The 144,179-nt window shown below is 39.1% G+C and overlaps 4 protein-coding genes and 1 non-coding gene across 6 annotated transcripts in view; 3 read left to right on the top strand and 2 right to left on the bottom strand.

Annotated features, from left to right (window-relative positions):
- Positions 1 to 3,341, top strand: part of LOC117217637 (SET domain-containing protein SmydA-8) — a 6,843-nt gene extending 3,502 nt beyond the window's left edge. Inside the window, exons 4-6 of the mRNA XM_076521799.1 lie at positions 678 to 831; positions 1,688 to 1,841; positions 2,414 to 3,341. Of these exons, the coding sequence (XP_076377914.1) occupies positions 678 to 831; positions 1,688 to 1,841; positions 2,414 to 2,786 (681 nt within the window). The 3' untranslated portion in view covers positions 2,787 to 3,341. The remainder of the gene's footprint in view (positions 1 to 677; positions 832 to 1,687; positions 1,842 to 2,413) is intronic.
- Positions 3,342 to 20,219: 16,878 nt separating this feature from the next.
- LOC143259575 (U2 spliceosomal RNA) lies at positions 20,220 to 20,412 on the top strand. Its single transcript, XR_013033584.1, has one exon. It is a non-coding gene; the product is annotated as a U2 spliceosomal RNA (small nuclear RNA).
- A 53,172-nt stretch (positions 20,413 to 73,584) lies between these two features.
- LOC143259464 (uncharacterized) lies at positions 73,585 to 76,625 on the bottom strand. 2 transcript variants are annotated; one of them, XM_076521801.1, is made up of 5 exons: positions 74,627 to 76,625; positions 74,203 to 74,272; positions 74,029 to 74,163; positions 73,870 to 73,947; positions 73,585 to 73,777 (listed from the first exon to the last, which is right to left on the bottom strand). In XM_076521801.1, the coding sequence occupies exons 2-5, from the start codon at positions 74,266 to 74,268 to the stop codon at positions 73,604 to 73,606; spliced, it is 453 nt and encodes a 150-aa protein (XP_076377916.1). In that variant the 5' UTR covers positions 74,269 to 74,272; positions 74,627 to 76,625; the 3' UTR covers positions 73,585 to 73,603. The 2 variants fall into 2 exon arrangements, with proteins under 2 accessions (XP_076377916.1, XP_076377915.1); XM_076521800.1 differs by having other exon boundaries at positions 74,029 to 74,272.
- Positions 76,626 to 88,049: 11,424 nt separating this feature from the next.
- On the bottom strand, positions 88,050 to 89,067 carry LOC117225170 (RNA polymerase-associated protein CTR9 homolog). Its single transcript, XM_033478498.2, has 2 exons — positions 88,532 to 89,067; positions 88,050 to 88,454 (listed from the first exon to the last, which is right to left on the bottom strand). Exons 1-2 carry the CDS (start codon positions 88,709 to 88,711, stop codon positions 88,323 to 88,325), a joined length of 312 nt encoding a protein of 103 aa, XP_033334389.2. The 5' UTR covers positions 88,712 to 89,067; the 3' UTR covers positions 88,050 to 88,322.
- Positions 89,068 to 114,704: 25,637 nt separating this feature from the next.
- Positions 114,705 to 120,459, top strand: LOC117225086 (uncharacterized). The gene is made up of 8 exons (XM_076521732.1): positions 114,705 to 114,935; positions 115,227 to 115,541; positions 115,639 to 116,060; positions 116,336 to 116,704; positions 117,001 to 117,128; positions 117,630 to 118,334; positions 118,710 to 118,870; positions 120,226 to 120,459. The coding sequence occupies exons 1-8, from the start codon at positions 114,705 to 114,707 to the stop codon at positions 120,457 to 120,459; spliced, it is 2,565 nt and encodes an 854-aa protein (XP_076377847.1).
- Positions 120,460 to 144,179: the final 23,720 nt, after the last annotated feature.

Below are 144,179 nucleotides of genomic sequence, written 5' to 3'. Positions count from 1 at the left end.
AGGTCTTATAATATATTTAAGACTTCCTGTACGCATGACTTTGCTATTTATAGATTCAACCATAGTGTTATGCACGCATGTTTTGGGACATATATGCTTTTAAAAAATGCAAAAAAAATCAATTTTTTTAAAACACATGTCAGAAATTTTGGGTGGATAGAAATAAGACTTTCCCTACAACGGTTCTGGGCAAGTGTCGTGCGGTCTAACACAGTCCTCTTATCAGAAGGTACCCTTGCTTTCCACACTTCATGGCCAGATCCTTAATGAAAACTCTTTGTCGTTCAAGATAACGGTTCGACGTCGGGTCGCCTGTCATATTTAAAGATTCCTAACTTTCCAAACATATGTCAACGGATGCGCCCCATCGAGTACCTGAACAACTTTCAGTTGTCGGACATGATCTGGGGTTTGTCCGTCGACAGCCTCGAGAGGCGACGCAAACCGCCGACGCTATTTCTCGATTTCTTTTAAATACAAGCTGTCGCTAACATGTAAAACCAGAATACCCACTTAAGTCAAAGAACAGAACTCGGATAATTTTACAAATAGTATTTGCAAAAATAACAGTTGACGGATATGATACCTTCCAATGATACCTTCCAACAAATAGAAGGTTTTACTTTACTTCATCAAAAATTGTAGAAACGTAATTTGAACAAATCAATAAATTGCAGGTTAATCCATTCTTAGTTACACTAACAGATCCACCACACATGGCAATTTACGAATTATCTTCATTAATCGAACACAATTGCAAAGCAAACTGTTGGGTAGAATTCCAGAATAGGGATGAATTGATCATTCGCGCCAGGACTCCTATAGCAAAAGGTAAATTAACATTTATTTACGTAATTTCAATATATTGGACGAAGCATTTGTATTGTAACGTATCTACGTTATTGTTGGTTGCATGGAAATAAATGCTGAGGACAAAATTTTGTTTAAGGTCATTGTTCCTGAAATTTTAATGCTATCGATATTTCGACATGTATTTCATACCATTACGGAAGGTATATCTGTATCTACAAACAATTGAGTCATCCTAGTGGTTCAAGCAGTATATTAACTCGCATCAGTATCGGAACAAAAACATTATTATTAGGAGCGTTGTTTTATACATATTTTCTACTTCCTGTATGTTCCCATGCAGCTACAATTCTTTATTTTATATCATTCCGAGTGGTTAACACTTTTTATGAGGAACCATATTTCTAAATGATTTTCAAATCTATACAAAATCTTAATTCTTCATTCGTATTTTACGATTTAATGATCCTAATAATAATGAAATAAATCGTGTTTGATTACCAGTCTCTGGATAGAAAAGTAGCCTTGGCACACTTTTCTAAGGACTGTCTCATTTAAAAATATTAAGTAATCGTGTAATTTAGAAGGAAAATGATTTTCAAGAACTTCTTTTGAGATTACGTATGCCATTGAAACTGGTATAAATTTATTCCTGGTCTTTATGTTTATCACTAACTTGTGAAAATATTTATGTGCCTTACCTTGTACATTACAGTATATTGTTGTGGTTATTGCGGGACGTTAGCGTGACACTTTACTCTTGGAAAATCGATTGGAAAATTTATAATAACAATGTGATTGTTTTGCACCGTTTTTAATTCTTTTATTCCTTGAAAAATCTTCGTGCTTTGATTTGCAATTGCATTCTGCATTTCAGGAGATCATATTTCTATCGGTTACATAAATTCATTATTGGGTACTGAAAATAGGCTGAAGTCTCTCCATAATTACCTTTTCCAATGCACCTGTGACCGATGCAAGGACCCCTCAGAATTTGGCGTAATGTTTAGCGCTCTAAAATGCAATAAAAGGTAAAATACTATAGAGTTTTGTGTGTGTTGAATGCTAGAATCAGTCGAGAGGGATGTTATAAATCACCGAATGAATAGATGCCTGTAGTATGGTTCTGGAAAACACGTTGGCTGCTAATTAATAGAAAGAAAGAGTGAGAGAGATAATGTATAGCATACTTATCATCCTACTTAATAAACTATTATTATTTGTTATTAAAGCTGTGAGTTTACACTTTATCACGACTGCAGGTGGAATTTCCCTGATATAATTCCTGCAAGTTTTGAACAGGATATTCAAAATTGTACATCTTTTGACATTGTTTAAATGGATATGAATTTTCGTAACATTATATAAAAGTATACCGTTGTGCGTATGTGAAACTTTACAGAGTCATCCTATACAAAGTTCTATGTAAAGCTACAGTAGAAAAAAAATCAAAATTAAACATCTCAGGAATTAAAAATAAGAGAGAAAAACAGTTTTGATATTCGTATTCAGCGCGCGGTAATCAACAGGAAACGATTGTGAATGTTTATTTATAATTTTTACAAATAGTTAGTTAACTATTTGTCGTTTTATTTATTTATAGGTATTGTGCTGGATACGTTTTACCGGAAACATTTCTCGGAACGAGACCAAAACCTTACGTATGTGCAACGTGTAAATCGTCGATAAGTCCCGAAAAGGTGGATTGGATTTTGAAAATGATTGACACAAAAGTCGAGCTAGCAAAGAGAAGCGGAATCACCGCGTGTGACGAATTTTTGAAATATTCCAAGGACATTCTACATCCCAATCATTTTTGCAATGTCGACGTTATGTTGGCTTTGCATAAAATGATCGATGTAGAAGATCCACAGCAGGCCAATAAATATCTTCAGATCAAACGGAAAAGATTATCCAAGAAACTTTATAGTATATTTAACATTATTTCACCCAATCATATTAAAATAAACTTATGATAGATATCGATATTAAAAATATATGTTCTATTTTCCAGAAATTATCATTAATGACTTCGTTAAAAAAAACTTCATGTTAAAATTACGAACAATATCGATATTCATCGAATTCGTGATAACATACTTATAATTTCATTACGTTTATAATATTCATAATGTTTATCTATGCACTACGTATATTGATTTATAATTTTAAATTATTTGTAATATTATATACATATATCTGTGTCTTAATTATTGGAAACCATCTAAATATGTATGACGCTTGTGATATTGCAAAACTGCGACGTTATTTCCCATTTTGGATCGAAACACACTTATAGACTAGGCTCGTGTCGTGGTTGTAGCGTGCTAGGCCAACAGGATGGTCTTTAATTTTCAACTTGCGATTTTTTTTAGTTTAACCCCTTTAAATTGTGCCACTTGGTGAAAAAATTATATGTGCTAAATTTCAAAGTTATAGCAATTTTATGTTAATTTCTGACATACTTGTATTTCTTTATATTAAAAACATGGGACTACTCTTTTAAATAAAAATACAATTTCTTAAATGTATATTAAGAGCGTCAGTGTATTTCTTATACTATATGAAGTATAATATACTTCATATTTTTTAATTTTGCCTACCATTAAGCTTTCTATGTATCACAGCGTTTGAACCATACCGTTTATCTGTGTTGACTACACCGTCCGACATGATTTTTGATTTCCTATAGTCGCTATGAGATTGTTGTACCGTTTCGCTCCTCAAACAAGAATCCGGAAACTGAATTGCTCCATCTCTGTCAGCTTTCAAGAAAAATTCGAGCTTTTATAAAAAAATCAGAATTTTCGACAAAAATTAGATATTGTATGAAAAGTAAAAACGTTGGAAAGTTCTAATCCATCTTAAAAGGTAGAGGAAAGTTTTCCGAATATAGTGGCATATAATTTATTAATTGTTTTTTGAAGAAGAATCTGCCCTATAGGAGTGTCGGAACGATATACATATATTTCGAGTGGGCCGAGAAAATATTCGACAACAACGCGTGCACGACGTTTTGCCGTCATGTGCTACACTGCTCTACAAATGTTCCAAACCAAAATCTGTAACTTTTGCAACAGCTTGACAAAAGCATAAGTGAACATTTATGGTATTTAATTGCAGAATTTGCAACATTAGCTTTTTTTGATACAGAATTGTCTTCCGACATAAAGAAGCGTTATGATTCAAAATTTGAATTTTGAATACACGAAAATTTCAAATAAAAGGATTATTTTAAAGGGTATAAAAAATTGTATTAATATTGGTATAGAAAATTTCATCTCATCACAAAGTCACAATTTCTTTTCTAGATTTCAAGTAAATATTGATTTTTTACAAAATGGCCCTTCCGTTTGAGGAAGCGATGAAACATATAGAAGTGCATTAGGCACAATGACATGATCCATGAATATTTAGCTTTCTCCTAATTGAGAAAGGTCGGGTTTCTGTGGCCATAATTCTCAATCCGGATACACAGATGTTATTTCATCTATAAAACGTTTCGGATCGATGCATTTAAATGCGTTCAGTATTACTTAGGTGCTTAGAATTTGTTTTCTTAAATATTACTTCAAAATCGCCTCCCTCTTACAAATCAGTGAATCACTGTGGTGTTGTTAATTTGGGTCCTCTCAAACATGCTCAAGAATTAGAAATGAAACAAAATTATTAACGTTGCTTCGTTGCACGGAAATGCAAAAGTTATTGCAAGAGGAGTCACCAATTAGACCGAGTCAATGCATTGATGCGCATTACTCAGTTTGGGTGTCTTTTGCAGAATATTATAACCTCAATTTCGTCGAAAATTTTGGGTTTTTACAAAAGTTTGGTTTTATTCGAAAACTGAGAGAGATCCGATTTTCTGATTTTTGATCAAGGAATGAAACTCTACAAGAATTTCATAGTGACTATAGTAAATCAGAAATCGTCTCCGACAGTGCTATCGGTAGCTAAAAAATAGAATTTTTTTAATTATTTGTAGTGAAGATTTCATTTCAATATCTCTAATGGCTCAAAACTTATAACAATTTGTCAATAAATTTTTCAAATCGTCGCAAAGGCGCAAGATATCCGAGGCACGGGCCACGAAATTTGCAATAACGTTCTGCGCAGGATGGGGGTGGTGTTAGGATTTCACGTGGGCGTGAAGGGGCGTGAAAGCCGACATTACGTCTTTTCCGTGCAAACCACCGGGAAACGAACATCTCAGAAAATTTAAGAAAATTACAAAACAACGATGGCTAACAGAAAAAAACCTAACGGTTTTGAACATGGAGCAGCAGGTCCTCCGAAAGGTTAGTTATATTTTACTAGACAAGTTTATGCACACAGGGCTGAAGTACCCTGTATATTTAGTTATCGTTTATATTAATAAATAATTATTTTCCAGTTGGAATGCGGCATATACGTGGAAGCGCTTGCTAATACGTACGGGATCACTAAAAGTACGGTGAACCGAATAAAGCGCATTGGCATGAATAGCTTGGACACCTGTGTAAACGAGCATAAAAACAAATAATATATTGTGAATAATAGTGTAAATAATAAAATTTATGATTGGTTTCTGCAGACGAGACTTTTAGGAGTTCCCATTCCTGACAAGATCCTGCAAGAGCAGGCTAAGAAAATAGTCACCAGATCAGACGTATCGCGTTTCAGGTATATAGAACTGTACATATGTATAATAGATACTCGATAATTTCTCATGCAGATATGAAGATATTTTAATCCATAACCGTGATTCTTAATTTCAGGCAAGTCGCGGATGGTTCTGGAGGTTTAAGCAGCGTTATGACATCCGTGCAGTGACGGCGTGGGGGAAAGGGTGGTTTTCAAGAGACCCTCGGGTCAAGGAGACCCGAAGAGAGACCCGAATACCAGATAAAAGAAAATCCAGGAAAGACACAGGAGGCATTAAGCCTTCTGGAGTTATTCCTGCAAATTTCTTCAGAACTCATCACCATCCCTACTGATAGCAAAGGTTGAAGTATTCATTTTAATAATAATTAATCGTATTTTACTCTACATACATAGGTAAGGAGAAAATAATTAGACAGAAAGTGCAGAAAAACATGATATGCGAGAAAGTATTAGAATTTCATTTTGCCTGGCCTGTACTTGTGTCAAAATAAAGCAACATGACAAGTGACCGCTTTTCATATGTAACCCCTCCGTTGGTACCGGAGCTCTCGCATCCTGCTATTGTCTCTCGAGGGTATCTTTAAACTCACTATTAAAGGAAACCAGGAATGGAAATAGTAAATAATACTCGTATTTTACTCTTACATACATAGGTAAGGAGAAAATAATTAGAAAGAAGGTGCAGAAGAACATGATATGCGAGAAGGTATTAGAATTTTATTTTGCCTGGCATGTTCCAGTGTAATAATATAGCAATTTAGCAAGTGACCTCTTTTAAGAAGTATCCCCTCCTTTGGAAATTCAGCTCTCCCATCCTGCTATCGTTTCTCGAGGGTGTCTTTACACCCACTGTTGAAGAAAACCAAGAATGGAAATAGTCAATAACAATCGTATTTTACTCTTACATACACTTGCTGACAAAAGTTAAGGAACAACGTAATCGTTTGATACATTTCGGTATATTCTCTATCTTTTAAGATACATAGGTTGGAACTAAAAATAGCATAATGAGATAGCATCCCATACATCAATGACTTATCACCAAATTTATAAAACGATTTGATAAATATGGAACTGTTAAAACGTCATCACGAACTGGCAGACCGCGAAAAACAGATGAAAAACTAGATCGTCGAATTGCAAGACTTTCTAAGTCGAATCCATTTTACACTGCTTCTGAAATTAAAAATCAACTGTGTCTGGAAAATATTAGTAACAGGACAATTGATCGTCGTTTAGATGGAAATAATCTATTTTCACGGAAAGCATGCAAGAAACCACTTGTGTCGAAGAAAAATAGAGCAGCGATGCCCTACTGGAGAACGATTTCATGTTAAATACCTAAAACCGACGGTAAAATTTGGTGGCGGCAATGTAATGGTGCGGGGTTGTTTTTCGTGTAACTGGTCCATTAGTACAAATAAAATAAACCATAGATAGAATTGTGTATCGTGATATCTTACAAAATCATATGCTGTCATTTGCTAATGAAAAAATGTCATCAGGGTAGTTATTTCAACACGATAACGACCCTAAACATTCTTCCAAGTTGGTTAAGACGTTTCCTGCAGAACAAGATATTAATGTAATCAAGTGGTCAAGCCAATCCCTGGACTTGAACCCAATTGAACATCTGTGGGATTACATTGGACGTCAGTTGGGAAGTCACTCTTTTAACAATAAAGCAGAATTAATGGAAACAATCACGAAAATATGGTCAAAAATACCAACTGAGTTTTGTGTTTGATTAATTGAATCTGTAACGTGTTGTTCGGGGTTACAACAGAAGGACACAGGGTGAAACTCCACTGGACTTTATTCAGCGAGGTACATGAAGGACGCGCGGTGTGGATAGTTACAAGAAGAAGCTCGGCGGAATAGTTAGACGGGAAGAAGCTCTCACGCAGTTTCTTGACTCCGTTATTTATATTATTTCCCTCCAAAAAGGCCACGCCTTTTTGGGAGACTTGCTGTCTTCTTTTACCCCCATTTAGTTTGGCGGGGGAGACAGCCATCGTCCAACCTTCGCTGTAGGGGCGCGCTGGCCGTTCGGCCGGGTAGCGGTACGCGGCTAGGCCTGCAGTACATGTGGCAGTGATAAAAAATAAAGAAACAAAGGAATTTCCGATGCTTGCAAACGTCAAGGACGTTTTCGCTCTGCCGAACCCTTGACATCTGCAAGCGGACAGTTTTATAGTTATTACGGTCGCCGACCGTGTGCTGCTACAAATCTATGTCACGCAGATGCAATGCAGTCCTCAAATCCAAGGGTTATCCAACATCTTATTAGACTGTTATGAAAACTACAAACATTGACACGTCGCTGTTTTTCATTAAAAGCGATTATATAACTTAAGCGATGTATGTTTCTTAACTTATGTCGCGCAGCTTTTGCCTTATTTGTTCGATTCAATTTAATTATGGCTCCTGTACAAGTATGTTTGAGAAAAAACTCATTGATCATTGATGTATGGAATGCTATCTCATTATGCTATTTTTAGTTCCAACCTACGTATCTTAGAAAATAGAGAATATACCGAAATGTATCAAACGATTACGTTGTTTCTCAACTTTTATTAGTAAGTGTACATTCGGAAGGGCAAAATAACTAAAAAGTTGAATGTGTACAGATAATTTAAAATGCAATAAAGAATATTATGATATAAAATTTTTCAATGCGAAATGTTAATTGTCTATGAACAGAAATCTTTTTAGCGAAGTACAGTTAAACTTTCCCAATCTTCCTAGCAAACATTTGTCTTTGCATTTGTAAGTTAAATTAAAAGTACTATAAAACTCAATCTAAACGTCTTTTCAATTACAGATTTCCATACACCCTACATCACAATTTCCAATGAATTCCACGATCTCTTCCCTTTTCCAACGTCTGTCTTTGACCACTGACTCTAATTGCTAGCTAGCTAATTTACAAAAACTAGTTAGAAGGGCTTCGAAATCAGAAGAACATGATATGCGAGGAAGTATTAGAATTTTATTTTGCTTGGTCTGTAACTGTGTCATAATAAAGCAACATGGCAAGTGACCGCTTCTTTTCATATGTAACCCCTCCGTTGGTACCGGAGCTCTCGCATCTTGCTATTGTCTCTCGAAGGTATCTTTAAACTCACTTTTAAAGGAAACCAAGAATGGGAATAGTATAAATAATAATCGTATTTTACTCTAACATACATAGGTAAGGAGAAAATAATTAGACAGAAAGTGCAGAAAAACATGATATGCGAGAAAGTATTAGAATTTCATTTTGTCTGGCCTGTATCTGAGTCAAAATAAAGCAACATGGCAAGTGACCGCTTTACAGGTGTAACCACTCCTTTTGGTACCTCAGATCTCTCATCCTGCTATTGTTTTTCCGAGGGGATCTTTACACTCACTATTAAAGGAAACCAAAAATGGAAATAGTAAATAATAATCGTATTTTACTCTACATACATAGGTAAGGAGAAAATAATTAGAAAGAAGGTGCAGAAGAACACGATATGCGAGAAAGTATTAGAATTTCATTTTGCTTGGCCTGTACCTGTGTCATAATAAAGCAACATGGCAAGTGACCGCTTTTCATATGAAACCCCTCCATTGGTACCGGAGCTCTTCCTTCCTGCTATTGTCTCTCGAGGGTATCACAGCCGGTTCCATCAGCGCGCATCGATGGTAATGTAAATTGTATATTATATGTAGATACCGCGATATATCATCGCCGGTGTCGGTAGAGCACATCGTGCTCTGACACGATACAATGTAAAACGCGATGAATGACCGTCTTTGATTGGAAGAGAAACAATATATACCTTTTCTCAAATAAAAGTAAAAATAAAACTTTTAAGAAAAAAGATTAATATCATATTCATTTGAGAAATAATCCAAGCCATAATCCCAATAAATGGAAATAATTATATTAAGGAATTGCCATCGAATAATTTTATTTTGTATGTTACAGATACCAGCATGGGTCTCGAAAGTCCTCCCCCTCAAAACTTCACCTTCCAGAGTATACTTTAAGCATCGGTGAGACTCGGGCAACGTCTTCTTCTAAATAAGAAGGCGGCAAACGAGGCTGTGACATAATGATAACGGCTCTTTTTAGGGTCTCAAATTCATGCAAGCAGAACGGTTCGTTCTTATTCATTCCAGAAGTGAGAATGTCGATGCGATAACAAAATATTACTTTTTATGTTACACAGACCCGCAAACATTTTATTATATTTCTAGTTTCGATCAAAGCTTCGAGAATTGCGAAATTATCTGTTGCTTACGGAGTTCTTTCCCGGGATGGATGAATTTAAAAAATTCTGTAGATTCACATAAACTAGAAACCATTAGTTACGGATGTAACTTACGAGTTTTCGAAAATTTCAAGAATTATATTGCAATGGTAAAGGGAGACAAGTTACATTGATAGTCGATGTGACTTGTTTCACTTGCGTTGTGCTGATGTTGTGCTCTCTTGCTTACTCACCATTTCCTCTCTTTATCTAAAACCGTGATGGCAGCATTGCTTAGCTGTGAAGCGTCAACCAATCAGGGAAAAGCGGTTTCTCTACCTACCCCTAAGTTTCTGAGCACTTTGCTGCCGACATCGCTCGATATGTTGAAGCACTACTGTAACATCCACCCACTGCCCTCCCCCCCTCATCATGTCACACACACCGTTGTGCACAATTCGTGGTGTAGCAAGTTTCTGATTTGTCACCGCCGCCGCCATATTGCCGCACTGTACCAATCACCGTTTGCTCCTGTTTTGATTCGCCATAACGGAGTCGCACAGTAATGCAATCTTATGGGCGTTCTGGACAAAAATCATAACATCTAAACTAATTAATTTTCGAATTTCATGAATCGATTTCTACATAAATAATATACAGTTATGTTAAAAAAGTTGCAACGATGTTGATTTCGTGTTGAATAAAAAAATCTTTTATCAACATTTAGTACTGTAATTTTTTAGGAATTGTGCATTGTGTAATTTTTATTCGAAACATTTTTGATTAAGATTTACCGGGTGTCGGATAGCACACATTCTAACATAATACATACATAAATGATACATATTTGAACATAATACACAAACAAACAACAAATATTTCAATGTAACAGGTTATATAGGTCATAGCGTTCGCGATATACATGAGAAATGAATAAAGTCAAGGTAGAAGGCTTCATAAATTATTTACTGAAGGACTTTCACTGAATTATGCATAAAAGGTCACAGCTCGTCGATTTTTATAAAGCTTAAGTATGTTGTAAAACTGAACATTTTGAACAACTTTTACCTTTTCATGGTACCACCGCACAAGTTTAGTTTATAAGTAAACTGGAGATTTTATGCATTTATGGCAAAAAAGAGTAGATGAAATACAAACCAGTGAAGACTTTAGACAAATTTTAGGCTGTACTTCCGAGATATAACTGCAGCCGATCAAGATGGTACTCGGTGGGTGTATAGGAGAGGGGAGAGGATCCCAAATATAAAGTAACTTCGAGCATTTAGTAGTTTTAAAGATATTCCCAAAAAACGTTTAATGCTATACATTGGAATCAGCGTGTACAGACATCACTAACACATTGAATGACACCTATCCATACGTTACTAATCATATATACATATACGTGCGGTAGTTTAAACTATCGCGTCACATCGCCTGCTATCTAATGTCCAGCAGTCGATAAAGTAGGACCAGCACCGGTTTCAATACCTAGAGTAATGGAGCCAGTTCGGCGGGCTAGCCAATTACTATGCCCGTTGTTTCTTTTTCAAGCATAATTAACTTTATATTTATCGTATAAGATATATCAAATTTTTTTATTTAACCAGTTATAGCTGTGACATCTTCTTTTCAGAGCGCGTAAATATTGGATCAAGAAAACAGTTTTATTTAAAGAAATTGACAGTTTCATTACTAATATTTACTTATTCAGTTAGCATTAACATATACTACATACGTAATAAACGAAAAACACAGAAAAATGAAATACTTGTAAAAGTTAAAAATTCAAATTGCTGCTTAGAGTGGTGTTCAGCAAAGCAATAATACATAATGGCACTTTGCATATTGAACACCACTATCGTGAATTATTCATATAGTTATTAATATTTTTTATTTGTTTGTTCTATTCTGGCCTGGCCTCAAAATATTCTAAACATTTTCAAATTTGAGGATATGTTCTTGTTTACAATTTAAATAACCAATTTTGCTACTTTTTACGCACGACGTGTATACTTGTCATAACACAAAATACTGCCACTTCTCCATGACAAGTATACTCGTCAAACAAAGCTAACTGGTTAAATTCAATTAATTACTTATTTGTTAAAATTAAACACGTAAAAGACAGAAGCTCTTAAAATACAACAAAAATTATTACAAATTTTTGATATTTATTTCGCGAAATTTTCTGCAAAGCTTATGAAAAAGCTTAAGAAAATACTGTGAACAAATAAAGATCAATATTAATTAAAATAAATCGTTCTAAGATATCACAATGTTGATTGCATTGGTAAAACGTAGTAAGATTACGGAAAAACAAATAAGTGTTTATTTATTTGAATTTTTGTTTTTAGTTTTAATTTCAGTAGCTTGTTTACTATGCATAGTAACTGAACCTATTTTCCACTCGATGCGTTAGTTACTATAGTGCTTACCACGGGATAGGCCTACATAACCTCAATTCATCATCTCTGTCATATTTTTAAAAAGGAAAAATGTAAATATGAATATAAAAAATTTTATAGAATATAAAATTTATGAAAGTATATTAAGTATTAAATTTTTATTGTGTAGTTATTGAGGCTCGGTATTCAGGGTGGGAGCACAGTAATTGAGGCACAGTATTCAGGGAGACAATACAGTAATTGAGGCACAGTATTCAGGGAGACAATACAGTAATTGAAGCATAGTATTCAGGAAGCACTCTTACTGAAGCACAATAACTGATTTTTGTAGATCATAGGCACACAATAACTGGTTCTAGAACTTTTTACTGCAGCATTGAATCTTGTCAATATGGGCTCATCCGTGTCGTGCGCATGCGTCAATATAATGCGATTATCCGTCTAATGTTTCTATGTATAAAGGCGCCACAGAGACCGATAAAGAATTAATTCGTACATCTTTTAAAACAGAATAACTTTTTTATAATTAGGTCAAGGATATAAATTTTTTTATAATATTAGAAGGATTAGTTTACTGGAAAATGGCTAAATAATTGTTTTCAAAAATTGCAATTTGTTAGCATAATAAAAGAATCAAAAGGATGCTTTTTCAACATTTTTATCCGAGCCTATAACAAAAATATAAAAATGCATTTTGTAGACCTCGATAAGTTATATGCGTGCTGAAAATTTCATCGAAATTCACGGATTTTAATCAAAAACAGGTCATTTTTACATCTTTCAGTGGCTGTAATTTGACTATACTATAAGTTACCGAGATCTACAAGATACATATTTTTTGTTACATAAAAAAGGTGAGAAAACAGCATTTTTTAATTCTTTCACCACGTCATTCAATTGCAATTTTTGAAACAATTTGTTAGTTATTGTCTAGTAAACTAGTCTCTCTTAGATTCCAAAAAAATTTAGATTGCTTGACCCAGTTATAAACAAGTTATTCCATTTAAAAAGGTGTACGAATACTTTCTACGCTTACTGTATATTGATATATACATAGATTACTGTATATAAATAAGTCGAAATCGTGTCCCATTATTGCGTGACAAAAGTATTCGACATTTATTAAAAAAATTGGTTTTGTACATCTTGCTTGGAACAAATGAATATTAATATTTAGGTGGACGTCCATTTTGTTGGATCACATGTTTTAGTCTTTTGGGCATATGTAAAATTATTTTTTTTTTAATATTCTAAGCTGATAGAATTTCATTCTTCTGTTATTATCTTGTTATTAATTCTGTTATACTGCGGATTGGGATTTTGCGAATTCTAGTATCAAGTATATATATATCTATAGATTCTTCATGGGATTCAGATCTATCAATTGCGGAGGGGGAGGGAGGTGCAAAACTTTCAGCCAGCTGTATAACAAATATTCTTGAACGATCGGTGCCTTTCGCTTAGGATCATCGTCCTGATAAAACTTAAAAATTACCCGAATTCCCAAATTGTCCGCAAATTCAAGTAAATTGTTTCGCAAGATATTGAAAAATTAATTTTTATCGTCGTCCAACTCCGACGCTTGAAACGCAACCCCATGCAATCACATTTTCTCCACCATGTTTAACAGTTCGATTAAAATATTTTGATAATAGTTCATTTTTTATTTTAAACCACACCATTTTTTCTCCATCACCATTCGCTGTCTTTCAAAATATACTCTTTCGTAAATATTAATCTCTCTTTCCGATTGGTTTTATTGATATATGTATGGTTTTTTGCGAGCAATTCGCCCATTATATCCATGATAATTGTAGGTGGCAAGAAAATGATCGACGCGTATTTCTTCGTACTCCTTTATTCGAGGCGATCGTTACTCGAGAGTAAACGTTCGACTGTCAAAAACCAGGCCACGTCGTGATCCCTGGTCGCTCGCCGTTCAGTCGCCAGATGTCGATGATATCTAATACCATTTTCCTCGAACGGTCATCAATTACATTGATACAGCGCAGAGTATCGTCAACGTTTCATGTGGCACCGTACCCGTCGCACTGGCCGCCACAATAATTAAATACGCTACGTACTGTATTTATATGTACCCTTTTATGTGTATATTCGCACAAGTGCGATGTTAACTGTGAAAAACTAATTTCAGGGGTTCTTTTAACTTTTCTAATGTTTCATCGCTCTTCTTTTTCATTCAGTAAGCGCGGGCATCCTTTTCATAAAATTTAAAATCGATACGATCTTCTTCCCTGTACCTCTTAACAATATCTGCGACTGTACTTTATTCCATACACAATAAATTTGCAATTTCGCGATGCGTTAAGCTTTTTCCTCTATGACGAAATGACCAATTGACGTTTGTCTAAATTAGTACTTCTTCCTCTACGTTCCATTATTATTATTAACTATATAGCAATGAAGAGGTTCGCTAATACATTTTATTACGCAATAATTGATCATGATTTCGATTTATTTATATTATAGTAATGTATTGTATATACAGACAGAGACTTCGTCCTTACTACACCCACGTCGTCTAAGGCAAGGGCCCGCTAGGATAGCCTTACTGATGAGTCCTCTAGCGGGCTCCGGACGAAACGTCTCCCCACTCCTTCTCACATGACCAAACACACGCCCTCGAACCGCCGCCAAAGTTTCTTTCTGACCGCTTATAGTACACACCACGTCAAAACTTCAAGACACAGAATTTCTAGTGTTTCTTAAAACCACGGACATGTACGAAGTTTTTGTATGCATAAACATATACAGAGTATCCCCGCTGTAGTAACATAAAAAACTTGACCGATAATCGTGCTGTTTTACAGTAATGATAACAGTTCATAAGAAAAGCGATTGCGACAAGACTATAAGACAAGTTGGGTTTTCCGTAAAAAATCAACCCATAGAATTCTTTATGTTACTTTGTAATAATGTGTACTTCTATCCTTCCTTTTTACTATTTCCAATATTCATTGTGATAGAGACTTATACAGTGTTTTAAATGCGTTTTAATTCAAATTCTTCCACGTACCATCAATAAACCTCTTTAATTCTTCTATGGTGTTAAACTGCCATAGCTAAAAAATTAAAATGCCACAGCTGGCATTTCCAAACAGTTTTCAATAATATTCAAATCCTGCGATCGTGCTAGCCATGGTAAAATATCCATATTTTTATCTCCGAAATAAGCTCGTATTATTCTTACAGTATGCATAGCTGCGTTATCATGTTGAAAGATATACTTTTGCGTAACTATTTTTCGTGCATATTTCGATAATTGCCAATTAACGATATCCACGTACGTGCTACTATTCATTTTTGTAAAAACAGATTCAATATTCGTCTTTGCATAGTGTCCTATAGCTCTGTCTCTCTCCCCCCCATCTCTCTCTCTCTCTCTCTCTCTCTCTCTCTCTGTGTGTGTGTGTGTGTGTGTGTGTGTGTGTGTGTGTGTGTGTGTGTGTGTGTGTGTGTGTGTGTGTGTGTGTGTGTGTGTGTGTGTGTGTGTGTGTGTGTGTGTGTGTGTGTGTGTGTGCGCCCACATCATACTACCTCCGTCACCCATTTGCCGCCTTTGCTACTCGATTTCTTCTTTCCTCAGATCAGGAAAATAATAATTTAGGCTGTCAGGTCCATCTAAATTAAAACACTTTTTATCAGAAAAGATTATTTTGTCCCTTTTTTAGGCCGATGCTCTGCAAATTCCAATCTGGCTTGTCCATGTTTGTCAGTTAGTGGCGGTTGCTTCTTCATTGTAAGTCTTTTCAAATGCTTAAACAATAGTAATATTGTTTTACTTAGCGCATACGACAAATTACACAAATATAATAAAAATAAACAAAAATAAAGATAAAGAAATACAAGATACAGAAATAAAATAAAAATTAGAAACTATAAAATTATAAAGATACAAAAATTAATATTTTCGTTGGTACAACACAAATTTTTATCTTATATTAAGAATTATATCAGTTTCAGTAACACAATATATTAATAATAAAGCAATACTGGTTCTAAAAATACTTTGGAAATTATAATGAAATAGGGAAATCGAAAAATGCCGGTATTACATTTCGGTGGAAGTCCCTGGTTAAGGGTATTTGACAATGATACGTATACCGAGAGATATAATTATTGTTATGAAAATGGAGTTGCATAATGCCAAAGGTGTAAGACAATTTGCGAAAGCCTCGGGAAATGTGAAGCATGCATAAAGCTCTTACATTTGTATAACTGTTCGCATGATCTCTTAGTGGTTGGGGTAAGTCTGTTAAATTCTACCAACACATTGGTAATGCTTTTAAGACGGTAGAACAGGAGAACATATGTATATTGAATACATCATATCTATTTAAAATCTCTCAATGTGTCTGCTACTTTAAATTACAATTATCCAAATTTGCCATAAATGTACAAAATCTGCAGTCTAATAATAACACAACAATGGTAATACTTCGGTTCAATCTACAAGGTGTCTTGTTTAAGTGAATACAGCAGGATATCTCGGAAGGAGTTATAATTATTTAAAAAATGTTCCTACACAAAAATTGCTTGATAGGACGGGCTACATCGTGTAGTATTAATTGTTTCTTGTGGGTGGAGCAGTACAGGAGATCTAAAGGTCAATCTAATTTTCTTAAATGGAAGGCTATACTTTCTTCCTCAGAAAGTAACATCAGGCACTGAGAAAAATTTAATAAGGTGTTATACGACATTATTGTTAGTCCGATAAAGATAAATCGTTAAATTATATTTACGTCCTGCATTGGTCGACGACCACATCCAGCAGCTGCTGCTGAGCAGCGTCAGATAAGTTTGTATCAAGTTACTGCAATTACAATATTGTAAACAGGAATCGAGAACTATTGTCAATGCCATAAATTATCGATTGTAATTTCCACTTACTAGTTGAATAAGATATCTTGCTGTACTCACTGTTGAACGCCACGTCACCCATATTCTGGGTGACGGCTATGTTTCTGCAGTCGTCGTCAAATTAAAGCAGGATTTTGGAGGTAATTTATAGTAATTTTACTTGTAACACAACTGTGACGAGTATAGACAGTATAGGGTAACAATAAAGTATAAAGTAAACAAAAACTAATATAAAATAAATAAACTAATGTACTAATAATAAAGTAACATAATAAAATATAAAATATACTTATACTAACAAATTATACTTATGTTTAAATTTGTTTTTAAAATATTATAACATTTTATTAGTTACGATGAAATTCGTTAAGACATTTTAAACATAATTGGGGTAACTCTGGACACTCAGGACAATATGTTATAGTCTTTTGGAGGAGATACACTACCGATTCACGCTGGGCGTTCAACGTGTTAAACAAGACACCCTATATATTTTTCATAATAAAACGTTCGCTTAAATGTTTTCTGATATTATCAAACTTTTAGTTATTTATGATTACGAACGTACATCCTCACGTTGTGTTTATATTTGTTATTCGTAGTAGAGTGTTTATGTTTACTTCGATTTTCACCAACTTATTCGACAGGGCTAAGGTCCCAATTACTGAGCTTGTCCGTATTTTGTATGTTTTTACATTTGTCTTTTCCTATTTTAATTATCTTTTCAATCTATATTGCGATATAAACAATGTGTTGTATGCTTCACTATACATGTATGTACTTTTAATTTAATAATATGTATATTGTGCGTTAATGTTTCAATTTTGTATTTATTAAATTAATAAAGTATTGCCATCAACATTAATTATAAATAATAGCTAATTCATATAAAAGTACGCAACGTTAGATCGTCTTTCCTGCTATACATACTTACAACTTGAAATCTCATAAATAATAAACTCATAAATAAATTTATTGTAACCCTGTACAGAAATATCCTTCCGTAGTTTTCAATTATATCTTCATTTTTCACTTCAATTACGTTTATAAAGCCGGATTAAGCACGATTAATCGAAAACACGAAAGAAGATACTAAAGAATAGTTTAAAACATTCTCACTTAGATTAGCACTGAAAATTTGAATCAATAATATTTCTATCTTGCATTTATTCTAGCGATGAAATCAAAATATAAAAATTACTTCGACGTAAAAGAATTAAGTAATAATTATGTTCGTCATTTTAAACTCAATTTGAATAACAGTTAATGTCGATAAAATTTTGTTTCTTTCTGTTATGCGATTGTTTTCTTATTTATTCCATGTGATTGACAAAACGATTTAACTTTTTTAATGAAATCAAGTATTGAAAAGTTAACAAAAACGAAGATTTTTTGCAATGTTCTGTCTTGGGAACTGCTGAAAAGGGAAAAAAAGTTACTCGAATGTCTATCTAACAGAATATGTCACGAAATCCTTGAAAATACAAGATTATTGAAATCTCGACCATTACATCGACGAATTTAATCGTCGTTCGAAAACTTTTTTTTTCTCTTAATATCCTTATATCGTTGAAATCGCTCAATTTCTACAGCGAGAACAGGTTTAGTCGAAGTGTCCACCTAGCAGTGACGTATGAAACTCAGAGTGGCGATCGATAATCGTAACTCCGGAAAATTTATTAACGATATGAATGATACCGATACATTTTAAATAGTTTATTTATTGCACGTTTTATTCCTGTATTTTTTCAATAATATTAGTTTTATAGGATTAAAGACGTATTAACTCGTAGTCTAAGAGATAGAGAGAGAGAAGGAAAAGGAGAAATAGATACATAGATATTGAAAGAAAGAGAGAGAGAGAGAGAGAGAGAGAGAGAGAGAGAGAGAGTGACTTGTTAGCCTAAGAGATAGAGAGAGTGAAGGAAAAGGAGATAGAGAAATAGATATATACATATAGATATTGAACGAAAGAGAGGGAGAGGGGGGGGGGGGAAGAGTGAATTATAATTTTATTATCCAGCATTACAAAATGTACCCAGCATTTCGAAAGTGCCGTATATACATATATACGTTTATAATATATTATTAATATTCGGTATGACATTGTTTAAAATATCATTGCAAGTGACATGGTAATTTATTTTATAGTTACGTATTTTAATTTTCATGCCTGTAATCCCTTCTGAAATAACATCATTAGAAATATTATTTCAAATAACCTGTTATTTTATATTATAATTATTTAAAATAACATCGTATTTAATATTATAATTATTTGAAATAATATTTTCTGCTCAATCACCAGGTTTATTTTTAAAATGATTAATTGTTAATTAATAAATTTAAATGACTAATTAATTCATATACATTCCCATCGAATTATTTAACGGCAAACCTACTGTTTCCAATGTTTTTATCGTTGCAAGCAAAGTGCTTGCTCGATAAAAATGCTTGATCGATATTATTTTTATTTTCACATAACGGTACTGTAAATAACTATCTGAAATAAATGATTTCAAATAGTTATTTTTTATCTTTATTTTAAGCACAGGTCTGATTCTGAGTCACATCACATGGTTGTACCTTCCATTTTATTTTGTGTTACATAATTAGTTCCGCGTTTGTTTTGCTAATTTCCATTAAATATATTACAGGTCTTAAATTCTGATCGCTCATAATGTATTTTCAAAAACAATTCCAGCTTTCTCTAATTTTAAATCCAACTTTCATATTAATAAGACGAATTTAAATCAGAAGTTTCAAAGTTCATGAAGAACCAACATTTTTATTTTTATGTAGCACTGATTATAAACATTCGTAATATTATTTTCCCGATATGTTTGACGTTCGCAACACAGACTCGTTTTTCAAAATTCGTTATTTAAAATTAGAGAACACGCTATATACTTAATATACTTAATATACTTGACAATATATTTCATGGAAATTAACGATACAAAAGCAGAACTAATTATGATTGTTTGTATTGTGAACTTTGGCAATTATAAACGTACACCGCTTTCGAAACGCTCGGTAACAAAATTATAATATACTCTACGTCCCTCGTGTATCACTCTTTTACTGACTGCCTTGTATGCATTTCTCCATCGCCCTTGGAGATCGGACGCTGATCCATTAGAGTTGGGTAAGTAAGGTTCCACGTATCACCGCTAGATGGACATCTCGAGTACGCCCGTTCTCGCTGTTGAAATTGAACGGTTGAAACGATATAAAGGCATCAAAAGGAAGGTATGTTATCGCTTCTCGGCCTTATGGCTAAGATCAAAGTGTAGTATCTGTTCTTATCAGCTTAATATCTGATACACTCCTCATCGAGGAGTCAGAATATTAACCTGATTTTTGGAAACCGACGGAGTGGTCGGGGCTCGCTCCCCCTCTGTCACGGGTCGGCCTGGCATTGCAGTGCCGCTAGGAATGGCCCATTAGTTTATTTCAAAATTAATTGATTAGATTTCTCGAGTTGATTAATGGAATACACATCTATGTTATGTTAAAGATGGTAGTTAGAAATGGTAGTAGGCAAAAAACACGTGTACATTGTAAAGTACATATTGTATTATATAATCCTTAAAATTCTTGCCCTAAAAACTGGTATTACGTTTAAGACACTTAAAAAGTTGCTTAAAATCTCGACGAATTTTAGAAAATATTGCGCATTTAGACTATGTTTTATATAAAAAAATACGTTACTGTATATATACAGTAAATTGTCAAATTTGTCCCTCTGTTTGTAAACAAAAGTGGACAATTTGGAAAGAGGAGATACGATTATTCGACCTTGTGACTTGTTTTTATAGTTGTTGACAATCGGTTTTACTATATAAGAGTATCTTCTCTTCCCAAATTGTCCATTTTTGTTTCCAAGCTGAACGTCAATTAGGGATAATTTACTATAAGGCAAGCCACGACATAAATATGCTCAGGGTTTTGTACAGGAATATTTTTGTGAATATTTTAAAGTGTTTGCATTTGTAAGTTAAAACCAATAGATAAAATACAAATGAGATTGTGATGTAATATTTAAAGAAGTATGTATATCCATTTAATTAATTTTACGAGTTTTCCATTGCACAAAGTACTGCATAACTACATTTTTAATTTTGCTTGAAGTAATATATATATGCAATAATAATACCTGTCAATTGTTATTGGAAGTATAGAAAATATGACTGAAATTATATCTGAGATTGTCAAAAAGTCAACTGTTATTAAAAGTATAGACAATTTATCTGAAAATGTTGAATACAAGTATTTTAGAAAACAGTACTAGATGTGTTATAATTACATATAGGGGAGCATATTTATATTACAGACAATTTCAAATTACGCAAAGAAGTAAGAACAAAAAGAAATCAATGTTTTAGGGCAGAAGGGCAGAAGGTACAAATGCGTGTGCGTGGGGGCGAGAGAGAACGGTTACAATTCTTGGGCATACACGCGCGTACGAGAGAGAGAGAGAGAGAGAGAGAGAGAGAGTGAGAGAGAGTAAGCGAAATAAAGAGTCGAGATTCATAGGCAAGCAACAAGTTTGGAGTACTTTTTCATAATTAATTGATGAAACCAGAAAATCCCTACAGTATTAAGAAGACTTAGATAAGAAAAAGAATTTAAATATAAGCTCAGTAACAAATATGGTCAAGGTTGACAGACAAATGTTAAGAGACAGATCAAATGAAACTATAATCACCGTTTGACAAGGTATAAACTTATCCAGATTTGAATAAAAAACAGAAAAAAGGAAAGGTTTCATTAACTGTCACAATATCAAACTAGTGACAGCAAGAAAAGTTGACACGATAGTAGAAGAAAGAGCGAAAGCAAAACGAAATTGCAGAAAAGGAAAAGCAACAAAAACTATTCAAAATTCAAAAAGAAGAAGAGAAAAAGCTAAGCAGGCTACAATAGAAGAGAAGAGAAGAATTAATAATGAAATAAAAAAAAGAACATTAAATAAAATGTTAGTATTAAGTTGTAGTTGATTATATATTTTATGTATATATTTTTATACTAGATTAGATTATTTTTTTTCTATCCATTAACTATTATTACTATCCATCTACTTTTATCATTCATCACCATAGTAGTTGATTACATTTTATTTTAGTCTATTTCACACGATATCTATTTTAATTTATATTTATATGTTCCGTTGGGAGTTTAAAAAAATGATCATTTGAGAATCTTTTTTCTCAAAATTTTTAAGATATTTTTCAGCCAATGTTTGTTTATGCAGAAATGTGTAAATTATGACCATTTTTTTGAGGACTTTCCAAAACAACATACTTTGCGGGGGTCAGCTTCACTCGGTCCACAGTTATTTGAAAACATTGAAAACATAGTTTTTAAGCTATAAAAATCAAAATACGCAACAACAAAAAATTCTTCGCAAAAAATTCTACTGGTCATCTTCTTCTTCCAAAACATTTATTTGTTGTTATCGGTGAAATATTCTACCCTCATGTGCTGCTTCTTGCGTGCAGCAGTTGGCATATTTTTCACAAAGCACAACAATTTTAAATTCAGATCCACGTGTATGAAGTTCAAGTGTTGAAATTGTTGCAAAAACTGTAAGAAAACTTATACAGCAATTTCTCCCTAATTCGCGCTGAAATTGCGCACAAAAATGGACAATTTGGGAAGGACTGATACGATTATTCGAGCTTCGCGGTTCGTTTTTGTAGTAACCGATTGTCAACAACTATAAAATCTTATCTTCTTTTCCCGAATTGTCTATGATTATGCACAATCTGAGCGCGAATTAGGGAGAAATTACTATATCTTGCGGCACAATAATGTCTCCTTGATCTTCTTCACTGATGTACTGACCCTCCTCTCACTACTGTTAGCAGTGTTCGGATTAAAAATGTTTTCGTTTTTTCAGTCAAATTAACTAAAATACATGTCAAACTGAAAATTTCCTAGTTCGTTAGTTTATTAATCTGCATTGTCGAAAGATAAAATTATTGTTTACTAAAGAAGTCACGTGCTGAAAATAGTGCGTTTCTCGAATTTGCACTTTCAAACAGATTTGCTTGTTAACGTGCAACTGCGATCTCTCGCGGGAAAATACTTTCGAATTGTTCTTCTTGATCACTTTCGAATTGTTTAATCGATCATTCGATGAAACTAATTCGGTCTTTCAGGCAACGCGATCTATCGGAATATGAATCAGAAAAAAATAAACATAGAAAACAAACAATAACCAGACGGATCTGAACTCGCTCGACTTCGATGAACAATCCAGAGTACGGACCGATACCTGTGCAGCCCTCCCGCGGTGGTCGCTTGAACGTAGATAATTGTGCAGAAAACTTTTTCTCTTCCTCACTATGGAATCAGTCTGTCTCTTTCTAACCTCTTTTCATCTCTCTCTCTCTCTCTCTCTCTCTCTCTCTCTCTCTCTCTCAATTCTGTCTCTATCTTTCTTCAATTCTGTTTGTCGACGGAATCATAACTTCTATTCTTCGATTCTGTTCTATCTTTTCAATTTTCATTTTTCTTCTTTCGGCCATTTGCTTTTTCTGTTTTCTTCGCGGATTCCGGCGAGATAGAAATTATAATAGAATTTCGTTTCTCGGAGGAGTTTCGATGTCCGGAATGCTACGACAAGCCCTGTCACACAAAGGAAAATTTTAGTGACTTCTTCGTATAACTTCTGAAATGTAAAAGATATCGAGATGCAGTTTGAACTATATAATTTTTAAAAAATCACACCTTTTTAACGATATATTATGTAGTACGATTTATATTTATTTAATTTTTTTAAAATATTTTAAACTTAATTGTTCAAAAAGATTTTGAAAATATTTCTTTTTCACACCTTAGTTTATAGTTCTTCAGATAATTTAGATCGCAATTTGGAGAAACAGGTAGTTTTGCAGATTAGGCACGCAGAAATGAGTGTGTCGAATAATATTATATGTAGGACTTCTGGCGACATTTACGATTTTATTATTCTGCAAAGTGAAAGTAATCTTAACATTTTTATGAATGGGTATTGCCCTTTTATTGTTAAGTAACAGGTTGATATAGGCTTGATAAGTAGGCTTACAATGATAACACTAGGTGTTCTATTTACGTATCGTAATTGCAGCATCAGGATCCAGTGGTATAATTATGTTTAGAACATGAGTTTATTCTGAGACTTGGTATATGTGGATTTTATATTAATAATAATCTATGAAAAATATCTTCATTTATACCAGGTGTATGGTTTAATCCCGAAAAATATGATCTTCAAAAAGAAATTATTTCCATTGCAACTTGTGTCTCTTCGAACCATCCAATCTATTTCTTTAGCATTTTTGAGTATCGTTAACGATAACAGAGATACATATTACTTTGTAACAGCTTTAACGAATCATTCTATATAATACACACTCAATATAATAAATATAAAATAAGACTTAAAATGAATGGAACAAAAGAAAATATAGAATTTAAAGTTTTAAATAGTATATAAAAATTGCCTTGAAATGTCGCGCTATGCAGTCTCTGAACTCTTTGATTGCAGTGTTTCCACTGAATGCGGGATCGAAAGCAGAAGAACTAAGACTGGATTAGTATTGTAGTATAAACATATCCTATCCTAAACAGCTCCTTCAAAGAGTTTATTATTGTTTAAAGAATTATCTATGATGCGTACGATCGCACACAATACGTATTATTCAATTTGAAGAAGAAAAGTTCTGAGTATTTCATATTATTGATCATAATTTCTTTATTTTTGTAGGTTAGATATATATTGATTTATAGATAAAGAAGCGTTTTGTAATGCCGTTTTAAACACTAAGAGATATTCCTTGTAAAATGTAAAGAATCTTCACATTTTTTGTATTTTATTAGGCATTATAGTTTTTATATATAGAATACAATATTGTTATTTTAAACTACTGTTTCTTAACAAAAGATATTGTCTGTTAATGTAGAAAAAAAGCAAAGGAAAAATATTAATCAGAGTCGTCGGGACATTGCAAGGAAACGAAGCATATATTTTTGGTGTCAAATGTAATGTAAATTGTCTGTGATCGCTTTTATTAATATTTTCATTTTCGAGGATAATGGATATTTAACAAGCATTTAACAAGCAGAAAATTAGATTTTTGTCGAAAAGTCACTAGAATCTTCGGTTCGACCCACTGTGCGCCACCTCTATATTGATTACCAGGGTAAGGGTGGCGATGGCGAGGAAACCCACCGCATCCCGGGCGAATACGAAAAAGTCAACAGCAACAAAGAAGCCGAGGACGAGGACGCTGACGTCGATGTTAATGCTAGCGAGAATAGCGTCGACGAGGATGCCTACCTCACCTGCTATCACCACCACGACGACTATTGCAGCGAGGATGAGCCTGCCACGGCGTAACTCTGGGACTACTCTGGCTACTTAATGTAACCCTGGCTACACCAGGGACCAGTTCCCTGCTCGCTCCTTGCTCTAAGAAGACCGGCATCAAGGACATACCATCGTCCTTTCGACCAGAATGCAGAGTGACCCCCAACGCGCCCCGTGTACCCTCTTTATCCAGGGGTGCACTGCAGAAGTTTAGGGGGTCGCCGAGCAGCCTCACCAAGATTTCTACTCCTCCTCAAGATGTCAGACGACCTACAACGAGGAGTAGAAGAGCGCAAGCGTTCCGGCCAAGCTTCGCGCGGACCGAAGATCGACCTCCATTCCAACCAAGAAGACTACGGTCGTAGCGTCCAGAGAAAAGGGCAAGGCTGGAATGTCCGAGCTGACGAGCTCGGAATCGACCGACAATGCATAAGATCTGGTAGCGAAGCAATTCGCTGCCCTTTTCTGCTTCGCGATCGCACTCGTGAAGGTCGAGGGAAACAGGGGGTGAGGTGGGCGAACGCAGCGTGCGGGAGTCAGGGCAAGCGAGCGTGACGGAGAATTAAAAATAAAATAAAAAAGTTAATATCTAAAACAGAAAGAACCCAGATTAAAATCGCAGTATTAAGTAATAGTTGATTATGCATATATTTTATGTATATGCAGAGTGGTCCATCTAAATATTTCCACCAATTATGGAGGAGATATTTAACCTTGAAAACTTAAAAAAAATGACCTTGAAAAAGAATATTTTTGCAACATAATGATTTCTTCAAACTATTCAAATAGCATTAGAAATAGTTTTCGTGCTCCCATAATTGGAGGAGATATTTGGGTGGCCTTATTTAGTTTTTTTTTCTATCTATTAATTATTAATTTTCTTTCGGTCTATTTCACGGTATCTGTTTTAACCTATATTTTATCTCATTGTACACAATCAGATACATATTTGATTTTACATTTTATTTAATATTAGCCTCTTGTTGTATGCGCCCCTGGGAAAACTTTGTGATCCTGGAGGACATGAACTGAAAAATAAATATTACTGTATATTTAAAAAATTATTTTTTGTTGTTATATAAACAGTTGCCAAGCCATTTATTCTTCTCTCTAAACCATTAATCTATTGTCGTTTCATTAACTTCTATAGTTTGTTTACATAGCACGATCTTCTTATTTCCTTAAGGATTTCAACAATAAATAATAATTGTTTTGAAATTACAATTATTTGAAGTGATTGATCTAACAGGATATAAAAATGATGGCTAAGCACTGGAACAGTGAAATTTTTACTGATCTTTTTTTACTGGCCTTTTTACTGATCATGTATTGGTACAAACGTGTCCATTGAATTTTTCTCTTTTTTATACGCCAGGAATATAAAAATAAATGTATGGCAATTTTTTTTAATTATGGATGAGTCAACCTAACCTATTAAATACAAGAAGCTTGGGATAGCATTAGTTATCTTAACGCGCATCTAGTTCCGCGCAGTTGCTTTAGAAATAGAACGAGAGATGATCGGGATCAAAGCTCTCAGATGCCTGACCGTTTTACGACTTTCTTCCAGGAAAGTAGGAGTGGGAGAATTACCCATCACAAATGGGATTGGATGATGCCAATGGATTTCCATCGGCAATCCATTAGAATCGTCCAATCCCGTTTGTGAAGTCTCCTCTCCGCCACTTGAAGCAGATTCCGAGCAGAATCCCTGACACCATTGGACACACTAGGCACCAAGATTTCAAGAACGGTCAGGCGCCTGAGAGCTTTGATCGAGAGAGACAGAACGAATCCAGCGGGTTCTATGGGTGAGTGTCCCCACGGACGAGAAACCTAACCTGTCTCACTTCAACGTGTTTGCGATCTCACACTGCTCGCGCGCATCCGTCCGTCTGGCGCATCATGTGAAACACTCGGCGTGATATTCGACATTTTACCGTTGCCCCGTAGGATTCTCGACCATATCGTTCAGTGTATTTGCGAACGGCTTGCAACGGCGATCATTTCTACAATTATTAAAATTTTCGAAAACCTGTACGCTACATTTTAGAAAATAGTTCCCACTTTATGAATCCACAAAATTTGTTTAGTTCAGACGTCTCGGTACAATAAATTCTCTCTAACTGACACTCGGATTGTGCAAAAAAATGGACCAATTTGGAAGAGGAGATAGGATTATTCGAGCCTTGCGGCTCGTTTTTATAGTAACCGATTGTCAATAATTATGAAAACGAACCGCAAGGCTTGAATAATTGTATCTTCCTCTTTCCAAATTGTCCATTTTTGTGTAAAATCTGAATTTATTTTCTATTTTCTGTTATTTCTAATATAGAAATACACAAATGTATAGGGTGTTTCAGTTAAATGATATCTTATATCATACTCGTATTATAAGAATAAACGTATCTCCTCTTCCCAAATTATTCATTTTTGTGTACAATCTAAGCGTAAATTAAGGAGAATTTATTGTATTTCTATTTCCTATTTTTTCTAAAAAAGAAATACACAAATCTATGGGGTGTTTCAATTAAATGAGATCACGGTGACGTGAATAATTATAAACTCGAAATAATAAAACAAAATAAGAAAATAAAAAACAGAATTATTATATTATATAATTTTAAATATAAATATTATTAAATATTATTATATCATATTATCTATTAGCCCTTCGTATTCCAGTGGTGACTCTGAGGCACCACTAACATTGTTATATTACGGCCTAAGATAATTTTTATATTAATAAAATTTAGATTTAAACCACAAAACTCAATTTCATATGCATAAAATGCACATTGTCGTATAAAATGGAAATACTATAAACTTTGAGTTTTTGAGAATTATAGTCAAAGAATTATTGAAGAACGGAACAGTTTATCGGCTAAAACATTGAAAAACTATATAAAAAAATATCAAAAGCTTTAGTTGAAATTTTGTTCCGCTACCAACAAGCAATAACGGCAGATAATTTAAATGAAGTTATGAAAACAATAGAAAAACGTTATTCGAAACGTTCATAATATAATGGTGAAGCGTTTGAGCATCTTCTTTAATAAAGACAGAGAAATTGATCTGTATAATAAAAAATATGCATTTCCAACTGAAGAAGTGATGCAATTGTTAACTGCACATGCGCATCTATTTTCCTCCTTTGACATTTGTTTGTAAATGCATTAATAGCGGAGTTATGAACTGAAACAACTGCTTAACTAAACCTACCACGGTCAAAATGACCGATTTTTTATTTTACGATACTACGAACTTTGGACACTTCTTCGTGGGAAATGATTGAACAAATTATATTATTGAAACAAGTCTGATAATTAAAACTTTACGAAATCCAAATGAACTCTATTTTTTCACTCTTATGAGTCAATGCACGCTAGTCGTCATTACAGGTCCGTTGGTTTAGTGTTAAACTACTTTGTACATATCGTATATAGGGTGATCCATTTAAATCGCGATACAGTCAAATAACTTCGAAACCGTCGATAATGCTAAAAAATGTTGCGAACGAAATTTAAATGATTTTAGGAGGCACGTAATCTGATATTAACAAGATTTTTTCAGGTGATCGTGTCGAGGACATGTGAAGGTCAACTATGTTTTATCCACTTGTCATTCTCTTCATAAATATACTAAGGCATTTATTACGAAAAATTATTGTGTGGGGGTTATTAAGCGTTGTTCTCTATCTACATGTAGAGTGAGAGTGATCGTGGAGTATAGAGGAAAAGAAAAGGAATTGTTTCGACCAAGCCCAGCTAAAGGACTTATCGGTAAGGTTTTTCTAGCGGGTTCTGCCTTTGGCGCGGGGCTGTGGGAAGGACGGACGAAGAGCGCAGGCAGTAGCACCCCACAACTAGTTTAGAAGAAATTTAGAAAACACGACACTCAGCATGAATGCAAAGATTTACTCAATCCTTAAATGGTTGAGATCAAAGTATAAATCGCTCCTCGGCCTCATGGCTGAGATCAAACTGTAAATCGTATCTCGGCCTCATGGCAGAGATCGAAGTGTAAATCGCTTCCTCGGCTTCCTGGCTGAGATCAAACTGTAAATCACTTCTCGATCAAAATGGCCGAAATCAGAGGAAAATATTATTTTTCTCGTAGAAACAAATATACTGGAATAATATATAAATTTTTCTCAAGGTCATATTTTCCCAGATTTGAAGATCGTCGGAGTTTTTCTTTAGGTTAAGTCTGGGAGAATTCGGTAGAGTCCGGCCAGTGTAAATATTTCGAAACGACGACGCTATATGGCGTTGTGCTAGAAATTGGAAAACAATTTAATAAATTGATTGTTGATCATGTATTACAATTGTTGCGATACTGTATCCTAATCTTGCAAATTGCGTTTAAAGCTTTAAGCGGATTTGAACGTTCTTTCATTAATATACGTATATTCTTAGCAGTAATTGACAAGTAGGTAAGTTTATTTACACTATTTTAATTTTAAGGGATATATTATGCATAAAACTACTGTATAACCTCAATAGTATACGCATATATATTATACATTTCTGCTTTACATTAAAAATGCGGTTGATCTCCCGTAATTTTGGTATAGGCCGACCATACTAATTTGGGAGAAGTCGACCACATTAATTATTCCTCCTACAATGGAATTTTTATTCTTCTTCTATTCGGTTTTCTTCGAAGCGAATTTGCTTTGTCTTCAAGTTGGAAATAGCTTACTTTCCCAAGAATTCCGTTTGACCTAGTAAGACAATACCCGTATTTCCACAAACAAGTGCAACTGGTCATGGTAAGAAATCACGGTAGGCAACTTGCAAACATTATAAATAGTTCAGAGAACATTAAGACAAAGAAGAACAAGGGAACTATAACAAAACATAGGAATGTTTCAATTACAAGGGGGAAGAATGTAAAGAAACGTAGAAAACAATTGGAACAATCATTCGACTCGTGTAGCGATAATTCAGTTTTACAAGAAAGTGATACGTCATTAGAAGAATGAAACCAAAATGAATGCGTGAAATGCAGAGGGGAAAACGACAAAAATCGATGACTGGCTTAAATGTGTGAGGTGTAGTCGTTTGCATCGCGAGGGATACTCCAAATATAAGAATTTTTGTTATTTATGTGGGAAGCTGAGGAAAAAATAACATAAGATTTATTTTCTTTATTTATAATACTTTTTGTAAGCTACAGTCTTTGTTATTTTTTAAGGCCGCTCTCACCTGTAAGTGGTCGCTCTAATTCGGTGATGCGGATGAGATCATCCGCTTACAGTATTTTTGTTTTTTGCTTGAAAATGGAAATATATATTTTAAATTTATGTAAAATATTTTATATATATATAGACGTTGCTGTAATTTGTTCAATACAATAACATTTTGAGAAACCACAGCAATACGATTCCTTTTCCAAAAAGTGGTTGGATTCTCTTAGAGATATGTCGAGCCATCTATAATACTATGACTTCCGCGTGACCGTGAGTATAAAAAATGAAAAAAATTCACGATCACTCCGCAATTGATGGAAATAGGGAAAGAACTCTAATAGAACGGATCAATGAATTTAATTTGATTTTTACAAATACTCTGTATGATATCCAGCAACTTCCATACGACTAATTAACGAGTCTCTGGTATTCCTCACAATTGGTAAATTTTCATCGTGTCTGATCCTAACATAGATTTTAAGATCGAAGTCTCCTCTTTGCAATTTTTTACTGTTAAACACGGTACACCTTTAATTAACACATGGTTCAAGAAGGTTCTACACGATCGAACTTGTTCCACGTTTCTGTTTATAGAACGTCTAAAGAAAGTCGTACACCAAGTTTTGTGAGGTTATTATAAACAGGAAGCTTCAATCTTCAAATCCGTGGACGATTTATTCGTGAAAAAGAATTTCTAATGGTTCTGAGGACATTTCAATCTGTAACATTTTCCAGTAAACTCTTCAGTTTATCGTATGCTATGAGTTGGCAGGAAGAACTGAGTGATGAATTTCGAAGGTAGAGGCTTCAAGTTTTCAATATAAGTCCAAATTGATTATGGTACGACTTTTATTTATGAAATTATGTGAGTTCAAATGTCGAAAATTTGTCAAAAATTTGAAATTCATGGTACGAATACTTTTTACACACTGAATATGTACAATTAATACATTTCATTATTAGTAGCTTTATCGTGTAAAATGTATTGTAAATATTTGCAAAATGGAATGTTATTTCTTAACAAAACCAAGTGAGTACTAAAGCATCCTGTAGGTCACTCTGGAAGGTGACCTTGGAAACATATGATAAGGGTAAGGTCATTCGTATAAGTCGTTCTATTATAAATAGGTATCAAATTCTTTTATTGATCACTTTTTAATGTTAAATAGGAGACGGCTAAAGTATCCCGAACGTCATTGGACATCTTGAACGTGACCTTGACTACGTATCTCGAGGTCACGATTATTTCACACTGCTTCCTTATTGTAAATCCCTATCGAATATCCTTTGGATTTTGAAAAATCCTCGCCCGCGAAGGTTTAATTTTACTATATTTTTCAACGTGTCAAATATTGAACCTTCGCCGGGAAGCTACCGTTTTACGTCGCCAGTTTCCGAAAGATTGGAAAACTCGTTTTTATCGAGTGATTTTTCACTCTGCCTGATCTGGAGGGTGTCCGCGAATTAGCGGGATCAGTGGCGGTGACTTTCGTCGATGTATTTTCGCTGTCACGGTTCTCATTGCTGTTTCTCTGTTTTACGGCAGGTAATCGGGGACCTCTGAATGTGACCATTGTACAGGTCGGGAAAGGAAACGGGGCTAGTGCAGATGGCGGAAATGATTTACTGAGATTGGAACCGCCGACGGACTTAAGGCCACCAACTCCGTCACCCTTATCCGACACCAGTGCCACGCTGCAGTCCGACAATAATGACGCCTTTAGCGGAGGTGAGCCATTTATCTTTATTGTTTCTTTCTTAAAGGCTAATGCATTTATCGTATAGGGTAAATGTACCTATTACTGCGGGTCTACGCTTTACAACGGTATTTCTTCCCCAGTGAGATTGAAATACGTAAAAATAAATTTTTTGACTTGTATAAATTTGTATGATTCAATGAGAATGCATACTCGTTGAAGCAAAAAAAATTGTCGATCATTCTCATTTAAGGATCTGAGAAAAAAGAAGCGTTGTTCGAATCATTTTAAATCGAATAGGGAAAAGTGTTTTTTATTATTTAAATATCTACCTTGTTACAATAACGATATTAGAAAGGCTTCCCTTGCCTTTTTAATGCACAAATTTAGCCCCAAATTTAGAGCACATACAGGGTGAGGCATCTGAAACGAAACACCTGAATAACTCGCTTGTTTTTGCCAATAGAAAAAAATGTGTCAGACTAATATTGAACAATTTACAGATGAAGACATAGAGAACATATAAAGGTCGAACTTGTTTCTTTAAATGGAATGATCTAATTTCTTATTCACATTCTGACCTTCATTTGTAGATTATTGTATTCGTCTTGAAAGGCTTTATCAGAATATGAATAAAAAATTGGATCATCCCATTTAAAGAAACAAGTTTATATGCCTTCATTTATAAAAGAATGATTGACATCATATTAAGTACCCCTCGAAATCAAACAACTTTTGTTTGACACTTTTTTTTCTATTGTGAAAAACAAGTGAGTTATTCAGGTGTCTCGTTTAAAATGCCCCGTCCTGTATAGCTGGAGGCAGTATCTACCATTGTTGAACGTGTAAACAATTTTTAGGCAGAGAGAGAGAGAGAGAGAGAGGGAGAGAGAGAGAGAGTCGACCTGCCTCACTCTAACCCAGGATCGAACAAAGAAATTCTCAGAACCCTGCACCTATACATATACAATTTTTCTATTAATTTTCTCCTCATATATAATTTCATTTATCTATTATTATTTGTTTCAATTTGATACGGGAAAGATTTTTTGAATAAGGTGTACACAATAGTTATAATGACATTTGTTACATTTGATTGATAATGATATATATTAATGATTGTAATTCATATATTTTAATAACACAGTGAGTACATTATTCGCGAAAATCATTAGATACAATAATGAAAACATTATTTTTGAAGTATGTAATTTTATACATAGAATTATAATTTATTATAAATTGCGTAAATCTCCTCTTGACGTTTCTCACTTTTGAGGCATTTTTTTTTATTTATTTTATTCCAAAAAATGTATGTACGTATAATAACTGTAAAAAGAAATCAAATCATTATAAACGACGCCTGAATCCGAGTGTAGTGCAGTAAATTTCGTCCAATTGTTCTTCAGTTTGTAAACAAAAATGAACAATTTGGGTATAGTTACCGATTGTCAACAACTATAAAAACGAGGCGCAAGACTGAAATGATCGTATCTCCACTTCCCAAATTGTCCACGTTTTTTTACAAGCTGAGAGACAATTGGAAACAATTTATTGTACATATGAAGAATTATTGGTGAAGTTGTCAAAAGCCTACACCGTCTCTGATTTCAATGGCTCTGACATATGTTATAAAGGGTGATATTCTCAACAACTTTTTCCTTTTCCATTTTGGACCGCTCGATTTTAGTTTTCGAGATATTAGAATCTAATCACAAACAATCAATTCTAATTAAATGTAGGTAATTATCATTCTTGTGCAAGTTTCCACTTAGTAGATAATTGAAACGCGCAAACAGTTTTTTACTTCCCAGGTTTCATGTAGAAAAATAGATTTTTGTTAGCGTAGCTTTTACGGAAAAGGAGTGCAGTATCCGACAAGGCGGTGACTGAGTTACGCACACAAATTGACACGACATGCACGTATAAGCGAAATTAGTAGCAACAGTATTTCACGATATCTCGAAAACTAAAAGCGAATGGTGCGACGGTACAAGTATAATAGAAAGAAGATGTTCAGAATGATGGCCTTGACAATATATTTCAATGTCATTGAAATCGGTGAGGATCACCCTGTTGTATACGATTATCGCGAGTCCATTTGGACCCAGAGTATAAAAATTATTACTTGACTAGTTTTTGAGAATTAACTTAAGTTTGCACAGATTTCATGAACGTCTATGGGAACACTAACGTGTCTACAGCAATACATTAAAAAAATATGTAGAACCAAATCGATAAATAAAATTATAAATGATCCTGGGCATAGTAAGTTACATTTTTATCAAAAAGGAATACCTCGTCAGAAATAACGAAAAGAGAAATAAATACTCCAGAACTGAATCACATCATTATCGAATTCAATTTAACCTATTGACAGGAAATGTTCAAAACACATCTTTCATTTTTGACCCTGTACGACCTTGAAGGTCATTGTATATAGCACCTGAATGAATTAGTCTTGAGACTCACTTTTATTTGACATCAAATCGTATGTATACAATAGCATTCTATTGAAAACGTTGAAGGTTATTCTCATTCCTAAAAAAGAATTTTGTAAATACACAAAAAATTACCATAGGACATTATGTTCTTTATAAAAAAATGGGACGTCTTTTCCTTCCTGTTATCTTTTATCTAATATTTACCGTTTACAAGGAAATCGCGGAACGATAATAGCATGTACACCCGGTATATGGAAATTTTATGACTAGACTATGGATCATCCTATAAAATAAAAATTATCTTACAAGATATAGAAGTTACATAGACATTTCTTTTTTTCTTAACCAGTTTATGGAGTTGAAAATAATGCAACAGTATTTTCAAGTTCTTTACATCTTTTTACCGTCATCTGTTTTATCTACTCACTTTTGTCATAAATAAATAAAATCGAAAAGCTACTTATAAAACTCGTTCCGTACTCATACTTTACAATTGGTGATTGGCGGCCTAGTAACCAGTTAAATCACTTGAAGCGATCAGGTGGGAGTATGACAAACGTGAGCGAATGAATGAGAAGCGGCCTGCGAATGAATGAGTGAAGCGAATGAGCGAATGATAAACGGATGAATGAATGAGTGAATGAGCGAGGAGCGGTCAGCGGTAAGTAAAGCGGTATTACACCAGATAACTACTAGGTTTGCCCGATGTTGTGCAGCTCTGCTTTATTCCAAATGAAATATGTCACTCTTTCTGTAAATTAGGGATCAAGGGGTCAATTAGGTTATTTTCCATTTCCAAAAACAAGAATATTTCCAATCGTAAATGAATAAGAAAATTCGACATAACAATTCGCAAGTGTCGAAGTAGCCGCGTGAGGAAAGCGTCATAGTCAGTATTCTGATCGTTTACGGGTTCGAATCCCAGAGCCGGCGCCGCCGACGGCCGGGCCGGCCTCTTTTCAGATCTCCTCCGACACTTCGTTCGAATTTTTCCACAGAAATTTTGAGCATGGTCGTTGCTTCTAACAGCTGTGCTTAACATTCCGTCTGTGAGAGTAAAACCCAAGCTTATGGCCTTCTGTTCCAGTCTGTTACGATTCTACCGCAACAGTACACGCAGTTGGTATAGTTACAGCAATGGCAAAAATATTTTTTACTTTTCAAAAATATAAAAATAGGCCCGTTCCTGAATGTCGCAATTCTTTCGCGAATTTAGCGAGCTTGGAAATTTTGTTTCACGAGGTTACAATGATACTGAGGAATTCGTTGAAATGAATTTATACAATTTCAATTGTAAAATTGTTGAAATTATATAAAGACTATTTCATAGAAAATGATTGAATAAACTTCTTAATCCAAACATACATTGTATACCATGTCACAAAATCGTTGACCACAAATCCTCGAAGTGCTACTTGTTATGACACCGTAGCAACGACAGACCTTAGCCTTCTAAAAGGAAAACTAGCATCTCCTGATATCTTTCGATTGTTATGATTAGGTTACATAGTCCATATCAAGCATCAATACATTCAATACATTTCCTATTTTTATTTTACAGGTGATTCTCAAAATGTGAATAGTCTTTGCTTTCACAATCAGTCGTAACGTATTTCATTTAAGATGTAGTCGGATTTTACTATTTGTTAACTTCCCATGGTCATTCAAGGTTATGTCCTCCCTTTGCTGAATGTATCTATGTATTTATTTAATTAATTGACGGGTCAGGACTCTTTGTTGAATATAGATATATAGAAACCAAAATTTTAATAGAATGAGGCCCTACTTCCAATAGTGACCTGCCGTTGATCAAGACGAAATTTGGAGGCTGACAGAGAATCCCTAATATAACATATTAGTTTTGGGAAATTACCAGGCCCAAGATATATAAAATAAAATTCTAGTGTTACATATTGAAACCAACATATACAGACGTCTCTAATATATGTATCTTCGCTGAGGTAATTTCGCTCATCCCGACGCGTCGCCTGTTATCTCCGGTCGAGCAGTCGATAACATAGGAACAGCACTGGCTTTAATATCTATAAGGTACCATTTTTTAAATTTCTTAGTAAGTATCGCTGGTCTTGGTTAGGTTATTTTTCGAGCGATCGAAGCGATCGATCCACGCTAACAATTCTCACATGCAAAGAATGTTAACCCACCGCCGGCAAGGTACATTTTTACTAACGCGACTGACAACGTGGTTCTTTCAAGCCCGTGTTTAATTTTTGAATTCTGAGAATTCTTAGAATAAAAAAATTCTGGTATACTTCTTGAAGTTTTCACTTTAATGTGCAATTGATGATTGAGTTTTCTAGGTGGGGAATCCAGATAGCTCGACCCTCCCGCTTTGAAAATTTTCAAAGATGATCATTTCGCCTAGGTACTTAAAAATGCAGATTGCCGTCGGTGGGTTAGATAGCTCTGAATTCAAGTTCTGTATTACGGATCCTAAGTCTATGTCTGTATTTTATATAAAGAAGATACTTTTTCCAGAAGTTCATCCATTATAGTGGCAATTGTAAACAAATCAAAGGGCCGTTTTGGTTATTTTCCATTACTAGAAACAAGTAGAATTCTAATCGAAAATGTACTAGAAAATTTTACTTAACTTATAACCGTCGCAGTGGTTATGCGGCTTACAGACCGTTGTCAGTAAATCTTGACCGTCCAGGGTTCGAAACACGAATTCAGCTATTCGGGTTTTCCTTATTCAATTCGAAAACTGTATTAAAAGCACGGTGAATAGAGAATAATTTCACGTAGAGATTTTTGAGCACGGTCGTTGCTTCAAACATCTGTTGCTCGTTTCCTTCTGTGGGAGTCTGTTACTATTCTACCGCAACAGAAAATAACGGCAGTTGGTATAGCTACAGCCGAAGGCAAAAGAACCATTTTTTTTTTATCAGAAATATAAAAATAGTTCTGTTCTCAAATGTCGCAATTCTTTCTCGAATTTAGGGTGCTTGTAAATTTTGTTTCACGAGTTTCCAACAATACTGGGGAATTCGTTGGAATGAATTTTTATACAATTTTTGTTATAAAATTGCTGAAATTATATAAAGACTATTTCATAGAAAATGAATTGAATAAAAAATTGAAGAAATGATTGAATAAACTTTTTAATCTAAGCATACATTATAATAATAATGACATTCATAAACGTATTTTTTTAAAGTGGATTTATTACTGAATGTTAGGTCTCCAAGGTCATTCAAGATTCGTGATCGTTCAAATTCTTCCTTTGTAGATATTGGTAATTTATATGCATGCTGAAAATTTCATCGAAATCGGTTAATGCAAAGTCAAATTACAAGCGTCAAAAGATTTCAAAAACTGCAGATTTCTCACACTTATTGGTTGAAAATGTTAAAATATATATGTATGTCCGTTACTGTATACAGTTGGTAACGAAAATATTGGGACACCTTTTAAAACGATGGACACGTAGAAAGATACAAAATTATTCAACTGGTAAGTGAAAATTACAATTGATAATTTATGGCATTAGCAATAATTCTCAATCTCTGTTTATATCATAATTGCAGTAACTTGATACAAACGTAACCGATGCTGAAAAGTAGTGGCTGCTGGATGTTGCCCATCGACCAATGCAGGACATAAACATAAGCTAACCATTGACCTTTATCGAATTCAGAATAATATCATATAGCACCTTTTTGCTTTCTGAAGAAAAAAATATGGCCTTCCATTTACGGAAATTAGATTGACATTTAGATCTCGTGTACTACTACACAGAAACATTTTACTTTACTGTAATGTAGAAACATTTTTTTAATAACTATAATTCCTACGGAGATATCCTGCTGTATTCACTTAAACAAGACACCATGTAGAAATACAAGAGACTCGTTTCGATTCGAACTTTTCGACCGTTCATTTCTGTATCGTACGTTTAAATATTGACGAATACGTATCGACTTACGCTCTGTTCGTAATGGAAGGGTAACCGGTGTCACATCCTGTGAACGGAAGCGTTTCAGGGGTTATGTGCTGGTTTCAGTTAGGTTGATAGGTGACGGTAGGCGAGAGATTTCAGCGAACCGTTGCGTTGGAGATCGATTAGGCAGTGTCAGATAACAAAATATCGCCATGAGCTACAAGGACACATTATTTTAATTACTCATGCAGAAGATAAGCTCTTTGATGTAATCAACAAAGGCTGGTCTTCCCTGTCAGTAACAATGATTCTTTATTCTAAAAATTTGTAAATTTTCAAGTAAATAAAAAATGTGGATAGAGTGTGTTGCGTGAAAATAGTAAAATATTTCAGTCTACATTATGGTATTTCAAGCGAAAGAGATCTTTTTGCTGGTGAACTATAAATTGTATTTTCTTCATTATACTCTACAATGTTAATATTTTTTTAGCGAATTGTTTTAAGCACAGTAAAATAATACAAGTTCCATTTTCCTTAAAAACCTTGAATCCAAAAATCTAAATAGAGATGTTACAAATTATTTATTTTATTAAAACCCTCGTAAGATAAAATCTGATTAGAAAATATTTCATACAAAAGTTTATTCTTCATTTGCGTAGAATAAAAATCCGTTAATAAGAATATAGGTTTCCAATTATGCATTACGCTTAACGAACGTGAAGATAAAATGTACCAGCTGCTTTGAATTTCATTCGAATATTTTACGCGATTTTCAAGAATGAATTGCGTAAAGATAGGAGGCAATTTAAAAAGTGCAACCTAAGGTTAAATAAGATATTCATCCTAAAATCCTTCCATTCTCAACGAGAGAATCTAAAATTTCGAAAAATGTACGAAATAAAGTTTTTATACTGTATCAATTTTTCAGGAATAAATCTATAAAATTGGAGAATTTAAAGTAAGGTGGTAGAAAGTATACAAGGTGGAGGATTTGACTGATCTGTGGAAAACCACGCGACAGTCCTCGGCCACTTACCCGGCAATATATATATATTTTGTCTGCGATCCAGGAAACCAAATACTATTGGGGCCTCGAGTGCCTGGTCGTGTGTACATCGTCAGTCGAAGGCGCGACCCAATCGCCGCTCGCACTCAACATAATTTACGACAAACGCACAACTGTTTCTTTCTCTTAGTACGACATTGACAGTATGCATCGTTAGTCCGTCGACCGGATTTATGGCCATAAAAAACGAATTACGGTTTTCCCAAATTCATGCGACTGTCCACCGTGGGTCCTATCGGCAGACCAGACCACCCGCGGGCCACGTGAAAATATTGGAAATGCGGTCTAATTATCATAATACAAAATATTTAATTTTATTGATTAAAACTACTGAAAATTTAAATATTCTAATTTTAAATTAGTATTAAAATAAATTTATCCAGTTAAGTTAAATTATATTACAACAAAGTAATAAAATTGTTATGAAATACAAATCATTTAATTTTACTGATTAATATTAATAAAAATTTAAATCTTCAATTATCATAAATCTAAACTTAATTCTTTACACGACTTTAATACTTTATACGACAATGAACCATTATTTATTTCAATTATTATTGAATACCCTAAACTAACCAATTCAATTTGATGTAGGATAAATGAATAAATATATTTAAAAGTATGAAATAATAATGTCCGTAAAAAAGAAAAGAAAAAAAAAAGATTCCAATAAAAAATGTAACAACTAACGATGCCAAAGTTAGGATTTTCTTCCAACATAAACTCATCAATTCATTATTAATAACTATTATGATACATAACAGAAATATTAAATTAACTCTTTTACTTTCGAGATAATTAAAAACACTAACTTTATTTTAATTAACCCTGATACAAAAAGTACGAAAAAATCACTTTTACTTATACTAATATTACTTTCTTCTTCTACAACACACGCACACACATTTTAAAATCATGTAATTCCCTTTTTCAAATGTATTAAATTAAGAAATCAATAATATTTATAATTTGTGCAAATAATATAATTTTCCTCATTCAGAATCCTTTCAATGTAAATGAAACACTTATTGTTAAACTAAAATTTTAATGAAAACATTGTCCCATACTTTTACAACGTTACGACTTATTCCATTTATAATGAAAGTGACGGGCAATTTGTACGGTTCACATAAATTTATTCAACCCAGATAATTATTAAAATTTACCATCGAGATAACTGCAGCCCCTAAAAATTCTTAAAATTGACGAACAACAGCAGTTCAACCGTTGGTGCTGGCGCACTGAATTTACCATTATTTAATTTAAATTTCTTATTCAAACTTTCATGTAATATTAAATATTAATCTCTACTTTTCACTCGTATAAAAACTATTTAAATTTTTAGATGAATTCATAAATTGTATGCATGAAAAATATTTTGCAGCCAATTTTTTAGCCGCAATTAAAATAACATATATATTCTCACTCCAACAAAGCAAATTAATTCGTAATTAACAGTTCAATATAATTCAATCAAATAAACCTAAATAAAATAAATTATATTATTACAATCATAGTACTAATTAACTATATAACCCAATTATTTATTTCTAAGAAAATCACCCCGTAACTGTATATTAGAAATCAAATTCAATTATTCAATTAGATAATTTCATATCTCTCGAACCGAAATCAAAATAAAAATTATATTCAACTCTATTATAAATTAATCCCACATTAGTAATCAACATAAAATTCATCTGAAATAAGTCTAAGCTCTAATATATAATATTATGTTTTTTAAATAATAGATACGTACAATAAATTTTGATTGAGCTTAGATTTGTGCTACATCATTACTGAACTCCAATGGCGCATTAATATTATTTTACTTCGTGATAGTCAGAGATAACCACAGCTTGCAACCGGGTTGAAATTTTGCGCAGCTAGGTTTTTGATGACCGGTGGACCGTATTGCTATGCAACAAATCGTTGCTACTTGTATTGTCATCGTTATCATTTGCAAGTGTTCAATTAAAATGGAAAGATTGAACGGCTTACTCCAGGTTATGATTCGAAATGGTTGCAACGGCACAGTGACTGGCTCACATTATTTAATTAATAATATCAATCTATTTAGATCGAACGGTATAGTACTCATTTGAAAAACCTGTAAGAACAATTTTGGCCATCTTGAATCGGCTACGCTCTTTGCAGAAGATTGAAGAGACAACGTTTGTTGCAAACAAATGCAGAATACGTATTGAAATAATATCTGCAGTGGGCCCTCACCGTGGGAGGGAATGAATTGTAGGACGCGGAAATTGTAACCTTCCCATCTGCGTGCCGTACGCGGCCGGGTCTCAAGGACCGCTCGTAAAAGCAACGAGTTCCAGATCCTCGGCCTCCTAATTTCTTTCTTTAGGGACACACGAAGGCAATCAGCTTTCTTTACGAAAATAATCCTAAAATTTCCTTTCGACCCCATCTGTTCGTCAAACAATACGAACAACCGTCCATACAACCGGGAAAGCATTTGTACGTGACGAAGATCCCAAGAAAAGGAAGGGATATCTCGATGTCAGTGTTTACGATGCTACAGAAATTTACGTGAAATATAAATGACGTATAAATGACACTAAAATCAGCTGCTTCGACCCGTTGATTTTGTTTTGCAACTTCATTCTAATGATTGAGTATGGACTACAGCATATGTCAATATCAAAAAAATCCGAGAAATGGAAGTACAAAAGCGAGAAAGCGAAAAAATGTATTTCCAGCAGTAATGAGAACTTTTGCTCTTACCATATCGAAACATATTACCGAAATCGTAGTAAAGAAACAAAATGCTCACTTACCTCTCCTTCATAATTTTTCTTTTGCTGTATCTTGGTGTGGTCAAGGTCAGTTTTTTCGATGCACCCCCCTTCATACGTCTAAGCAATTGGGAAGAAACCACATCCTCCCAATTCATTGAATTCACAACCTTTGGCATCGTTTCGCTACACTTTTGAAATTGTTAAATTTATCTGTTTCTATTGTTTACAATGAAATGCAGTAGAATAATGACGAATAGAGTAGAATATAAAAGTAGAGTCAAAAAGAGTAGAATTGAATAAAATAAAATAGAATGAAGTAGAATGAAATAGAATGAAATAGAAAAAATCTAAAACTATAAGAAATAAAAATCGCGCGCTTTTCACTCCTAGACCGTATCACTTGGAGAACAAATCACGACTGAACGCGACGTTAAAACGCAGAGAACAGCTGAATGGGAGTCACGTTACGATACTACTAATACATGTAGCCTCATCGTCTAAGAAAGTATAAACAAATCATTTTCGAACTGCAAACAGTGGTAGCGGGAAATTCGAAATAGGAAAAGGAACCGTTGTGTGGGATCATGATTTGGACCAGGGTATGCTTGCGATGCTACCATTGGACATTGCCATTGGCAAACAACCAATGATATTATTTGAACCATTGGCAGACAACCAATGACATTATTTGAACCATTGGCCTATCATGTAGTCCCATTTTGAAAATCCCCCCACCACAAACACGGCTCCGAGACCGACACTGGGCCTAACTTCGAGCTGCGAAGGGTCGCAGCTTCATTCAACGCTGAACTCTTGGAGGAGTAAGAAACCACGAAGAAATTGCAAGTAAGTACATACTAATATATAAACTATGTATGTGGCATTAGAATTTCAAAGTTTTGAAACGTTTGCGTACCACGAGCCACTTTCGCGCTCTTCAGATTTTGGGTTGAGAAAAGCCAGGGCATATACATATAGTATATTTTTCGTTAAATATAAGTTAAAATATTAGTTATGTAATCGAAGGAGCGCGATCGCGCTCTTTGGCGTTTTTCGATCCTGTTTTTTTAGAACCATCTGGTATGCAAACGATTCAATTAATTTTATTTCGGATTTATAACGCGATAAAATTTAGTATTGTGGAAATTTGTTCTAGTAATTGTGTAGCAATTTATTTTAATAATATTATTTTTTTTGCAGAGATATGGAACGAGAAGTTCAAGAAAATATGAAGGTCATGCAGTTAGAAGAAGGCGACGCATCCGCCGCAGCATCAAGGGTGCCTGCAGCAGCGGCGAACACCGCCGCAGCATCGACAGCGGCTGCAGCAGCGGCGGACACCTCCGCCGAATCGACAGCGCCTGCAGCAGCGGCGGACACCTCCGCCGCAAACGAGTCGCTGGACTCTATACTAACGCGGCAGAGGGAGATCGCTGCCGCATACGAGTCCGGGAGGGCTGTAAGTATATGCAATACAACAGAATGTATATTTATAATATATATACTTCTAATTCTGCTGTTATGTTACAGTCCCAATGGAGGAACATACTAGGTCAATTGGCCAGACGGGTAGCCAGCCCTAACCTGGCAAATCTGGTGGCGGCCAATGTAAGTAAATGAAAAATACTTTTATATATAATATAATATAGTAATATGTATAGTAACAAATTGTAATAATAATATATACTTATACGTTACAGAGAGAGCTGAAGAAGCTCCTGAAGAAAACCATATATGGCCCCCAGAAGAGGGGGGAAAAAAGAAAAGGGAGAGGAGGAAGAGGAGGAAGAGGAGGGAGAGGAGGCAGAGGAGGGAGAGGAGGGAGAGGAGGGGGGAGGGGGGGAAATGTAAATACATAGTAAATTTTTATTAAAATCGTTTTTATCATTTGTGTTCATTTTATTTACCAATTGCTCCATCGCCATCACTTTTTTCCTGATTTCCTATAATTATTCATTAAAAATCCATTATTATTTTAATATATATTATTATATATATTAAAATTTTTTCCTACTTCACCTACCCGATTACTCGACGAGCGTTCTTGCTGCAACTGCCGCGCCGCTCACGACTGCCCCGCACGCCACCTTCCCCTGGTCTAGTAACCTAGCGCGCGGCAGAACGGGCTCATGAAGCAGGAATCAGTTTCATGAAACTCAGTTTGTGAAACGGTTTTGACGTCATGGCAACATTGCGGCGAGGAATGAAATGTGGCAACCATGTTTAGTCGTCTTTTGATTCAAAATATTTTGGATGGAAGTGTAAAACTATGTAATTTGTCGATCTGTATTATCGACTGTAAGTAACTATAGTTACCGGCAAGCTCGCTGTGGTGCATCTTTTGGTTGGAAGAGAACTGTGACGCTAGTAGTGAAGAATGTCGGAAGCTCGAGATGGTGTTTCCGATACACTATTCACATCAAGTAACCGTGTGTCTTAATTAACTAAGTAATCTACTGAAAATACACTCCACTGCCTTTGTACATGCCTTATCTCGGGGTCTTCGGATGCGAATTTTCGATTCGAGCTCTATATCTCTCGATATTTACGAAAAACTGTTAGCGGCGGCCATCTTGTGTCGTCTTTTTCGTGAATTGTCACCACTCTGGCCGAATATTGCAAATATCTCCGCAATAACTGCAAAACGGATATTTCTACATCCGAAGCACCCCAGTTTAGTCTTTTGGGAATCTAAATTTTCCACTTACGAACTGCACATTTCGATATTAAAGCGTCAGATTTACTTGATAGAAACCTCTAAAACTAATATACGTATATGGCTTTTCTTCTATGTATGTGTGGGTCGTCATAGTGTGCAGTAACCCACAACCTTAAGCTGGTTCTCTGAGAACAGGGATCGATGGCGCTTCGGTAATAAGGAGACAGTTGGTTTCGCCTAACTTGTAGCGTACTTTATTTCACCTTATGAGTACGTCTATACGCGTGGGAGGCTGATCTTAGACTGAGGGAGAGACTAGTGGTTTACGTAGCAACGTCTAGTAATTAAATTGTAGGTGGCGCTGTGGGCCGCTTGTACGGGCGTACGCCACACTATCCTAGCGGGCGCTTGCCTTAGACGTTGGGATATCGGTAGGAACGTTGTATATACATATACAAATTGAGGCGGATCGGTCACTTGCAGGGAGAGGAGCCATCTGTTGGCGGGTCTGGAGGTAGTCGCCACAATGTCAATAATCTTTTTTACAGGTGAAGGCGTAGAGGACATAGAATTTGTTTTTCATTGTAGTTCATATGTCGTGAACTTAAATGACCTTCATTTGTAGGTCATTGTACTCGCCTTGAAAGGCTTTATCAGAATGTAAATAAAAAATTGGGTCATCCCATTTAAAAAACAAGTTTGACCTTCGTATGTTCTCTATGCCTTCATCTATAAAAAAAATTGTTGACATCCTATAATGTGTCCCTCAAAATCAAACAACTTTTTTTTACACCTTTTTTCTATTGTCAAAAACAAGCGAATTATTCAGGTATCTCGTTTCAAGTGCTCCACCCTGTAGAATAGGAAAGTAATGGAAATTGTCTGGAAACGAATGATACTGCAAAAAATTTTCCAACACATTTTGGAAAAAAGCAGGATACAACGGGAACGCGTAATAAGAAGGAAGGTGTTTAAAAAATTCATTTCAGCCAAACAATTAAAATCTGAGTTGTGTTTCTAAACAGGAGACACAAACACGCTTGGTGAAAACGGAATATACCAACTAAACGTTTCCACCTAAACGTCTCCGTCAATAGTGATGTTACAAAAACTGGTCTTATTTATCAATTTTTCTTAAAATTCGCAAGGACATAGATGTTAATTTGGATATAATGCATATATATTTTCCATTGCATCGGGTAGCTCACGTTAAAATGTCTATTGTTTTGACCTTGAAATAACCTTTGACTTCAAACATTAAAATGAAACGTAAAAATATCGAATCTAATTGTAAAATCATTAATTAAATCGAGGTATCTATTAACAGGCTATTTACCCAATTAACTACCGTTATTTATTCTAATAATCCTTTTAAATTCGAAGATTAACGGTTGAAATTTTTTTTTTAAATTATGTAAAAGCGACAATAATTTCGTCCATCATCCAAGAATTGATTTGATTTTATATAACAATTTCCTTCGAGGTTATTATTTGAATTAAAAACTATCGAAATTCTTTTAGGTAGAACTCAGTTATTAAATAACCTTTATTAATTGCCAGCAATTGATAAATATTAACAGGGATCTGATAAATAAAGAACAACATACTAACTCATACTAATTCGATACCAAACGAGTTTTTAATGCATTTTTTCAGACCCTGTTTTAGGAGCCTTGCGTATACAGAGTGTCCTATTTAAATTGACACACAGCACAGCATGTATAGTTACATGTTTTCGGAGTGCAAATTATCTGCAGTAAGTAATTTTCTTTTGCCTAAGGGACATATAAAAGTCAACTTTGTTTTTTCTTTAAATGGAATTGTATATATTTTAGTAAACCATTCGATGGAGCTTGATTTTCTTCATAAAAATATTAAATTATTACTTAATCCAAAGAATCATTAACTATTTCAGGATGAATATTGAATACGACATCAGTTAAAACATATTGTTTGATTGTGTACGTGCCAAAATGTCAGGATGTATTGTTCATTTTTCTCATTATTTCAATTTTTAATACATAACCAAATCCTTTGGAGACAATGTTCTTAGTATTTTAAGGAATCCTACTTCCTTAAGGGCGAATTTTCATCTAAGAAACCATTTGTTAAGAAACCATCAGTTTCTGAACAGCGATGGTTTCATGTATCAATGTTGATAATTTCCTATCAGTGATAGTTTCCTAGCAAGATTCAAATTAAAATACAGTAGAGCCTCCCTCATCTGAACGCTTACTTTTATAATATCTTGATACCAAAACATTTTATTATCTAAAAATTTAATTCCAGTTGTCTACTAGGTGATAATGTATCCAAATAATACAATGATTAGATTAGTAGATAATAGAACGTTTGGATACCAGAATATTGTTAAAATAAATGTTCAGATAAGCAGGTCTCTATTGTAAATTCTTCCTAATTGACACTCAAAGTGTGCACAAAAATGGACAATTTAGGAAGATGATATACGATGATTCGAGCCTTTTTATAGTTGTTAACAATTGTTGTTAAAAAAGTTGTTAAAAAGGAGCCGCAAGGCTCGAGTAATCGTATCATCTCTTCCCAAATTGTTCAGTTTTGGGTACAATTTGAATATCAATTAGGGAGAATTTACTGTATTGATCTTCTGTCGTAAAGGCTTACGGAACGCGGACGCGTTAACGAGGACGCGGAACCTCGTCAGCAGACAACTGGTGGTGCCGAGCTGAATACCGCAGCTCATCCGTCGAGGCCCCCAACAACTTAAGGGTAAGAGAGAACAAGGAAGGAAGGATCGGGTAAGGATAGGAAGGGAAGGAGCCTCTGGCCAGCTTTAGCCATTAACCACTGCCCCCTCGATGGACCTACCCACTACCGGTCCGAGGTATCCCGGGCCAGATGGCCGGGACCTCGTGGGCAAGCCAGTACCCGAGGTACCAGTATTTAGAAGGCCGACTGGTAGGACCTGTTCGTAGCAACGCTACTACCATGTTTGGAGACACCGCATCTCCAGCACTGGTCGGCTAGCGCTTCGGGGTCGTGTAGTCGCTACTCTACAACGCCTAGCACTAAGGAATCAGCAGAATAGGACCCGGCAAGCCGTATCCTACCCGCCTTTCTACCTGTGTTCAGCGCCCTGCGCCTATATCGGATTACATTAAGTCTTGAGTGATTTAACGTGCGGCACCTGCCCAAAGGCTTATCCACACGGCCCCCATGGGCGCGGAATTGAGATACGCTCAATAAGCGCGCTCCCACATGCCAAGCCATGCAGGAGCTACCAGTTACTACGAGGACGCGGACTCTCGTCAGCAGACAACTGGTGGTGCCGAGCCCTTTCTATGCTCTACCGGCTCAGCAGGTCGGTTCCCGAGCTGAATACCGCAGCTCACCCGTCGAGGCCCCTAACAATTTATGGGGGGGACAGACCGAGGAAGGAGTGAAGAGGTAAGGAGAGGAAGGGAAGGAGCCTCTGGCCAACTTTAGCCGTTTACCACTGCCCCCTCGATGGACCTACTCACTGCCGGCCCGAGGTATCCCGGGCCAGATGGCCGGGACCTCGTGGGCACGCCGACACCCGAGGTACCAGTATTTAGAAGGCCGACTGGTAGGACCTGTCGTAGCAAAGCTACTACCATGTTTGGAGACACCGCATCTCCAGCACTGGTCGGCTAGCGCTTCGGGATCGTGTAGTCGCTACTCTACAACGCCTAGCACTTAGGAATCAGCAGAATAGGACCCGGCAAGCCGTATCCTACCCGCCTTTCTGCCTGTGTTCAGCGCCCTGCGCCATATATCGGATTACAGTAAATTATCTCCAATTGTCCCACAGCTAGTAATTTGGAAAGAGAAAGTATGATTATCCGCCCCTCGCGGCTCGTTTTTATAGTCACCGATTGTCAACAATTGTAAAAACGAGCCACGAGGCTCGAATAATCGTATCTTCACTTCCCAAATTGTCGATTTTTGTTTGCAAGCTAAGGGACAATTGGGGAGAATTTACTGTACATACGGACTGTTATAAATGTTTTGATATACATTGATAGATCATAATTTATGTTGATTCACGTTCAGTAGACACTGCAGATGATACCAATCATGATACCAAGCCTAGATTTAGCTGCAGTAGTTTGCAGTTACTTCTGTGGAACAATGTTTTGTTACAAATATTTTTCCTCCCACTTCTGTTAAAATTGCCTTCGAGCAGAATATAATTTTTCACTGATCGACTAAATCATTCTCTTTTGCATATAAAAATACATGTAAAAAATTTAATAAACACATCAAGATACATACAGTTAAACAGTTAATCAATAACTATTAAATAACACAAATAAATATTTACACGAACAAATATTTATCAAAATAAATTATGCGATTTGAAATTATGAATTATATTGCATTGTAAAAATGACAATACCGAATTTATTTAAATTATGCGCGATATTTATAGAAATAGATGTATGAAGAAAGAAATTCGTTAAATCAATTATAATGAGTTCATTTTTGTGATTTTATTAATATAAAAATATCTAAAACCGGTCGTTTAATTATAAATATACTTGCTGATCTTTGTGGAAAATAAAAATTATCTAAGTTGGTTGCAAGATACATAAGTCAAATTCTTTTAATGTTTTCACAGGTTTAGATTCGATTTATTAATTTTTGTCATAAATCAATGGAATCCGGAATCTAGTACAAAGTATATTTACTTTATTATATATTTTTATATATAATACTATGCAGGGTGATCCGCCTAAATATCTTCTCTAATATTAATGTTACAAAGAATGTTTTGTATTGAATTTTGCCGTTATTAAGAAATAAATATGATGCAGAAAGATTTCATTTTTTCAAGGTCATTTCCTCGGAATTTTTGAGGTCATCAATATTAATTCGCATACAAGTGCATATTTCTTTATTGCATCGTGTAGCTGATGTCAAAATACATTCAGACATGTATAATGTCTTGACCTTGAAATGACCTTTGACTACGAACATGAAAATGAAACGTTAAATTATTGTCTGTCTGTATCCCAAGATTTAGAGGCCAATGCAATAGCATTTAATACCACGTGATGCAATAAAGGATATGCACTTGTATGCAAATCAACATCGACGACCTTGAAAATTCCGACACAAATGTTCTTGGAAAGAAACTACTCTTGATACTAGTCAAATTGCATACAAAACATTTTTTGTGACATTTTTGGGGGAGATATATAGGTGAACCATCCTGTATAATAAGTTACAAAGTATATATTTTGATAAATTCTGGACCAGAAGGTAGAACAATTGATATGGTTTTATATTATTGGTTTATATTATAGTTTATATTATGGTTTTATATTATTTGTATGGTTTTTATTTTATTATAGCACTGAGATATCCGAAATATTGAAAGTATTTCGAGTATGAATATCCAAAATCGCGATGGAATTCAGAGGAAACGAACGATTCGAATGAATAGAAATAATTTTCTCACGAATTTTGACATTATTAACCGTGAATTCTTATCCATTAATATGTACAGAGATACTATAATTGCAATGGCCAAAACAATAAAAAATGGAAAAGTATAATTATTAAACTTTTGCTTGATACGACTTCGGTTACTAATTAATGATTACAAATTACTAGGATTTGTTCGGTTACTAATTAACCATTTTAAACGACGAAAACTTTTTTTTATTGATTACGAACAACCATTATCGACAATCAGAATTTTACTTCATCGTTTTCGTCAATTACAATTGTTATTTGTTGTATCTCGTCATCGATATTTGTTGTTTATAACAAGAAAAAATTTTCGTCATTTATAACGGTAATTGGTAACCAAACAAATTAGAGTCATTTATAATCACTAATTAATAACCTCAACACGTAAAAGTTCATGTTTTCAAATTGTTGCATTCTTTTATATTTTTCCATAAAATTTAACGACGGGTACTCTTTATGCGAATAAAAATCAACTTCCTATCTATGTTTACATTTTCTCCATAAAATTTCAAGCAATAGAATGAATCTGAATGTGGTTGAATTAGTGTTCAAAATCTCCAAGAGGTTTAAAGATGTCAGATGGTGTATTATCCACTATCATAAGCAGCTTCGTTTGCATGCTGTCTTGCAAGCGATATATTAAACGCGGGTTAACGAGTTGTTGGCTCTGTTGCGTCTAGCCTCTGTTGTCTTTGGAGAGCGGCAGCGCGCGTATCAATCTTTATTGTCAGATAATAAATATCGCGGAGACGGTGTTTCGGAAAGATTGATCGCAGGAATGAATTGGCCGGAATGCGACTCCCATATTCCGTTCAGTTTATTCGCGTGAACGAGCATCTAATAATCCTTTCAGCATGTAAAGTTGCTTAACTAACACCCCTCTCTCATTTCCACAGCTCAGTCTGTCCTTTGATATCAAGAGGGCACAATAGGAAAAAATTAACAAGGTCGGACAATAAATAATTAACACTGTAAATTCTTGTCTTGAAGCCTAAGCTGAGATGAGACAAGTTTTAATGGCGATTCTCAGACTGGGTTTGCGTATGTATTTGTGGCATGTGCAAAATTTTCAGTTGAAAGAAACTACAGGGTGTTTCAAAAGTTACTCAAAATCGGGAGAAATGAGGGGTTCTTTGTATTCTGCATATTGATGTATAAGATGTACATTATTGTTTTTATTTCTTATCTTTCATTTTCATTCCTGTTTGATTATATTTTGTATAAAAACAAGAATTATTTCAATGTAAAATTCAGTAAAAAATTTAAACAAATTTATTTAGGATGGTGCTGCGTAGAAATGCTGAATCGATTTCTGGACTGCTGTTTACCAAAGTTCATTGTTGTTTTGCGGAACGTGCGTTAAATGTTGCGGTGACTTACTGCTCTTCCCAAAAAGAAACTACCATTGCCCTCTTTTTTGTGAACATTATTACGTCTGTGGAGAGATTAATGGCCGTCAAAATCCTGAGGAAGTAAAAGGGATCGTATTTGTACACTCCGCCCCAAAACCATTGACAAACGTAGCATATCGACAACATCGATATCGCGAAAAATTATTTGGCTACACCTAATATCAAAAATATGCAAAATCTAAATATTTATATCGTTATTTTTATGATCGCAGTTACGATTTTTCACTTTTCAAACGCGTTGATCTTGCGCAGTTTTTATTTACGTACATATTTTTATATTACGTACAATTTTTATTACAGTATGTGCTTGACCGAAGAAAATTTAATTATCAACATTGAAAGCTGCTTAATCCATTGAAAATGTAAAGAGTTGCCGATAACGTTTGAAATTAATAGTATCGATATTTATAATTGAAGAATTCAAAATCTGAAACATTTTTCAGTACCATCAGCTGTTTACAAGATATGTGACTGGATCGATTTAAATGGTTCATCCTGTGTAGGAATCGGGGACGGATCAAGTAATAGCGAGAAAGTTATCCATCTGCTTGCGAGCGTCTGAGGTAGCCGCCACACCGCTGCGTTGCAAGCGTCATCTATCGGAAGTTGTTACGGCCAAGTGGCCAGGATTTATGGCAGGCGCCATGTGTTTGGGTACCCGGACGGTATGGGTCTGTCCCGGGCCGTTCCCGGGCACATGTGGCACCGTCATAACGTCTCCTGGTCCTTGAGTACGGTCCAGTCAACTACGGTTGGGTCTGGCATTGTTCGGGCACGTAGGCCCATCAGCGCGGGAGGTCTAGCAGGAGTCATTTTGCCACTCTCCCGCCACTCCCGGCCCACCGTTTTGGGGCAGTCTCACTTGATTTGGGATTGCCGTGATTGGACCGTAATTCCTTGCTGCCCACCCTAGGTTAAGTAAAGGTAGGGATAACCGAGGTGACCTCGTGGATGTCACACGGTTATTCGAACAGTCCTGATCTGTCTATCCACCCTGATCCATCTTGAGTCGTCAGTGGATACAGAGGTCTCCCGGGAAGCTAGTTGTTGGAGCACCCGGTTAGCAAATTAGAGTTTTTTGTCGGCACACTAACGTGCAAAATACTACAAGGCTCGAAGCTCACAAGGAGCACCACGAGCAAAAACAGAAGTTAATAGCAATTCCTAGTCAACTTTTGGCAGCGTCGATTAACGTTAAACGCTTGTACGAATTTTGTATTTCACGTCAAAAAGATTTGAGTCTCTTAGCTACAACTCAAATTGCAAAAAATTTCTTGTTTTTTATTTAAACATATGAAATTTAATATCAGTAAAACTAATTCAATCTTAAAAACAATATTACCCGAACACTTTTGATTCTCTGTTATTTCGAATATATTAATCCTATTAGAACCCAGGACTAATAAATAGGTACTAATAGGACCTGGTAGGTCCCAATAGATTTTAGTAGGTTCTAGCAAGTCCTAATAGGTGCCAGTGGCATAGTGGCGTAGTGGCCAGTGCCAGTGATCCAGGGAGGCCCAGTGTATTCTAGTAGGTCCTAGTGGACCCCAACAGGTTATAGTTGGTCCTAGCAGGTCTGAACTTATCTGGAGTTTTCAGTACGTCCTGGTAGGTCCAAGTAAATCTCAGTGTATTCCAAGTATACCCTAGCAGTTTCTCGCAGGTCCTGGTAAATCTTAGTAGGTCTTAGTAGATCTTAATGGATTCCAGAAGGTCCTAGCGGGGGTACAGATTGATCCCGGTAGGTCCTCAATAGGTCTCAATAGGTTTCAATAGGTCTCAGCACGTTCCAGTAGGTCCCAATGGGTCCCGGTAGTAAGGTAAGTAAGGTCCCAGTAAAAAAGGTAGATATTTTCTTAAACAAATCATATCAGAAATAATAACTATATTTATCTCGATCCCTGGTTTTGGAAGCAGAATGAATCGTACCCGTGTCTCATCGTTTTGATAGAGAGTGTATCCTTATGCACGCTTCTCGAATCTGTTCGTCACGCTCAGAAAATATGGATACCCTTTAATTTTAGTAAACTACAGTCATAAACTAAGAAACATTTGTACATTAGCTACTCAGGGGGACGGAATGGAATTTTGTAACGTTTTCTCAATATATATTTATGATCCTCCCGTTTAAAATTCGAATATCGTGCACACGACTTCTGCGATCGTTTTTCAATAAAAAAAAGAATGCGGATGTCCTCTTGAAAATATGCATCGCTGGTGCGTATGTAATATTTGTCCCATATAAGGGCGGAATGGTATACGGAATTTTGGTCTGTTACGTAGCATGTTCGAAAAGTATTTCCTTTGAAATAGTTTCCTTCCACGGGAATCTTGTGTAGTACACGCAGTGGGTCCTTGTAGTACGTAATAGATCGCCTCTCAGCTCAGCTCTAATCAAATTTTAGGAACAAATATACAATAATTTAATAACGAGCAAAAATTGTTTTGAAATAGAGTTTGTTTCGTTTGCATTTTTAATAAAGATAAATTTTAATATTTGCATTCTTTTATATTTCAATATATATAAATTGTCTGAATATAATTTATATATATTGAAATCTAAAAGAATGCAAATATTAAAATTTATCTTTAAAATTGAAATGTGCAAACTTATATAACACTGCTACAAACGTTTACAAAATAATCTCTAAAAATAGAGATTAATAATGAATCTCATTAGGTATATCACAAGTATATAATAATAATATTATAACAGTATACATTATAGTAATAATGATAATACAATAATATATATTATTGTAATAATCATATTATAATAATACTATTATTATAATGTAATTATTATGATATAATTAGTGCTCCATAAGATAAATTCAATTATATTAAACCTAACTAATAATTATTTTATAAAAACAAATGAGTTTTCTTTTAAAAATTGCTAGAATTTTATTGCTACACTAAATACAAAACTAGGGTACACACAGTTACACACATGTCCGCATTTTCAACAAAAATGACACAAAATCTCACGGAAGCATTTTCAGTGTCTACATATACTTGTAGCATAAAAATAGACCATTCTGATTTATGCAACAGTTCTTATTCCGATCGAATTATTGTCGACAATTCAACATTAAACAGAATTTATTTCATATACGAAAATTAACGAAAATATATTTAATATCGATCAAATAAAACATAAATAAAATTTGTTAAAATGCGAAATTGTTAAATAAACATTGTCGAAAATATTTTTAACATCGATCTGATGAAGCGTAACAACAGGACGCAAAATTTGTTAAACTTTCATGTTGCTAAATAAGTCTTAATTAAGGTTTTCAAAGCTTAGTAGAAAACAAAAGAAAAAGGTATAATAAGAACAATGAATTGTTAAGGGATGAGTGAACACGGAAGACATTGGAAGCCAGTATCCCGTAAATTCATTGGCGATTGATATAACAGAGAGACAATGTAAAGTTAAACAGTTTAGCGACAAAAGTTTAAGTTCGTACTTTCCGGTGAATTGAGTTTTCTGCCTTTTAAGAAGTGCTCGTGGTCGTAATTAAAAATACTGCTGTGACGCGACGTCCTCCGCCTATAACGCTAAACACTGGCTGTCACTTATAGCAATTTGTAATTCGATTTAAAGTTACCGCGCTGGCCATCGTGACAAGTTCAGTAACATCAGACATTTTATTGTAAGCTGAGCGTTCTGTAAGTTAATGAATTTATCTTTAATTGCAACAAACGTTTATTAAATAATATAAAATTCTGTGGCGGCTACCTCCAGATCTGCCTGCAGAGGGCTCCTCTTCCCGCTAGTAGCCGATCCGCCTCGATCTATATACAGGGTGTTCCACAATTATTTTAACATCCGAAAATGAGGGGTAGCTGAGGTCATTTGAAGTAACTTTTTCCTTTGCGAAAATGCAATCTGGGGCTTTGTTTACGAGTTATTAACGAAAAACACTGGCCAATGAGAGGTGCCGGTGCGAGGGAGAGGGTCCGCGAGAGAGTCCGCAGCACGAGGCTTTGACAGAAGGTCGGGACGGACTCGAGCCGCGTTCGAAGTATTGAACAAGTCACGAAGCGAGAACTTTCCGGATTTTTTTTACTACATAACAGTGATATTTTTAAGAAAAACGCTGATCACCTTTACTTTAGAACGTCTGAAGAATATTTACTAACTTTTCGGACCCGAAATAATATGAAGTTTAACCGTGACAGCCGTTTTAATTTTCTGGTGTGCATGGCACCTCGTGTGTACCATATGAAATTTTTATGCAAGGTGTACAGTGAAGATTAACGAATGATTTGCAAAGCTGATTTAATAATAAATAAGGGACGTAAAGGATTTGTTTATTAGAGAGATATGAAAAATATGATCAGTAAGAAACTCACCCATTTAGTTGAAGATACATTTGCTGGCTGAAGTTCACGATGTCGAAGGGCACTGACCTTGTACAACGTACAGCTGATCTTTCACTGCACTGTTACCAAATACTGATCACTTAATTAATCACTGATAATCCGAAACATTTGTGGATATTACGAAAGGTGACTGAGACGCGTTTGCAGATAATTGTTTATACGACACGTTCGCGGATAATCGTTTATTCGACGCGTTCGTTCGGCAGTCGACGTTTCACTGCCAAAAAATAGAGACCTCGACCGTGGGCCCTTGTCGTTCGTCTTTCGGCCGTCCGAGGAAATAACACCCGATACCATTTTCTTCGAAGCGCAAGGTACCGTCAAATGAAATAAACAAGATATGCCGAGACGTAAACTGTGTCCGACCCGCTGTCACCGACGGTACCCTGCGCTCTTAGAACGTAATTAATGGCCGTGCGAAGAAAATGGTATCGAGTGTCATTTCCTCGGACGGCCGAACGACGATCAACAAGGGCCCACAGTCAAGACCTGAATTTTTCGGCAGTGAAACGTCGACTTCCAAACGAACGTGTCGAATAAACGATTATCCGCGAACGAGTCTCAGTGATCTTTCTTAAATATCCACAAGTGATTCGGATTATCAGAGATTAAATAACTGATCAGTGTTTGGTGACAGTGCAGTGTAAGTGAATTTCGCAAATAACCATACCAGAGGTTCCACCGACAGTATCCCTCGAATGTTGCGGTCATCGACCTGGGATCAGCTGTCCGTTGTACGAGGTCAGTACGTACGAGTCAGCAAATGCATCCTCAACTAAATGGATGAGTTTCTTATCGATAATATTTTTCATATTTCTCTAAAAAACAAATCCTTTACGTACCTTAACGCGATTATTTATTATTAAATCAGCTTTGCGAATCATTCGTTGAATTCTGTTCGTACACGGAATTATTTAAATTAAAATATCATTTACGAACTTTGTTAATCTTTACTGTACACCTTGCATAAAAATTTCATATGGTACACATAAGGAGTCATGCACACTAGAAAATTAAAACGGCTGTCACGGTTAAACTACATATTATTTCGAGTCTGAAAAATTAGTGAATATTCTTCAGACGTTCTAAAGTAAAGGTGATCAGCGTTTTTCTTAAAAATATCACTGTTATGTAGTAAAAAAAATCCGGAAAGTTCTCGCTTCGTGACTTGTTCAATACTTCGCGGCTCGAGTCCGTCCCGACCTTCTGTCAAAGCCTCGTGCTGCGGACTCTCTCGCGGACCCTCTCTCTCGCACCGTCACCTCTCATTGGCCAGTGTTTTTCGTTAATAACTCGTAAACAATGCCGAGGATTACATTCTCGCTAAGGAAAAAGTTACGTCAAATGACCTGAGGAACCCCTCATTTTACGGAAGTAACATAACTTTGGGACACCTTGTATAAGGCGTACCGAAAATCGTTATACAACACGATAGGGAATGATTCTAATAGGTCAAGTAATAAATAACTTTCAATCTATTGTTTTTGCTTTCACTAAATTGATAACGGCTCGATATAAATAAAATTAAAAGCACATAAAATAAATAAAGAAAATGATAAAAAAACGAAAGTTAATTATGACTCGATCTAATACAAGTAAAAATAAGTCGAAGAATAGAGTAACATTTTTTTCACTTAAGAGTCCGTTTTCGAAAAATATTAGGTTGAGAAAGATAATAGGCGCGAATCAAGTGGCACGTCTGGCCATAACATATCTATTCTACTTCCCCTCATACTTCAAGCCACGCGAACTAGACGCATCTTCCCATTCGGTTTTCTTGAAAACAAAGCCTTAAATGAAAAATGTGTTATTCTTTTTTCAACCTTCTTTCAAATGTTGTAAGTGTTTAGTTATAATTCTGTATTTGTACATTTATTTAAATAAACATAGGAGACATACACTAAATAAGCATACTAATAAAAGTAATTATTGGAACACACAACATTAGAGAATCATGTATTGCAACTATGTTTCTGTGAATATTATGAAAATGAAAAAAAACATTTTCAATAGAGAAATACATTTTATAAATGTAATATAATAAACAATTTTTCACCCACTCTGTGTAGATCTGTATTATTATCTAATATTCAATCACGCATTAATTAATTTGAGGAAATTCAACAGCATTGAATCAATATTTATATTTAAAAAAATAATTATATATTCTCCAAGGTTGTATTGCACGACAATGTTGCAAAATAAGACGTGCAACAATAATTTTTTTAAGTCTGTTACTATATCAGGTTTCTAAAATTAAAAACACTGTAAATGTATCTAAACTGTAATTTTACTATAACTTTAAATGAAATACATTCATTTTACAAACATTACTGTATACATATTCTTCATAGAGAAGATCAAGTTTTGAACTTTTTCTAGACGAGTAATGTAAATAAATTACCATATTTCTTCTTCTAATTGATACTGTTTATTATAGTATTTATTCAATATAAATTATAAGAAATTGTTACAATCAAACCACTTTGATTGTAATCTATTTCAAATGCAAACAAATAAATACATTATTTCTCATAATTACCATCTACACAACATTGTAGAATATAAATTGCATAAATGATATTTTTATGGTTAATTCGTCTTGATTGTAAACTATAGGACGATGTGATCGATTTATCTTTTTTACTTTGATTTATCTGTAGACAGATAATTTATCTTACAGAAATGATAAAATAGTTTCATTAACTAATTTCATTTGCAGTTTCTAAAACATATCAGCACATGAATAGAAAAAGAAAAATTCTATTAAAAAATTTCAATAATACTGTTCACCTCGAAAAAAATGATCCAAACCTCGAAATCAGTTATACAATTAATCTCGCAATACAGTAAGCGATCTCTCGATCTAAAATTATGCAGGAACCATGCAGATTTCATGGACACCCCGTGCATAGGAAGTGGTATACATCGTGCAGGCGTCGCATGATCCAATTCCAGTAATTTAAATAATTCGGCACGCCACCGATTGCTTCACGAATATCCGCGGGCCGATGCGATGGACGTGCTAAATTACTTAATTGTACGCTCCGTGTTCTTTTTCTTAGAATCATCCTAGAAAAGTTGGTCGATATCGCGAGGAAGTGACGGGCCGCTTCCTCGCCGAAATTCGTGGACTAATTTCGCTGGAAACGAGGTGTGGCGAACCGACTTCCTGGAACGGTTTCCAAGGTCGCCCGCCGCACGATTTCTTCGTCCGATCGGATCGAACAAGCCATGAAGCCCGATAACGCTTGGCAATTTGAAATTTTATGCGCCGCCGTTTCGTGTCGCGCTCTCTGCACTTACGAAGAGAGATGTCCCCAGGTGTGACACTCACTTTTTGACGAGATCTTGTACAGTGGTAGAGCTCGTAAAAATGAATCCAATGATACCCGGTTTTAAGCGCAGGCTGCTTATAGTTTTTGAGATATTTAATGTTAAAGTTGTCTGCCACAAAGCCAGAAAGACAAGCCATTGCGCCGCATCGCGTTCAGGCATGTCAGAGAAGAGCTCGCAAGTGGTGGGGGAATCGTAGAGAAGGAAACATTAGGAATGGGAGTAGGTTCTTCTCCTTCACTCCATCACTCGTGAGCACTTCTCTGACATCCTCGCCACCCCACTCCGCCGCACGGCGTACAGTGGGTCGAACCGAAGATTCTAGTGATTTGTTGTTGTATGTAACTAAAACACATACTAGTGTACTTAGTACTTACATACTAGTACGAACTATATTACAGATTGTTACGGTTTAAAGATATCGGCGTTACGTTACTTTGAGGTTAGAGCTATCGAAGATGATCTCTTAGTGTTCGAATCGGTATTACAAAACGCTTCTTTATCTATAAATCAATAGATATTGAAAATTTTAGATTATTCCTGATAACCATGAAATATATAAGTAAACGAAACGAACTAGTAACCTAAAAAATAATATTCAGGACTTTTCTTCTTCAAATTGAATAACAGGTATTGTGTGCGACCGCACGCATCATACATAATTCTTAAAACAATAATAAACTCGTTGAAGGAGCTGTTTAGGACAGGATATGTTTATACTATGATACCGATCCAGTCTTAGGTTATCCGCTTTCGGTTCCGCATTCAGTGGAAACATTGCAATCAGAGAGTTCAGAGACTGCATAGCACGACATTTCAAGGCAATTTTGATGTACTATCTAAAACTTTAAATTTTATATTATCTTCTGTTCCATTCATTTTAAGTCTTATTATATATTTATTATATTGAGTGTGTATTATATGTATAGGATGATTCGCTAAAGCTGTTATAAAGTAGTATGTATCTTCGTTATCTCGTTAACGATACTCAGTAATGCTAAAGAAATAGATTGTATGGTTCGAAGGAACACAAGTTGCAGTGAAAATAATTCCTTTTTGAAGGTCATATTTTTCGGGATTAGGTGATATACCTGGTACAAATGAAGATATTTTTCATAGATTATTATTAACATTCGATCCACGTACATCAAGCCTTAGAATAAAATCATGTTCTAAAAAAACTATGTCACTGGATTCTGATTCTGCAAATACGATACGTAAATAGATCACCTAATGTTATCATTGTAAGTTATCAAGTCTATATCAACCTATACTTACTTAACAGTAGAAGGGTAATGAAAACCTATTCATGAAAATGTTAAGATTACTTCCAGTTTTCAGAATAATAAAATTGTAAATGTCATCAAAAATTCTACATATAATATTATTTGACACACTCATTTTTTTGCATGCCTAATTTGAAAAATTACATGTTTTTTCAACTTGCGATCTAAATTATCTGGAAAATCATAAACTAAGGTATGAAACAAAAATTTTTTCAAACAATTAAGTTTAAAACATAAAAAAGAAATAATTAAGTATATTTAAATCGTGTGTTTTTTTTTTAATTATATGGTTCCAACCGCATCTCGATATCTTTTACATTTCAGAAGTTATACGAAGAAGTCGTTAAAATTTTCGATCCGGTTCACTGTGCGGCGCTGCGAAATCCAGTTTATCTTTCTGACTTTGTTATTAACAACCTTCGACATTAAGGGAGGATTCTAATGTGAATCGTACCTCCTGTTCCCATATTGTTCACTTTTGTGTACAAGTTGTGGGTCAATTAAGGAGAATTTACTGCGTTACTTAGGTGGTAGTTAAATTGTTAACTGAACAAGAAAGCGAAAAATGCGTAAAATACGAGGCTTCACTTCTCGTAATCGTAATAACGATGTTTTGTAGACTTTGTTTATCACATTCTTTTACCTATGCATTCTATGGATAATTGATGTCCGAGTCTCAAGAAACGGTAGCGTGTCTCGAGAAAATTAACCGCATGAATGAACAATGCGATACTTTTTACGAAATTGTTGGCCCGGTCTACACTAAAATTGCAACCAGCTTCGTCGAGCCCGCGCATTCGTTTTGTTACATCAATAATTGAGTTTCCAACGGAGTTCGCATGTGTGGCACTGCGCTTTCAAAAGCACGCTTCGAGCTGCTGCAATGCTCCGAAATCGTTCATAATTTCCATTATACCGGATATATTATGTGCAGCAGAACTCCAGAGCTCTATTATCCGAATTTTCCAATATTGGACCGTCTTGTCATCCATGCATAACGACGCGTGCTTTTTCAGCTTCCTGATGAGAGTTACAATTACATTCAGACGGAGCAGACAGTGAAATCGCTGGTGGATGAAGCTTTTTCTGGTATTAATTCTGCAGAAAGGAGATACATCACGCACTTTATCATCCATTTAACGCTTGCTGCTATCATGTGCTGCTATCATGTGCTGCTATCACACTGAGCATTATCAAATAAAAGACAAATATGGAGATATTCGGAGAATTTAATCAAAATATTCCAGGAATTTATTTGAAATATGTGTCGAATAAAATTTTATTCGAAGAATTTATTCGAAATGTTTTTTGAATGAAATTTTATTTGATAAATTTATTCGAAATAGTTCTTGAATAAAATTTTATTCGAAGAATTTATTCGAAATGTTTTTCGAATTAAAATTTATTTCATAAATTTATTCGAAATATTTCTTGAATAAAATTTGATTCGATGAATTAATTCGAAATATTTCTTGAATAAAATTTTATTCGGAGAATTTATTCGAAATATTTCTCGAATAAAATTTTATTCGAAGAATTTACTCAAAAAGTATTTCGAATAACTCGAATAAATTCTTCGCACAATGCTCGACTCTGGTTGAAAGTAACATATTGACATTATCGACAGTTTTTAATCTACCAGCTCTTTGCCATTACAAGTATTCATGTTCGTCATAAATGCATAAAATCCGTAGTCTCGTGATAAGTTAGCGTTTCCAATATCCACGGAAAAAGTAATTTTCCGATCCACTTGTTGATCGCTCTTTTGAAAATCGTGCCACCAATTATCTTCGTGTGCGCTCAACCAACAACAGTTCGTTTCCCAGCGTGAACAGATTAATTAGTTCTCGTTGCTCGCGGAAAGATCGAAGCGAATGAAAGCGTTCGAGCGATATGGTTCTTGTTGTTATGACGCGAACTCCGACAATGCGTCTGTTATTTGTGAACCGGTGAAAAAACCGAGCCGCCGGAAAGCGTTATCGATCAACGCGTTCCGTTCCTGTGATTGCCGCGCAGCAAAGCGCGATAGGCTTCAGAGATTCCAATATCGTCTGAAAAGAATTCGCTTTGAGCTGGCGCACGATATTGAGGAGTCGCACGGATGTGCTGAGTACTTTGTAGGAGCGTGTTCATGCCACTATCGCGTTGATCTCTTCAGTTGTTCCGTATTTATCTCCGAATCATTACGATTTTCTGCTAATGACCCTTTTCATTTGTTCACCTGTCAAATCACGATTTATTTCGCTGCTTCCTGGTCTACAATAATTTCCTCAATAGGGTAATGCCCAGTTAAATTTATATGAAATCCGTACGCTTAAATTTACACGACTCAGGCCAAAGTTGCGCTAATTCAATTTTATTGTAACTCAGTTTCGCAATATAATTACATTGCATTTCAATTATATAGTATTTCACACACACACACACACACACACACACACACACACACACACACACACACACACACACACACACACACACACACACACACACACAGAGAGAGAGAGCTACGTTGTAATTCAATTACATAATTCAAACCTTTTAGTTAAATCAATTACACTTTATTTTAATTATGAGCGTAATTGTGTGTGTGTGTGAAATACACACAATGTAATTGTGTGTGTGTGAATTCCAATTTAATTGAAATACAGTGTAATTGATATACAATGTAAACGAAATACAATGTAATTTAAATGCAATATTATTGATATATAATGCAACTGAAATGCAGTGTAATTGATGTACAATGAAATTGAAATACAATTCTTCAAATTACACTCCAGAATTTTGAAGAACTGTGATACATTTGTATGTTCTTCTATCGTATACCCAATTTTTGTCTCTTCTGTGTATTTTATTCTCTTATTATTTTTTATTCATTTACTATTTTATAATTCGTAATTTTAATTTAGTTTCATCGTAATTCTTAATCTTAATTCAATTCCATCGTAATTCGTAATTAATGTAACTGAATTACTTAGTAGTTTGTAATTGTATTCCTATTGAATTGCGAATCACATTTAATTGCACGGAGATCTGAATTACAAATTACAGTGGGTTTGAATTATAATGTAATTGAATCACTTTGTAATTAAAATTCTGTGAGTAATTCAATTGTAAAATCTTCACAACTCTGACGCACGTTTCTATAGACAAGGGTAAAGATTCTATAGACAAGGGTTTCTATAGTTTCTATAGACAAGGGTCACGTGTGAGATCCTTCTCAGCTATCTTGAATTAATTCTTAGGCAATCTACGGGGTGAGTCGAAAGATACACAACTCGTACACCTTAAATAACTTTTAAACTATGTATTTTTTGAAAAATTGTTAAATATATGGATTTCAAGTTTTCAAGACCAACTAATTTTCGTGATCCACTCTGCATAATAAGCTCTTTATTAAACATAGTCCGATTTACATCGTGTTTGGACTCATTTTAATCGGTAAAATTTCAACTATCGATTGACGCTACTATTAAAGAAGTAGGACGAAAGTGAGTGGAAATGCAATTGTCTTATTTGTGTGTTTACATTTTGTTTAGTCGTGCATACGATATACAACGGCCCACAAAAGTGTTCTTACACCTTTTAAAACGCAATAACTTGTTTAAAACTAAACTAAATGACTTGAATTTGTTTAGATGATGGAGGGACTAGACGATGATTGAAATGTTTTCTTAAATTTTATTACTTGGAATGACAAATAAAATAAAAAACTCTCGTGTATTACATACTTGTCTTCTTGTTCTTTTTTCGCTCACAAAAACGCTTTTTACTTTGATTCACATAACCTCAGCAGAAGGTCATGCTTTTAACTTAATTAAATGTTTGCATATTTAATATGACTTTATTAAATTCTTGATTGAAAAGGTATCATAAACGCCGCCAAATACGACGATTATATCTTTTATAAGATTATAAACATATAAGCATGTTTAACAAAATTTTAGACGAATTTTAGCTCCATCAAACTCTCAACTACGAGAACTTCTTTAATTTTTAACAGTGTACATGTAATTTAAGCTAAATGTACAGTAATCTATTGATTTTAGTAATTTTGTTAATCCTCATTGTTAAGCTCAATCGATTTAACGCTCCATTCACAACCGAGTTTTACAACTGTCGAATAACTATACCGCATAAAATAAAAATATCTTTCCGGAAACGTAGACCGCGATGAAGCGATTGATATCGTCTTATGCGCAACTATAAACATGCAGATACACAACTGCCATTCATCCAATAAATCATGTTTCGTCACAAGACAGTAATTTCTTCGCTTTCTGCTTCGACAGAAACAATTATACGGTTCCAACTTGCATAGTAGTGTTCTGCGAACTCTCCCGAACAAAGTGGTATTGTTCGATGTTACATTGCAACTACGGAGACATGCTTGAATCATAATTAAAGCGAAAAGGGCACTAAAAATGCGTCAATTTTTTACAATGCTCTTCAATTTATTTCCAGAAATAAATACAATATACAGTGGTGTGAAGAATTATAGACTCAAAATAACTTCTACATTTTTTTGCGATATTTACGCTATTTATTCGATTTTCAATATTTTTCTTATTTTAGGTTACATTTTCAGAGTTCACACATATTTTTCCATATTTCAAAGTGTTTTATTTTAATAAATAACGAGAAAGATATTTTACTAATTATATAAATGAAATGAAAAATCAATTACAGCAACAACAAATGGCCATTTTCAAGAAATCTGTGGATTGATAATAGAACCACTGTATAACTTTTAATGTGAACAGTGTGTGGTACTATACTGGGGTCACGTGTGACCTTAACATTGTATATTTATTTAATTAATGAATGTTTTTTCTGTAATACAGTAATTTCTCTCTAATTCGCGCTCAGATTGCGCACAAAAATGGACAATTTGGGAAGAGGAGGTACGATTATTCGAGACTTGCGGCTCATTTTTATAGTTGTTGACAATCGGTAACTATAAAAAGGAGCCGCAAGGCTCGACTAATCGTCGAATAATCCCAAATTGTTCATTTTTGTGCGCAGCCTGAGCGCGAATTAGGGAGAAATTACTGTACTTCTACTGTAAATTGAAATATATCTACAAATTTGCTGCATTTTAAATATTCTCTTCAGTTTAACGGTCATTAAAGAATATGATTAAACCACATAATCTCGTTCAGGAGAATCCTCGGAATACAGCTATGCAAATTGGAACTCTGATGTGTCCTACTTTCTTCCGGAAACCATAATTCTTACCGCATAAGTACACTGTATTTTGTCCCATAAGATTTGAATGGACGTAAATCCCAGCTCTGCAGATTAATAGCCATAGTAAAGAGTTTATGTTGACTGAGTTTCGCACGGAGTTTACGATGATAGGGAATTTATGTTTATAGTAAGGTGCATACCGTGTTTAAAAATATTTGATTTCCAAAGTCATATCGATCATAAAATTTGTGTTGTTATAACAGCAATGAGTAATCTGTCGATTTTTGTGCAAAATAAGAATTGCTTGTGTCAATTGAAAAAAATAGAAGCTAAATAGAACGTTCTTTCTTTAACATTAGATTTACGGAGCACAAAAAACAGCTGTTTTATATTAGTTTATAAAGGTAACAATAAGATATTTACTCTGATTTTTAACAAGTGCTATTGTAACATTTGCCGTAGTGTTAATAATTTTAATGGATTAAAAATGCTTCTCGCTGACATTTCAAAATTCTTTTAATATTTTTACTACTTCAAATTTCAACTACTCAATTTTGCCATAAATGCATAAAATCCATAGTCTAGTAATGAGCATCCCGTCGATTAAATTAGGTTAGATAACAACAATTAATAATAATGGGACGATGAAATATAAAACAGTAACAATTATTTAACCATCCGTGGCTCGGCGTAACATTGGTGTCACATATCAATTTATTATGTTTTTAAGTTAATTTAATTTTTAATCCGAATGTTTAGATAATATTTTGTTCCGTTGTTTCTTCTTTGTAATCGTTAATTTGTTTCCGATTTATTCATAAATATCGATGTTTTCTGATTTCGAGTTACTTATAATTATATTATAGATTAAGTCCGAGAGAGTTCGCCCAGCGGAAGAGGCCAGCCAGTGAAACAAAAACGCCATATGGCGTTGTGCTAAAAGTCGGAAAACACTTTAATAAATTGATTGTTGATCACGTATTGCAATTGTCGCAAAACTGTATCCTTGCAAATTGCGTTTAATGCTTTAGGCGGATCTGAAAGTTTTATCACTAATATATATTCTTAGTAGTAATTGACACATAAGTAAATTTATTTACACCATTTTAATTTTTCTCAAGGGATATACTACTATGTAACTACTGTGTAACCTCAATAGTACGCATGTATTCATTTCTACTTTATATTAAAAATGCGGACGATCTCTCCCGTAATCTTGGCATAGGCCGACCAAACTAATCCGGGAGAGTTCGAACACATTAATTGTTTCGTCCTTCAATGGAATTTTTATTCTTCTATCTGGTTTTCTTCAAAATGCGAATTTGTTTTCTTTTTAAGTTGGAAATAGCTTAATTTTCAAAGAATTCCGTTTGGCTTAGCAAGACAATGCCCGTATTTCCACAAACAATTGCGACTGGTCATGGTCAAAGAACACGGTAAGCAACTTGCAAACATTATAAATAGTTCAGAGAACATTAAGACAAAGAAGAACAAGGGAACTATAAAGAAACATAGGAATGTTTCAATTAAAAGGGGAGAAGAATGTAAAGAAACGTAGAAAACAATTGGAACAATCATTCGACTCGAGCAGAGATAATCCAGTTTTACAAGAAAGTGACATGTCATTAAAAGAATAGAACCAAAATGAACGCGTAAGGACTGTTAAGGACTTTATATGCAGAAAGGACTATTTCGAAATCACAAAAAGTGACGAGGCTTAAATGTGTGAGGTGTAGTAGTCATTGGTATCGCGTAAGATGCTCCAAATATAAGAAGTTTTGTGATTTATGTGGATATATAGATAATAAGAATTACTTCCTTTATTTATAATACTTTTTATAAGCTACAGTCTTTATTATTTTTCGAGGTTGCTTTCACCCGGTGATGTGGGTGAGATTTTCCGCTTATAGTATTTTTGTTTTTTGCTTGGAGATGGTAGTGTATATTTTAATTCGACGCAAAATATTGTTTAAATATATGTTAAATTATAAATATAAATTAAATAAGTAAAACGGTTATGCAATTGATTAGTATATTAAACTTCATGGGAAAAATAAAAATAGATACTTATAACAGTTTTTAATTTAACTGTTTATTTTTATTAAATATCTTGTTAGCATATTCTTATCAAATATTCTTAATAGCATATTCTTATCAAATATTCTTATAGATTATTCTTAACAGTATATTTTTATCAAATATTTTTAATAGTATAATCTTATTATTGTAAAATCTTCTTAGCACATATTCTTTGAAAATGTTCTTCTAAAACATCCTTAACAGCACATATTTTTTATTAAATAATCTTAGAAGTATATTCTTACTAAATAAATATTCTTTCCACTATCACAACTGAACGAGAGTATTAGATTGAATCTAGACAATTTTTGATCTCACTTTTATAATCTGTGTCAATACAAAATATTTAATAATTAACATTCACCGAATTCGTATTCTCAATTATTATTAGACTTAACAGTTGCTTTTACGTTCAACAGTTCCCAACGTCATTTTCAGTGGAAATTTAGATGGAAATTTAGAAAACTATTCACCTACAACATAATTGCATAAAATTCGCGGTTTATAAATATTTTGTGATACACATTAGGAGACGGTTAAGACTTTGATGAAACTACAGAAACTTGTAAAGCAACCGAAAATAATAGATCAGTATTTTTGTGAACCGCAACTCGAGCATAACTGATAGAACCACCCAAAAAAGTTCCAGACTCAAAGCGCTACCTCGCAAGCGGTTTAGAGACAAACCAAAATATTTACATGCGTATATGTCGCTAGAAAAATACGTAGCTATTATTTTTGGCTGTTCTACGAGCTGGGAATGTTTTATTCGAATTGCACTCTGACAGTTCGTGTACATTCTTGTTGGTGAAAAAGCGATTCAGTTCCAATCATTTCTACACATTTGGCAATTTTACTTTAAAACCACATGTTAGTACCGCAAATTTCACGCAGTCGGCTCAACAAAATGCCTGCCTTTTTGCTACTTGAATCCACTTCTTTTACGTCAAATTAACATAACTAAATTTATTAAAAAAGCCAGGTAGGCATTTTGTTGATCCGATTGCGTGAAATTTGTGGGACTAGCATGGGGTTTTAAAGTAAAATTGCCAAATGTGTAGAAATGACTGAAACTGAATCGCTTTTTCATTTCTTTTTTTAAAGCTGTATGTTTATGCGTACAACTTTTGTTGGAAGTTTGCAACAATTCTGTATAATATGTGATTGAAAGTGTAACATTCTTGTTTTCATTGTTTTAGCATTTTAATTATGTACATCGAATTGTTAGAGTTGATCGCACGCAATGTATCGAAGACAAGAGGAGTGGTGCAAAGTGATAAGAAAATGAAGAAATTCATAAATTCGTGTATTGTGACAGAAAAATCGCAGCAAAATGTAGTTGATTCCAAAGACATGTCGACGATCTATCTGTCCGCGATCCAATATGAATTTAATTTATGTAAGTTATGATTTAAGCGATAGCAGCTGCGAGATAAGAATAAAACTGTATGTTGCAAATCACTGTATCTAATGGAAATAAGACAATAATATAGAAATCGTCATTTATTATATGAAAACACAGTATAAGATATTGTATTAATCTTTTGCTACTTTTCTTTCTAATTATGCTACATTTACTAAGTGCTTTTGCATAGTTTTATTCAATTTTTTCAATTCGATTTTTTAAATGACTCTGATCTTGATTCATTTCTTCTTTTACAATTACTATACTTGCGAACATCTTTCTTTTATGAGAAATTTTTTAAATGAAGTGAATTTTGCTTTCCCGCTAAACATGTGATGTTCTTTTTATTCAGTAAAATCATACGAACAATATTAGTATGTTAATATAATGTATGTTATACAGTATGTTAATATATTAATATAATGTCTCAGACTTCTCAGTTATTAAGGATAGTCTTTATTTGAACTTCTTGCGTTTTATGTACTTTCTTCCTTTGAAAATTGTCTGAATAATTCGACTTCTCGTCTACTATATAGGATGTCCCAAAAATGTCTCGTAATCCGGAAATAGGGGGTTCCTCAGGTCATTTGAGGTAACATTTTCCTTAGCGAAAATGAAATCCGCGGCATTATTTGCGGGTTATTAACGAAAAACAGCGACCAATGAGAGTCGGGCTCGGCTGGCACCTGGCGGTCCGACCAACGAGCGACCGAAGCCCAGTTCCGCTCATTGGCTCGCCCGTCTCGCGCTAGCTGATCCTGCCTCTCATTGGTCACTGTTTCTCGTTAATGACTCGTAAACAAAGCCGCGGATTGCTGAGGATTCGCTAAGAAAAATTTACTTCAAGTGACCTTAGGAACCCCCACTTTTTTAATTGCGAGACATTTTTAAGACACCCTGTATACAGTACATTCTCTTCAATTGTCCTTCAGCATATAAACAAAAATGGACAATTTGGGAAGAGCAGGCTTAAATAATTATATCTGCTCTTCCCAAATTGTTCATTTCTGTTTACAATCTGAGGGACAATTGGAGAGAATTTACTGTAAGAACGTTAGGAGAAACCTAGAACGTCCATCGATGAAAACGAGTATTGTTTAAAGAGGCTCTGTGGCCGAAACCGTATGGAGCGTCAAGAGGTTATTGTCGTTGTTTCTGTTAATTTATAATTTTTATATTTTAATAACGGTATTTTTGTTGTTACCCATGTTGTCCCATGTGCTTGGGACCCGTGAAACCGGCTAGGGTATGGGCCTGTCACCCGCTCCATGTTGAAGGGAGTTTTCCGGTCGCCCCAAGGCACATGGTCCACACTCTTGGCCATCGGCAGTATTGCCCGCCATAAACACTGGACCCCAGGCCCATAGCGCGCCGCGGATCGCGGAAGACGGTACGTCTTGGGACAACGGGCAATTTGGGGAATGGTTTGCAGATGTCGGGAAGTTCCCGGGCCCATGCGCGGCCTCGAACTCCCGTGCAAGGATGCGATAATGCCCCTTCTTAGGGGGCCGGGATTTCGCACACTATGACGACCCACACATAGAAGAAAAGCCATATACGTATATTAGTTTTAGAGGTTTCTATCAAGTAAATCTGACGCTTTAATATCGAAATGTGCAGTTCGTAAGTGGAAAATTTAGATTCCCAAAAGACTAAACTGGGGTTCTTCGGATGTAGAAATATCCGTTTTGCAGTTATTGCGGAGATATTTGCAATATTCGGCCAGAGTGGTGACAATTCACGAAAAAGACGACACAAGATGGCCGCCGCTAACAGTTTTTCGTAAATATCGAGAGATATAGAGCTCGAATCGAAAATTCGCATCCGAAGACCCCGAGATAAGGCATGTACAAAGGCAGTGGAGTGTATTTTCAGTAGATTACTTAGTTAATTAAGACACACGATTACTTGATGTGAATTGTGTATCGGAAACACCACCTCGAGCTTCCGACATTCTTCACTACTAGCGTCACAGTTCTCTTCCAAGCAAAAGATGCACCACAGCGAGCTTGCCGGTAACTATAGTTACTTACAGTCGATAATACAGATCGACAAATTACATAGTTTTACACTTCCACCCAAAATATTTTGAATCAAAAGACGACTAAACATGGTTGCCACATTTCATTCCTCGCCGCAATGTTGCCATGTCGTTAAAACCGTTTCACAAACTGAGTTTCATGAAACTGATTCCTGCTTCATGAGCCCGTTCTGCCGCGCGCCACGTTACTAGACCAGGGGAAAGTGGCGTGCGGGGAAGTCGTGAGCGGCGCGGCAGTTGCAGCAAGAACGCTCGTCGAATACTGTAAATATCTCAACAATAATAAAGAAATGTACATTTCTACAACCGAAGCCCCCCAGCTTAGACTTTTCTGAATCGAAATATCCCACTCCCGAACTGCTCACTCGAATATTGGCACGTCCATCTTACTTGATACGAACAGTTGTCACGAAGATATTCTGCCGCGCGCTGGGCGATAGTACTGGGATCACTAATGGTCAGAGCACGATGTGTTCTAACGACACCGGCGATGGTATATGGCGGTATCTTTGATATACAGGTTACGTCACCGTCGGTGCGAGCTGACGGAACCGGCGGAAACGTAATCTGATATTTTGGAATCTCAATCCTAAGTAAACTATAGATTAATTTTTGTCCGAGGGTAAAGTTGTTTTCCTTTGCATAAATTATTATTTCGTATTATTTTATTTACCAATTCAACATCGCTAATCATACCATATCATACAATTTACCTTTTCCAATATGTTCATTCCATTCACTATGTTGAATTGTAGCTTCCTCAGTATCATCAACATTTCTTTCTTCTTCCAAGACCAATTCTCGTAAACGATCTGACGATGCAATTTTATTTATGTTTCTCCTTCTGGGCAATCCGATCTCTTCCTCATCGCTGCTATCCGAATTTGTGTGAATATCGTAACAGGTCTTTTTTTCACTGCCATATGACTCACTAAGAACTAACTCTCTCATTTGTCTTTTCATTATTGAAACAAAATAAAGCCAGAGATTTTAAGTTGTATCACTCGGCACTCGGCAAAGATTCCAACTGTTCATGCAGGTGTCACGGGATCGTATCAGGTCTTGAAGAAATGACGTATGCTTCTTTATACTCTTCATACTACTCTTTATAGTATGAAGAAGGTTATAAATTCAAATAATCGCGAAATTTAGAATTATTACATCAACAGTTCACAAAAGATCTTGTCTGAACGAAAGTAATTAAGTATTTCCGTAGAAAATACCAAAGTAACGCTTAGAACACGGAGCGAATAATGAAGATTTTTAATGACATGAACAAGGTGTGGCTTAGTTAGAATCGAACTGGTCAATGACTGCTTTATTCGGAGGTCCGCGCGTTTTTATACATGTAAGTGTTTATAAGAGCATATCCGGTGCGATTAGATTAGGCGTCGGAGACGTCGGAATGTCACCTTGCTTCACACAGGAACAGAAACATCAAAAGCGTACGCTTCCTACAGCGGCACAGGTGGCCTGAAGAACGAATGTGTCTCTCAGTAGCAGTACCAGACGAATCAGAATTTTATATATTTTATATTTTATAACATCTATTAGAATTATGACTTGGATTATTTCTTAAATGAATATGATATTAAATCTTTTCCTTAAAAGTTTTATTATTACTTTTATATGAAAGAAGGTATATGTACGAAATATCCCACGTGTGTACTTTTCATACAATACCTCATTTGTATCGAAAATTTTGGGTTTTTACAAAAGTTCATTTCTTTAAAAAACTGAGGGTGATGGAACAATTCGGTTTTCGGATTCTTCTACAGGGAGTGAAGCTCTACAAGAATTTCATAGTGACCATAGGAACCCAGAAAAAAAATTTGATTTTGTCGGACAGTGTTATAGGAAATCAGGAAAAAAGTGATGGCGATGGAGTAATTCGTAAATAAGATAAACAGCAGATATGGTGAAAACGATCCTTTTAATAAAAATTTATTATATATTTAGAGCTCCCCCCTCCTCGTCCTCCTCGTCCTCCTCGTCCTCCTCGTCCTCCTCGTCCTCCTCGTCCTCCTCGTCCTCCTCTCCCTTTCCTTTTTTCCCCCCTCTTCTGGGGGCCATACATAGTCTTCTTCAGTAGCTTCTTCAGCTCTCTCTGCAACATATAAGTATATATTATTATTATTATTTGTCATTATACATAATATTATATTATATTATATGTAAAAGTATGTTTCATTTACTTACATTTGCTGCCACCAGATTTGGCAGGTTAGGCCTCGCCAGCCCTCTGGCCAGCTGCCCAAGGATATTCCTCCATTGTGACTGTAACATAACAGCAGAATTAGAAGTATATATATTATAAATATACATTCTGTTTCTTACACATATATTGCATATACTTACAGCCCTCCCGGACTCGTACGCGGCAGCGATTTCTCGCTGCCGCGCTAATATTGAGTCCAGCGGCTCGTTCGCGGCGGAGGTGTCCGTCGCTGCTGAGGTCGCCGTTGATGCTGCGGCGGTGTTCGCCGCTGCTGACGTCGCCGTTGATGCTGCGGCGGTGTTCGCCGCTGCTGATCCGGCGGATGCGTTTGCTTCTTCTAACTGCATTTCCTGCATTTTTTGTTCGACTTCTCGTTCCATATTTCTGCAAAAAAAATAATATTATTAAAATAAATTGCTACACGATTACTAGAACAAATTTCCACAATACTAAATTTTATCGCGTTATAAATTCGAAATAAAATCAATTGAATCGTTTGCATACCAGATGGTTCTAAAAAAACAGGATCGAAAAACGCCAAAGAGCGCGATCGCGCTCCTTCGATTACATAACTAATATTTTAACTTATATTCAACGAAAAATATACTACATGTATATGCCCTGGCTTTTCTCAACCCAAAATCTGAAGAGCGCGAAAGTGGCTCGTGGTACGCAAACGTTTCAAAACTTTGAAATTCTAATGCCACATACATAGTTTATATATTAGTATGTACTTACTATGTATGTACTTATTTCTTGGTTCCTTACTCCTCCAAGAGTTCAACGTTGAATGAAACTGCGACCCTTCGCAGTTCGAAGTTAGGCCCAGTGTCGGTCTCGGAGCCGTGTTTGTGGTGGGGGGATTTTCAAAATGGGACTATATGATGCGCCAATAGTTCAAATAGTATCATTGGTTGTCTGCCAATGGTTCAAATAGTATCATTGGTTGTCTGCCAATGGTTCAAATAATGTCATTGGTTGTCTGCCAATGGTTCAAATAATATCATTGGTTGTCTGCCAGTGGCAATGTCCAATGGTAGCATCGCAAGCATACCCTGGTCCAAATCATGATCCCACACAACGGTTGCTTTCCCTATTTCGAATTTCCCGCTACCGCTGTTTGCAGTTCGAAAATGATTTGTTTACACTTTCGTAGACGATAAAGCTACATGTATTAGTAGTATCGTAACGTGACTCCCATTCAGCTGTTCTCTGCGTTTTAACGTCGCGTTCAGTCGTGATTTGTTCTCCAAGTGATACGGTCTAGGAGTGAAAAGCGCGCGATTTTTATTTCTTATAGTTTTAGATTTTTTCTATTTCATTCTATTTCATTCTACTTCATTCTATTTTATTTTATTCAATTCTACTCTTTTTGACTCTACTTTTATATTCTACTCTATTCGTCATTATTCTACTGCATTTCATTGTAAACAATAGAAACAGATAAATTTAACAATTTCAAAAGTGTAGCGAAACGATGCCAAAGGTTGTGAATTCAATGAATTGGGAGGATGTGGTTTCTTCCCAATTGCTTAGACGTATGAAGGGGGGTGCATCGAAAAAACTGACCTTGACCACACCAAGATACAGCAAAAGAAAAATTATGAAGGAGAGGTAAGTGAGCATTTTGTTTCGTTACTACGATTTCGGTAATATGTTTCGATATGGTAAGAGCAAAAGTTCTCATTACTGCTGGAAATACATTTTTTCGCTTTCTCGCTTTTGTACTTCCATTTCTCGGATTTTTTTGATATTGACATATGCTGTAGTCCATATTCAATCATTAGAATGAAGTTGCAAAACAAAATCAACGGGTCGAAGCAGCTGATTTTAGTGTCATTTATACGTCATTTATATTTCACGTAAATTTCTGTATCATCGAAAGCACTGACATCGAGATATCCATTCCTTTATGGTCACGTCCGTGTCGTAAACCCGGTCGCAAAGACTCCACGTAAACCTTGATAGCATTCGACTAACACGATTAACTATGTAATGTCTATCTTTTCCTTTTTCCTGTTTTTTGGCTCATCGTAAACAAGACGTAAACCTTGACAGCCATAAGGTCCCATAAACCCGGAATTTCCGAAGGGTCAGCCGACGCCCGGGGCATGAACCAGGGTCGCATAGACTCCACGACCCAGCGACTAGCGTTCCTACCCCCTGTAATATTAAAAATTAATCTCTACTTTTCACTCGTATAAAAACTATTTAAATTTTTAGATGAATTCATAAATTGTATGTACGACAAATATTTTGTAGCCAATTTTTTAGCCGCAATTAAAATAATATATATATATTCTCACTCCAACAAAGCAAATTAATTCATAATTAACAGTTCAATATAATTCAATCAAATAAACCTAAATAAAATAAATTATATTATTACAATCGTAGTACTAATTAACTATAACCCAATTATTTACTTCTAAGAAAATTACCCCGTAACTGTATATTAGAAATCAAATTCAATTATTCAATTAGATAATTTCATATCTCTCGAACCGAAATCAAAATAAAAATTATATTCAACTCTATTATAAATTAATCCCACATTATAGAATTGTAATGAAAACATTGTCCAGGTTATGATTCGAAATGGTTGCAACGGCACAGTGACTGGCTCACATTATTTAATTAATAATATCAATCTATTTAGATCGAACGGTATAGTACTCATTTGAAAACCTTTATTTTTGTTTGTATATTTTGCATTTATAGAACTCAACAAGCTGCAGCGGCAAGAAAGATGCGCACCGAGAAGATCGAAGCAGCGGAGGTAAGTCAAGAAATGCCCCATTTCATCATCGAGCCAGGAACGCAAGAGCAATCATGTGCACAGCCAATCATCGATGAAGGATTAACCATAACGGACTTCCGGTTCGTGGTGGAGCAGGTACTACTGATAGGGTACCACTCGGCAACGTTCGAATGCACCACGCAACATTTGCAAGTGATCGGGATGAAGCGCTCGGGATTCATAGCAACGATAACTCTGAAGTGCAAGATGTGCCAATATGAAGCGGAAGTGCACAGTCAAACGGCAGACAACAAAACAATGGACTTGCATTATACTGCGGCCCTCGCTACAATCACTTCTGGAGGTGGTTACGCAAAGATGGAAGAAATGTTTGCAACAATGAACATTCCATACATATCAAGGATGGAATATCGAAGACGTCATGACGACATTGTTGCAGATTTGTTAAGTCTTGCTGAAGCAGAAATGCTAGCAGCGGCAGAAGAGGAGAAACAATTAGCCGTCCGAAGAGGCGACGTTTCAGTTTCCGGTATCCCTTTCATCCCCGTCGTGGCTGACGGCAGCTGGATGAAGAGATCGTACCATACTGGAAGGTATGACTCCTTGTCCGGTATTGGTGCAATAGCGGGATACCACACAAAAAAAGTGTTATTTGCAGGTGTGAAAAATAAAGTGTGTTTGATTTGCCGCAACGCTTCGAAGAGGAAGGAAAGCCCCAGAGAACATAGGTGCTTCAAGAACTGGGGACGAAATGAGACGTCCAAGAGAATGGAGAGTGCTGCAATTGCTGAGGGTTTCCAGACCAGCATACAAAAAAGAGGTCTGATATATAATATCTTGATCGCCGATGGCGACAGCAGCGTGTATAAAAGGATTTTGGATTGTGATCCATACAAGGCAGAGATGGTTCGTGTTAAAAAGATTGAGTGCACGAACCATTTATTGCGCAATTTTTGCAACAAAATTAAAGATGTTGTAAAGAAGACTCCACCTGGAATTTATCGAAAAGCCGTAGAAAATAATATTCGTAGACTGCGCACAGATGTCGTGAAGGCTGCAGATTACAGATCGAAGGAAAATCTTCCGACCCAACAAAAAATAAAAAATTTGCAAACGGACATACTAAATATTCCTAGCCACGTTTTCGGAGAGCACAAGGAGTGTCGAAGACTAGGATATTTCTGCGACCGCCCAGCAAATACAGGAGAAGACAACTTGGTACCGCATCTCAAGCAAATCGGCATATATGACCGAATGCATGAGATCTTCCGTCCATTGATGGCTCATGCTGAAAGTTTATTACATAATACTACAAACAATCCAGTTGAGAGCCTCAATGCAATCATTGCAAAATATACCGGTGGGAAAAGGATAAATTGGGGCCAGAGAGGGTCATATTCTGCGAGATGTGCAGCTGCTGTTGTACAGCACAACACGCAAAAACTGATATCGAAGCTAATAGAGGGCAAGGGTGCGAGGCCGCCGAAATTGATAGAAGAATTAGAAGAAAGAAGGAAAGGTAGTAATGAAAAAGCAAAGGAAAGGAACAGAAATTCTCCGAAGAAGGTGAGAAACCCGTTTTGTTCAACAACGGACCCGGATTATGGAGTTAGCGCAGAGAAACCGGATATGGAGCAACATCTATTGAACTTTGAAAAAGAAAGGCACATGGAGATGCTGCAGGATTGGCAGACGAATCGAAAGAAAATAGAGAGGGATACCTTGGAACAAAATACAAGCCACGAGTGGCATACATACCGATCCAAATTACTTACAGCGTCGAACTTTGGCAAAGTGTGTCGGCGAAGGAAAACAACCAACTGTGGAAATTTGGTAAAATCACTGCTGTATCCAAACATATTGAAGCTGCCTGCCATTGAATATGGTCGGCAGTGTGAGAATATTGCCCGCGAACAACTTGCGAAGGAGGAAGATGTGGAAATCCGCAAATGCGGTCTCTTCATTGATGCAGAGATACCATTTTTGGGGGCAACTCCGGACGGCATAATTGACGACGACGGTATCGTGGTTATTAAATGCCCGAAGACGGCAGAAAAGTTCTCGCCAGAAGAAGCGATAAAAAATATTCAACCAGTACGAAGAATATTTGAAGATGATGCAGGTACTGCATTACGCAGAACCCATCACTATTTTTACCAAGTGCAGGGACAACTGCACATAACAGGTCGACAATATTGTCTGTTTTGTTTGTGGACACTAAAGGGTATGAAAACCATAAAAGTAAGCAAAGACGACACATTTTGGCATAATGAAATGAAATCGAAATTGTCGCGATTCTACGTCCATTGTATGTTGCCCGAAATATTGGACAGCCGCTACATTAGGAACATGAGCATCCGAGAGGCCACAGAAACGGAGTACGAAAAACCAATTGTGATTAGCACAAAACTAATTAAAAAACCTCAAGCGAACCCACGCAATGTCGGGTCGCACACTTAGCGTGCGCCTTCGCTGATTATTTCAGCGAAGGAATTTTCAAAAAGATCTTAGCTCGCGAGTCATTAGATTCGCTCGAGCGTACCCACGCAATGTCGGGTTGCACACTTAGTGTGCGAATTTTTCCTTGCATGTTGCAGATGATGTTCACGCGGATCGGCAGTGAGGTGTGCTTGCGATGCTACCATTGACAGCGCCAATGCGGTTGAGGGAACGACCGACAATGTTCTGGCCAGAAGGAAAGAAATCGCTCTGGCATTCAACGCCGGGAAAACTGTAGGTATATGCAACATATATGTACGATGAAATGCTTATTCATAATGTATGTACTTCTAATTCTACGTCTATGTTACAGGCGAGTATGAAGACAGTTCTGGCTAAATTGGCTCGGGGGATGACAAAACCCTCGAGGGTGGATTTAGTTGCTGCCAACATAAGTAAATGTAAAATAATAAATGAAAAATACTTTCGGCGTATAATAATGAATTATAATAGTAATAGATACTTTCACGTTACAGAGAGAACTGAAAAAAAAACAGGAGAAAAATATGGCCCCCGAAAAAGGGGAAACCGAAATGAGCATGAGGGAGAAGGACTAAGAGGACGAGGAGGACGAGGAGGACGACGGGGACGAGGAAGACGAGGAGGACGATGAGGAGGAGGAGGACGACGAGGACGAGGAGAACGAGGAGGACGATGAGGACGATATATTCCAACAGGTCACCATTGGCAGATATGCTGACCAAGCCACTTCCAAGACAGAAGTTCATCCAAATGAGAGTTGAAATGGCCGTACAATAATATAATTTTTTTTTTTTTGTACAATTATTATAAGAAGTAAATGGTCTGGTCAGGTTTTTCTGGGTTTCCCTTGACCCTCAGCAACAAATGTTGGACCATATTGTATTTCCCCAGAAGAGAGAAGGTATATCATATCTAGTTAATAAATATAAGAATATTAGACATACATATTTTTTGTTACATATAAATCAAGTATTTCTTTCTTGTTTAATTTTTGAGGGGGCGTGTTGAAATTTTAGCCTCGAACAAAAATTAATCTATAGTTTACTTAGTAAGATATCTTCAGTTGATATCGGTTTACATTTCGCCGGCTCCGTCAGCGGGCAGCGACGGTGACGTAATCTGTATATATTAGATGCCGCGATACATCATCGCCGGTACCTTTTGATGTACATCGTGCCCTGACCGTCACGTATACACCACAGACTTACGAAAACTGCAGTGCGGGAAATTTGAAACCTAATGGACAAAAACTAACAGATAGTGAACAATCATTAACAAAATTGTTTAAACAATTTTTAACAACAATTGACAATTTTTCGGACTTTTTAATAATAAATAAATTTTTTTTTTTTTTTTTTGGGGGGGGGAAAAAAAAAGAAATCAAAGATATACGAAAGTTCCGCGACCAAGTGGTGCGCCGCGTGACCTCGTCACGCGGGTGCAAAAATGGACCTCGAAATGGACACCGACTGGAAGGCCGTCCAATCCCGAGAAGCAAGGAAGCTGGGCAGCAAGCTCAAGCGGAAGGCCTCTGAGGATGATGAGAGGGACAGACCAAGGGAAAACAAGCGACTCAACAATGCGGACCCCGACACCACAGCACCATCCCCCCTGCTGCTCCTCCTAACATTCAGCCAGGAGCTCGCCGAGAGCCTTCCTGAAGAAGATGCCAAGCACTTCAAAGGGCTAATCAAAAAGGCCTACACCTATACAGAGAACCTGATCGCAGAGAACAACTCCCTGAGGACCAAAGCCCGCGAACGCGACACGATCGAGGGAAGACTCGACAGCCTCGCAAAAATCGTGGGGAACGTGGTAAACACTCTGGGGAGAACTGCCAATCAAGCACAAACAGCTCCACCACCCACCACCTACGCCAGCGCCACTAAGTCAACGCCAAAAAACCACAGGGCAACAATAATACCAAACAGATTTGTGGCCACTATCTACCCTACGGAAAATACCCCGACCTCCAGCAGCGATAACACTAAGGCAGCCATTGTCAACTCAATTGCCCCGGCAAAGGAGAACATAAAAATACGCAACCTCCGCAAAATCAACAATAACGGAATATTAATCGAAACGGAAACAAAGGAAGACCTCGATAAGATCCTGCAGAACAAAGCATTGCCCAAAGTTGGCCTGAAGGCGGACCTCCCGCAGAAGAAGAGACCGCGCATAATAGTGTATGGAGGGCCCAATACCGTCGAAGAAAGTGCTATACTCAGTGCCCTCAAAAATCAGAATCTCGAACACTTGACAGAAGAGGACTTCCAGAAGAAAATAAAAATCCTCTACAAAACAGGCGACAGGTCCAAGGACACCACCAACTGGGTCCTGGAAACATCACCCGATATCAGAGAAATTCTTTTCGCCGTCGGACGCATGTTCATTGGATGGCACTCCTGCGCGATTCGTGACTACAACATAGTCAGCAGGTGTTACAAATGCCAGGCCTTTGGCCACATATCCAAGCATTGCAGGGCTACAATCGAGACGTGCGGACACTGCGCTAGCGATGGACACTCCTTCGACAAATGCCCCAACAAAAGCAGCCACCCCACTTGCATCAATTGCAAAAGGGTGAACAGAACCTGCGACCACTCATCCAGAAGCAAGGACTGCCCTGCATACCGGTACGCCATGGAGGTTAACTCAAGTAGGATCGATTATGGTAAGTAAGCCATCAACGAATTCCAACACAGGAACCGTAGGGAGCAACACTCTGCAACCTAGGAAAAGCCGTGTCTCCAATATTAGAATAGGCCAAATCAATGCTAATAATAACAGGACGGTTATGGACGAGCTGAGGTCGATAGCCTCAAACAAAAGGTTGGACATCTTAGCTCTCCAGGAGCCGTACATGCAACAGAATTCCAGATCCCTAAACACGATGGGCATCACTGCACAAGTGGTGACCGACACGAAAAAATTTTCAGACGTACAATCCAAAAATCTCATAAAAACCGCGATAGTAGTAAACAACCCGGAGTTCACCACGCTGAAGATCGAGCACCTCTGTAACACGCACTTTGCTTGTGCGGAAATAACAGCTGGTGACCTCGGGTTCTATGTGGTGAGCTCCTATTTCCAGTGCTCAGATTCCATCTCACAATACATTGACCACCTTGATAGAATATTGTCCAGCCTCCGAGGGAAAAGTGTCCTAGTCCTCGCAGACATAAACGCGAAATCCACCCTCTGGCACAACCTTGACACCGACAATAGAGGCGAAGCTGTCGAAGATCTCATCTCACAGCACAACCTCTTCATAGCCAATCAATTATCTAGCGCATGGTCCTTTGATAACACCAGAGGAAAGTCCAACATAGACATAACCCTGGTGGCCGGCCCGCTGGCAAACAGGGTCCACAATTGGGACATACACGACAAGGTGACCATGAGCGACCATAATCTAATTACGTTTCAAATTGAACACTCAGACGAGAGAGATCTCGGGCTTCCCACCAACCGGTTTAATCTAAAGCGGGCAAACTGGAAGAAGTTCGAGAACACCCTCACCTCTGAGCTCACACAAAATTCAAATATCAGTAACACGCAAGCGAAGGAGCTCGAGGACAGGATCACCCTAGCCAGTATTGTATCGATCCCTCGGAAAGCATGCTTCGTTAAATCCGTCCCATGGTGGAATAAAGAGCTGGACACCCTAAAAAAAGAAGTCCGGAAACTTAGGAGGCAGACTCAGCAAACACACAACCCCGCACTCAAAGAGAAACTTAACCTACAATACAGAGCCACCAGAAATAGATATTATGCTCTCATTAAAAGATCTAAACTCAGTAGCTGGCAAAACTTCGTAACCACTGAGGGGAACAAAGACGCATGGGGTGTTATCTATAAACTACAAACAAAGAAAATACCCACCATGAAAGTCTGCAATAACCTCAGCAACCTAAATGACCACACGCTAACCTGGTGTGACACAGCTGAGCTACTCCTAAACAGCCTTGTCCCGGACGACGAGGTGGAATCTGAGACACAATGCCACAAAAGAGTTAGAACTAGTACCCGGTCCCCTCCGGACAGCAGCAACACCCCTGCGTTCAGTTCAGCTGAAATAAGCGACGCAATAAAAAAGATAAAAGGAAAGAAGGCCCCGGGCATTGACGCAATGGAACCTGAAATTCTGAAAAAATCTTGGCCCATATTACACACGCAAATCATAAAATTATTTAACACTTGCCTAGAAACAGCTATATTTCCAGATAGGTGGAAGCGGGGCGAAATCAGAGTCCTACTGAAGAACTCTGAAAAAACCCCGCCGACCCTAAGTCGTATAGACCGATCTGCCTGTTACCAGTCCTTAGCAAAACACTTGAAAGGCTGATCGCAGGCAGACTAAAACACATACTAGACACCCACACATTAGTCGCAGACCAACAATATGGCTTCCGCCATGCCAGATCCTCGGAGGATGCCATTGTTAGAGTCAGGCAAATAACAGCGCAATGCCAAAAACGATACGTCATAGGACTTCTCTTCGACATAGCTGGCGCATTCGACAATGTCTGGTGGCCTTCTATTCTCAATAGCCTAAAGAAACGAAACTGCCCTGCAAATCTCTACGGTCTCATCCAGAGCTATCTCTCGGGGAGATCCGTGCAGATAACCAGCAGGAGCGGCAGGAAAGTCGGCAAAAGCAGCACTAAAGGGTGCCCGCAAGGGTCCGTCCTGGGACCGAGGTTCTGGAACCTGATATTTGACGACCTCTTGAACCTCATAGCCACTAAAAACATCGCTAGCGTCGCATACGCCGACGACCTCATTGTTCTAATTTCTGGGGACTCCAGAAAGGAACTTGAGGTCGAAGGCAACAAGGCGACCAAAACAATCGCAGAATGGTGCCGAGCACACAAGCTCCACCTGTCAGAGCCTAAGACCGAAATGATCCTCCTGAAGGGACTCCTGGACATCAGGCGCCCCCCTACTATCAAAATCGGGAACACATCTATTAAAATGAGGAACGTCGTCAGATATCTAGGGGTAAACTTCGGCCCCAGGTTCAACGTCACCCCACACGTGCACGAGATCGCGCGGAAGGCTAAGGCCATATTCCAGGGCTTCGCGAGAGTCTGCAAGTCTCACTGGGGGCTTGACTTCGGTACCACCCTAAAGCTATATAAAGGAGTATTTGTAGCAATAATCTGCTACGCAGCGGCGGGGTGGGCCGACAAGGTCAACACCCACCATATTAGGAGACTGCAGAGTGCGCAAAGGAATGCGCTACTCAGAGTTACGCGTGCATATAGAACAATCTCCAATGATGCCCTGAGAGTACTGGCCGCGGCTGCCCCGATCGACCTGCTGCTGCAGGAGAGGACCGCGCTATACAACCTCAGGAAAGGCAAGGAAATCATAATTGGAGACACGTCCATCCCACCAGTCACACACAACACACATACAGACACAGACACCACAACAGCACAAATAACACAACGCATCAAGAAACACACAGTAGATGTCTGGCAGATGCGATGGGACTCTTCCACCAAAGGTAGGATCACCCATCAATTCTTCCCAGACATCCCAACCAGATTACGGGCGAAACTAAAGGACATGGCAAGTTCAACTCCAAATTAAAGGAGCTGAACTTGGTAGAGTCCGACAAATGCAGCTGTGGAAGGCCAGACACGGTTGCACACGTAATCTTCGACTGCCCACTTCACACAGAACACCGGAAAAAACTAGAAGCACAATTCACAAGACAACACCTCCCATGGCCCTGTGAATTCAAGATGCTTACTGAACCAAAAGCAATCCTACACCTCCAGGCATTCGCAAAGTCAGCCATGAAAGCACGCGAATAGTACCCGGACAACAATAACAGTCCGCAATCGGCCGATTCCTGGCCTCGCAGGCATCCTGCGCAAGCAAGATGAGCCGAATCGGCCGCAATCAATTACTCATGCATTGCACCTTCGCATGAGTCTGCAAGGGACTGAGCATATGCCATGCATATGCTGACAACCCCGCCTCCACGTGGCCCCTGCTGGTAACACTGCCCCACTCACCTCCAAGCGAGGCTTGCACAGTGGAGCAGTGGCTAAGTGGGTTGTCTCCTGAAAAGGACAGTCCACCTTCCTGATGATCCCCACCATAGGTGATGGAAGGGTTTTTCACAGCACGTCCCCCTCGTACTGGTTTCGCTACACACAACACCGCTAGTATAAGCTGCACCGCAGCTTCGGAATAGCAGAGCCGGCGAAAGCCCCTAAAGCTCAAATTGTAGGCATTCAACTGTCACGTATACAATGTAAAACGAGTAACCTAGCGCGCGGCAGAATATCTTCGTGACAACTGTTCGTATCAAGTAAGATGGACGTGCCAATATTCGAGTGAGCAGTTCGGGAGTTGGATATTTCGATTCAGAAAAGTCTAAGCTGGGGGGCTTCGGTTGTAGAAATGTCCATTTCTTTATTATTGTTGAGATATTTACAGTATTCGACGAGCGTTCTTGCTGCAACTGCCGCGCCGCTCACGACTTCCCCGCACGCCACTTTCCCCTGGTCTAGTAACCTAGCGCGCGGCAGAACGGGCTCATGAAGCAGGAATCAGTTTCATGAAACTCAGTTTGTGAAACGGTTTTGACGACATGGCAACATTGCGGCGAGGAATGAAATGTGGCAACCATGTTTAGTCGCTATCCTTCTCTTTTAGCTTGCTTTCTCTCTTCCGTTACATTTTTACCGATACCCGTGATCACAGAAACATATGCGTGTGCCACCTGCCGGTCGAAAATATTTCTAATTTGGTTTGTCTAATGTCCGTTCGCACAACTGCAGCGCGACGATCCGCGTGATTTACTTGAATATACGTATATGGCTTTTCTTCTATGTGTGGGTCGTCATAGTGTGCGAAATCCCGGCCCCTTAGGTCCCAAGCGCTGTCTTTCGGGCACGTGGCGATTGGGCGGCTTTCCTCAACACCCACCCCTAATTTACTAGGGTAGGGAGGACCGAGGTGTCGTTATGGGCGAACCTCGGTCTACAGATCAGATACCTTTTGGATACCATTTAGACACCATTTCGATACCTTTTGGATACCATTTAGAAACCATTTCGATACCCTCTAGATACCTTCTAGACACTTTTAGATACCTCTCGTTTCCTTTAGATACGTTTCGAAACTCGCAACTCAACATTCTGGTATCTCCGCCGGAGAGTGTAAATAAATTGTTTTGCCTCACTCACGGTGTAAAGTTCGTTCCTCCTGATAGGGGAGGTGGTTCTTCGAACCTTCACTAGTCGACACAGTACGTGTAAATTTCACAAGGCTCGACCGATTCCTAAAAATCGACCGCGAACAATAACACCGATATTGTACGGTCCCGAAAGGACACATGTTGCTGTCCCCACGAACGACCAGCGGCCAAGGGTCCGCATCCCTTGCGCCGCACGTGCGACCACTCGAGATGCTCTCGACCTCGGGTTTCGAGAAAGCGGTCGCCCCCTTGAGCCATCGGGACCGTCGCCAGGCCAAGGGCCATAAATCCACATCGGGCCGTTCGGGCCCACGTCGTCATGCTGTTTCGGGGTAACGTCTCGCTCCGGAATTCTCAGCCGTTTTCGGCACGTTTTGGGGGTTTCCCAACATTGACTTGAGGGTGGGCTCGCGTCCTCCGCCGAAGAGGGGATCTAACGAGAAAATTCTCCTCCCTCAAGTCAATCGGCGAATGGGGATGACGTTTCCCCCAAACGGGGCCTTATCGAGACATTCCGCGAGGCGATAAAGGGACGATACTCCGACGCAGCAGGCGAGACGGTAGAGACAACGAGACGGTAGAGACAACTGAGACGCAGAGACAGATACGATAGAGACACGAGAGGGACACTAATTAAGACGCGATTTCATAACCATTCGATTTGTTAAACCGACCAACTCCCAACCACGGATCCTTTGAAACAGTCGCCCAAAGTTAAATCGGCCGGCGACAAGTGCAGGATAAAACATTATTCAATAAAATTGTTATTGTTGAATCTAAGAAGTTTTTAATATCCCCGGCACGACACATAACAGATATTATACACAAAAAACTGCCACAAGAACAAATTATGAAAGACATTGGAAACTGCTTAAACTGCCTCCGTTCGGGACACCCCGGGCGGGAGGCAGCGACGAACATCTCCGCATCGTCCACGGTCCATAACTGCGTCGCACACTGGAGCGGGAGCAGGGCCGTACTGCTCACGATCGCTCTAGTATGGGTGAGGGCCTTGTTGGACCAGGGGTCGGAGGCGACCTTCGTTTCCGAACCCCTCGTCCAGGCCCTCCACATTCCTAAGCGGCCCGCGGCTATCACCGTGACGGGTGCGAGGGACGCGCCGTCGTCTTACGGTTGACCGGGCGCGGGAACGCTCCTATGCCGCTTTCCGCGTTCGACGAGGAATGCGGCGAGGAATGAAATGTGGCAATCATGTTTAGTCGCTATCCTTCTCTTTCAGCTTTGTTTCTCTCTTCCGCTACATTTTTACCGACACATCGTGTTCGATACCTGTGGTCACAGAAACATATGCGTGTGCCACCTGGCGGTCGAAAATATTTCTAATTTGGTTTGTCTAATGTCCGTTCGCACAACTGCAGCGCGACGATCAATTCCGTCAAGGTCAAATAGGCGCGCGCTCCGTTAACCCTAGAAAGATAACCATATGACAACGTACGTAAAAGATAACCATACGCTTCAGAGGCGCATGCTTTTCTAAGGCGTCAATTTTATACTAACAATGGATATTTATTTAAGTTAATCTAGTCATTTTAAAGGTTTGGCATTATTGTAAAAATAAAATGCATTTATATTATATTTTTTTATATTTTAAGTAATTTTAAACTTAAATCACTAGACCTCTATGAAAAATTAACAAAAATCAACAGTCTTCGCAGGCGCCTCTGCGACGTAGGTTATCTTTCTCGGGTTAAGGAGATCGAGCTTGCGCCAAGTGGATCACGCACGTATGGCCTTGCGTGGCCTGGCGTAAGGACTTTAGAATCCCGGGGTCGCCCTTGCCCGCGTCTAGGAACTCGCGGAGATCGGAACGACGTCGCACTGTATGTATACAAATTGTGTCAGATCGGTTACTTGCGGGAAGAGAAGTCATTTGTTGGCTGGTCTGGAGGTAGCCGCCACAGTTGAGCGATTTCTCGATCTTGTTCGAATCTTCCAAGAATTCAAATCAGTCAATCCATGTTGTGAAAATAATTTGATATAACGAAGTTTGTTATACTCTGATTTTTGTGAACTAGTTTATGAAACTTGAGATCTTGAGATCTACACGCCGCCCAAATATTTTTAGGATCATTTCGTAAAACCTAAAAGTTCCATATAGAAACTGTGACAAGGGCAAACACCTGATTGCAAATTACAAAAATATGAGTAACACTAGTACCTGTTTATACATAGCCAATGCTCTATCTTGGTAGCGTTTCTCCCGATCCTTGTCCTTCCCACTTTGATGTAGAGTTTGTAACCAAATATTGCCCAAGGCGATCAGTGAATAAGCATCTGTACTGGTTGTAGGATTTTTCAGGATTCTTTCGAATTTCTTTTGACCAGGACCCCATTCCATCTTAGCCAAATGCAAATTTCCTAAAAGTGACCAAGCATCCGGATGTTCATTGTTGATTCTCAAAGCGTCTTTGAACCAATCGGATGCTTCATAAATCTGTCCGTTTCCCTCCTCCTCAATTCCATAATCTTGCGTAATCGCGTGACACGTGTTGGTTGTTTCACAGAAACTAACGTCAGCGGTGGCAGAGGCCAGCAGTGGAGGGCCGCTACGATTGGGAGGGCCGGAGCGGCGGCGACGACGCCGCAGGTATAGGGAGAGCGCGTAAGGTCTGCCGTGCAACCGTGCAGAAGGGGAGTCGCTCACGGGAGAACCCTTCAGACAGGGAACGCGCCGCGGACGGACCGCGGAACGGAGTAGATTGATAGCGAAATTAAAATACCGCCTGTGTGCAGCTTATGTTTAGTTCGTACTCCTTCTATTTCCGTATATATGAAACAAAACCGTATATACAAAACGGAAGTAGAAGGAATACAAACTAAACATAAAATATATAAACTCTATATATATTTATAAAATTAAAGAGAAACATATATAACAGCACTTGGTCGGCAAAGAAAACGAATCAAAATATCTACATAGCAACCGGCTAGATTTAATGCTTGGATACTATCCGCGGTTAACTACGCGTGCTCACGCTACGCGGTCTAAACTTCGAGTCCCTACTCATCGAGAGAGTTCTCTTCTCTTTTTCCAAGGAGGAAAACGAAAACGGTCGCTAACTACACACAGTGTAGAGCGTAACTCGCGCAGAACGCTAAAGCTGCGAGTGAAGGCTTGTGAAACTACGTATCTGGCATAGAACTACGTATCCCCCTTAGAAAAAAAGAAAGGAAATCTATAACTAAACTTAGGAATATGTATACAATAACTTAAAACTACTTTGAACGTAATATGAACTTAATTACTATAATTTGTCGCAAAACGCACAGTCTTGAGTGAGAAAGTATTAAAGTCTTTTTTGGTATAAGTCTTTAAGATGCTCTTTGGCATGGTTGTCGAAGAACTGGGAGCACAGTCATTTTGCATGGCGTTGGAATTCCGCGTCGGCGCAGCTCCTTCTTCAACGGCGAGGAATCCCGGCTTCAAACGTTCGATTGCAACATTTACGGTCTTTCTGTTGATGTCTACCATGAAAACACGGTCCGAAATGCGTTTTATCAGTGAATGCGGACCTGAGTATAGCTACTCCAGGGGATGCTTCGCAGCATCCCGTCAAACGAACACATGGATGCAGGTGTAAAGGTGGTGTGCGGTAGTCATCGGTCGCAGCTTTCGCATGAGGCGGCGAAATTCGTCCAGGAATATGTGCGGATCGCTGTCAGGCTCCTAGTGGATGACAGACTCAGCAGGAACTCTGAGGATGGTACCATACACTATCTCAGCCGCAGAACACTTCAAGTCCTCCTTGAAGTATGATGTCAGACCCAACAGCGCGATAGACAATACGCTTGTTTAGTCGGTCGAATCGTGGCACATGACAGCAGTCGTCAGTGAGCGGTAACATTGCTTGATTAAACCATTTGCCTCGGGATGGTAGGTCATCGTCCGATAACGATGTCCTCCGACCAGTTTGATAAGTGCTGCGAAGAGTGCAGCCTCGAACAGGTTGGTCCGTCGTGATCGCCTTCGGAACGCCAAAAAGGGCGATCCAGTGCGTGAAGAACGCTTTCACCACAGCGTTCGCAGTGATTTCGACCAGAGGACATAACATGAAGGTAATGTACTCACCGAAACGGTAATCCTATCTGGAAGCAGTCGCTTATGTTTGTGGATTTTTGAGCGCTGACATGCAAAACATGAACGGACGAAGACAGCTATGTCTTTATTCATGTATGGCCAAACAAATCTCTCGAAGACCTGCTGCCTAGCAATCCTAGCACTAAAATGCAACAACTGCGCAGGCCAGCCACTCGGTGTAGTCACGAATAGCCTGGACTTTGGCTGTATGTGGAGCCAGTCCTGAAGCGTTGATACGATGACCAAGAAAATCGATCTCGGTACTGCCAAAAACGCAGTTGTCGGAGTTTTTTAATTTAACCGTACAGATCCAATCTCTTGAAAATAATCTCCAGGTGGCTACGGTGTTCCGTTTCTAACGACGAGGCGATGATGAGGTCGTCCAAGTAGACGTGGCAAAAGCCAAATCCGACGACGACCAAGTGTATGAATCTTTGAAAGGCCTGTGCAGTGTTTCGTAATCCGAAGAGCAATTGAGGACTCGTGTGCCAAAAAATCATCAGTTCTTTTATGGCTCATGTTACAGGTCGTTACAGACTCCGTTGCTCGCTTCTAGGGCCATAGTTCCACCCATTTTGTGAAAGTACCTGAAGTATCAGGAGGCGGCCCGACTAGATTGGCCGAGACCATTTTCCACGGCTGTTGAATCAGGGTTGCGTGCATCTTCCCAGCCGGTGCCTGTTGTACCTCCTTGTATTTTTGGCAGTTTTCGCAGCTTCGAACATAACGTGTGCCGTCTTGCAGCATCCCTGGCTAGTAGTACATTCTGGCTAACCGGGCCAGCGTTTTGGCGAATTCCAAATGGCCTGCTGCCGGGTCTGTTTCATTGAAATCATGTGTATGCAGTACGTGGTAGTACAGACGGCTGCCTTGTAACTTATAATCGGGGAAATCTCCGGGCTTCTCGCGTATGCCTGCAATCATACGTTGGAACCAGCTTGTCCGTGTGGTACGTCGCATGGCCACCGTCAGTAGGGGCTGCCTCGAGATCGCGTCGGCAACAGTATTACTTGTCCCACGGCGGTACTTAATTTCGAAATCCCATTAGCTAAGCTCCATGTCGAGCGAGTCTCCCCGAGGGGTTGTCAATAATGTCCAGTCATTTTAAGGACTGGTAGTCGATGAGGATGATGAAATGGTAACCCTCGAAGTAGTGTCGCATCTTTCAGATACCCAAGCTGACGGCCAAGCACTCAAGCTCCGCAGTTGTGTACTCCTTTTTTGCATCCGCCAGGGTGCGGCTTGCGTAGACGACCATGTGGTCCCCATCCTTGTTAACTGCGCCCTCGAACGACCCTTACTGCTCTTCGCCCCAGACCCATGGGGCTTTCTTTTTCAGGAGTTGTGTTAGTGGGGTCGCGTTCTGTGAAACGTCCCGCAGGAATCGTCGATACCAAGACAGTAGGCCAAGGAAACGCCGCATTTGCTTGACATTGATCGATGGTTCTAAATTCTCGACCACTGCTACTTTCTCCAAGTCAGTGTGAAGCTCTGTATGATCGAGTGAAGCTGGTGAAGCTTAGATGTCCCAGATATTTGAGCTGGAGTTGTGCGAAATGGCACTTCTCTTCGTTCGGACGGAGGCTCGCTTCGCGTAGGCAACGGAAGACCTCGAGGAGAATTTGACAATGATCTATAAACGACGATGAAGCGACCACGATGTCGTCCAGGTACGCAAACGCATGCGGCGCAAGGTCCGGAGAGATGACACTGTCCAATAGCCGCTGGAACGTGGACGGGGCCGAGTGCAGGCCGAAGGGCATCGTCGTAAACTCAAAGAGTCCCTTTCCCGACACGATGAATGTGATGAGCGGTCGACTGGCCGCGGTCAGTGGCAGCTGTCAATAGCCGTCTTATAGGTCGATTGTCGATAGAGTGTTGTGTTTATCTGGGATAATGGATAGACATCCTCCTTCGTAACGGTGTTTAGTCGGCGGAAGTCGACGCGGGAACGGCAGCTCTTGTCTTCTTTTCTTGCGAGGACGATCGGTGAACTCCAGGGGTTTCGAGAAGGTTGCACCACGCAGTCAGCCAGCATTTTGGCTATCACCTTGTCAATGGTGGCCTGCATTGCTAGGTTGCCTGGGCAAATAACCTTTGTTTCAGCGGGGTTGTGTCCTCCACGCGGATCTCGTGCGTGATCAACATCGTGGTACTCTTCACCTTTCCGAAATCCCTCTTTATGTCGTCCAACAATTGTTTCAGGATGTTCTGGTCTTGGGGCATAAGATTTACGAGGCCCGTCGTCATGCGCGGCATGGTCCCTTAGGTACATTGTTAATCCATGACGTGTCGTCAGATCCATCCCGATTAGAAAGTCGGGTTCGAGGCTGCCCAACACGTGGAAGTGATGACCTAGCTACGCACTCTCAAAAGTCAGCACTCCACGGAGCAGACCTGACAGATAGGTCTCGCTCCCATCCGCAAATGCGTGCGCTCCCGAGCATGCTTCGACCGCCTCCTTATTTATGAAGAATTCCACGGCCCTGGTGTTGACTATGGCGTTGAATATATAATTTCTGACCCGTGCCTTGGCATATACCCGCTTGTCCTCTTGGATCGTTGCGGTGGCCGGTCGTGTCTTTAATTCGTGCCGGCCGTTGACCCGTTTCCCGATCGTCCAGTGTCTCGCCAGCAGACGCATCACTGTCCTGGAGTGTTCTTTCTTCCGCACTGCGGACAATAAGGTTTCGTTTCTTCGCGAGGGGCCTGCCGGTTTTGACATTGTTGTTGCCGATAGCTCCGCTCTCTGCACACCCAACAACGTGACCTCATCTCGCGGCTCCCGTCCACGGCGGTCAGTCGATCTCCGCGTCCATCCGGTGTTATCGGAGGTGGTGCTCGTGACGAAGTGTGCACCATCTGTAGCAATTGATCAGCTTGTTCGGCCTCCTTGATCAGTTGCGCTGGTCAGGTGATGTCGCAGCGTTTGACAGCGAGACGAAGATCAGGCCGCATGATGCGTTGTAAGGTGTCGAGTTGTCTCTCGACGTCATATCCTCCCTGCCATCGCGTAAGGGTAGTCAGGGCCGCTACGAACACCCTTATTGGCTTCCGTGACGCCTGTACCCGGCTAGCTATTCGAGTAACCAGGTACCACATTTCGTCTAACGGAAGGAAATACTCCTTGGGAGCGACCACCAGTTCTCTCCTCGTCCGAAATTCATCCGTATTATTCCGACATTGGCTTCCGACATTCGGTATCCTCTCTGGAGTACCTTCATCCGTTCGAGAAATCGGTACATTTCGCGGCTATCAAAATGGCAATTCCACTTGCGCATCTGGTCGAGGATATGGTGCGCGTTGAGTGTACCCGTGGCCTCCTATCGGCCGAACGGCACTAGTTTCAAAGTGTGCTACCCGGATTGACGGGCGGTCTGGTTGTGAAACCTCTCGAGATCGCGAGTACGACCGGCTTCCTCGTTGTAGTCTAGACAATCGGCCGGCTTATCCAGGTAAAACGCCGCATGGCCCCGCACGTATGCGATTAACCGTCGACGTAGCTCGATGATATCCTCCTGTAGTCTCTCTAATTCCGTCACTACCACATGCTCCTTGTAGAATTGTACACCCATGAGTCCCCTCGCATGATGACGCTGTGTACCTAAAAATACAACAAAGTCTGCCTACGCAAGCAGTACAAAATTCCCCCGATAACAGACAATACAGCGTGCCGCGTCTGGCTCACGGTAGTTAAACTAAATTTATAATTTCAAAATTCACAAAAATTAAAATTAACTCGCGATTTTACTTCCCGCGGTGCGACAAATCTTTCGTGCTCGCAACTAAATCCGCGGAACGCATTCCGTGCAACCGCAACAGAAATTCGCGATCTATTTCGCATATTCTACAACACTTACGCAAATGCGGTTGTTTTGCGCAAATTTAAACTCGCAAAACGCATTTCGCGTAATTGCAACCGAAATTCGTGCAAACCTGACAATTCCGCGAGACGCTCACTACTTACGTACTCGCAACAGGATCCGTGACGCAATTCGCGCGATCGCAACAGAGATTCACTGGATGTCTCGGGCAATCTCAAACTCCGCAATAGGTTTATCACGTATTCGTAATCGGGACCGCTATGCAAGACGTGCAATAACAATCAAGAATCCCGAAGCATCCTCGCGTAATCTCAAACCGAAATCCGCGGAGTTCTACTACTCCGCATATTCGCAACAGGACTCACGGCCTAAATCCGCGTTTCTGCAACACGCTATACGGCCTGCTCGTCCGTACTCGAAGTTTAATGGGCTATACCCTCAACCTCGAAACTCCGTGAGACGCGATGACATCGCTCACTCGCTACAGAAATATTTACGTAAACCGTTACAGTTTTAGAACGGCTCACGCGTCGCGTAACCGAAATACGTATGTTTGTAACCGACCCTATTGCTTCTGCCAAGCCAGCTCAAAGGCTAGGCGATTTTACCTGTACGTGGAATTCCCTAATCACGACGTGACACTCGCCATGTAACGCCGAGGTTCGTGCTCGGTGGGGGAATAGACGAATTAAATGAATTTTGATACACGCTATTTCCGAAATTAATAGACTTATACAATATTTATTCGCTAACGCTTACATTCTAATGATTCAAAACTATAATACTGCGAATTAGCAAAGGCGCGTTCTCGGTTGAAAGACCATCCAGGTAACGGCAGCCTCACTCTGCACGGTACGGTGCTGGTACGTTTAACGTTCGCGAGACTTCGCCATCCATTGGCCGGCGCGTCCGTCGCGGAGACAGCTTTTTACAATTATAACCAACGTGTATCACACGTAACGTCGGAGAATTGAGAAGGTAGAAAGATGGGGTTATGTATTTGTTAGCTCGCTCATGGCGGTGGCGGTCTGCTGGCTGCCCAAGATGGAGAAGAGACCCCCAGACTAGTCCTCGCGTAAGAGTGTTATCCGAGTCGAGAGTGCATCGACTATGAGGCATATACAGGGTGTTCCACAATTATTTTAACAGCCGAAAATGAGGGGTAGCTGAGGTCATTTGAAGTAACTTTTTCCTTTGCGAAAATGCAATCTGGGGCTTTGTTTACGAGTTATTAACGAAAAACACTGGCCAATGAGAGGTGACGGTGCGAGGGAGAGGGTCCACGAGAGAGTCCGCAGCACGAGGCTTTGACAGAAGGTCGGGACGGACTCGAGCCGCGTTCGAAGTATTGAACAAGTCACAAGGCGAGAACTTTCCGGATATTTTTTACTACATAACAGTGATATTTTTAAGAAAAACGCTGTTCACCTTTACTTTAGAACATCTGAAGAATATTCACTAATTTTTCGGACTCGAAATAATATGTAGTTTAACCGTGACAGCCGTTTTAATTTTCTGGTGTGCATGACACCTCGTGTGTATCATATGAAATTTTTATGCAAGGTGTACAGTGAAGATTAACAAAGTTCGTAAATGATATTTTAATTTAAATAATTCCGTGTACGAACAGAATTCAACGAATGATTCGCAAAGCTGATTTAATAATAAATAATCGCGTTAAGGTACGTAAAGGATTTGTTTTTTAGAAAAATATGAAACATATTATCGATAAGAAACTCACCCATTTAGTTGATGATGCATTTGCTGACTCGTACGTACTGACCTCGTCCAACGAACAGCTGATCCCAGGTCAATGACCGCAACATTCGAGGGATACTGTCGGTGGAACCTCTGGTATGGTTATTTGCGAAATTCACTTACACTGCACTGTCACCAAACACTGATCAGTTATTTAATCTCTGATAATCCGAATCACTTGTGGATATTTAAGAAAGATCACTGAGACTCGTTCGCGGATAATCGTTTATTCGACGCGTTCGTTCTGAAGTCGACGTTTCACTGCCGAAAAATTCAGGCCTTGACTGTGGGTCCTTGTTGTTCGTCGTTCGGCCGTCCGAGGAAATGACACTCGATACCATTTTCTTCGCACGGCCATTAATTACGTTCTAAGAGCGCCGGGTACCGTCGGTGACAGCGGGTCGGACACAGTTTACGTCTCGGCATATCTTGTTTATTTCATTTGGCGGTACCCTGCGCTTCGAAGAAAATGGTATCGGGGGTTATTTCTTCGGACGGTCGAAAGACGAACGACAAGGGCCCACGGTCTAGGCCTCGATTTTTGGCAGTGAAATGTCGACTGCCGAACGAACACGTCGAATAAACGATTATCCGCGAACGTGTCGTATAAACGATTATCTGCAAACGCGTCTCAGTCATCTTTCGTAATATCCACAAATGTTTCGGATTATCAGTGATTAATTAAGTGATCAGTGTTTGGTGACAGTGCAGTGAAAGATCAGCTGTACGTTGTACAAGGTCAGTGCCCTTCGACATCGTGAATTTCAGCCAGCAAATGCATCCTCAACTAAATGGGTGAGTTTCTTACTGATAATATTTTTCATATCTCTCTAATAAACAAATCCTTTACGTCCCTTATTTATTATTAAATCAGCTTTGCAAATCATTCGTTAATCTTCACTGTACACCTTGCATAAAAATTTCATATGGTACACACGAGGTGTCATGCACACCAGAAAATTAAAACGGCTGTCACGGTTAAACTACATATTATTTCGGGTCCGAAAAATTAGTAAATATTCTTCAGACGTTCTAAAGTAAAGGTGAACAGCGTTTTTCTTAAAAATATCACTGTTATGTAGTAAAAGAAATCCGGAAAGTTCTCGCCTTGTGACTTGTTCAATACTTCGAACGCGGCTCGAGTCCGTCCCGATCTTCTGTCAAAGCTTCGTGCTGCGGACTCTCTCGCGGACCCTCTCTCTCGCACCGTCACCTCTCATTGGCCAGTGTTTTTCGTTAATAACTCGTAAACAAAGCCCCAGATTGCATTTCCGCAAAGGAAAAAGTTACTTCAAATGACCTCAGCTACCCTTCATTTTCGGCTGTTAAAATAATTGTGGAACACCCTGTATAACCGTCAGTGCGTTGTGCATGTAGTACTTCGTATAAGGACGAGGCCGTGATTCAGCATAAGGACTGTGGCATGTTTCTATATATAACATTGTATATGTTATATATGATAATTACTCACTCAAGAGCTTTTGCTCCCCAGTTCACGTTAAGCGCTTTTTCTGGTCTCATTTGAGCTTGGACCAGGATATCGTCACGACAAAGCAGCACCTGAAAGCGATTTGCCGACAGGTGTTAATGCAATACACGTTCGCGCGTTGTATATCGTTACCGTATTCACGTTAGACGATTTTCTAGATCCGATTGCCTCGCGACGCGATACCCAGGTTTCGGCACAATACCATCGCGCATCGCGCGCTGTTGTATACTACAATTACCAACCAGGCAGCTCTGCTCCCCGGTTCACGTTAGGCGGTTTTTCAGGTCCTAATAGCTTGACTGGAAGCCGCCTCAAGCGAGGATAGCGTTCAGAGGTAACACACCGACTGGTGTAAGAAAACATGTCACGCGGCGACACTCCGCTGGACTTAGAGCCACACTTGAGCCTCCTCGAAGCGCGAACAGCCCTGCTGCATCGCACGGGTGCCGCTGGATAACTCGTTCACAAGGATGTAGTAAACTGAACGAAGTGTGGTGGAGAGGAAGAGGCAGCCTCTCCGACTACTGCCTCCCACGTGTTTGTCGTGCATGGCGACCCTTGTCGCCGGAGAAGAGGATCCTGGGATCTAAGGGGGCCCTCTCCTGTACATCCTACACAAATTTGTAGACTGCGCTGCCGGGCGGGGACCGTTCAGTGGCCCTCCGCGCCGGAGCGTAGATATTAAATGTTTTATGAAAGAGTATCACAAGTTTGCGCATGAAGCTAACCCTCTCAGTATTGTTACTGTTGAGGACGTGGACGCGTACATAGACATGATTGTCGATCTGGCCGGACGCGCGTCTCGCACTCTCCACCCCGGGCTGCGCAATAAGCGCCCCGTGTGGTGGTGGAGTAGCGAGATTGCGACGGCCAGAAGATTGGTGTGTAGAGCTAGACGAAGCCTCCAGAGGGCCAGGCGCGGCCGTGACGCCTGTGTCCTGGAGGTTAGGACCGCGGCCTACAAAGTTTTAAAAAAGGACCTGGCCCGCATTATTGCGAAGGCCAAGTCCTCATCGTGGAAAGCTTTTACGGATAGTGTGGAGGCGGACGTTTGGGGCCGGCCATACCTCTGGGTCAGGGGTAGGGTCAAGGGACGCTCCCCGCCAGCATCCCTTAGCGCCGACGAGGTTGCGGGCGTCGTCCGCAAGCTTTTTGTAACGGAGCCTCCTAGTGGGGCTCCTTTCCCTCGAATTGAGGAATTTTGTTTAGAGTGCCCTGCCTCTTCTAGGCAGTTTTTTACAGAGGAAGAGGTCGAGGCGGCCATCAAAAGGGTCAAGAGGAAGGCGGCCGGCGTCGACGGTATCGCGTCCTGCGTGGTCTGGGCTCTTGGGGGAGAGGCACTTAGCCATATTGCCCACCTTTTTAATACATGTATCACTCTGGGATACTTCCCGGAGGCATGGAAGGTGGGCAGGCTTGTGCTGATTCCCAAGAAGCCTGGACCCGGGGGCGTGGTGTCGTGGCGCCCGCTTTGCCTCCTCTCAAACTTCTCCAAGGCGTTCGAATATTGTCTCAAGGAGCGCCTTGCGTCCGGGGTTACCTTCGCAAGCAACCAATTTGGCTTTGTCAAGCGCAAAAGCACGGTCGATGCCATGTGTCGTCTCATCGACACATGGGACGCTGCTAAGCGTACAGGTTTGCATTGCGTGATGGTGGCCTTGGACGTCAGAAATGCCTTTAACACCGTACGGTGGGACGGTGTTCTGGGCGCCTTGGCGGGGAAAGGGGTCTCGGCTCCGCTGCTGCGCGTGTTGAGTAGTTATCTCAGCGGGCGCGTGGTGGAGGCGACGACCCCGACAGGACCTGAGCGTTTTACAGTACATGCCGGGGTGCCTCAGGGCTCCGTTCTCGGCCCCTGGCTCTGGAACGCTCAATATGATGGTCTCCTCGAGATGCCTCTCCCTAGGCACTGTAGTGTCTTAGGGTTTGCCGACGACGTCGCGCTTCTCGTTGGCGCGCGTAGTGCCGACCGCGTGGTTGCGTTGGCCGAGCAAACGCTCGCCCGCATCCACGCGTGGTTCCGGGATCAACATCTTGAGCTGGCGGAGGAGAAGACCGAGGTCCTGCACCTGACCAGTAGGAAGGCGCCGGAGGCCCTTCAACTTGCCCTCGGTTCGGCGTCCCTTCGTAGCGGCGGTTGCGTGCGCTACCTCGGGCTACTGATTGAGGGAAATCAGTGCTTCCGCGCGCATGTCAGGCGTAGCTGCGAGAAGGCAGCCAAGTACGCGGGCCTGCTAGCCCGAATCCTTCCCAACATCCGGGGCGGGGGCTACTGGGCTCGGCTGCTTTACTATAGGGTGGTCGAGTCGGTGGTCCTCTACGCGGCCCCTGTCTGGGCGCACGTGGCGTCGAGGTGTGGCAACGATAAGGCCATTAACGCGGTCCAGCGTGCGATCCTGGCTCGAGTAGCCAGGACGTACAGGACCGTGTCCCTCGACGCCGTTTGCGTTCTGGCGGGCGTGCCGCCCCTGGTGTTGGTGGCGGAGGAAAGGCTGCGTATTTTCCGCAGGCTGTCCACCCTCGACAGGGGCTCGGAGTGCTTCGTGTCGGAGGCTGGGCGGGTGAAGGCTGAGGAGAAGCTTGTCACGCTGCAGCGTTGGCAAGCGAGATGGGATGCTGCAAGGCATGGACGCTGGACCCACCGCTTGATTCCCAATATCAGCGAGTGGATCCAGTGGGGCCCTAAAGTACTCAGCTTTCGCCTAGCCCAGTTTATCTCCGGGCACGGATGCTTCGCTGAGTACCTGGCGAGGATGGGCTTTACGGATAGCGATCTCTGCCTGGCATGCGGGGGGGGGGGCCTGATGACCCCGTTCACGCGCTCTTGGAGTGTGGGCATTTCGCCGCCGAGAGGGGCGCCGCCGAAAGGGCGATGGGAACCGCCATCAGTCTCGGGAGCTTCATGTCCCTACTTAAGGATGAAGACACAAGGACTACTCTCGTCTGTTACGTCACTGACGTGATCAAACAGCGAGAGAAACTGGACAGGATTGAGAAACGACGGCACCGCAGGGTGCGAAGCAGCCGTACGAGACGCAGGCCTCAGCCTTTAGGCTAGGCGTTTATTTTAATTTTATTTTAATTTTTAAATTTTTAGGTTTTCTTTTTCCTTTTTTTTTTGTCTGACTCTAGGTTTAGTAGTATAGGCTTACCGTGGCCTTAGTTAAACGGTTATTGACTTATGATCCAGACACCCACCGTGCAGGAATCCCGAGAGGGGACACCGCGGTGGGTGTTCTGCGCAAAGGCTGACGCCTGAGGAGGGGTTTAGTGGGTATACTTGGTATTGCACCCTTTTCGCCAGGGAGTCCCACACTCCCGCCCACCAACATCATAGGGCGGCGTGCGCAAAGCATTCCCCTCCTCCTGAAAAAAAAAAAAAAAAAAAAAAGGGGGCCCTCTCCTGCGGGGGAGACGTCCCCAACACGTACCTTTGGCCTCGGTTCCGGCTAGATGGGTAGCTGGACGACAAAAACAGCCCTGGTCCAGTCAATCGGCTTGGAACGACCATATGCTTCGGCAAGTAGGTTCTGCTGAGCGAGAATGCGTGCTAGGCTGAGCAATCGACCGAGTCAGCAGACTATATCCGGTGAGTAGCCCTAACCCAGCCTGATAGCGGGTTCCAAAATGTGGTTCCTAAAAGCGCGTCCTGCCGTAGTGAGTGCGATGCGACCTGGGCCGTCCAAGGGAACTCTCCCGAAGACGGTCTGCAATGCCGCGCAGCCGACCTACGCCCAAGTGGCCAAGATCGACTGCAAAAGAGCTTCCCCGGGAGCAGGTAGACCACAATCACAGCATGTGGTAAGAATCTTCGCGCCGAAAGAGAAGGAACAGAGCAGCGTGATTACGAAGGAGACTGTTCTCTCCCTCATCAAACCAGCGAAGGAGGCGATCCGTGCGAAGTCGGTCCGACGCATCCACTCCGGTGGCATCGTCGTCGAGACCGACCGCTAGGAGGACCTAAACGCCTTCGTTGGCAATGAAAAGCTCAAAGATGCGGGACTGTCCGTCTCCTTACCCACCAAACGGGACCCTGAGGTTTTGGTTTACGACGTCCCGAGAAGGATGGGTAAGGAGGAAATTGCCTCCAGTCTCTGACGGCAAAATCTCTGTGAAGCTACACAGGAGGATGTGCCTCCGGGAATTCAAGTCAACCACATGGCCGGCAAGACCCCGGAGACAGCCATCTGGGTCGTGGCCGTCAGTCCGCAGAATCTTCTGCGGCTGAAACAGAGGGGTGGCTGGGTATACCTTGGGTGGAACTGCTGCCGAGTGCGGGACTACGTCCAGGTGACCCGATGCTACCGATGTCAACGCTTCGGGCACACCTCGAAGCGTTGTAAATTCAAGGAGGACGTGTGCGGTCACTGCTCAGAGAAGGGGCATACCTACACCCTCTGTAGCAGGAAGAGCAAACCTCCGGTCTGCTCCAACTGCAAGGATAGAGGGTGGACGACCAGGAAGACTGTCGAATACCCTCGGCCTCCTCCGGCATCTCGACCAGATAGCAGCTGAACAAAAGTCCCTGTTCGATCTGCGACGACAAGAGCATCGGCTTTCATTAAAGCTTTCATTACTGCTTCCTATCAGGAGGCACTAGCTTTGGAGACGTCTCGTATGATCTATGGCTAGTATGGACGACCGACTACGTTCGAGAATTATCCGAGTCATGCAGCATAATATGCAGCGGGCACGGAATGTGACCGACGAAGTCTGGACTGAGATGCACACACGTGGGACGGATGTGCTGCTTACACAAGAGCCATACAGCTGGCGGGTTACAGTGCTTGGGTTGGGGCTATCGACGAGAGTGATCATAGCAGGTGACCCGATCCTGTGCAAGCATCACAGGCTCGTTCGGAAGCTTCTTTCTGATCAGCTAGTATTTTTAATGCTCTAAAGAGGTTGAATCACGTCTGGCACATTTGGAAAGTGCTTTGTGTGCACTGAGAAACACCAGAGTCATTATCTCTGCCGGCGTCAACGGTACGTCTATCCTCTGGGTAAGCGCCAAGACGGGCGCGAGAGGCTGTAAGCTCGAAGAGTTTACCATGAGTCATTGCTTGGTTGTCTCGAACAAGGCTGGAAACGTCGGACTTTGTATTTTTGTATAACATTGCTAATTCGAATGTTGGACTGAACGGTTTCCGATAGTAACATTAATTTATTGTTGCACTTCCTGTGACATTTTGTTGCAGCGCCAACAATATTCAAGAAACTTTAGCGCGCCATTCAAATCTGCCTCAAGACTTTTGTTACACGCGTTACAGTACTACGCTCGAATTCAGGTGTCATTTATAATAGTTCGATCTCTTTCTACAGTTATCAAAAACAGTTTAAAAAATGCCTTAAAAGTACTGCACACCGGTTTGTGAATCAAAAATATAAACTTCACAATGTTCGGACATAAATTTTCATCAATGTGTATTAAAATATCCTGAAGAGAGATTATGTAGATACCGTAGGTGTTCACTAATTTCTTGTTCTTTCCCTTTATTTCTACAGAGTTCCTACAAAATCGAAAACAATGGAGAAATGAATACAAATATTGAAAAGTAATTATAGTATGAAATGTAAACTTCCATTTCCACTATCACTATGTTCTTTTGCAACAATGCTCACCAGGAATAAATAAAACAGCACTTGAAATTTTAGAAAACAAATTTGTTTCGGAAAAGAGGGCGGACAAGAAGCGTGTAGTGGTTTGTAAAGTAAAAAGAAATATGTAGATATTATAGCAGGTTAGGAATATCTATTTATCGATATTGTACATGGAATGAATTTGAATCCAATACCTGAGACACAGAATATATTGGTGGTTCTGCTAGCCTATATAAACAGCAATTGGAAGATCCCTATTTTGTTAATAGTCTGATTGGACCACAAAATGCAGAGATTGTCGAGGAACACTTAACTCACTATGCCGTCCGGTGGCACCACGTTGGTGCCTAGCGAAAACTATCGAGCAAGCGCGGTGGCACCACTTTGATGCCATGCGAATTTGTGAAACCGACAACCGAAAACGCAGAAAGGCCAGTGCTACCAGCGCCAAACGAAAGAATCTCGATTAGATGTGCAGACGGTATAGTGTTAATAATATTGACAAGATATGTCAGCATCTCATCAATTACATTTGATGGCTTACTGTCTAATTTAGCAATGTGCATAGAATTAGGGGTAGACATTTCCGTCATCAAATGAGTTGGCCAATATGTTTTTAATCCTGAAACGAGTGAATCTATTTATATCACACCGGATGTATGCCACTCATTGAAGTTAATAAGAAATTCTTTAGGAAATGTGCGACATGTGCGATTCAGAAGGGAGATTAATTTCCTAGATGCTGTTTAAAAAATTAGTTCATATTTAAGAAATAATTGGTGTGCATCTTCGAATGAAAATAACAAGGAAGCGCATGGAATTTCAGGAAAATATAATGAATGTTAAGTTAGCTACCGAGACATTGAGTGAAAGTGTCAGCATTGCATTAACACGTTGAGTGCCACGTCAGTCATGGGTGGCTGAACTTAAACTTTCCGTTTAGGCCGCGTCAACCACCGGTGGCTGACAGTGTAAAATATGATATAAAACTAAAAAATTTACATTGTTTTAAGTAATTACTGAAAATTGATTTAAAATATACTTAATTTTTATTTATTACAGGATTATATCATTAAGACATTTTAATGGATTTTATTGAAATATGGTAAACATAAAAACAGTTGTCTCTTACAGGTATCACAAATTGTGACAACTCGTTTAGTTATTTTTCTGGCCATTGCTCTACCATATTGTGTCACATTTTTTTCATAACACCATTTACAATATTTTCGCACTGCAGAGACTTTTCCAGGTTTTTTGGGGTTTGCAATACTGTGTGTAGCCTGACAGGGATTTCCTTAAGAATTCGCATGGCGCTCATCGCGTTAAAATATTTAAAAGACAACGGATATCAGCAATTTCTGAACGTAGAGCAATATTTTGCTCCAACATGAATTACGTATTTGATGTACTCAAACAACAAATTAAAGTATGGCATATCAACAGACAATATTAAAGACATAATTGGTAAAGTAGAGAACATAATTCGTTGCGTGAAATAATTAAAGACTCATAATGAATTAGTTAACCGTTCTAAAAAAATGCTGACTATTTTAGTATAACTACATTGCAGGGTATTCTTGAAATATACCATGATTACATTAAAACGTATAATGGATACCAGTTGCCATATTAGTTATCTACACAATAAGGAGTCTCCATCATAGCTGTCTCTCTGATATAGTCCGATATTTATTAGATTTTATTTATTTATAAGATTTGACTGTTGCGAGTAGAGAAATGCTTATTCTTCGTGTCTTATGCCACAGTTCAATTCTGCGTGTCTTTCTCTTCGAATGCTATCTAATAAATAAATAGAGACAATGCCTCAGTTACGAACGTAGTTAGCAGCGTGGATGTTAATACAAGTACATTTCTGTTTTTAAATCAGCAAGTGGAAGTGGTTATTAAACAGTGAAACTGTTAAACTTAGGATAGTGTAAATGTTAATATAATAAGTGTATTATAAGAGTAGTAAAACATAATTAGTGTAGTATACAGGATGTACAATAGCTTACTCAGAATCGGGAAATTGGCTTTGTATACGAGTTATTAAAGAAAAACATTGACTAATGAGAGACGAGCTCAACTGGCGCGAGACGGCCGAGCCAACGGATAGTCGCAGCCCAGTTCCGTTTATTGAATTGGTCGCCTGGGACAAGCTGATCTCAACCCGCATTGGCCAGTGTAATCCGGACAGTACTATATTGCGCGAGACGTTTGGGACACTCTGTGTATGCTGTAAGTCTCTCTTCTCTCTCTCTCTCTCTCACACACACACACAATCAAACATCAATACTTCAAAGAGAGGAGATAGAGAACAAGTTGAGGGCAGTTGATCAATGCTGATAAAACTTATTATTATTTAGCGCTAGGGATAAAACAAGAATAAAAGGAAAGAAAAGATATAGCATTGCTGAAGGTTATCACCTGCTAGACTTGTCAGTATCATCATTCGGTTACCGAATGCATGCATGGAAACCCTGCTTAATATAACCAATCTAATTAACATTATACTGAAGGTCATCACCTACTAGTCTCGTCCATATAGTTATTCGGTTACTAAACGGATACAAGAAAACAATATTTAATATAACCAATTTAATTAATTTTGTAGCATCCAGTCTTATGCACAATGGAAACCTTAGTCCAACGTAATTTATGACTCCTCTTCGAAGAAGCTATTTTTAAGATGATAAGTTCCAAACCTTGACAACGCATGTTTGCAGTAGAGTTTTTTTTAGAAATACCTCAATAGCAAACGGAGACCGTCGAAAGCTAATGGTAAAGCAGTGTAAGGCACACCACAGATCTGATATATGTTTTCACGGTCCTCTGACAGTCTCCACAGTGCCTTCGCCAGTTGAGCCTTCGAAATATCAAAGAATATAAACAATTTAAAAAGTATACAAATGACAGAGTATGTTTAATAGAATTTTTAAATTACTCATACCATTACTTTGGGCTGAGAGATTATTACTCTCAAGTCAAAGTACACTGGACTTTTCAAACCAACTTTGGTCACAAATGCATCGCGACTCGTCTGAAGACAAAGTTCGCAGAAGAATAAAGAACTATTCTACATCGTAAAACGAGTACACAGGTCCTTTCGATACCGAACAAAACCGTGATAATATCGCGATGCCGGTAGGAGCAGCCCAAAATCAGGTGACCAGCGTTTCGACGGCACAGAAGGATCCGATCGAAAGGTTGGTCAATATGCTTGGACAATTGGAGATGCGAATAATCGAACTGAACCGATCGCGTCCGCCAAGAAGAGCGTACCAGTCCGATTACAGTGGTCGCTCGAAATCGAAAGGTCGACATCAGAGCGCGTCGCCCAGGAAGAAGGAGCACTGTTGGTACCACCAGACGTTCGGGAAGAAATCAACGAAATGTAGGCCGCCGTGCACATACGGTGCGGGAAACGCGGAGGCACACCACTGAATGCGGCGATGAGTGATGGGCCGAAGACCTGCCGCCTTTTCATATTAGAGCGGACACGCAACGAGGAGTATTTAATAGATACAGGATCGTACCACTGCGTGTACCCTCGATCATACAAAAGAGTCGTCTGTCCAAAGGAAAATATGAATTGTTTGCTGCCAACGGGTCCATCATCAGCACCTACGGACTGAAGTCGGCGAACCTCGACCTGGGACTGCGACGGGCCTTCACATGGAGGTTCGTCATCGCAGACGTTTCAAAACCTATAATCGGGGCCGACTTCCTGACCCACTACGGACTGCTCGTGGACCTCAAAGGCAGACAACTCCTAGATGAGACGACGACGCTGACGACAACCGGGAGGATCGCCACGATGGAGACACCGTCCATCAAGGCGACAATGGGGAATTCAGCCTACCAGCAGCTTTTGGCGGAATACCGATCCTGGTGCATTACATAAGGAACGGCAGGTAAGGCACAATGTATCGCCGGAACTGTTAAAAAACGCCAAAGCGGAATTTGAGGATCTATTAAGTCTCGGTCACATCCGTCCTTCTAAGAGCCAGTGGGCGTCAGCCCTTCACATGGTTGCTAAGACGGATAGCGGATGGAGACCCTGTGGAGACTATAGATTACTCAATCCCCGCACAGTCCCCAACCGCTACCCGATTCCGCATATCGAGGATTTTTCGAGGATGCTATCCGGGAAGACGATTTTCTCGACGATTGATTTGGTACGAGCGTACCATCGAATTCCTGTCCACCCGGACGACATTCCGAAAACCGCGATAACGACGCCATTCGGATTATTCGAATATGTAGCGCAGACGTTCCAGCGGTTTATAGATACCGTGATAAGAGGACTTGATTTCTGCTGCACATATCTGGCGGTGGCGGTCTGTGGCCACCCAGGGTTGAGAGGCGACCCCCGAACTAGTCCTCGCGAAGGTTGTTGCTACTACCGAGTCGATGGGTGCGTCGACGATGAAGGCATTTTAGACCGTCAGTGCGTCGTACATGTAGTACTTCGCATAATGGCGAGGCCCCTGAACTAAGCATACGGGCTGTGGCGTGTTCATGTACAGCATTGAATATGCTGTACTACTCCCTACCGGGGGACTGTTGTCACTTGTGGCTGCAGTCCCCCGCGTCACGTTATGCGGTTTTTCTGGTCTGACTGGAATGCCGCATTTTCGTTGTCTGAACACGCCACAAAGCAACACGCCGTCGGATTGAATGTTGCTGCTGAGTCGATAGGTGCATCGGCGATGAAGGCACTTGAGACCGTCAGTGCGTTGTACATGTAGCGCTTCGCATAATGACGAGGCCCGTGATTAAGCAAGCGGGCTGTGGCGTGTTCCTGTGCAGCATTGAACATGCTGTACTACTCCTATCCGGGGGATAGGAGATGCATCAGATGCATCGGCGATGAGGGTATTTGAGACCGCCAGTGCGTTGTACATGTAGTACTTCGCATAATGGCGAGGCCCCTGAACTAAGCATACGGGCTGTGGCATGTTCATGTACAGCATTGAATATGCTGTACTACTCCCTACCGGGGGACTGTTGTCACTTGTGGCTGCAGTCCCCCGCGTCACGTTATGCGGTTTTTCTGGTCTGGCCGGAATGCCGCATTTTCGTTGTCTGAACGCGCCACGTAGCAGCATGCCGCTGGATCTAGAAATCGGGATGCAACCAATCACCTGGGCAACCCAGGCCGCAAGGGGCAAACGTGCCCTAGCCACACTTGAGCCTCCACGAAATAAGGTACCGCTGGATAGCTCGTATTCTCAAAACGCAGCGAACTGAACAAAGTGTGGTGGAGAGGAAGAGGCAGCCTCTCCGACTGCTGTCTCCCGCGTGTTTGCCGTGCGTGGCGACCCTTGTCGTCGGAAAAGAGGATCCTGGGATCTGAGGGGGCCCTCTCCTGCGGGTGAGACGTCCCCAACACGTACCTTTGGCCTCTGCTTCGGCTAGATGGGAGGCTGGACGAGAAAAGCAGCCCTGGTCCAGTCAATCGGCTTGGAACGACCATACGCTTCGGCGAGTGGGTTCTGACGGGTGAGGACGCGGGTTGGGTTGAGTAATCGGCCCAGTCAGCAGACTATGTCCGGTGCGTAGCCCTAACCCAGCCTGATGGCGGGTTCCAAAATGTGTGGGTCGATGGTGGCCGGGGAGCGTACCGGATGAAAGCGAAGATCAAATTATGGGATCTAAAAACTTAAAAATTGAACGACCTAAGTCGGCGGGTCCAGCTCCTACTCGGAGTGAAGCCGTCGCCACAGACGCGGAGGCTACAACAGCAGCTGTCAGCCCTCCTGCGTCTGCGAAAAAGACAAGGTCCGGGAAGGTGATAAACATCGCCAATCCTCGTGTGACCTTAGAGAGATGCGTGACACCCACGCGAGCGGTCTCGGTGAAAACTGAGGCCACGGAAGAAGGCGCGCCGGACACCGGTAACGTGGGGACATCGCCCAAGTCGGGGGACTCCCCTAGCCGCAAGGCTGGGAAGGAGAAACCCAAGAAAATCGAACGAGTCAAAGACACGCTCGTGAAGGTGCAACCGGCACCCGTGCGTGTTGAAGACCCCGAAGGTGGCGGTTGGAAAACCGTCACCAAAAAGTCGAAGCGTGCCAAGCCAGTCGCACCTACTGGCAAGGCCGCAGCAAACCAGGCCAGGAAATCGAAGGGGACGGTTTCCGGGCATAAGGTACGGCCTCTCGATCTCGTGAGAGACGAAGCCTTCAGGCGAGTATCAGAGATACGGACCTTTTGCTTTCGACCCGCGTCGAAAGACAACAAGGAGTCCGGGTCGAAGATATTAGCAGAAGTCGAAGCACTCAACGAGTTGGTTCAGGAGCTGATTCAACGAAACAGCTTCGTCGAAGGGCAACTCGCCGCGGTCAGGGCGGATCTAAAAGCGCGTCCTACCGTAATGAGTGCGGTGCGACCTGGGCCGTCCAAGGGAACCCTCCCGAAGACGGTCTCCAATGCCGCGCAGTTGACCTACGCCCAAGTGGCTAAGGTCAACCCGACAGCTACTCCGGAGGCGAAAAGACCACCGACACAATACGTGGTGCGTATCTTCCCGCCAAAGGATAAAGGACAGAACAGCGATGCTACTAAGAGAGCTGTTCTGTCGATCGTGAAACCTGCGAAGGAGGCGATCCGGGTCAGATCGGTTCGACGCATCCACTCCGGTGGCATAGTCGTCGAAACCGATCGCAAGGAGGACCTAAAAGCCTTCGTAGGGAATAGAAAGCTGGCGAGTGCGGGACTGTCCGTCTCCTTGCCTAGCAAACGGGACCCCGAGGTCCTGATTTATGATATCCCGAAAGGGATGGGCAAGGAGGAAATTGCCTCCAGTCTTTGGAGGCAAAACCTCTCTGAGGCGTCCCAGAAGGATGTGCCTTCGGGTGTTCGGGTCAGTTGCATGGCTGGCAAGACCCCGGAGACAGTCAACTGTGTAGTGGCCGTCAGTCCGCAGATTCGTCGGCGGCTGGCGCAGAGAGGGGACCGGGTGTACCTTGGGTGGAGTTCCTGCCGTGTGCGGGACTTCATACAGGTCACCCGTTGCTACAAGTGCCAGCGCTTCGGGCACACCGCGAAGCGCTGTAAATTCAAAGAAGATGTCTGCGGACATTGTGCCGAAAAAGGGCACGGATATGCGCTCTGCAGCAGGAAGAGCAAGCCTCCGGTTTGTTCCAACTGCAAAGACAGAGGGCGGCCACACGACCATAAGTCGCGAGACCCGGCCTGCGCCTCCTATCAGGAAGCGCTGGTTTTGGAGATGTCTCGTATAAGACAAGAATAATTTGAATTACTCGAATGGATAGTACAAACGACCGGCGACGCTCGAGAGTCATACGGGTCATGCAGCATAACATGCAGCGGGCCCGAAACGTGACCGACGAAGTCCGGACTGAGATGCATAGGCGAGGGGTAGATGTGTTGCTTGCACAAGAGCCATATAGCTGGCGGGGTACTGTGCCCGGGCTAGGCTTGAGAACGAGGCTGATCACGGCAGGCGATCCGGTGATGGCTGCAATAGCGGTCAGAAACCCGGATCTAACCGTGGTCAAAGTCTCTAACTTGTGCGACACGCATTTGTCCTGTGTCAGCATCTCGGGTTCGTTTGGGAGCTTCTTCCTGATCAGCCAGTACTTTCAATGGTCCGATGACGTTGAATCAGGTCTGGCGCGGTTGGAGAGAGCTCTTTCCGCACTTAGGCATAACCGAGTCATTATCTCTGCCGACGTTAACGCAAAATCAGCCCAGTGGGGCAGTGCGGAGACGGACGTGAGAGGCCGTAAACTCGAAGAGTTTATCGTGAGCCATGGCTTGGTTGTCTTGAACGAGGCTGGAAACGCTCCGACGTTTTCCAGCCCTAGTGGACAGTCTTACATCGACATCACACTATCGACACCTGACATTTGCGACAAGGTGCGAGGTTGGAAAGTCCGCGAGGACCTGACGACCAGCGACCACCGAGTCATAGAGTTCACTTTGAGTTTTTGCGCCGAGGACGGTGCTGCCGAAATTTGTAGTAGCAACAGCAGCACCAACCGGAACGGATTATTACCAAAGTTCCGACTCCGAAGCGCAAAATGGCCCGAGTTCGACAAGGCGCTGCAGGAAAGTAAGAGGAGTATATCCCCCAATCCATTGAACAATAAGGGGGAAGTCGAACATCTAGCACAGGAGATCGAAAGAATGATCGTCCAAGCGTGCAACTCCTCGATGCCAACCAAGCAGTGGCATTCAAAATCCGTCCCATGGTGGACGGCCGACCTGACGAGGCAGAAGAGGCGAGTCTATAAACTTAGACGAGCCTCGCAGAACGCAGCATGTTTAGAGGAGCAGAGGGCGGCCAAGAGGACCGAGTATCTCAAACAGAGAAAGGCCTACAAAGCCGCCATTAAAGCTGCTCGGTCGCACAGCTGGCGTGCATTCGTGACCGAGCAGGGAAACAAGGAACCCTGGGGCCTCATTTATAAGATCACGAGGCAGAAGATGACAGCCAGCACGGTCATCTCAAATATTAATCTTAACACTGCCCAGGGTTACACTACAGACTGGGACTCCACCGCTTCCGCGCTGCTGGAGGGGTTAATTCCGGACGATAGCCCCGAGAATGACTCCCCGGATCATGCGCGAGTCGGGAGGGAAGCTGCCATCGAGCCGGAGAGTGAGGACGCCAGTCCCTTCACCCTCTCGGAGCTCAGATCGGCGGTCAACCGACTGAAGAGCGGCAAGTGTCCAGGCCTAGATCGGATCGAGCCAGAGATTCTAAAACGTTCGTTTAATACGATCTCACGCGAGCTCCTCCGACTCTACAACGGATGCCTGGCACACGGAGTCTTTCCCGCGGAATGGAAAGTCGGGTCCATCATTTCCATCCTTAAAGGACCCGAGAAACCTGAAACGGAGATAAAGTCCTACAGACCTATATGCTTGCTTTCGGTCGTAGACAAAGTCTTAGAGAAGCTAATCGCTACGCGATTAGCTAGTTCGTTTTTGCACCCCGACTACGCCTCCGATCGGCAATACGGATTCAGGCCGCATCGATCCACGACTGATGCCGTGGTAAAGATGAGGGAGCTTGCGTCCGGTCGAGAGGAAAAGTACGTCGTGGGTCTGCTCTTCGACATTGCTGCAGCCTTTGATAACGTCTGGTGGCCAAGCATACTCAACGCGTTGAGGAAGCGAGGCTGCCCAAAAAACCTATTTAGATTGGTGGTCGACTACTTCGACGGCCGCGTGGTGACTATGGTGTCTGATCGCGGTGCAGTGCGGAAGAAAGTCACTAAGGGCTGCCCACAGGGATCAATTCTTGGTCCGAGCTGTTGGAACTTAGTCTTCGACGAGGTTCTACAGCTCATATCGAACGCCGGGCTCGCTTGCGAGCCCATCGCCTATGCAGACGACCTTCTTGTCTTGATCTTTGCGAACAGCAGGAAGGGTCTAGAAAGCAATGGCCAATTGGTTGCGGACACCATTTCTCGCTGGTGCGACCAGCAGAAATTGTCGCTGTCTGCGACCAAGACCGAGATGATATTCTTGAAAGGCTCTCTCGACAGAGAGAGGCCACCTGTGATAAAAGTAGGAGGTCGGAATATTGCCGTCAAGGACTTTGTGCGTTACCTTGGCGTGCATTTTGACTCTGGACTGGGTATCCATTCCCACGTCGAGTATTTGAATGCTAAGTCCTTGCGAACGTTTAATGCGCTAGCAAGGATTGCTAAGTCGAACTGGGGATTGGGATATCGGACGATGCGTACTTTGTACCGCGGCTTGTTTGTCCCAATCGTCACGTATGCTGCCGCGGGCTGGGCAGACCGCCTTACCTCTGGGACGAGTAAAGTGCTCACCAGGGCGCAGAGGCATGTTCTGCTTGGCTGCGTCAAAGCCTACAGGACAGTCTCCACTGATGCGATCCCCGTGATCGCCGGGGAGATACCTGTGGACTTGGCGATAGCGGAGTTCAGCTGCGTGTACAAAGCCAGGAAGAAACTCGGGTTCCAACATGGAACCTATCGAGTGAGTCAGGCCGAATTGGCTGACGAAGTCGTCACCGAAGCCCAAGTTCGCAGAAGGCTGAGGGAGGCGACTTTAGAGATGTGGCAGCAGAAATGGTCGTCCTCGACGAAGGGTAGGGAAACCTTCCAATACTTCGGCGAGGTATCAGATCGACTCTCAGCGAGCTGGATCAGAGTCGACCATGATGTAGCGCAGTTCTTGAGCGGACACGGAGACTTCCGTGCGAAGCTCAAGACGTTCGCCCTGGTCGACGATGAGTTGTGCCAATGTGGGGAGGAGGAAACTCCAAACCACGTCCTCTACGATTGTCAGCGTTACGTAGAGGACAGGGAACACCTACGCCAGGCGGCGATTCGAGAAGGATTTCAGTGGCCGATCGACAAAGCCAGCCTGGTGTCAGAGCAGCTATTTAAGGAGTTCCAGAAATTCGCACGATCCGTAAGAACGACTAAGAGACGAACATAGAACGAAACTGCATACGGAGCGTGGACTCGTCCAGCTCCGTCGATGTACGGCATGCTGGGCGAACCCCTCGGGGTTCGTCCCCTCGGGCCAGGCTGAAGCCCCTCTTGCGGAGATAAAAGACTTTAACACTACTCCGTAAGAGTGCCTGGATTGGGTTGGACTCGAGGTGGCAGTGGGAGTAGCACGCTGTCTTCCCCTGATACGATAGTGAACGAGGGTAGAGCCCGAACATCAGGCATAAGTCGCAAGAGCGGCCGGTATGGTCCACCAAGGACTTAGGTACGGCCCGTCTCTCAGAGACCAACAGTTAACGACGACAACACTAACTGTCATACGCAAGGTCGCGAGTTAGCGGGCATAACTATTGCGGCCGAAACATTGGTCCTTCGAGCCGGATACCAGATTTCGGATTTCGGTATACAACAATCGGTTACGGAAGTTCAAGCAGCGATCCGTGAAGTGAATCTGAGCAATTCATCGGAACAGGACTGTTTTCTACAATTCACGTCACGACCCTGCCGATCATCGATTCAGGAGAAGTCAGGCGAAATATCAAGTCGCAACTTTGTGTCAACTGGGTGACATTGTACATCGGTCGGAGATACAAGGGTGATTGCGGTTCAGTGGACCTTTACATCTATCAAAGGTGAAGAGGAGTAGCAAGGTCCAGCGGGAACGGGTGTAATAATAGTTCACAAAATCCACAATTCGGAAAGGATTCACCGAATCAATTCATCGGAGCGATTCATCATATCGGGAACCAGCACGGCTTGCTGATTCATCATCGCAGCAATTGTCATCGGGCATAACGGCTACCGGTCCATAGGAGTGAGCATCACCGGTGTCCTAGTCCTGAGAGTAAGTCCTTTCCAACAAATTCGACTTGCGTATTTTATATTTTGGCGGAAGTTCGAATGTGTCATGGGAAAGGAAAAGAGTGGGGAGACGTTTCGTCCGGGGCCCGCTAGAGGACTCATCAGTAAGGCTATCCTAGCGGGCCCTTGCCTTAGACGTAAGGGTAGGACGAAGTCTCGGTGTATATATAGGGATCGGAACGGATCGGCTACTAGCGGGAAGAGGAGCCCTCTGCTGGCGGGTCTGGAGGTAGCCGCCACGATATATTGTAATCATGGAGGCTGAATTAAAATCTTTAGTTAGTGAGCGTGGTATGATTAAGGCAGCGCTTACGCGGTTAAAAAAGTTCTTTAAAGAACTCACGGCTGAAACTTCCATAGGTTCATTGCAAAAAAGGCTTGAAGCGAATTTGGGATTGTACGATAACTTCAATAGAGTGCAAAGCAAGATTGAATTGTTTGTAATGGGCACAGAAGCGGCAGCTGCTCATGAGATCGAACGGGAGGTATTTGAGGCTACATATTTCGATTTAATTGCGGAAGTAGAGGCGTATATTGCATCTGCACGGTCATCGGGTAAAACTCAAGGATCCTCAAGTTCACAATTCTCATCTGCCGTGTCTTCCCTTGCAACCCCCGCACAGCTAGCCGTAAAATTACCGACTATTCAGCTGCCGTCATTTGACGGTAATTATAGCGACTGGGTGAAATTCTGGGACACGTTTCTTTCGCTAATTGATAGCAATGATCTATTATCTGATCTTCAAAAATTTCACTATCTGCATACCTCATTAAAGGGAGCTGCTGCTGCTCGTGTGATTCAGTCTCTTGGAATTTCGGACGCTAATTATAAGTTGGCACGGGATGCTTTAAAAACTCGTTATGAGGATTCGACGACATTGTTAAAACATCATGTCAATGCGTTGCTGGACTTAGCTCCAGTTTCAAAACAATCGCGAGCGACATTGCGGGAATTTATAGATGATGCGAATAATCATCTAGCGGCTTTACAATCATTGGCCAGTCCTACAGAAGTTTGGGATACCCTGGTTGTCCAAATACTGTCCAGAAAATTAGATGTGATTTCTTTGAGAGAATGGGAGAAGCAGATAGTAACTTCTTCCGGGAAGATTACATTTAAACATTTTGTAGAATTTTTTTCTCGCGGAGGATAGGTCGCGATACCTCGAAAATATTGCAACTACGCAGGTAGGAGCAGGAGGGTTTGAATGGCGGTCACAAGGTTCGGGCGTTCGTAAATTTGAAAGGTTGACCACTCACGTTTCTAGTGCCAGCTCACAATGCTCATGTTGCCGCGGTAATCATCCATTATACAAATGTGACAAATTTAAGAAGCTTAATCTTAACGACAAAAAGGAAATAGTTCAAAACTCTCAACGATGCTACAAATGTTTGGAAACCGGGCATCGGGTACAGAACTGTACACGACGGAATTGCTCTATATGTGATAGGAGGCATCATTCTCTATTACATCGTGATAGTAAGATCAAACATACTGAGAAGGAGAATGATGATAAGCAGGAATTGTCACCTAATACATCGCAACAGTCATGCATCGCAAATATTGCTAGTGACTCGGTTGACTATACCATTTTATCGACTGCCATTGTGTATATAGAAGATTGTAAGGGTCAAAGGCAGGAGTGTAGATTATTATTAGATTCCGGATCTCAAACTAATTTCATAACGCTTGAATTTAGCAAAAAATTGGGAATACCATCTATTCCAGTAAAAACGAGGGATTCAGGATTAGGAAGAATTCCGAACTCAATCAAAGGTCGGGTAGAGTTAAAGCTGTTTTCCAAATGCAATAATTTTCGGTCTAATATCTCTTGTTTAACTATCAATAACATAACGGAGGACATGCTAATATGCCTCTAAACAGATCAGCAATATCAGTACCAACAAATATATTTCTGGCGAATTCGCATTTTGACAGTTGCAGAAGAGTAGATATGCTCGTCGGCGCTGGTCTATTTTGGAAGGTTTTGTGTGTCGGTCAACACAAAGCCGGGCCTGAGCTATTATGGCAGAAGACTCAGTTCGGTTGGGTTCTAGGGGGAAAATTGACCTGGCCAGCTAGCCACGCGCCGAATCTCACGAATAGATGTAATTTGCAGGTAGTTACAAATTCCGAATTGCAAGGTCAGCTAGAAAGATTTTGGAAGATAGAAGAGTTACCGCGTACTAATAATCAAATAGATGACTGTGAAGCGCACTTCTTAGAAACAGCTCATCGGGATTCGAGCGGCCGGTACGTAGTTAGCATTCCATTCAAGGATAACCTTACTAAGTTAGGCAATTCACGCGACCAAGCTGAAAGGCGTTTGCTTGCGTTAGAGCGAAGAATGGTCAGGCAGCCTGAACTGCGGGAACAATATGTTCAATTCATGAATGAGTATGAGACTCTGGGACACATGTCCCAAGTTTCGGATACATATAATGCTTCTGAGTTAAATTATTATCTCCCTCATCACGCCGTCTATAAGCATAGCAGTACAACAACAAAACTTCGTGTAGTATTTGATGGTTCGACTAAATCATCTTCAGGTCTTGCATTAACACGTTAAGCGCCACGCCGAATTTTTGCGCCTTTCCGTTGAAGCCACAGTTAGCCGTCAGGCGGGCCCTACCGGGCAGCGCGCCGATAGGCGAGCCAGAGTATAAACAGATAACGGGTAACGTAACCCGGGTTGAGGACCGGAGCTTGTCTTCGTATGTTTATCTTTCCACTTGCAGATAAACTGTACTCGAGAGCCTGTCATTTTCTGATCGTAATAAATACTATGTATATACTTTGTTTATATCCTTATAGTCCCTTCTCCTTGGTAGAAGATAAAAAAGCAATCAATGAATGCTACGAGGCGTATAAATAAGTATTCTATTCTATTCCTTGAAGCATTGACCAAACAAAAACCGATATCGCATAATTTAAATGTTCAGTCTCACAAATACGCAAGGACCGACACACGCGCCGCGATAGAAGAACGAAAAATCTGTCGCCGGTCCGCAGGGACCGGCGTGGCCTGAATGGAAAGTCTAGCGCCGGTCCCTAGGGACCGGCGTGGCGCTTAACGTGTTAAACAACACACAATTGGTAGGTCCCACGGTGCAAAGCGATCTATTCTCAATATTAATTAGATTCCGTTTGCATAAATATGTTTTGAGTGCTGATATAGCTAAGATGTATAGGCAGGTGTTGGTTGAGGTTAAAGATAGGCGGATCCAACGGATTCTGTGGAGAAGGAATACGACAGATCCGATTCAGACATATGAACTAAACACGGTGACATACGGTACAGCTTCCGCAACATTTCTTGCAACACGAGTATTGCACCAAGTCGGCCTTGAATGTGCGGAACGTTTACTGGAAACTAGTAGAATTATAATTAATGATTTCTATGTTGACGATCTGCTGACCGGTACGGAAACCATTTTGGATGCACAAAAATTGAGGGATGAAATAACGAATATTTTAGAACAGGCCGGGTTTCAGTTGCGGAAATGGGTAACAAATAGTCCAAACATTTTAAAAAACAATTTAGAGCCTGTTGAGGAAAAGGAAATTAGCATCGATAAGGATCCAAAGACACTTGGTTTATTATGGTCACCAGACGAGGATCTACTCAGATTTTCTTTGTCATTCGAGAAACATAGACGAGTTACAAAACGCGTTATTCTTTCGGAAATAGCCCAGATTTTTGACCCGTTGGGAATCATAGGGCCAATTATCACGCGGGCGAAGATAATCATGCAGGAATTATGGCAATTAAAAACAGGCTGGGACGAATCGATTTCTCAGGAGTTGCATACTCAATGGCAGCAGTATCGCAATGATTTACAGGAATTAGTTTCATTAAAAATTCCGCGTGGCGTAGCAATGGGTAAGCTTGAAAGCACTGAATTACATGGCTTTTCGGACGCATCGGAAAGGGCTTACGGGGCGTGTGTCTATCTTCGGTCCTTGACGACGTCAGGTATTTGGGAAGTACGCTTGCTTTGTGCAAAATCAAGGGTTGCGCCCTTAAAAACAATTTCTGTGCCTCGGTTAGAGCTTTGCGGGGCATTACTACTAGCTCAATTAGTAGACAAGGTAAAGCGTGCTTTAAGCATGCCAATAAATAGCATTCGTTATTGGTCGGACTCTACTGTTACGCTCACTTGGCTAAAACAATCTCCAAGTAGATGGAACACTTTCGTAGCCAACAGGGTATCGGAGATACAGGTATTGAGTGATAGTGAGCATTGGTATCATGTAGCTTCACAAGATAATCCAGCGGACATGATATCCCGCGGTACAGCACCTTCTTTCTTGGCGTCCGCTGACATTTGGTGGGCAGGTCCGGCATGGCTATCAATGGATTGCAAGCATTGGCCTGAATCAAAGATCCAAACGGTCGACGCACCCGAAGAGAGGCAGGTAAATACTACCATGGTTGTTTTTAAAATAGCAGATGATAGTATATTTAAAAGGTTTTCCAGTTATTCACGTTTGGTGCGAGTAACTGCTTATTGTTTGAGATTCTTTAATAATTTACGGGGATTGCACAAATCCAAGTCAAATTAAATTTACAAAACAAGGGCATTAGCTATTGCGGAGTTGCGTTTAGCAGAAGAAACTTTGTTGCGCCTTGCGCAGGAAGAAGGTTTTTCGGAAGAGCTATCCGCACTACAGAAAACGCAATCGCTTCCCAGATCAAGTACATTGCTTTCGCTTAACCTTTTTCTGGATAGTGGAGGATTAATCAGGATGGGCGGTAGGTTAGGTAAGGCTCCTATAGTATATTCAAAAAAACATCCTGTTATACTACCGCGAAAGCATCCACTAACGGATTTAATTATCAGGTATGAACATATTAGACTTTTGCATGCAGGTAGCGAACTTGTAACGGCTTCGCTGCGCGAAAAATATTGGCCGTTGGCTTGTAGGCAAAATATAAGGCGCATAGTTAGGAGTTGCGTAAAATGTTTCAAAGTGAATCCGCGGGGTATAGAATGTATCATGGGTGAGCTACCTGCTGCTCGAGTGACACCGGCGCGGGCATTTCATACCTGCGGTATTGATTATGCGGGTCCCTTTCTCACTAAGGAAAGAACGAGAAGTAAGGTGACTACGAAATCTTATTTGTGCGTATTCGTATGTTTTGTTACCAAAGCTGTTCACCTGGAATTAGCCACAGATCTCAGCACGGAGGCATTTCTGAATTGTTTTAGAAGATTCATAGCACGTAGGGGTCGATCCCACTGTATTGTTACGGATAACGGAACAAATTTTATTGGAGCTCGAAACGAGCTAAAGGAATTAGGAACATTGTTAAATAGTAACAAATATAATTCAAAAATTTCGAACTTGTTAAGCGAAGAGCGTGTAGAGTGGCGACTGAGTCCTCCACATGCGCCTCATTTTGGAGGATTATGGGAGAGTGGAGTAGAATCAGCCAAATACCATTTAAAGCGAATTATCGGCGAACAGCGGCTAACGTTCGAAGAATTATACACATTGTTAACGCAAGTCGAATCTTGTCTAAATTCACGACCAATAAGTCCAATATCATCCGATCCAAATGATTTAAATCCTCTCACTCCTGGGCATTTTTTAATAGGTGATGCTCCCACCGCATTACCAAGTCCTGATCTCACGGACATATTAAGACGAATCGATTAAGCAGATTTCAACTAATACAACAGATGTTCCAGCATTTCTGGCAGCGTTGGAAAAGGGAATATTTGCATCAGTTGCAGCAGCGCTCTAAATGGCGTACATCTTCACCACAGGCATTGGAAGTTGGTACCTTGGTTCTTATCAAGGAAGATAATCTGCCACCATTGCGTTGGCGTTTGGGCAGGATCAAGGAGCTTCATCTTGGTACTGATGGTGGAGCACGAGTAGCGACAGTCAAAACTGCGGATGGCATATTCAAGAGGCCAGTTGCAAAATTATGCATGCTACCTATAGAGGACACCGACTCCAAATCAGATGTCAATGATTCGAATATTGATAAAATCTAGATTATATTGTATATATTTATATTTATTAGTTAGCGGTTGTATGTATTGTATATATTGTGAGTTCTATTTTTAGGATAAGTTCGTAACCATTAGCTATTATTTTGAACATGCACAGCTTGTTCAAGGTGGGCGGAATGTTGGCGACGCGGGCCAACAAGATTTATAGCACCATTGTAGGCGCAGCGGACAACGGATTCGCATCTGGCAAGCGGGTGGCAAGGCCTGCGTATTTTTTCCAACGGGTTTTAGAACCAAGGCGTCATAAACCCGAAATTTCCAAGCGGCGAAAGGAGCGGACCATCTTATCGGTTTTCGGGGATGCAAACGCAGGCCTTGGGTTTTTCCCACGTGCTTGCCAGACTTCCGTCCCCCGAAGGAGTACGTCCTAGACGCTGGGGCCCCACCCCCTTCTGCGTAACTGCGTCATTTTTTGGGGGAAAAGCGAAAAACGGTCGGGGGCGGTTCGGTCCCTTCCGCGAAGTCAGCGGCGACTTCGGACACGGCGCACGGAAGGAACCTCACTTCTCAAAAAACCCTGACAAGCGGCACATCGGAACACACCAACGGTGGTGTCATACGCAAGGTCGCGAGTTAGCGGGCATAACTATTGCGGCCGAAACAAAAGTTTTAGAAACATATTGTTAAACAATAGAGGCATAAAAGTAGTAAAAAAATTTTTTAAATTTAATTTTATAATTTAATTTATAACTTAATTTTATAAGCCGTTCGAATACTTATACGGCGTGAAAACTTGATGTTTTCTTTTACATTTTTTTAATTATGTAGAACAACTTTTTATACTAAATCGCAAGTTTTTTGTATATTTTGACATTTAAATACTATACTCTAATATACCGTAAAGAATTCTTTCCCTTCAATATAACTCTAGTGTTCGAATACTTTCGTGGAAGAGTGCACATAACATTCGTGAAGTCACGGCTGCTTCGGAAGCCTCGTATGTCGTGAAAAACAATATGCAGTCGACTGCAGAATATTAAAAATTCCTCTACTACAACTTAAAAGTGGACGTTCTGAGTACGGCTGTGGCATAAATCGGACTTTTAGGGAACATAATTTACCACTTCCGATCTGCTCACGTCGATAGTAAGGACTTTCAGAACTTGTCTCTTCTTGTTTAACCTCTGCCCAACGCAAAGGAAGTAAAAAAGGTCTAGAAGTAGGGAGCGTCGCTTCGCGTTGCTCTCAATTGCTGTTACTCCTGTTTTCCTTTCTTCGCCGTTGAAATGGTGGACCAAAACGCGAAATAGTTGGCTAAAAGACAATTTTTCGAAGTTATAGGTATGGTTCAAATGAGTTACGATATCATTAGAGTACAATTCGATGTACAAGAAACAATAAATTAGCTGGAAAAAATAATTATAAAAATAATTTTTCAGAATTTATATGGCTTGGCTCATAATGCAGTTATGTTACGATTGTGTTTAATCTGATTGTTTGCAACACATTTGATTTTTGGAAATGGTACACCTATGATTAATTAAAAAGTTATTTGTGTTGGTATAAATTCTTATGATCGTAAATTTGTGAAGGAAAAATGTTGTACATGCATGCACGCTCATTTTACATGGAAACTATTCGTAGATGTGCAAAAACGATATTTAAAATCAAAATCTTGCGCATGTTTGCAGAAAAAATAACATATGCTAGTATGATATACATAACCAATTATTGTACTTTTATTAATTTTATTTGGGTAAACTATTTCTCTTATGTATTTGAAAAATATACGATACGATAAATACCAATGATTTAGTTATTGTTAATTTTTCTAATAAGGTTCTCATTTGCAACGGTAAAATTGCTGAATCTCTTTATTGTATACAGTGGCGAGCAAAAACGTAAGCACACAACGCGTTACATTACTGATTAATCGAATAATACTAATATATTTTACATTAAATAATTCGATAAATGGAATCAAAATTTTCATTTCAAATGAAAAATTAAGTAACAATAATTAGTAACAATAACATACAATAAATTTAAGGTAAATAGATATGCGATGCCATGTTTATAGTTTTGCACGCTGCCTAAGATCTAAAGGAAGTGATAATAACAGAGGTCGATCCGAATTGTAAACAAACATACTTATACCTGAAAGTTGCTATAAACTGTGACATCCAGGAAACGTTAATTCGGTTCAGTAATTTGTTTTGAAATAAAAAGGCAATATGAAACCGTTAAGTGAAAATAAAAAAAATTCTATTATTTCGTTATGTAATAAAAGATATTCTTTACGACAAATCACTCAAGCATGTCAAGTATCTCATGCAGTTGTTGAGAAAATAAGAAAAAGTTAAATGTGTGCTCCGTCACAACAAGTAAACATAGAAATCCGCAACTTGTTCCTGATTGAGGTGCTCGTGAAATTGCATACATTATTCACTTAGATTTTTAGAAATCGTTACTCGAAAACTCGATATAATTGGCACAAAGTGGATAGTTTGTCGTGCTTTAAAAAAAATTAGATTAAAAGCACGGAGGTGTTTCGATCATGTGTTAGAGGTGTTTAGTTAAAATAGGGTGTATGATGCGTAAAGAGCAACAATAGATAAGCATTCTAGAAAGTCTATATAAAGTCATTATAAAATCTAATCAGAAACAAATTGTATACCATCATGGCAGAGATCCAAAACACACGACGAAATTAGAAACAAAATTGGATCGCAAACCAAAATATTCTGCATTGGAATGACCTACTCACAATCTCAATATCAATTACGAATGAGAATTTATGATCGATTGTGAAAGTGAAACTGACACAGTACGAAGAACCTCAGTTAGATATAACCGAACAAGTATATAACAAGTGTGGTACAACATTGAGCCAGAAATTATCCATGATTTGATAGATCAATAGCTAGTAACAAAGAAAAAAGGACACAATATTATTTTAGTACACCTATGTAAAAAAAATATTGTTATTCATAAAAGAGGTTGATCATTTTTCATTTAAAATAATCAACTAATAATTTTGATTGCCTTTATCCAATTATTTCCTGTGAAATATAATAGTATTGCCTAATTAATTAATAATGTAATGTCGTGTGCTTACGCTTTTACTCGTCATTGAAAGTGGGAATGTTTGGTAAAGTAACTATACTAAACTTTTTTCATAGTTGAAAAAGTTGAAAATCCACAACTTATATTGTATGTCTAGAAAGATTTTAACAGTGATTTCCTCTGTGAAATAAATATTAAGTACAAAGAATTTCAAAATTATCGTTTAGATACTGAAAAATTGTTCGTGCACTTACTGTACGGGACAAAATTAATGTAAAGTTAACGTAATTTTTTATTTATTTTACATTACGACCAAGGATCAAGGTTTTGTTTCTATACAGGAAAAATACCACTATAGACATACACAAATGAAATAGAATTGAATTTCGCCAGTCTAAACAATTTTACTTGAAGGAAAATAATTTTTATGGAAGTACAGTGAATCAACATAATAGCACATTTAATTAAAAATTATGTGTAGCAATAAGTCAACAAATGATATTAATGCTTCATATTTTGTGGCTCCTCCTTATACAGTTTTTTAGCAGTATTTTGTTCTAAGTTCTCCTACTCATGTTGAATACATTTTATTTTATTCGGTAATGATTTGAAATTGTCCTATATCCTTGCATGAACCTACAGCTAGGTTAAAGATTTCCACAACAATTTTCAATGATGCAACCTTGCTAGCGAATCCAAAACGCGACTTTTTTCTCGAGAAAAGTACTGTTTTACTGCTTTCGCAGTATGTGATGTGGTTATAAGCGATATGTACTCCCCTCCAAAAGTATTAGGACACTCATAGAAAATTAAATAAATTTGAAAAATCGATAGAAAGTTGTTATAATTTCTTCAATTTATTTCAAAGTTAATTGTATTAAACTGTAAGAAGTACATACATATACATATATCTACATATTTCTTGCATTATAATAAAAATATTTTTAAAGATAAAATTGATATTAAATAGGAATTAATAAATAATAATTAAAATTAATATTTTCAAGTAAAAAAATCTCCTTATCTAATAATTCAATTACATAACTAAAAGGTTGTAAAATTCCTAAAATCCCCATATCCTTATTACGTCCCTAACGATTTTGGATATATCCTAAAACTTTCCGTTCAAATAAAGTTAAAAATGCTAGTCTTATTATTATTATTATTAACAATAATAAAAAAAGCAAACAATTATAAAATACTATCTTTTTTAAAATTATTATCTAAATATTATTATATGTAATCAAATTCTAAATTTAATGCACTTTTTCTGCCAAGATAAATTATTACATATAATAATAATAGTTTAATATATATAATTAGACCTTTCGTACAAAAATATAGAAATCAGATTAAAGATAGAGACCGATTTGGATTACACAGATCTGTACTCAAATCATGTAAGATATTGAAAGTCGGACAGACTTAATATTTAAAATTCTGCATTTAAAATAATTCTTAATTCATAATCGAGGTCACAAACATCATTATTAATATGACCTCTCAAGATATGATGGTGTTATCCATCAGCTAATTTATCTATTTATCCATATTATTAAAAAAAAATATTTTCTTAGTTACAAACATTGATTACTGTTATCAACAGATGTTACTGTCATAAATTTTAATTAAATTAAAAAATTCTACATAGTCTTCTCGTTCACAAATTCTACTTAAGTATTTTAACTTAAAATTTAATTTATTTTTTTCATGTAAGGCAGTTTATATTTCATAAACCCCTTTATTCCCGCCTTTAATTAAAAGACAAATGATTATGCTACCTTCGTACAGTTAAAATACTGCAAGCTATTTACTCTCATCATTGAGTAGGACTCACATTAAATTTTAAACTAAAGCACATGTTTCTGTTAACCAGGTGAATATAATTATTTTGCCGAATTACTTCATATTATTTATTTATTAATTATTATATTTTATTTATAATTAATTTACTAATTTAATCATTATATTTCTACATAATGTTATTAAATATTTTTTTCTATAAGATATATTAAATTTAAAATTATATCTCAAATTAATTAATTAAATTTTATGACGAATTATATACCTGTGAAATAAATACGTATATATATATTTTTTATTTATTTATTTGAATATTATATTCTTTTTATATTATATATTTAAATATTACATTAAATTTAAAATTATTATACCTATATCCTAATGTGAAATATCAATTATTTACAGGTTCCTCTAATACGAATATAAAAGTCGCCAAATTATTTAATTTTAATGATTTACATTTAATTATTAACTTTTATATTATTATTTTATATTTATATTATAAATATTTTACCATAATTACACAATTTTATTTAATATAATACTTTATTTATACTACTAAAATTTTAAAAATTACAGAAATTAATTTGTAATAATAGTTTAACCGGCAATGCTGGCATTAAATTAAGCACATTTAAATATCTAACTCAAATTCTCATTTAAATATTAAATCTAATTTTTTTATATATATATGTATGTTATTTTATTAATGGAATTTAAATTTTTAATAAATTTTAATAATTGAACTAAAGCAATCCACTATTTAACTAAATCTTTGTAAACAAACAATACAAATTTATAAAATCTCAAAGTCACAACTTTAAATTTACAATAAATATTGATTTACAATAATATTATTACAATAATAATCAAACAAAACAAAATTTAATATTTAATTTTATATAAATTACTTAATTAAAATTATTATAAAAATTACTTTAAACAATTATCCCTCAAATAAATATTATTAAACAATTTTTATTATTTATATTATTTTATATTTATGTTATTTATATATTTTTATAATGTATGTTATATATTTATATTATTTTTTAGCCATATCTGTGTGTCAGCTATGTTTCCGCAGTCTCCATCCAATTAAAGCAGGATTTCGGAGGTAATTTATAGAATTTTATTTGTAACACAACTATGACAATATAGGGTAACAATAAAGTATAAAGTAAACAAAAACAGACATTGAAAGTATACTTATACTTACAAGAAAATAAAAGAATAGAATATAAAACATACTTATTGTTATTGCTCGTGGTGCTCCTTGTGAGCTTCGAGCCTTGTAGTATCTTGCACGTGGTGTGCCGACAAAAAACTCTAATTCGCTAACCGGGTGCTCTAACAACTAGCTTCCCGGGAGACCTCTGTATCCACTGACGACTCAGGGTGGATGAACAGCTCAGGACTGGTGGAATAACCGTGTGGCATCCACGAGGTCACCTCGGTTATCCCTACCTTTACTTAACCTAGGGTGGGCGGCAAGGAATTACGGTCCAATCACGGCAATCCCAAATCAAGTGAGACTGCCCCAAAACGGTGGGCCGGGAGTGGCGGGAGAGTGGCAAAATGACTCCCGCTAGACCTCCCGCGCTGATGGGCCTACGTACCCGAACAATGCCAGACCCAACCGTAGTTGACTGGACCGTACTCAAGGACCAGGAGACGTTATGACGGTGCCAGATGTGCCCGGGAACGGCCCGGGACAGACCCATACCGTCCGGGTACCCAAACACATGGCCCCTGCCATAAATCCTGGCCACTTGGCCGTAACACTTATACTAACATTATACTTATGTTTAAATTTATTTTAAAAATATTATAACATTTTATTAGTTTGAGATGGAATTCGTTAGAACATTTTAAACATAATTGGGGTAAGTCTGGATACTCAGGACAATAAGTTATAGTCTTTTGCAAATATTTTTGGCTTTGTGGCGCCGGGAAAGACTCTACCGATTAACGCTAGGCGTTCAACGTAAAGGAGAAGCCACAGAATATGAAGCAATAAATATCATTTTGTCCCATTATATTTCCATAAAAAGTTTTTTTTAAGTAAAATTGTTTAGACCGGTAAAATTCAATTCTACTTCATTTGTTTTGGTTATTTGACGTCGCCCCTATTTCGCAAATCCTAGAATGCGGTCGGAGACAAATCCGAAGGCGAAGTGTCGTAATTTTTTTACGGTAATGGTACGACAGGATTACAATTTAACGGTCAAATTCGTTAGCGGTACGAAACATAATACGGTGTGCTCGCACGCGGTATTGCAAAACACACAAGAACATGGTAATAGTCGAGGCAAGGTCGATACACACTCGTCAACATTGCAAGAATTCCCGATATCTTCCTAACTAGAGAATTCGAAATTCGTTCAACAGTCGCGAAGTGATCAGGAATCTCCGTCCTAACTGAAAAAAATAGAATAGAGAAATAGCGGCAATCGTTAGACCTCCCTGCGACGCAAAGTCCCCGAGAAAATCTTCCGGGCGCGATAGAAACGACACAAAATCCGTCAAAGGTTTCTAGCGGTGGAACAAACGACAACGTGAGGCGAGACTCACCTCCACGTCCACAAAATTATGAACTCTTTCGCACCTACTTCCAAGCCACTTCGCGAAAATCGACGAAATAACAATAATTGCGACTTACAGTTCCACAATCCCTCGCTTCCTCGTTTCCTCTTGATCTCCGATCCTGCGATTCAACATCTGACGCACTCTATTATCAGGACCCTCCACAGCTGTGGTCCTCCACGCCCGCACTACATTATTTGTGGTTCCCTAACAGTACTTTGCGACTATTCGGGATTCTAACACACGCGTTTATAACGGTAGTTCACTCGACAGTGAATGTTTGCGACTTTTGGCGACGACGAGAGCCGATCCTTTGTGCTCCCCATCCTACTCATTACCAGGTCTTAGCTGCGATTGGCCTGTCTAATCATGTGATACGAAAATTCGACAGGACTGTCTCAAGGAACGCGGTTAGCCCAAGCCGATTCGGGCTTTACAAATGTGATTGCTCCCGGTGACCAGGGGAGATCCGGTATCTCCTCAGGGCACATCCACATCACCCACATAAGAATCTTAATCGGCTTTTCGTCCCTGACGCTTACCTATAAATCGGTTTTTTAATCCGACTGGTACCTGCAAATCGGATGTCATGGCAACCGACAATTTGTTATCTATTATTGATGTAAAAGTGTTAGATTGCACTATTATAAGTATTCATATTATTATATAAGATACATTTCGCGATTAATAAACGAATGAAATGAAATGAAATGAAATGAAATGAAATGAGATGAAATGAGATGAAATGAGATGAAATGAGATGAAATGAGATGAAATCAGATGAAATGAGATGAAATGAGATGAAATGAGATGAAATGAGATGAAATCAGATGAAATGAGATGAAATGAGATGAAATGAGATGAAATCAGATGAAATGAGATGAAATGAGATGAAATGAGATGAAATAGATAAAATAGATATTGTTTAAGGCTAATGTTATAAAAATTTAAAAATGCTATTCAATTTAATTACCCTATAATAACAGAAAGCGAATAATATAGAAAGCACTTTCACAAAGTTTTTATCTAACATTTCTATAAGCAAACAAAAAAGCGTATATAAGTATTCGTGCTCGAAAGTCTAAGGCAAAACGGAGCCGCTATCAGAGAAATGTTTATGGCCGAATGACTGGTGAGACGTGTATAGGATGTTCAACCACTTCCGGTCGGTTTGTTGATCCGTCTGTGGGGTGACCCTAGTCTTCCACCTATGCGCAGGATACTTTGGGGTAGCCAGCATATTACAGTACGGTCCCAACTGGTGGCAGCCACGGGGTGTCATACAGAGAGGCTGGGCGAGGGGAACTGGTCGCAATTTTGCAACGTCTCAGTTTACAGTGATATCTTGTAAGTTCGCACAGTATCAAAGTCTTAGTTGCGAACCAAATATAAACTATGTTAATTTTAAAATGTACTATCTTTTTGTTCCTCACTGCATATCCCTGGCTTTATATGTACATCTTCGTCTATTTGTAAAGTTTTATTACCCGGACCTTTTATTGTAAAAGATTACATCTTAGCGATTAAAAGGTATAGTAGTAGAAGTAGATGGAAAAGTAAGCAATTCAAATTCAGACATTTTTTATAGATTAACACTCAACTCAGACGAACTTATTTCTTTATGTTACGAGGAAACAAAAAAACTTAAAATGGAATTTCACCTGAAGTGTTAGTATTACTTTCAAATGACCCCAGTCGACAAACAATGCAATTCTGATATGATTCAGATCTCTGAAACTAGTTTTATTTATATGCATTTTGTATTTCATTTTGTCTTATATTTGGTTAATTGTTTATAATATATATATTATTACTTATATTTGATATACATATGTACTATCAACACAAAATATATAACAACAAATAGTAGTACATATGTATATCAAATATAAGTAAAAAATATATAATTATGTTTATTTAATATTTATTTATATCTAATTAAAAACAACAACATTGTACAGAATATTCATAAATGTAAATAACATTATATTTACTTATATATAGAAACAAGTTATGAACATTATTATAATAACTTATTTGTTTTCAACGATATCAATATATTAAAAGAAAATTAAAAAATAAGTTATTAATTTTAATAAGTTATTTTATTTCGCCGACAATATTAATTAACAGACACAGTAGTCTCGGGATTCGGCTTCTTTTGCTTAATCTTTTTTAGCCTGGTTTCAAAGTTTAAGCTTGTGCTACAATAGATCATTGAATTTGTCTTGACACCAGCTAGGATATTATCAAATCAAAAATATATATTAACATTTAAAAAATCGGGATAACCAACATTATTTATAAACACAAATTTGTTTAGGGGTTCTGTAGGGGTAAGGGCGAATGTGAATAGTTTAGTATCCAACAGTGCGTAATATTTAATAAATAATATAAATATATATATATTTGCAAATAGTAACAATAACATTCTAATATATGGTAAAGTAAATAGTGGTCAACTTTTATTAAAAATATTGTTCTGCTAGATCATTGGAAATATTTTAAATATTGTGGTTTGTTTCGAAATTGGATGCGAGCGTGCAGTGCTCTGGATCGCGTAATTTTTGGCCAAAATTAAATAGTTTCTATTACCGAAATATGTTAAAGAAAATCGTACTCCTCTAATATTAAATAAGTAATGTGGACATACCAGAATTAATTATAAATCTTCTGAAAAAACGAACCAACAGGGCCGATATTTCAAGATCAAAAGCCAAAAGCCAGTGTTTATTGAAATTGTAAATAGTAAATAAGGACCACTGTCCACTTTGTTCGTCGCCTTTGACGAAGTCGAGCAAATGGATACAATTACGAGTCAAATTGACGCAACGTTGAAAATACAGTGACTCGCATTAATATTCGGACACGATATTATTAGAAGAATTATTGCTCCCTTTTATTGTTTATGATAGTATTATTGAATCAATTGTTTTCTCATATAAATAAAGCACTTCTTAAAGTAAGTAGAATCTTAAATTTTGTTTATTTATTGTACATGTTCTTTTGTATAATAAGCGATAAACAAGATCGTGACAAAATTTAACGTCGCAAAAATATTCGGACAGTGAATGAATTACATTAATTTGATATAAAATGAAAAACTTTTTAATCATGTTATCATAATATTAATATTTTGTCGGTTGACCCTTTTGTTTTATTACTTCATGTAATCGTTTGAGCTTATTACAGATGATTTTATTTAAATACTGCGGTGAAATCCGTTTCTATTCGTCTAACAATCGGATTTAAATCAGGCGATTGAGGAGGAGGATGCAGTACTTTTGGACAATTGTATAATAAATATTCCTGTACAATTCTGACCTTGTGTTTAGGATCATTGTCCTGATAAAACTTAAAACTGTACGTATACCCATATTTATAGCACTTGTAATTAAAATTTTTTTTAAATGTCCAAATATTTAATTTTGTCCATAATACTATCGATAAAAACTAGTTCACCTACACCTACAGACGAGATTTAATCCCACACTATTACACTCCTACCACCGTATTTCACTGTCGGTCTTAAATTTGAAATGTTTAATTCTGTATTTACTTTACGTCACACCATTTTTTGACTGTCGGATCCGTAAAGATTAAATTTGCTTTCATCCGAAAATATTACATCATTCCACGTATATTTAATTACAAAGTTATCCGACAAAAGTAATATTCCGGTTATCGAACTTTCAAAGGGTTACCTGTTCACAGGAAGAAACATTTCTTCTATAAATTAAAGTTAAGATATTGATATTTTGTTATGTTTATGTTTATTTTTATGTTTATGTTTATGTTTATTTCACAATGATAGTCATGCGGTACGGTTGACAGGTAAACGTAAGCCAATGTCGGTAGTGAAATAAACGTCGATGAAATTGTCGATGATTTCACCATGTCGATTAATTAATATTGTGCCATAATATTTGTGCCATGCAAATCAGCACGTGGAAAACATTCCATATCTCATGATTTCTTTTAATTTAAAAGCTGTTCTAAGTTGTAATAAGTTGTAGTCGTAGGATAGTCCGTAAAAGTTTTTTCGTAATCAAGAACGAAATATACAGGGTGTTCCACAATTACTTTAACAGCCGAAAATGAGGGGTAGCTGAGGTCATTTGAAGTAACTTTTTCCTTTGCGAAAATGCAATCTGCGGCTTTGTTTACGAGTTATTAACGAAAAACACTGACCAATGAGAGGAGAATTGGCGCCACCCTCCGCCGCGCCTCCAACCCGGGAGACGTGGTCTCAGGTGGTTGGCCGGAAAGCCAAAAAGGCGGCTGCCAAGGCCAACTGCGGCCGTGAATAAAAAAGGACGGGTGGTCCCGGCGGCCCCCAAGAAGTCACCCCTGCCTCCACGTCCGCCACGCACAGCCGCGGTTACCATAACGGTTCCGGCTGGCGTGGAGATGACGTACGCGCAGGCGATGGCCACTGCCAGGTCCAAAGTGGACCTGGCAGAAATTGGCATCGCCTCGCTGAGGCCGCGAAGGGCGGTGACCGGGGGGATAATTCTGGAGGTCCCTGGCACCGATGGAGCCGCCAAGGCCACCGTTCTCGCCACAAACGTGGCGGAAGCGCTGGCGGGAACTGGCGTAAGGGTCGCGCGTCCTGTCAAAAAAGTCGACCTAAAGGTGCGTGGCCTGGTCGATACGACCACGCCGGCAGAGGTCGCTGCGGCTATTGCCCGTGTGGGCGGGTGCAGCGAAGGGAACATTAATACCAGTGAAATCCGGTCTTCCCCCTCGGGATTGGGCACTCTCTGGGTCCGATGTCCTGCCGCGGCCGCGCGCAAGGTTGCGGTCGCGGGCCGGATTACTGTCGGCTGGACCCAGGCAGCCGTGGAGGCCCTGAGCGCCCGGCCTCTGCAGTGTTACCGCTGCCTTGGTGTTGGCCACCCCAGGCAGCGATGCACTGCTGCCGAGGATAGGTCCGACTGCTGTTATAGATGCGGCAGTCGGAACCATAAGGTGGCAGACTGTGCGGCCACGCCTAATTGCCCGCTTTGTGCGGGCGAGGGCAAGCCGTCTGGTCACCGCCTCGGCAGCCGGATGTGTCCTGTCAGTGCGTCTCGGTCTCGGCCACCGGCCAGATCGTGGATCCGGGTTGGAGAAGCCTGCGTCGAGGTGAAGTCCGAGTTGAAATATCTCGGACTGATCCTCGACAGCCGCTGGAGCTTCGATGCTCATCTCAACCGTCTCGTCCCCCGAGTCGAAAAGGCGGCGGCCTCTTTTGGCCGTCTGCTGCCCAACCTCGGGGGACCGGGAGATCTGGTGCGCCGCCTATACCTGGGCGTGGTGCGGTCTATGGCCTTATACGGTGCCCCAATTTGGGCGCCGTACGTGATGGCCAGCCGGCGCAACACGCGGTTGTTGCGTCGGCTGCAGAGGCGGATGGCCATCCGCCTCATAAGAGGTTACCGCACCACGTCTACCGTGGCGGCGCTGGCTCTGACGGGAGAACTTCCCTTCGAGCTTCAGGCGGCGGTGCGCGCCTATGTTTATAGGCGCACCAGCATCGCCAGCCGTGCTCGAGGGGCCCCGCCGGAGCGAGAGACGGTCGAGGGCTTCGAGCTCCGGGCCCGGCGACTAGCGCTCGCCAGATGCCGTGCCGAGCTTTGCTCCCACGCCGGCGAGCGCGTCCCCGGGGCTCTCCTGCCACACTTCACCACGTGGCGGGAGAGACGGTTCGGCAGGCTCTACTACCGAGCGACGCAGATGTTCACCGGGCAAGGCTGCTTCGGTGTCTACCTGTGTCGCATCGGGCGGGAAGCGACGACGGTGTGCCACCATTGTGGCGCGGAGGAAGACTCGGCGCAGCACACGCTGGAGGAATGTCCCGCCTTTTCAGCGTTGCGCCGAGTCCTAAAACGGGATGTCGGTCACGACCTCGTACTCTCTAGCCTAGTTGGGGCCATGCTGGAGAGCTCGGGGAAGTGGGCGGCAGCAATCTCTTTCTGCGAAGAGATAATGTCGCGGAAGGAGGCTGCCGAGCAGGATCGGGAACGAACCGATCCCGCCCGACGTGCCCGGGGACGGCGTGCGCGCCCACGCCGAGAAACCCCGGGCAGCTGAGAGTAGGCGGGCGGCGGGTGTACCAGAACATGCTGGTTTCATTGCTCGCCGCCCGCCAACAGAGGAGGACCTCCCCTGTTGGGAGTGGGTGATGACGAGTCGCCTCAAGGAGGCGAGGGTTATATGTGATCATCCGCTATACTCGTCATCCCCCCGGCGGCCGCTGTGATCAGGGCGGGGGCTCTGGTCACCTTTCGCACGGTCGCCGGGTCGGGGCGGTGCGAGGTGCGACCCCTCGCGCCGCTGAATCATATGGAATTAATGGGGGGAGGATTTATCTCCCCCTGGGACGCGGCCGGCCATACCATATCATCTTGATGGCCGGCCAGGCGAGGGGGAGCCGCGGTAGTGTCCTGTTGAATCGCCAGCGATTTGATCAGCGTCCTCAGGTCGCCGCGGAGGTTTTAGTGGGTCAAACCCCACACTACCCTCGTCCCGCTCCCCCGGGCGGGGCGGGGGTGTCTGGCGAGCAGATTTCCTCCACGTAAAATAAAAAAGAAGGTTATTGATAATATTGTTACGGCGACTTGTCCAAATCAAGTCGCTGTAATGTGAAACTGCCCTGTTGTGAGCAACTCCTTAAAGAAAAATAGAAGAGAGGGGTTGCCACGGAGGTGTTTTATCAACGGACAATCGAAGAGTCGGGATCGGACCGTCGAGCGATCAACACCATCTAATTCAAAGATCTCTAACATAATTTAATTTAATTGTATTATAGTTCGTGTTCTGTATTGTAAATAAAATGCCGCGACGCGGGAGAAGTGTAGTAATTCGTAACTTTGGGGGCTCGTCCGGGATCGAAGAATCGATCGGAAATGTCACGCCGGCATTGGAGATCCTGTTTGCAAACCTCCGACTCTCAATAAATTAAGCTCTCAAAAAACACAAACGTGTGAACGGAATTTAAAACGTCCCTTTACTTCCGAGGGAATGCTGGAACGGGCGACTGAACGGCATTCTGAACGAGTGGTTGGACATCAACGGGAGTTGCCGCATTGCTGGAGCTGTGGAAAGAAGGGCCACCTCCAACGGGATTGTTTAAAGAAAATAAGGAAGGAGTCTTCGCAGGGAAACTTCAAGAAGTCGGTATAATGGGGGATAGTCCGACTTCATCTTCCGTTTTTCCCCCTATCGTGCTGCGTTTGGAACCTATCCAGCGAGGGATTTTCTTCGTCGAAGGCATCGTTGGAGCGAAGAAAAGGAAAATCATCTTAGACACGGGCTCATCGGTTAACCTTCTACGGGAGACTTATGCTACAAGGCAGAATAGTTCGGCGAGCATGACAGGAGTGAAGATTTTTTCAGTCTCCGGTCAGAGATTACCGATTTTTGGTAAAAAGCATCTACCTGTTTCTATTGGAGAAGTCGAGACCGAAGAAGAGTTCTTCTTCGTCAGTATGATGGAAGAATGCATTTTGGGAATCGAATTTCTTAAAAAGCATGCCTGTCAACTGGACTTTACAAACGAGGTTCTTCATTTGAAAGGAATGCAAGTGCCGTTGCTGAAGTATGGAGAAGATTCGGCTACGAAGGAGATAAAGAAAAACAGGAATACATTAGTACCGGATCATCTTCAGGATCTTCATCAGAGATGTTCTATAAACCTGTTCGCAGAGCAAAAGAAAACTTTTGCCGAGTTATTGACGGAATTTGCAGATGTTTTTGCGAAAGATTCCGAAGAGATTCTGTAGATTTAGCTTGGGAAAATCACCAATTTGATATTGTACTTGCATTATTAAAAGCTGATTCAGATTTTCCTAATCACTTTGATCTAACTGTGTTAAATGAAGGAAATGTTCAGAAGGAATTTAAAGAATTTGTTGGAAAGAGAAATTCTTTACATGAACAAATTAAAGAAAACCATTTAGAGGATATTAAAGTTTATACGGATACTATTAGCGAATCGAAGCTTTGCTTAAATAGTGAAAGTCAATCGGCAATGTTTACAGCTATTGAAAAAAAAAGATTCGAAATTTTTGCGTTTCTTAAGTCCGCTGGATTCATGTTTAAAAATGAAGATGAAAAAGAATGCATAAATAAACTCTCTCAAGGAGAAAAAGATACTCTAAAAACAGAAATAATTTCTAAATTTCCTCAAATTGATCAAGGACATATTCTTTACCTAACATCAAAATCAAGATCAGAGAAACTCGTCGACAAAGAGCTAATCGAGAAACTTTATAGGTCTTTGGATGCTATTCCTGAAGTTTCAATAATTCTAAAAGTGATACAATATATAGATTGTCTTGACATAATTTTTGATTTTGATAATGACAATATTAGCGATATTAATCCTACTGCTTCAGAAAGTACAAAAGGAACTACTGATTATAAAGACGGTAGAATTTACTTAGCAGCTAAGATAGAAGAAAATAAGCTATTGGGTACTTTAGCTCAAGAGTTAACGCATCTTGCAATCTATATCCTATATAAAAATGGTTGTAATCCATATGACAATAATTTAGAAAATTGTGAAAAGCGAGCTTTTGAAACAATAACGGCGAATATTAAAGATACAAAATAGAATACAAAAGATATAGTTAAGGAGATACACAGTAATACTGAAGATAGTCCGCTCATAACACTAGCAAGAGCATTTACATATCCGGAGGATGAGCAGCAATCTGAACTAATTGTAAGTATTCCACATATACTTGCACGATATCATGATGAAGGAAGAAGATGGTTGCTTAATACAAATAAAGAAATCAAGTCGCTTTTTGAGTACTACACCGATCAAGCAAAAGGAGGAATAGCATATCGATGTAAGGAATTCATTGAAAACAGTTTTTTAATTAAGCCAAGGAATAGTGTACAAGTTCTTAATGAATATTTAGGAGAAATGAACAATATAATAAAATATGAGATGCATTTTGAAAATCCTATTGATCTTGATAACTTTCTAAGGTCAAACGAACAAGTTTTTCTTCTAAAAACAGAGAACACGTTGTTAAGCATTTTAAGTATTTATGAAAGCTTAACAATTGAGAATAGAAATTATCCAATACGAGATTGTCTTTTTTTAAAATTTAATTCTTATATGGAGAAGGGAGACAAAATCAACCACCTATACTATTCTGCAGCAGGAAAAATGCTATGCATAAGATATCCTTACGATTCAGATAAGGAAAGATTATCAGATGTTTTAAAAATTTTAAATACACTTTTAAAAGAAAAATCAGATAGAAAAGTCGTATTCATAATACCAGAAAGTAAAATAGAGGAATTTCATGAAATGAAAAGGGTGTTCACCAACAAATGTTATAAAGAAGCAACAGACCGCAAATTCACATTAAATGACCTAACTGAAGAATCACAGCAGAAACTCTTGGAACGAGAAGTAGTACTGCAAGGAGCAAAAATTAATTTGAAGAAATTAATTGGTAAGTGGGATAAAAATGCAAAACAAGTAATTGATGCCGAAACGTTAGAGGGACTTATTGTCAATAAAGTAATCAAGATAGGTAGTAGTCCATTAGGCACAACTGATTTAGAAGGAGCATATTCTGACTTAGTTGACGAAGTCAATATGAAAACTTTGGTTGATAAATTATTATCAGAAGAATCAAATGATATTTACATTATTAGTGGGATACCTAGCACAGTCAAAGAGAACAAGTTAATTGAATACCTAGTAAATGCAGATATAGATAATAGCAAAATACCAAAAGTGAATGATCTCAAAAGTCGAATAGCAATATTGAATCAAGATATTGACACAGCTATTGACAATAGAATACAAGTAGCTGGTGATCAATTTAAAAAAGAAGATTTTAAACAAATATGTCAGAACAATCGGGAAAGAAAGATTTATTGGATTAATGTAAAACATGAAGGTAGTGCATCTAAATTCATGCTAGAACAAATTTATAACCCTGACTTTTACTTAAAAAGTAACAGATTTAATAATGAAGTAATTATTGAAAAGAATGTAAAAGAACAGTTAGCGAGTCCTACACTTTCTGAAATATTTATTATCGGTGGCCGAAGCAAAAAGGAGGTCACAAGATGGCTTCAATTTAGTGATAATAAAGAACAAATAGAATTTGAAAGAAATTATAAGGATCATAGGATTAAGTTCCTAAATTCTCAACATAATATGCTAATTATTTTTGAAGAACTAGTTGTACAAAATTACGCCAAAACAGTTCATTTGCTTAAGTTTGAACAAGAACAGCTTATTTGGTGTAAAACTTATGGTTCATTAAAGAATTTGAGTAAATATAGAGGTAAAGACCATACAAATTCTAAACGTTTAATAAGAGAAGATGCGTTAATTATTGAAATTAAAGACGTTAAAGTAGTAATCATCGCTGGTGATCCAAGAATTGGAAAAACTACTACTTTGGTTAAGTTATACGAGTTACAGTATGTATTACAATCTGGCGCAAGAGAGTCGATTATTAAATCGCATTGGTTGATTACTGTCAATCTAAAAGATTACTTAGATGCAATAAGGGATATTGATTTTAATATACCAATACATATTAATATACCAATAACAGATTTTTTATTACAAGTTGATAAAAATATAAGCAATGATTTTGCCAGAAGATTATTAGGTATGGCGCTGGTAAGGCAGGATTTTGGAATGCCTTTATTAATAACATTTGATGGATTTGATGAAGTTTTAGATGAAGGGAATAGAGATAAAGTTATCACATTATTACAACGTTTAAAAGATAAAACTAAAGCTAAATTATGGATTACTACTCGTCTCCATTATGAGCATATTTTAGAGAGTGCAGTTTCAACATTTGCTATAAAGCTTGAACCAATTGGTGATGAAACAACGAGCGAATTCATTAAAGATCACTTAAATAATCATCGAAGTCTCATTTTAAGTCATGACAATTTTCAAAGTATCTTTGAAGATAGCGATGAAATAATAGAAAATACGAGGGTGCAAACATACACCATGGCATTCTTAAGTAAAATGCACGAAGTACAGGTAGCCCTCCTACAACACGGCATCTTATAACACGGTTTCGATATAACACGATTTCGTAAATTGCGGAAACCCTCCTACAACACGGTATCCTATAACACGGTTTCGCTCTAACACGATAAGAAAATTGCAAAAACCTTTGTACAGCACTGTACTTCTACAGCTGCGACGAGGCTTACCGTGGCCTGAAAACAAAAGTGTCTCACGCTGCTGGTTGGCAGTCTGCGTCAAGCCACGGTGTGTTAAAGAATAACTTTTTCGTCTTTAAGACATTAAGCTTCAGTCCCAAGCCATGTCCGTTAAAGATAAAAAACAACGTTCTAGAGGAAATTTATTTCTTTAGAAGTAAAGATACAAATCTTGGAGCGTCTTTTGAAAGGAGAAAAAGCATCTCACATTAGAAAAAGCCTTAATTTGGATGAAACAACAGTCCGGACTATCAAGAAAAATGAAAAAGAAAAAAGAAGTGCAGTTGCTGCAGGATCTTTGACATCCGCAAAACGTGCAGCTCGCTCCCGGGCGCCAATAATTGAGAAAATGGAAAAAGCACTCACCATTTGGACTGATGATTACTGTCAAAAAAGAATTCCATTAGATGGCAATATCATCAAACAAAAAGCACTAAATATTTACAAACATCTTAAAGAACAAGGAGAATCCTCTGTCAACCCAGATTTTGTGGCAAGTAAAGGTTATTCGAAAAATTCAAAAATCGTTTTGAGCAAGGATACACAGCAGATAAAGGGGCTTTGGTGGAAAAATACGCCCAGTAGAACCTTTATATCGAAAAAAGAAAACACAGCACCCGGATTTAAGGTGTCTAAAGATCGTCCAACGCTCCTTTTGTGCAGTAATGCATCGGGGGTCTTTATGACAAAACCCTTGTTAGTTTATAGATCTTTAAATTCTCGTGCACTTAAAGGCGTAAATAGAAACACCTTACCAGTATATTGGAAAGCAAATCCAAGAGCTTGGGTAACTGGAAATTTATTTAAAGATTAGTTCTTAAATTGTTTTGTGCCAAACGTTAAACGTTATTTAAGACAGAAAAATTTGAGCTTCAAGGCACTATTACTATTAGATAATGCTCCATGTCACCCACAACATTTGAATCATCCCAACGTCAAAATACTGTTCCTACCACCTAACACTACTTAGTTGCTCCAACCATTGGTTCAAGGTATTATTTATACCTTTAAAACGTATTACATAAGAAGAGCATTACAGTGGATTTTAGACGTAACCGATTCAAAATCAATTAATGTAATGGAAGCTTGGAAGAAATTTTCAATCAAGCACTATATCGACATCATATCTTTGTCGCTGAAAGAACTGAAAACATCAACGTTAAATGCGTGTTGGAAGAAGATATGGCCCTCTTCAGTTGAAATAGACAACGTGCGTGAATCGTCAGAAAATGAAATTGGTGGCATATTAGAACTTTCTAAATCAATCGGAGGCGAAGGTTTTGTGGATATAGCTATTGAAGACGTTTAAGATTTATTAGTGGAAGAAGAAATTGACGAAGCGGATTTGATAGAAATGGCATCCGAAGCTGTAAATCAAATCGATTCTGAGGACACTAGCACTGATGAAGATTGTGCAGTTAATAATTTAACATTAAAAAAATTACAAGAAGGCCTAAGCTTAGCTGAAAATCTCGAGACATTTTTCTTGAATGCAGACCCTTCCACTGACAGAAGCCGAAAATTCAAAAGGGAGCTGCAAAACTGTCTAGCTCCATACCGAGAAATTTACAATGACCTGGTAAGAACCAGCAACCAAAGTACAATTACAGACTTTTTTAAGAGGGAAGAAGATGCAAGAACTTTAAATGAAGAAAAAAGTTCTGAAAGTGAAGGCGATATCATTCCACCGAAAAAACATTCTCGATTGATTATACTGAGCAGTGACGACGAAGAAATTTATTAAATTAGAATTGCGTGAAATTAAAATAATATTTTTTGTTTTTTTTTTGTTTTGTGTTGTACATACATTTATATTTTTAATAAGAATTAAGTTGTTTATGTAGAATTAAAAAAAAATTTGTTTTTAACAAGTTTTCGGAACGTAACCCCCCTTTTTGTACTGGCTCTGGATCTCATACAACACGATTTCACACAACATGGCATTTTCTAGGAACCTATCTACCGTATTATAGGAAGGTTACCTGTATTTAAAGGCGATGTATCTAAACTCATTGGAAGACCATTACAGCTTTATTTAATGTTAGAAGGTGCTACGAGATATTTTAAAGAATGGACGCGAGATATTAATAATGGTCAAGGCCCTGGCTTTAGTTATCTGCGAATTGACATATGGAAATTATATGAAACTTTGTTGATAGAAAGTATAGTATTTATTTTAAAAAAGCAAAAGATAAAGAACAACTAAGACAGGAGCAAGATAAAATAACTTTTGATAATTATCATAAATCTCTAACTAAATCTTTCATCCTTGAATCTGCACCAAAACAATCTTTAAAAACATTTAGAGATACATTACTATTAGCTGGGATTATCAGATCTGATGGTAGCAATATTGAGTTTATACACTCAACTGTTAGAGACTACTTTGCTGCTAAAGTATTCGTACATTAGATAGCAAAATAGAAAGCAGGGAATGAGTATATACTAACAAAATCAAAAAAACACGAGTATTGATTAAAAGAGATTTTAATAAAGTCAGATTATCAAGTTATATTAATAATATATTTAAACAGTATAAGAATATTTTTAAACAGTAAACTTCTAAAAGAGAAAATGACAAATATACATCTACAAGAGGAATATTATGATAAGGATGTTTCATTTGTAGCAATTAAGGAAAGTAATATAGAAATCGCCCGTTTTTTGTTAGATGATTTGGATAATTCACGTCGCATTATTAATGCTATAAACAATGATAGCTTGACTGTTTTTCACATGGCTTTTGTAACTGGTAACTTGGACATGGTTAAATTTCTGATAAATGAAGTGTAACGTATGGAGAATCTTCCCGCGAATTTTTATATTCCTTCCTGAAGGCATACGCCAGGCTGGCGCCAGCCAGCCGTGGGTTCATTTGTATATCGCGAGTGAAGTACCTCCAAGGGAGTACGATGACGAACGTTTCTGGAATTGGACCACATTAGGAACACCCCCACTACCATTTTCTCCAGAGAAAATCTGGTTATATAAAGGGCCCAAACGCGAACAGAAATCGGGCTAGTTTCGAGTCATTTGTCGACGTGGAAACTCGTCGAGCAAACAATCTAGTAGGTAGTAGATACCAGATTAGAAGCCCCCGCCGATTCAATGCGATAAGCTGAGTGCGCGATGGAGTCCGCGAACACTTAGATACATTTATAGAAAACCAAAACTCGTAATAAACTAGCTTTTACCAGTTTCTTTGGTTACAAATTCAATTATTTCCATTTCCTATTTCGAACCAGTAGTTGGTACAACCAAAAAAGATATATCTTTATCGCTCGAGGTATATCTTTAATTCTCTTTTCTTGCAAAAAGTCACGAGACAACCTAATACCAATTTCCCTAAATACTATCCTAACCTTAAAGGTAACCACCCGTGCCGAAATAAGCATTGGCTGGTCTACGAATGTCCCTTAGAAAAATCCCACTTGCATGTAACCTCCGGCCACGTAAAACTGCCTGGCCCTCGGCTCGTAACAAAAGCAAAGGTCGATGTTAATGTTAAAAACTACGATGGCGACACAATTTTGCACATGACTGTTAGCTCTCGTAATTTGAGCATGGTTTAATTTCTGGTAAATGAAATAAAAACCGATGTTAATGCTAAAAACTCTGATCGCAACACAATTTTGCACGTGGCTGTTAGATCTGGTAACTTGGACATGGTTTAATTTCTGATAAATGAAATAAAAGCCAATATTAATGCTAAAGACTATTATGGCAACACATTTTTGCACACTGCTGGTAGCTCTGGTAACTTGGACATGGTTAAATTTCTGATAAATGAAGCAAAGGCCGATGTTAATGCTAGAAATATTGATGGCAACACAATGTTGCGAAGCTTATCAATATTGTCACTCGAATATGGCTCTTTTTTACATAATAGTCTTTGAGAAAAAGTTTTTAACATTATTAGCTAGTTCAGCAAGTACTTCTGTGCTGAGTGATTTTTGCAAATTTATTTCACGCTTTCGTTAGGTGCGAGCCATATGTTGTTAACTAACTTTATGTATATCATATGAGACATATTAATTTTTATTATTGAAAAAATACAATGAAAAAAATAAAAAAATTTAATATGTCTTATACGATAAACCTAAAGTTAATTATGCCCGAAAACAAATCTCTCATCGTGCTAAAATAAGAAGTAATCGTTCGATTCTTCCGAGATTAATGCTATGTACAAACTCCTTAGCCAATTTCGAAAGTCTTTTAAAACTTATACCTCCCCACGGTTCACGTATCACATCGCTCTGCTATTATCAATTCTTAAGAAAACATTACAATTCCATCAATGTTCTGCATAATGCTTTATCTCGAAAAATGCTGTGTGTAGGGTAGAATGGTATCACACATTCTTGTAACGTATCCTAACATCACCCCCCCCCCCCCCGCCCACCTGAAGTTGGTGAACTACTGTGAAATACACGCCTACTTTGTTTTCACACGTCGCTTGTGTGATATTTTGTTAGCGCAGCGTAAGATTTATGTTTTAACTAACAGACTTTTCCTGCAGTGTGGCTGTATTGAACTATAGTTCTTTTAATAAATAACGCACATGCGAATATTTAATGAACAAAGAACAAAAAAGATTAAATAAAGAACTAAAAAGAAAGACAAGGCAAGAAAATTAAAACGAACATTAAAAAGAATATAAAACTAGATGAAAGGACCAAAATATCTTCTCGTAATATCAACGATGATGATGTAAAATGTAAGCGAAGCCGATAATATATGCATCATCTGCAATCAATTTGGACGAGACAATGAAATGTGTTATAGATTCGCCCGAAAAATATGAGTGCGATGAGTGTACAATACGCTGACCACGATTACTAGCAACGTGAATAAAGTTGCTGTATGCAACGATTATTTTTTATAACTTTAATTTGATTTTTTACTTTTTACTTACAATTTATCGCCTAAAGTTTATGAAACGTTACTTTAAATAAATATATTACCTCATATGTTGATTCTGTTGTAATTTTTGCTTAAATGACTACCATTGCTCCACTCTCCCTTAACTCCAAAACCAATAAGCAGTGTAATTACTGTAAAATGCCCCTCATGTATATATGTATTGGTATATTTTT

Source organism: Megalopta genalis, chromosome 5 (genome assembly GCF_051020955.1).
Source record: "Megalopta genalis isolate 19385.01 chromosome 5, iyMegGena1_principal, whole genome shotgun sequence".
In the NCBI taxonomy this organism is placed as follows: domain Eukaryota; kingdom Metazoa; phylum Arthropoda; class Insecta; order Hymenoptera; family Halictidae; genus Megalopta; species Megalopta genalis.
Note: the sequence above shows the minus strand (reverse complement) of the source record. Positions and strands in the feature narration are given on the sequence as shown.

Bases quoted from the DNA above. Each gene is read 5' to 3' on its own strand.
- LOC143259464 (XM_076521800.1), bottom strand. From the start codon at position 74,268: ATGGAACGAGAAGTCGAACAAAAAATGCAGGAAATGCAGTTAGAAGAA. The intron at 73,948-74,028 runs GTAAGTATATGC...GTTATGTTACAG, and splicing joins CGTACGAGTCCGGGAGGGCT to TCACAATGGAGGAATATCCT. The intron at 73,778-73,869 runs GTAAGTAAATGA...TATATGTTGCAG, and splicing joins CAAATCTGGTGGCAGCAAAT to AGAGAGCTGAAGAAGCTACT.
- LOC117225170 (XM_033478498.2), bottom strand. From the start codon at position 88,711: ATGGAATGGGGTCCTGGTCAAAAGAAATTCGAAAGAATCCTGAAAAAT. The intron at 88,455-88,531 runs GTACTAGTGTTA...TGGAACTTTTAG, and splicing joins CATTGGCTATGTATAAACAG to GTTTTACGAAATGATCCTAA.
- LOC117225086 (XM_076521732.1), top strand. From the start codon at position 114,705: ATGGAGGCTGAATTAAAATCTTTAGTTAGTGAGCGTGGTATGATTAAG. The intron at 115,542-115,638 runs GTAACTTCTTCC...GCAACTACGCAG, and splicing joins GAGAATGGGAGAAGCAGATA to GTAGGAGCAGGAGGGTTTGA. The intron at 118,335-118,709 runs GTAAGCTTGAAA...GGTATCATGTAG, and splicing joins TCCGCGTGGCGTAGCAATGG to CTTCACAAGATAATCCAGCG.